At 41.6% G+C, this 144,179-nt stretch overlaps 2 protein-coding genes across 8 annotated transcripts; both read right to left on the bottom strand.

Annotated features, from left to right (window-relative positions):
- Positions 1–13,736: 13,736 nt before the first annotated feature.
- On the bottom strand, positions 13,737–44,513 carry PRRC1 (proline rich coiled-coil 1). Of its 6 annotated transcripts, XM_075138367.1 has the most exons (10): positions 43,818–43,908; positions 42,419–42,511; positions 36,766–36,882; positions 32,008–32,391; positions 30,571–30,728; positions 27,199–27,301; positions 22,479–22,642; positions 21,023–21,126; positions 19,170–19,272; positions 13,737–15,521 (listed from the first exon to the last, which is right to left on the bottom strand). In XM_075138367.1, exons 3-10 carry the CDS (start codon positions 36,860–36,862, stop codon positions 15,312–15,314), a joined length of 1,323 nt encoding a protein of 440 aa, XP_074994468.1. In that variant the 5' UTR covers positions 36,863–36,882; positions 42,419–42,511; positions 43,818–43,908; the 3' UTR covers positions 13,737–15,311. The 6 variants fall into 6 exon arrangements, with proteins under 6 accessions (XP_074994468.1, XP_074994467.1, XP_074994465.1 ...); XM_075138366.1 differs by lacking the exons at positions 42,419–42,511; positions 43,818–43,908 and adding an exon at positions 44,225–44,513; XM_075138364.1 differs by lacking the exons at positions 42,419–42,511; positions 43,818–43,908 and adding an exon at positions 43,997–44,115.
- A 21,376-nt stretch (positions 44,514–65,889) lies between these two features.
- Positions 65,890–143,888, bottom strand: MEGF10 (multiple EGF like domains 10). Of its 2 annotated transcripts, XM_075136575.1 has the most exons (24): positions 143,758–143,888; positions 140,854–140,955; positions 139,341–139,441; positions 129,126–129,218; positions 114,480–114,726; positions 113,737–113,857; positions 111,726–111,862; positions 108,071–108,283; positions 101,929–102,103; positions 100,943–101,063; positions 98,446–98,609; positions 95,157–95,259; positions 85,259–85,405; positions 82,891–83,025; positions 82,389–82,517; positions 79,195–79,323; positions 77,381–77,509; positions 74,682–74,810; positions 73,918–74,154; positions 72,501–72,628; positions 72,209–72,332; positions 70,243–70,287; positions 68,432–68,638; positions 65,890–67,470 (listed from the first exon to the last, which is right to left on the bottom strand). In XM_075136575.1, exons 1-24 carry the CDS (start codon positions 143,871–143,873, stop codon positions 67,310–67,312), a joined length of 3,393 nt encoding a protein of 1,130 aa, XP_074992676.1. In that variant the 5' UTR covers positions 143,874–143,888; the 3' UTR covers positions 65,890–67,309. The 2 variants fall into 2 exon arrangements, with proteins under 2 accessions (XP_074992676.1, XP_074992675.1); XM_075136574.1 differs by lacking the exon at positions 70,243–70,287 and having other exon boundaries at positions 66,957–67,470; positions 143,758–143,873.
- Positions 143,889–144,179: the final 291 nt, after the last annotated feature.

Here is a 144,179-nt window from a genome sequence, read left to right as displayed (position 1 = left end):
TTCCACAGGGGCAGACCCTGCGGTCCCCTGACATCCAGTGCCACCATGTGGAGACATGAACTGTTACCGTCTGGATGCCTGAGAGCACTGAGGAGCGTTTGCCCAAAGGCCCGGTGCCTTGGTTCTGTAGGCACAGAGATCCTTGGGAGGGATATTTGTGTACGACAGATCTCCCAGATGTATCTTTATCACTAGCCAAGACCTAGGCACAAAGTAGTACATTCACTTAAAAACTTGTATTTGCAATAATGAAACCAACTTTGGGAAAAAAAAAAGTTCACATTAGTAAGATGCTTGGCAATTAAGATCTTTCTTGGCTATTAAGTTCATCCTTAACACTAGATATGTTCAACTAGCTGCCACATTTTCCCCCTAAACTACAACAATCCTTTCTTAAATGAAGATGGAGTCTCTTTTGCTCTAATCATCTAAAATGGTGTGAAACCATCATCCTCTGGACTTTACTGGGTACTACACTTTTCAGTGGCTTTCCTCAAGGACAAGGCTACAGAGTCCTTCCTCGGGAAAAAAAAATTGGTTTTATCTTTCATTCATATATAAATGTACACACATATATACACACACATATATACATATCAACACATACATAAACACACACATACACAAAATGTTTAACCTTCAGACAGAATTTGGGGAAAATGCTGGTCTTCTTGTGGTCACCAGCCATGTCGACTTTCCTGAGCCAGGATTTCAGCCTGTGTGGGTTTCAGAGTGAATGGTGGCTTAAAGACATACCCATATGAAGAAGTAGAAATAAAAGAGTAAAATAGTTTGTGCTCATTTCAAAATTGTCAGGAGTTGTAAGTTTTGAATGGTCAGGTGAAGGGCTAGAAAATACAGGTGACAGTTGAGTGTTCTATTAGCAAATGTCAGATACTGCTGAGGACCGACTCTCTTTGGCCCACGTTGTTTCCTGGCAGAGAACACACACGTTTGGCTTTTGCATAGCAAGTCTTCTAGGAAGGTCAAAATGACCTTCAAAGAAGCAAGATATCAATATTTCTTTAAAGTAGATGCACGATGGGTTTTCTTGTCAGAATGCATTACTGAGAATAGCAACAGCACATTAACTCTACTCAAGCCGATGGCCTGTGGTCTGCCTCATTACTATGGCTCAGACATTCAATTTGAAGACATAAACCAAATAAAATGAGTGGTTATGTTTCATCAAGTGTCAAATGACCAAAAAGTAACCACAATTTGCCACGTGACTTTGGCAAGAGTTCTTTTAATTAACTAGAGAATGAATTAGGGTCAAGTTTGTATGTTGGGAAAAATGAAATCTGAAAGTCCTGCTGCAATGCTTTCTGCTCCCCCGAACTCATATGGCCACTATGCAGAACATGCACAGAAACAAGCAAAAGCAGTAATTATACATTTATATATATCTCTCTCCTCAGATATGAAAGCATTAACAGTATCGCTCATGTCAGCAGTAATCACATAAACAGGTTATCATCCCATTTAGCAGCATCTTAAACCAGTGCGACACTTTAAGGACCAGTCTTTCTTGCTGTGCCAAAACACTGTTCGTATGTCTGTGCTAGTCTGGTTTAAGAGAAGAAAGGTACAGCGTAGCCAGCTCTCCTTCCCATCTGCAGAAACTTTCCTTCTCTCAGAGGCCAAGGCACCATGAAAGGTTGTGTGTTATAGTTTAGAACTGTGCTTGCAATACCATCCCTTCTACACAGCTCTCATAGTCTAGGAGGAAAAAAAAAGCAAAGCGTTCAAATGAGAAGGTTGATTTGCCCTCTTTATACATACATACTTTTATGTACTATAAACAATCTATAAAATATTTAATAATTATTATGCATATATATGATCATATATGTAAATATATGTGTGTGCATATATATATGATCAAAGTAATAGAAACAACCAGACTTCGTGATGAGAATACAGTTTCTGCTCTGTTTTGCCCAAGCTTCTATAGGTTGGACAACTATAGCGTCGTCATTTGGCGGGCCAGTTCAAACCAGGCCAGTAACTACCAATTACCCAAGGTTGTGTCAGTGGTGAACAAATTAGAGGATTCCTTGTTAAAGATGCATCAGTAAACTGGTCTTTAAGCAACATTTGTATTAGTAAATAAGCAGAATCGAGGAGGAGGCTCAAGCACAGCCCTGCAGCCTGTTCAACCCCTGGCACACTCATAGGCATCACTGGCTCATGCCGTACTGTGCTCTGCCTCATGATGCCTGGCACAGTTTAAGTCTAGTACATGAAGGCCAAAACAAAGAGGTTTTGGATGTGACCACTCTGTGGCCGGCAAAAGCCTTGAAATGTTATTTTAGGGCTGATCTTGACAAATGAACAGGCTTGTGCAGCGCGATAAGGGATTGACAGCTGCTATGCCACCCGCAGGCTATACGGTCCTCTGTTGCAACAAAACAATGGCAATGCTTATCACACCAGCTTCCCAGACAGGGATCCCTGACTAGTTCTCCTGCCCCTGTCCTTCTCCTGCTGCCTCCCCCTTTCCAACAGCTGTTCCGTGGGTTTGAGTCTGCACACGCAAACTTCAGCAGCAGTATTAGGCAATATATTCTTTTCCTCTGCTTCTCCTAGTCCATCCCTGAGCTGGTTTCTCCCATTCAAAGTCACCTGATCCTTTTTCATGCCCTCCCTCAGCCCCTTCACATTTCTTTCTTCCACCACAAAGTCTCTTGTCAAGTCACCAAGCTCAGAGTGCTTGCCTGTGCTTAGTACCAGCCCTACATATATCCTAATTTTATTTTATACCATGCATTATTTATTCTGATACCTCCTGAATGCCTGCTGATACCTTTTCTTTTAGCAGTCCTGTCTGATGGATATATTCCCATACATATTTGTTTTAGTGATAATTTACTAAGCCTGGACAGTATTTTCCTCTGCTCACTGAGCCGGTAACTGACAGTACAAGACAAGTCTGTAATGATTGCAATTTAGGCTGGTTTAGGGAACTGGCACTGCTGAAAATCGAGATCTGGATTTGCTGCACAAATTGGGTTCAAACTATTCCCCTCCACAATAAAATGAGTAGAGCAGGATTGCCTCCTGGAGTTCATCATCCAAAATCTCACTGAACACAGGAACCATTTCGTTACCTGATCCTCCAGTAACAAGGCTACTTTCCAGGCCACCACTGAATCTCCACTCACAGTGCAACCCTGCAGGAATCTGAGATCCAAGGGGAATCAGACACAACCTAGGGTGCAGGCTTTGGGGTGCACATTTCTTCTCTTACTTAGTTGCTTTCTCACTATCTTGTCAGACAAGCAAGAAAAGGAATGAATGGGAAGCATCAGGCTATTCTGTATACAGTGGTAAATCCCAAATTTCGGGTGTGGGGAACCTGATAGTAGCAGGCAAAAGGGTGAACATGAGAAAAAACCAGGAGGAAGCCAGGAGGCATTTGTTTTCAGAAGAAAGGAAAGAAATAAATGAGAGTACACCAGAGTATGTGGTCATGCAGATACAGATATTGCTCTGCAGAGTGTGGTAGAGTTGAAGAAAAGAAATACCTATCAGCTTCTTAGTCACTCATGAATAAGAACTAGAATATAGGCTGGATGGATATTTGATTTTTAGTTTTTAAGAAAATTATGGAGAAATACTTGAAAACCCATTTTCTTAATCAACCTCTCTGGAGAGTCTTAAAGGATTTTGTCAGCGGTTGTCTTGGAACATAAGATCACAACAGCCATGCTGGGTCAGGTCAAAGATCCCTCTAGCTACACATCCTATTTCCGACACTCGTCAGCAGCAGACTCTTAACAAAATAACACAAGAATCATTCAGCACACAATGATGCTTCTCGTGCTAATGCCTTCCATTTTCTAGCAGATGTAGTTGAGAGATACATCTGCATCTTTGTCCTTAATGGCATCTTGTACTTCTGCACTGGTCTCTTTTTGAACCCATTTCTACTTTTGGATTTACCAGGATTTAGTTCACAAAAGACTACTTGTTTTGACCCTGCAGCTGATATGTACTGCAGTATGTATAGTCGTTAGTTCTACTGGCTGCTTAGACGAGCTGTAACTCGACTCAACGACAAAACAAAACCACAATTTGACCCTTTCTCCCACCCATATTTTTCAAGAATTATACAAGAATCATTCAGAAAACACCAAAAATCAGTTTTTCTGCTTATGTTTATGGTAATTGAAATAAAGAATATTGTTCAAAAAACATCTAGATAAAGATCTACATGCATCTCCTCTGGAAATCCTCAGGTTTTATCTTCTTGCTCACTTGGCAGGTTTGAAGCGTGGGAGCCAAACACCATCAGGAAATGGGTGAACGTAGTAAAAACTTTCCAAAAATCAGTTTTTGAAATTAAAGACGTCTTAGACTAGAGCCTCATACTGCCTCTTGTGCATACTCTACTGTGGTGGTTACTGCCTGAACAACGCTGCCCTCCTCTGTATGAAAACCCAGCTCCTTAGCTGCATGTCCTGCTCTTACTTCTACCGAGCCACAGTGGTTCCTTGAAGACCTCCTCAAGAAGATGACAAAAAAACATTACACAGAACAACAACATCAGGACAACCTGAAGCTGTAAGCATCTATCTGTGACTGTCAGATCAGCCCTCCTCACTGGTGTTAGATGCTGAAGGCAAAGGTAGAGGGACGAAAGAGCATGAAACTTTGACTGAGTTGTTGAGTTGTTCTTCAAAGAGAAAGGGTAGAGTGAAACATTGTCAAAGGCTGGAGGAATCAAGAGATCCCTACTGGCATGCAGGGAGAGGATGACAGGCCTACCACAGGAGTAGGACTTCCGTAAAATGGAAGAAAGCCAATAAAACTAGGTGAAGAGAATTAAAAGAAGAAATGGAGGTGAGTTAAGGGAGCTTCGGTGAATCAGACTAGGTTGAGGAGAAATTAACAGAAAGATAGACTAGGATGGCTGAAATAATACAAATCAGGAAATGACAGTTAAAAGCACAGCTGAACAAATCTGAAGCACAACAAATATTTTTTTCTTGTGCTCTGATGCTTGTTAAAGATGTTTGCAGATAACAAGAGTTTGAAACTGTAAATAAAACAGAGAATGATAGGAGTGTCCTGGTTAAAAGAAAAAAAACAACAACAAAACTAAGCCGGAAAAACAACAAAACCAGCAGTGCTTCATTTTGAGACAGCATAACTAGTGTGAGAAGGTATGTTCATATAATATTCGTATGTATCACGTGCCTTACATTATCTTTATTTTGAAGTTTTCATCAGCTGTTCTTGCGAAGTAGCACCAACATCCACCCAAAAGAAGCCGTTGTAAAACTTTCTGCCCTCGGCTTTGGCTGGAGCAGAACATGGCAGATTTATGCAAGCATTCATATTCAGCAGAGACACACCAGGTACACGCAGCGGCACTGGCTGCAACACAGGGGTCTGGCACCTCTCGTGTTTTCCCTCGCTTTCTCAGCATTGGTATCCCCGGAGTGGATAGTTACAGGACTGCTTTCAGAGTAGCTCGTCTCCCTTTTAGAGGAGTATATATAGAAGAAAATATACAGTGAGGGATTACACATCCAAAATTTAAAATGCCAAATGCTTTCAGCTCAGTACATGGCACGTGCAACCCAAAAAATTCATATAGAAGTACAGCACTAAGGCTGTCATATGAATAGTGCTAAACGCATGCAAAGAAGGAAGGAAGCGAACGCAAGCATTTGCTCCATGGGAACTTGCCATCACCAAGTCATACTTGGCATAGTCAAACTGAAAGGGGTTGGTGTTGCATGTGCAGTGATCTAGCTTGCTCAGCGAATAGCCCCACATCCCATTAGAGGAATGTCAAACATTTGGATTCTTTCAATTGTAATCTCTCATGACTATTACATCGTCGCTGAATAAACTAAGAGGTAAAGAAATAAAATCTTTAATGTGTTAGGGTACTCAAACACAATGGGATGACTATAAATAAATACGTGGACAGATACAACTTCTCTTTATTCTGATACTTTGGCAAGCAACAGTCACTTTTATGTAGATTCTTAGGTAGAGTGTGCAAACCATAGGGTGTTTGTGATTGCATACAGACGACTGTTCTGTTTTCTGCCTTGGAGCTGTTTTTCTACAGTGCTTACTGCACTGAAGATGTGTAGAATACGCAATTACATTCTTTACCAAGAAACGTTTCCCCCTTACTGTACAAGCCTAAGTAAATAAAAAGATATGCACTTAAACTATATTACTGTAACTGTTTTTTTCAGACCAGTCTACTAGGAATTTGCTAGAATTTCCTCTACAAGGAGCAATTTTCTGAGTAGGTGCCTTGAATGGCTTCAAAAAATTCAGCAGAAATATGCCTTTCTTTTAAAAACTATATTTAAAGGTAATTAGGGAACTCCAGTTAGAAGGGTGCTATATTGGCAGAGCCAGGATGTTCTGCCCAACTTCATCCTGAAAACATGTGTCAACACTGACTGGAGAGATCTGCTCTCACAAAACAGTGTTTATTCAGCTCTTCTTTTTAATGCCAGATGAGTTCAGCTAGCACTAACTAGAAGGGTGGTGTTCATCACAGCCAATGAGTAGCCAGATTCATTTCTGAGGCTGCAAAATACTGGGCAGCATATGAACTCTCTTCAGTTCCCAAAACTATGAGACATTTGCAAGCTTAAGTTTCTGTGGGTTTCATTCAACTTTTTTATCTGTGGATTTAAACCCAGTTTGTTTTGGTTTTGCCGTAACTCAAAAGTCAAAACAAACTGCAAAGAAAATATTTCTTCCTATTCAATTAATTGTATGGGAGCAATGGTTTGGTATTACACAGTTCTGCAGAACTCTGAAAAGTATCTTACGACTTGCTGTCTTTAAATGAAACCAAATCAAAATCATGGAAACATGGAGCTACCTCATCAGCCTGCGTGAACTGCTATGTTTCCACTTATGTTAATAAAACAACACTGATTTAAACTAACAAAGGATTGAGAGATTGACTGAAAAGTCATATTTCATTCATCAGAAATGGGGGAGAGAGGTGGGCTTCTGCATCAAGAAAACAGAGCAAATTGTAGGTAATATGAACAGGCTCCAGTGAGACGTAACAAAGATTAGCAAAGCAAATTAAATAGATCACTGAAAAATGTTACAAAGGTCTTTTGTGAGCAAAACGACAAAACTTTCCCTTTTATACTAGGAGAAACTTTACTACTAGATATGAATCTAAGAAAAGGTAGCACTGTTTTTGTTTCTTTTGTCTAAAACAGTGTGCATTCACACACATGACTTTATGCAAGTATTGTACGGACTTTGCTAGTACTGCTTCATGTGCAGTAGATAATAGCCAGTCTTTATTCTGTTTCAGTGTACCAACCTAATCTGTAAAATGCACATGTTCAACCATTTCCTACCCAGCATTAGACAGCCCTCCAAGAACAAGTAAGAAAAGCAATGTCGCTCATGCAGTGGCTTCCAAAGTTATTTTGGATAGTTAGAGTTGCAAGAGAAGACATGGTGACACATACCACCTTCCCTCCTCAGCTTTGTGCTACATACTTCATCATCGGCTAGGTCTTCTGCAGCTTCTAATGGCAAAAGTACTGCTCCCACCACGGATGGATTCGTATAGAGCTAATGGGAACCAGAAACCAGCTCCAAAATCCACCTGACGTCAGCCATGGCATCTGCAGGCATCAGCTTTTGTTTCTTGCTTGCACTTAAGAACCTAGAAAGTAAGAAGAAATTGGGAGCTCACTCCCAAGTTTACAGCAGTTCAAAGTTGCTCACTTACCAATTTGGCTGTCACTGGTGGTAAGGGACCCTGCCCTCATAGATTCACGGGATTTGTAGCACTTTAAAAAAAATGAAGCCAAAACACCTTATCCCTAGTGATTTTAGCAGTGTCCCTTTCAGATTTATCAATTTAAGATGAAATTTTGTATGTCCTGTATTAGTAATGTTCAAGAAAACAAGCTCTGCAGATACAAAGGACTGCATCCATACAGGAGAGAGCTTATAATGCTTACATTAGAATGCTTACAACCTTCTAAGTATTGGGATGTGAATTTTTATAAGTACTGTGAGATCCACAGATGAAAAGAACCACGTAACAGTGTGATTATTGATTACAGTAGCTCCCATTACATTAAAAACAAATATTCTCCTGTCCTTTCCTCTTCAGACACAAGTTCGTTGATTTTGTTTGGTTTTAATACATTTTATCAAAAAGCAAATTGCATTATCTGCCTTGCATGTGCATAACTATACTCATTCATCCCACAGCAACATCTCAAGTACACCGTTGATTGCAGTATAACCCCTCGGCCTGTCTGAGAAGACTTTCTAAACCTGTTGCTCTGCCAGATACTGGGGTTTACCTCTTGTTGGATGGCATAGCTATTTCAGAATCCCACTACTGGTCAAAATACTCTTCCTTACACAAAATACAACTTCCTGCACTTTTCCGAGAACTCATGAAACAATCACCACTTACTTGCAACAGTTCTGCAGTTCCTGCAACTGTAAGAATTAGATCATGAAAAGGATCCCTAAGTACTATGCAATCATGTGTGGCCTATTGTAAAAGCAGACAGATCAGATCTATTTGATACTTAAGGAAAAAATAAATTTAGGGTGCTTCTCACTGCAGTTAAATGCTATCCCTTTCACAGCCTGTCCCAAGCTGGCAAATATAGCCAGTCAAGAGAGTTTAATTAAGCCTGTATCTCTTATCTACTCATTTTCTAACCAGAAGACATAATTAATGCATTTTTAGCATACAAGCAGGGCAACAACTATGCTTTTTTTCGTTACCGAGCTGAAAAGCAACAAGTTCCCTCTAGTATCCTGATAGATGAGAAAAGTGTTTTCTTCCATTAGGAAGCACTCCTGTAAAATTCAGACCTGAATTGACTCAGCTGCACAAGATGTAAGGCATAAACATTCAGACACTCAAACTAAGCCTTTTCAAGTGAAAACTTAAAACTCAGGGAATTTTTGATGGAATACAAGAGAAAATTGAGGGAGGAATTTGACTCAGTGGTTCAATGCATTGTTCACAACAAAGCTACCACATTAGTTAATTTTAAGTTTGATCTTTATCAAATACATGCCGTTTGCGTTGATCTGACAAAATAGATTAAAAGAAGTTTGAAAGTCTTGATGCATAATTTCTAGCACCAGATCTTAAAAAAAAAAAAAAATCAGATTCACTCCTGTCACAGAGTATACTTTTACAGGAAGCATGTTTTTGTGATTACTACAAAAAAACCCAGACATAACACAGAATTCTATGTAATTTTGTATTAAAGAAAGCCAATACAACCTTGGAAAATCAACTCATCTGCTCTCTCCTCTACTATATGAGGTACTTCCCTATTTTACAGGGAAGTCCATGGCTACATTCACTCATACTTGCAGAATGCAAAGATAGTTGGAAATCACTTTCTCAACACAAAATATTTTAAATTTGCCTGTAACCTTTTTAAAGCTACATCTACTTTGATTCCAGTATATGAAAAAATCACTGTGTTAGCTCAGAAGCAGCAGCTGAGTGTTTTTGGATCTGTTATTCCTCTGCAGCACTGTGTATTCACAATTTAATTGCCAGGTCATAGTCTGGCTGCTTTACAAAGTCAAGTGGCTAGAGTATCTAAAGCTTTGACAGGATTCTGCACAATGAGACAATAAATCAAGCCAATTGGCATTTTTTCCTTTTAGGAACTGTAGCTCTATACACCATTACTTTTATGCGAATAGTTTTTCCTTAATTGTAGAACTATGGATGGAAGAGAGCCATAAAGTCAAAGCGAAATGGCTCCGAGATTCAGGATGTCAAAATGTGAGTTCTTGACAGATTGCAGACAGACTTAATTGTTGAAGTTAAAATCCACATCAGAAAATTAACCAGGTTTGAAGCTATTTTATTCTGGTTTTCAAGTCTGTTAACAACTTCTGATGGGATACAGAATGTTCTCATTTGCTACTCATTCCAGTGTGTGTCAACAGTAGGAAAAAAAGAAAGGCTTTTTTTTTTTTTTAGATTTGGTCAAAAATTATTAAATGTAATTGTAAACTAGACCCAGAGTTCTATCTTTCAGAGTGCATACTGTTCAGTGATAAACTCTTATCTTCCATCTGCAAAGTTTACATCACATTATACTATTAAAAAAAAAAAGGCTACCTTTACAAATATTCTTAAGAATTTTTACTAAAATTCTTGTTTTCACAGGTTTATACTTATAGAAGTTCTTCAAAAACCTCCCACTTGAAAAACACTTGCTGAAAAACCTACCCTATGCTGCATGCAAAGGTAAACATAGAAGGCAACTTGTAAACTTCATTGAACAGAGATACTGAATCACAATTGTGCTACATCTCTCTGCTGCAAGACTTACGTGTATGTGTTGGTGCTCTTCTAAAGCTGGCCAAAATCAGCAGTAGCAGACACAGCCACGTTATTCCATATTTCCATCTGATTTCCCAACTACCCTCTAACATCTCCTGCATCCAAAGCATTGAATAAAAGACAATTAAGCTGCTGTACCTTCTCCATTCCTCACCAGACAGTCCTACTTCTCTGGTACTCTCCTGATTGCTTTCACATCCTTTCATACTTCATTTATTTCTTTGCCCTCTTCTGCTGTTGCTCACTCTCTTGCCCAAATTGAGCAGGTGTCTAAAAAGGAAGACTGGCACTGGAAGGCATTTCTAAAACCTATTTGTTAAAGGAGAACATTCTGGAAAGTATATAAGCAGTCATCGAGGCTGTTTTATTTCTGATTTTGGATCAAGATTTTCCACCAAACTGGTATTTCCAAAAAATATGGACTATCGTTTTTTTTTGTACAGAATGGATATACTAACTATGGGACCAGAATATTGGGAAAAAGAGATAAAACTAAGTCTAAATATTTCACTTTCTCCTTAACACTCATTTTTGAACCAGACAGGCAGGCAAACTGAGTGCTTGCAGCAAGCCTCTGAGAAACTTCCTTTCTCAGTTCTGGCCTCCCAGCTTTCCAGTCACTAGTCAGGTCCAACTTTCACAATTCATTCATTCTGCTCGTGGGAATGTCTCAGCCCATTGAAGTTTTTAGCCTCATCACTGCATTGGAATATTTATCGGGATATTCCTTAGCTGAGCCATCCTTTTACATTTTCTGCTTAGTTTCTTTAAACATTATCCTCTTGTGGGGGGTTATTTGTTATGAAGTTGGACCAAACGTCCAGAGTACATTTATTTAAAAAAAAAAAGAAAAATCAGAATTTCCTAAGCCCATTGATAATAAAAACTACCCAAAACTCCTACTACAAATGGGAAAGCTTGATAGTGGCCACTAGGAGTAATTTGTCACAGAAAGTATGTGTGACACAGATGCCTTTTTAACAGGATGGCTGTTGACATAGCAGTTTCCTTCTCCTTCAAGAAAACCAATTAGAATCAAAAAGTTGGAAAAGTATCTTTAGCTTCTCTCTGATCTACTAAAATCTCACTTGCAGAAACAAACAAAAATCCTTTAACTGACTCTTAGAGCTGGCAACACATACACATAATAAAGGAATTTCAGAGGCTTCTACACTCGCCAGCAGGCACTAGATCTCATTTCTTTAAACAACTTCATTAAGTCCTGAAACTAATTTTCAGCCTCAGAATAAAAATCCAATATTCCTCCTATACATAAAATCCTTGTGCTGATTTTTCTGAAGACTGATCCATCTCTTACTAGCCTATACAGATCTTAAGTTCAACCTGAATTTATCACAGCTCGAATAAATACTACTTTTCATAACAACTAAAATCCTGCCATTGTGCAACACACAAGTGACTTAGAGTCACTACCTTAATGTGTACAAAGCAGTGTATTTAAACACGTAGCATGAGAGGGGCTGCTCAAAAGCAGGAACTGTTGCTGCTTAGAGTACCAGGCAATAGCAGAGCTAATGAACTATCTGCAAGATTTTGAAGGCTCTGCCTCAGTTTAAAGATCATAGCTCTGCTTCAATTTAACGCAAACTGGAAGCATTTGGCTGCATCTATCTGAAACACTCTTTAAAAAAATGGTAGTATAATGGACAAATATATATTTTGGCATGCACGCAGGCATGTAAAGGTTTTTGATCAGAACATCTTTGTCAAAGTCATGAAATAGCAATTAGGCAGTGCTGAGAAGCACTGGTGCAATCATCTGCCACATTCCAGCCCAAGGAACTGGACTGACCTCACGCTGGCAGTGAATGAAATTACAGTATCGTTATAAAGATATGCAGCAAAAACAAGCAGTGCCACCAACACCATAGCAGAGCATGCAGTTATTACTACATTTGGGCTTACCTACAGATGCAGACCATCTCTCACAGCCTGGCCTTCTGCTCCCTGCCGATTACAGTGCTTTTACATTTGACTGCAGCGAGGCAGGAGCTACAATAGAAGTGGGTCAGGCTAAATTATGTTCTTCTTACAATGTTATTTACCAACGTGTATTTCCTTGCTAAGGCAAGTACCTCCAAAACGCCATGAGAGTACTGAACAAGCCCATGGTCATGGAAAAATTGCTTTCAGTACTGCTTGCTACAAAAGATACAGTAAACAAAGCAACTAGAACAGTAATTCCAAATGCGGAAATTAAACACAGCAATTAATGTAGCTGGTCTCCCTTCCTTCTGGATGTATCCCTAGGACCATTTTCAGCAGTCCTTTATATCCTCTATCTTCAAATTTGGGGGCTTTCCTGATCTTTTGTTTATGACACTCATATTTGAGCAGATTTATCCATTCACAAAGCAGCACAAATGGCTTCTGCAGCTGCATATACAGTGATGACGAGCCATTGAGGAATGTCTTTACATGTCCAAATGAGTTCTGATACCTGCTTTTCTAAGTTGATTTCAATATAAATTTAACACAGGATGTCAGTGTCCTACTTGTTGAGCTTCCTCTCCTATTATTGCGCACAACATGACCCAGCAGATGGTAAAAAGCTGAATGTTATCTTAACTTGCTCCAGAATTCTTCCCTGCCAACTGCAACTCAGGCTCTGAAAAGGGTCTTCACTCAGATAGGAAGTAATTTCAAATTTTGTTAGCTTTCCAGAGCATACTGGAGACATTTTTCCTTTCCTCGGCCTCTCAGGGAAGAAGCTGAGCTCCTGGCTTTTATGTGAGAATGTTATTTTTTTATACCCAAACAAGCAACGCGCAGTAAAGGGAGGGAATTAATCAAAAGTTATCAAGTTGAGCCATTTTAGTTCTTGGATGAGCAGTCAAAACTACATCAAAAGTCTTTCATCGAGCCAGAGATTTTGAATGGAGAAGGACCGTTTCACTTGACCACATCATATCCCAGCACCCAACCACGAGGAGAAAGTACACAGAGAGAAGAATGGGCAGTCGCTCTCATTTTAGCATAAAGAAAGCGAATTTCTGCAGGAGAATAGAGACCTAAAAATTCTCTAAGGCAGGCCAGGGCAGCCTTGGAGCATGCCACATTAGCAGCCTCATAAGATAGCTGGAATGCTGGGCCAATGTCACCACAATGAACCAAGTGCTGTAAAATGAGAAGCTGCCTTCTGCCTCCACTCTTATCACTCTTATCTGAAAAACAGTGAAGGCCAGGGCCAGGAAAGAGAGAAAGCAAATTGAAAATCCTCTTCAGTTTTAACTCATGCTAGGGCACATAAAGCTACTGATGATATCATGTCCTCTTCCTTTGCACCATGGAGGATGCTGTAAGCAGGGAATAAAAGGGCAGCATTCAACAAATTACACACTGCAAACTGAAGTTACATAAAAGCAAAGATGCCTTTACTGAACAATGACAAATAGAAGTCCCTGTATCATCCTTTCAGTTTATGATACAAAGAAGGGCTCCCAACGAGAGACCTCAATAGTCAGGTTCTGTTTGTTTTGGTTTTTTCAGACAAGATAGGCATTTGAGCATGTGCCAAATTTGTAACTTGACCATGTAAATATAATTTCTATAAACAGATGTTCATCAGCTATATTAAAAAATAAACCTTTAAAATAGATACAATCCTCTAGGAAAAACATTTATTCAACTAATTTACAGAGTAAGCCAATTAAGGCAAAATATATTACTTGGAAATAGACAGGCTTTCACTGGCTACAAATATGAGCTGGCTTAACAGTATATTGTATGTAGAAATGTCCTTTGAAAGCATCGAAGAAAGGTAAAGGCAGAGCAATATAAGTTGAAAAACTGCTTCTTTAAGGCAAACAAAAAGTATTTGTTTATTATTTGTTTCTTAAAAAAGGTATCATTACTAAAATATTTTTCTTCACAATTACTTCTGTATTTCTAAGTAAAGATTTAAGATTGTGCGAGCATGGATAGAGGGCATTTACAGCCCAGAAAAAAATCAGACACTACTGAAGACTTACATGAGGAACAGTGAACTCATGACATCAAGAAGGCGTTTAAGACTTAAAAACGTTTAGAAAATCCAGGATAGCAAAGCAAGTGACACACGTCTCACCATTTTCCACATCAAATTGCTGACAACTTGATAGAAGAAATTACATAATTCCATAAAAAATACGAAGTTTGGAAGCACTGGAGTAAATTATGTTGTTGAAACTGCTGAGATAATTTCATGCGTATGTGGTACCTGATCTAAAACCCACTGAAGCAACTTGAAATTTGTCATGTTTTAATTGGACATGAATTTCATTACTGTTACATAAAAAGAAAAAAGACGCAGCATGGAAAATGAGATTTCAAAATTATTTAGCAACGACTTCAACTAACGGGGCATGGATTTGTGCTCTTCTTCAGCAGCTCACTGTTATGTGTTGTAAAAACTACTTGGCATCACTCCTGAGAACTTATATACAAACATCAAACCTATGAGGTGTTAAGTACCACCTAAGCACAGGCCCCAAGAAAACATCTAATACAGAAAGTAGTCTCTCTGGATTGAAATGCATACATGTTATGCTGTCAACATGTTTATATTAGTGATATAATAGAAATAGCTAAACAATGAACCCCTTCTTTAAAAAAGTACACTAACTAAAATATCTCAGCAAATGCCTAGTAAGGTGTCAAATAATAGCACATTCCGCTTTACAAACTGTAATGCTATTTGTCCCAGTTATAAATATATGTTTGTTCTGATTTCCTGTTTTGTGAATCATATTGGAAATCATATAGTAGTTAAAAATTGCAATTGCTTATTTCCACTATTGGAAATTACCTTCACTTTTTAAAAAGTAAAATACAGTTTACAGGTAGATTATAAATCTGTGTTGTATCCACTGAGAATTAGAATATGTAGCTTTCACTTCAATTCTAGAATCAAAACCAGTATTCCTTAGTGTCATGGATCAGCCTTCTTTCAAACGGTCCTCGGTGGTAAGTGTTGTTTGTACATTCCTGCTAGAGCCTTAGCTGCACTGTAGATCATCTGTCGACGGGACATGCCAGTGAATACCATGTGCCAATCAGTCCTGTTGACGTTCAGCATACTCTTCTCAAGCACTTCACCCACGGTCACCAACAGGCCTGACCATCTCAGATTGTAGTCCTGAGGAGTGAGACTCTTAGCCTGTGTAACATTTTGAGAAGTGATTATTGAAAGAGTTTGAAATTAGTAGTTCTGTTTCTATCTTCACCATTACCAACTTTTGTAAGTAATCATTCTTATATCAATAGGACTATATGGCAAATTAAAGGGTATCAGAATCCAAATTTCAGACTGCCCCATAATCTGCCTAGCCAATTATACTTTTTGGATTTGTATGTATCATGATCCAAATGACACTGAGCAGTATAAAACTGAAACACGATGCTTAAGAGAGTAATAATGTTCTGCCATTACCAGCAAGTAGTTTTCTCTTTTAAAGAAGCAAACAGATGGAATCAATAACAATACATATTTATACAGTGACTCTTACCCTCCAAAGGTTTTAAAAACCATTAAAATGTCCCTTAAAAAAACCCGTTAAGTAGCCAGATACAGGAAGAAAGCTGAGCCTGGCAGAAATGGAGGACTGAGCTATTTGAATGAGATCACAGAGGGATTACATACTGTAATTCTCTGAAGTTGGAAGCAGAAGGAAAACAGTAGGGCAAGTATCACTGCGTTTATCTGGTCTGATGCTCATCCTAGGCAATCACCTCCTACCACTGTTGCACACAATGAAGGGTAGAAGACTTTTAGTCTCAATAAGACTATTCCTAGTATTACTCAGTTCTTTATAACATTGCACATGGGGCCCAGTTCTTCGCACAGATTTTATTTCGACAAATATTCGACTCAGACTATTTTCAGTGCATGTACAGCAGATCAAAGTTCATTAGTGTGCTCCAGCCTTTCTAAAACTACTGTCTTGCAACAATAACAGCATATGTAAGTTTGTTAGAATATGCAGTCTTCTCCAGTATCAAAATAACTTGTTATTGTCAAGAGGTACATAAAAGGCAGATTTCTTAAGCAAAGGAACAGGATATTTTCCTTATTAGTCAGAAGATCTAGCTGCAAGTAGGGACTGAATATCTGATTATGATATCTCCATTATGATCCACAATTGCACACAACTTCATAAATTAATTATTCGGTATTTTTACTGCCAAAAATCAGTAAACTTCAAATAAAATGAAAAAAAACCCAGCCTTGCAATAGTTTCCCATCATGGTTGCAATTTATGGCTCAGCTAAAAACAAGATGACACCCGGTCTCTTAACAGAAAAAGGTTTTCAAAACAAGCCCTCTAATCCATCTTTTTACCTCCTCAAATCAAGCAATATTTAGAGTTATGAACAGCCATGAGTCTCTTGTTACGTGCTCAGAAAACTCTATGCCATTGGTAAAGACATTAATAAAAGAGTATCTATTCTATACAGACAGTTTTACCACTATTTCCATTACACAGAACAATAAAACACACAGCTAGCAAGAACTTCGAGGAACAAAATTGCTTTTAATGTTGCCTCTATTAAATCTTTTGTACTGTGAATAACAAATAACATTGCCTGTCCAACACATATTTCTTCTCTGTTCTTAGTTTGAAATACAACTATACAACTGCTGGGTTTTTTTCCTGTTGTAATCTAGATTTTGCTTAAAGATATTGGACTGGATTTATACAAACATAGGCTTCTTGCACACCCCTGAGAGAAACCCACTCTGATTCTAGGAAAGGCATAATGGGAACAAAGGTAACAACTGGCACACCCACGCAATCAAGAGCCCCATGATTTACTACCACACATTATGTGTAAGTTGACTGGAATATGTAATAGCAAGACTAGGAAAAATTTAACTCTGAAGGTATGAAACAAAGCTATGTTTTGCTGTTGATGAATATACAAGAACAGTTTTCTTTAAATAGGAGAGTAGAATTCGATCTAATTCAAGTTTAAAGGCTTACAGTTCCACTGAATCTGTACTATACACCAAGCTATACACTAAATGGGTTGCATAAAAGTTAAAACAAGAACGTTTTCTGCTGTTTCAAGGTAAACGCTACTTTTCAAAGTTACAAAGTATGTTTACCTAAGAGAAAAAATACTCAAAAAATTAAGCTATTAACTAGTTTTTAAATGACAAAATAGAGAATATTCTGTGAAACAAAATTAAAGATACCTATTGTGCTTTATGTTTAAAAAAATAATTTAGTTCATATCAATGCTCTGTAGAGAATGTGACAATTTTTAAGTAGTAACTTCACATTGCTGTGCCTATTTTCATAGCACCATAGAATGGTTTGGGTTGGAAGTGACCTTTAAAAATCACCTAGTCAATGAAATTTTATCTGCTTAATTAGTATTTTTTCCCTGTAGCTTCACGTCTTTCTCCACTCCTTTTGAAAAGCATTCTAGAACTCTACAGAGAGACAGAGCAATATTTCTCCTTTTGCCATTCATCAGCTTTTCAAAGTTGTAAGAACTCTGAAAAATAAGAACTAAAACCAATCCCACAAATGTTCACTCTATTGGAATCGGTACTACCAAAAAAAAAAAAAATTACACAGTTACTCTTTGTTTTCTCAAAACAAGCCCCTGAGGATCAAACCCCAAATGGTTTTATTTTGAAATTCTTCACGGAAACATTTATTTAAAAAGAATTTTCAGACCAGAGTTAATTAATGTATGACTCATATCTGCTGTCAGGCAACATGCAGTGACTGGAGTTTGGAGTAATTCCCAGTTTATGCCCAAAGAAATGTAAACAATCTGATGAAAAACTTCTATAGGTGATATTTAAGAACTGCACAGTACTGCATTATTTTCAATGGGATGAACCATGATATTTCCAAGATTTAAATCTTTCCATTTCAGAAATTTTACATTTTATCAGAATAGCACAGTCAGAAGAAGAAATCATTCTTGCCTTCTAGGTGAAAGTCTATATGCTCATGGTGGAATTAAGTTCAAACACAGATCTCAAGAAGGAGTATCCTTTATTTATTTATTAGGAATGAGTTTTTGGAATACTAATCAGTCAGTATGCTGTCTGTTTGCTGGTAGTTAACAACATAAATACCAAGGCTTTATGAGCTTTATTAAAAATTGAGTGGTAAGATCTGAATTTATTAACTTATGCCTAAATGAAGTGTAAGCTACTTCACTGAATTGCTAACATGTACATGTGTGCACACAGACAATTAACTATTACACAGTTTTGTTGGGATGAGATGAAAACTCCAATACATATGCGAAGTAAGTTAAGGAAAGGAAACCACGCCTTCAGATGGATAAAAGCGCTTACTGCACTTCCTTGGTGCAGTTGCTCAGTGCATTACTTAAGCTCCAAAGACCTCCTTCCACACCTGAGAAAGAATAAGTATTCTTATTTTACCTATGTAAAGATTCATGAGAGTTAATTTTGAGTCAGAACCAGACTGATGACAATATTTCATTGATTGAAGTTGTATTTCCTTTTGAAGGACTACTTCTTTGTGGTTAGTTTCTTCTTGGAATATTTCTTCTTTGTTAATAGAAAAGTAAAAGTAGTACTTCCAAGTGCCACGTACTGCAGAATGAGACTCCTGATTAAGCATTGCTTTGCCATAAATGCCTGAAGATTTTTAGGTAATACATCAACATGATTCAAAAATAGTTTTTATCCTCATTTCATAAATTAAAACATTCAAGTGGAGCAACTGGCAGTAAGATATCATAAATGAAATTAAAACTTAAGTCTTATGTCTCAACTGCTAATCCAACATTGGTAAGAAAACTGAAAACTCACCTGCTGAACGTATTGCAAAGGCACTGGTGTTGCTTGGGTAAAAGCTTCCAGATGAATTCCATGAATTGGATCCTCAATAATCAGACATCCAATGTCAAACCACCTGCAATGACGTGCAAGTTACTTTACTTTTGAGTACTGAGTATCATCAATTGAAAAACAACATGTTAGCAGTTGAATTATGACCATTTTGCATGCTCTACTACAAATGTGGTAATAATGTAATAATGAGTTTCATCAACATGTTCTTCAAGTAAAATTTTTCAAGTAAAATTTGCATGTATCAATTTTTATATATATAAAATTATAGTGCACGTGTATGCATGTAAAATACATAATATATATAAAAGTATATAGAATACCTGAAACTTACACATCAAAGAAACAAAGAAAGCTGGTGGGGTGGGCATGCAGGCAGATACATTCTTTTGGCCATATTTATTATGCTACAGTTTTCATTCAATCTTTGAAAGTATGTTTCTCATTAAGATAACCTTCCCTAACAATTAAAAAAAAAAAATCTATTTATCATTCATGTTCTATATTCAGAAGATTTTTTGGTACGTCTAATCTCATAACAATCATTTAAATGATTTATTCAGAGAAACACTTCTGCACCTTTCAGAAAAGATGGTGCCTGCTGTAGCAGTAGTAAGTAAAGGCTACTGAAGCAGTACCCAAAATGGTTCCCTATCTAGCTTGCAAAAACATTAAATCATTTCTCCCTATCAACAAACTAACACCACTGACATGATCCAAATAAAACCGAGAGCAATGCATCATTACTACTTCACTGTATTCAATTCCTATAACGGTTTTACAGTTGATCTGCCACAGGAGAAACATACTCCAGGGAAAGCACAAACACAAAATCAAGGCCAAGAATCATAAAAGATTTAGAAAGGAAAAGATTACTGTAGTTGTTGTTTCCTATATATTATATATGTGTCTATATATAAATTGTATTTTATTCTTTAAAGTGTGGGAAGCAGGAAGTTGTTATAAAAAGAAATGCAAGACTCCAATTTTAAGGAACAACTGGCTGGGCCACATAAGCTTCATGTTAAGAGTTTAGTGGAGCAAGTCAGGAAGAAGTAGTTCACTTGCATCATCTTCGTAGCAGGGAACAGAGCACTGGAATGCTCTGTGATAAGAGGACTACCTCACTTGCAACTATGAAAGACTGTTGAGAAAGCTTCATGGTTAAAGATAACTTGCTCCCAATTAATAAAGGAGTTTGAGTCTAAAGGGTTAAATACACATAAAAGAATTTGCAACCTTTTCTGCAAATAATACACAGGACATGCAATTGGAAGGGGAAGTAATGTCCTTCAGCTGTCCGATGGACAACCGAAAAGTTCAGCTATGAGTAGTGACTGATCTGTTAAGTGGTAGGTGCAGAGCTATTAGTATTGGTGGGTGGTTACTTGGAAACTCCTCTCCTTTGGACACGCGTAAGTATGGTGAACAATATCAGTTCAATGACTGCATCCCCCATATTAGAACTGTTAACACCAAAATGTTACAGACAAGACTGAGCAAACTGCTAGCCAAATTCCAACTTTTACAGCTTGTTAATTTTGTCCATTCAGTATAACTTCACTGTGTTTTTATATTGTGAATCTTGAAAGACCTGACAAGGATTTTGTATATTATAGTCTCAAGAGGTGTGGACAAAAAGCTGAACATCATCACCAAAACCAAATCTGCCAAAGCAAGACTGAAGACAGACTCTCTTCTTTCTTCTGCTCAGAATGATACTGCCAGCAACTCTTTACAGGCCCCTTTGAGTCAACGAAGAATATTCCTTTCCCCCCCTGCCTCCCCTCCCGCAATATATTTAAAGTTCTCACTTGTCAGGAAGCAATTCCTCAATGAAGTTTTCTACTGATACAGCAGGCTGTTTTTCATGTATTACTCCTGTCCGACGCAAGCTGTCTATCCTTTCTTGGGCTCCCTAAACGGTAACATAAGCTGTTAGACAACATTCTCTTTAAATCACAACGTAGTACAATGCTTACAGATGAATGCAAAAGGAACTCTAGAACATACTTTTCAAGTTAAACAGAAAATATGACAGATTTTGAAAAATGACTCTTATTTTAATGTTAGAAAAACAAAAACCAAAACTCATGAAAAGCCATAATGGAATCCCAAACAGTAACAAAAACCATGATAAAACTAATTAAATATTTTGTTTGTTATTTTTCCATGAAAAAGACCTAGATTTGCACGCAAAGAATTCCTAACCTGTAACTGTGCCAAGTTTCACTATTAGTTAAAGCATCAGTATATATTTCTGCTACTCACACTGACATTTTTGCAGCTTGAGATTTGTTGGGTTTAGATCCTTTAAGAGCTTTGAACCAACTTTGTAAGACCAAGGGAGAGAATCTCTTTGCTGTGGTACCTATCCAACTAAGATGTAGGAATCATTCACTCCAAAACTGTTATCACTCTGAAGTTGTAATAGAAATACTACTACTACTACAGTGCAGTAGCTAAACAGGTAAAGGAACATATACATTATCCTCCTTTACCTCAATATAAAATTGTATAGCAATATATTGCTATGAGGATAGGTTTTACTCAGCTGTGAACACTGCCACAGCAGTTAGGAGAAAATACTTCCTTTTTAATGAGTAAATGATTTGCTTACATTTAAGAAACAGAATACTAAATAGTTGTTTTCAGGGTTTTTAGTTATTGGCCAAGGAGGTGGTTGCACCTAGGTACAACTGACAAACACGTACATTTTAAAAATCTGGTGAAACAAACTTTGCTAACCCTTCCTCTGGGGGAGGTGTTTGCAAAGCTGCACAGTGAATTCTTACTTTTTAAACATAACATAGATCTGTTCAGGAAGTTACAAGTGTTGATCAAACTATCTTTGATCTACAGAATTAATGGGGAGACAACTCAGTCTCAAAGAGTCTCTTTTAATTTCTAACATTCCCAACGTGGTGTGCTAGGAAGAGACTAAGAAGAAATGCCTGATATACTTTGAAACTACAGTAATATCATAATGTATGCTAGGTGTGATGGCAATCAATGAGAGTGTAAGAAAACTGACATAAATATTCTTCATTTGCTGTGAATGTGTTTGCAGAAAAATCCAAAAACCATTTCAACAAACAGCTTTAAACTGATCTAATGATCTAGAGGGCAATTAAAAAAAAAAAAAAGGAAATGTTTACCTATCCCACAAATTGACCTTCCCTTTATGGAAAATCAGATTCTTCTGGGTGAATGTTTCCGCACTCTCTCTTTGCATTGGAGGTACTTCAGTACTGTTATATATCAACTTACTTTTAAACCTGCAGCATAGCCCACAGGTTGGGGTGCGATGTTAGACTGTGCAGCCTCTCCAGTAACAACAGCCATTCCAAAGACTTCTTGAAAGGCATCTCGAATTGCTGCGACTTTTACCTCTTTATTAGAAGTAACCACTATGTCCAGTTCTCCTCCAGTTTCTGTAAAATACATACATATGCGCGCATGTATTTTTCCTCATTGCCATTAAAAGCTAATTCAAATACATTCTAAATCTTAAGAGTATGCTTCTTAAGAGTTGTTCTTCTCTTTCTCATGCACTGTACAAAAGTTCTTTCATGAAGCAGAAGTAATTTAAGCTAGGAAGTAAAAGTTAGATGAATAGTTAAGTGATTCATGGATGAAAGACAGACAACAGGAACTGATGGTTGTTCAGCACCTGAAAAAAAGCATACCACTCATTTAAGATAAGAATTCATGGATTTAGGAGAACAACTCAGACATCCGTTTCTAAGGATGTTTTGGTGTTCTGGAAAGTGGTAAGGAATGTTGGTGTGACACACAAACTCTTCCTTATGAAAGGGACCAAGAACACAGATGCAGCTCATAAAATCCAGTGAACAGCTCTCAAATTACATAAGCTTTAAAAGAAAGGCTTGCATTACTTTCTATTTGCCCTTGGACTGTGAATTTCAGTGTCAATTTATTGCCTGTCTGCCTCCCGACAGCTTTATCCTGTGTTTAGATATTAAGTATCTATGGAACCAAAAAGTTGTAAGTATTTCTGAATGATTTCCATATAGCAGTATCTCCATAAAGAAGGATGAGTTTTCACTGAGCTTTTTTAGAATAAAACAAAACAGTTCATGAGTTAAAAGAAATCTAAAGATTGATGAGCTCAATTATACCTCACATCTGTCTTTATCACAGCTGGATTATTTTTATTGTCAAACTTAATTTATGCAAAATCATCTTATAAAACTTGTCCCTGCTGTGACAAGCGTTCTTAAGAACCGCTTAAACTTTTTTCAAACATGGAATATGACATCAGAGAAAGCTGCATACGTAAACTGCATCAGCAAGTGTAAAGAACAAATTAATGGACATGTCCACGAGCAGGCACTAAAAGTAATAGATATGGACATGCCTGTTGTCATCCTTAGTCCAATGGCTACGGATGATGGAGGAGTGCAAGGAGAAAGGATTACAGAAGTCACCAGATCTACTGTCATTTACCATACAGCACCTCCTGTTGCTTCTGCTGAAGACAGAATATTGAGCTAGATGAACCACCGGACTGGAGCATCTCTTCTATGAGGAAAGACTTACAGAGCTGGGAATGTTCAGGGAGAAGAAAAGGCTCAGGGAGATAAGTACACACTTATTGATGTGTACTAATATCTGAAGGGAGGCTGCAAAGAGAATGGAGCCAGGTTGTTTCCAGTGGTGCCCAGTGACAGGACCAGAGGCAGTGGGCACAAACTGAAACACAGGCAGTTCCATATGAACATCCAGAAAAACTTTTTTACTGACTGGGCACTGGCACAGGTTGCCCAGAGAAGTGGTGGAGTCTCCATCCTTGGAGATATTCAGAAGCTGCCTTGACGCAGTCCCAGGCAACTGGCTCTAGGTGGCCCCGCTGAAGGAGGGGGGTTGGACAAGATGACCTCCAGATGTCCCTTCCAACCTACACCACTTTGTGATTCTGTGATCCAGCAGGGCACTTCTTATGACAACATTAGCAAACTAGTGAAGAAACAGCCTTTTAACCTGTCATTTCCCAGGCCCACTGACTGTACAAAACCATGTTAAGCTACCTTAAAAGAAAGAAGAACAGAGCTCAGTGGTTTTGCTTCTAAACACTAACACTCCACCTAATTACACATGCTGACAAAGTCTGCAGTATTTATCCTGATGTAAGAGAAATTCCTCCACTGACAATGATAAGCCTGAAGCTTAAATTTTAAAGAAAAGGACAATTTATTCTTTGGCTCATCTTCCTTAGCAGACATCAGTTACAGGAAACATCTTTTTATGAAGAATTGCAGAAATATGCCAGAACAGTAGTAGAACATTCCATTTGTTTTTTAGGCTATTTTTTAACTTTTTATTTATCAATTGCTTTACTGAATGGAATTGGGTATACACATCACTGAACTTTGAGCAATTGTTTTAAACACTTCATAACAACAGGACTTAAAAATTATTGAAAGTATCTTTTTTCATTGATTCCTTCTTGACAGAAATCAAGTTGACATAAGTAAACAAGTGCTTAAAATTGACTGCAGGCTTTTGCTGAAGTTAGCCTTGTTTGAGTGCCCAGGGATAGACAAACTGTTAAAGAGTTTTTAATGCAACTAAAAACTAAGTCATAACGTACCTAGTAAATTACTGCATAGTAACTTAAAAATGGTAACTGTGCCCTATGTTTGTGTATTGCAACAACAGAATACAGATTACCTTCTTTTGTATTAGGGATCATCATATATCAAAAGCATATCTTTGTTCATCACAGATACTACAGAAGGGAAACAAAAATATTATATTACATGCATTAAAAGAAACAATTTGTGACAAGATCGGCCACACACTACGGTAATATGGAAATATTAAAACCTAAAATATAAGAATTAGATATACCCTGGTAAATTCAGAGACAGAACTATCACATTAAGTTAGGCACTGACATTTGAACATGAAATTTCATTGTACCTTGTGTATTATACACTGAAATGACAGTTCCACACACAATTTAAGATTCCCTGTTGTCTTTTGTTATAAAATCATTGATGTTTATGCTTATAAGGTGACCATTTCCTATACAGACAGAAATTTTTCTATTCCAGGTGCTTGCCTCAGATGACATCTTCATAATGTGCCAGTTAAAAAACAGTTCAGCTCTTTTCAACAAACAGATTATAGAAATACTATTTGCTCACAAGAAAAAAAATTTCAACCACCTCATCCAGAAGCTTTGGTAATTTCAGGCTTTGAAGTGAGGAATCTGAAATTTGTTTGCAATTGCAGCAGTGGAGAGAGAGCAGAGAGAAGTGGGGCCACTTGTTGAGGACATGGATTTTACTGATCCCAGAAAACATTTCTAGAAGGAAGTAAATACTAAGTTTACAAATCTCTGCCCTATTTCCACAACCTGCAACTACAAAAAAAATGCAATATATTAATGACCAAGATGTATACAGATGCTTTCCCTTCCAACACGACTTTAGAGAACTTTGAGATAACCACTGAATTTGCTTATACTAACTGAATCTTACAAGCAAAGCATTTTATTAGAATTATTTCCTCCTCTAGGTAATGTTGTTCTGTCCAATAAATACTGTGTCAAACTATCAAAACTGTTATTGGATACTGACAGAACCTATTTTAAAAAGGGACGGTTATGACTGCAACAGAAACCTTAAATACAGTTTGCCAAATTGTGCATAATCAACATTTACTGTAGCTTTGCATTGTATCCCGCTACTCCTCTCAAATACTTTCTCAGTTGCTGGCTGGCCTTCTCACTGATTTCATATGCCACTATGTCCGTACTAGTCAGCTGCTGGGATATTTTCCCTTAAATGTAAGACAATTAACTACTACTCAATAATTAGGTCATCTTCCCTTTTTATTCCACATATTGTCCACTGGATTAGTACAATAGTGCAGCAACGTGGTTAGCTGGATCACAGAATAGGTCCACCTGAAAAACAGCTCAGAAAAACAAAATGCAAAAATTTTAATAGTTTCTTCTCAGCCTTATCAGTTTCCTGACCAGCTTCACCTACATGCAGACAAAGGGCAGTACTGGCACAACTAAGAAGGAAGACTGCCTACCAGACTGCTAGAAGAAAAAAGAAAACCAAAACCAAACAACTACAACAACAAACCCAAAACCAAACCACCACCCTCGTCAATCTATGTCTTTCGCTTCCCTATTTTAATGAAGTGGAAATCTCAGGTCAGTTATATGTGACATGCAATGTACTCTAGTAGAACAAAAAATGGTGAATACCACAATGCTTCTCCTCCCTATTGATTTTCAAGCTGTAATTGAAATGCTATGCTTTTCCTTCCAGGCTCAATGCTCAGCAATACTTCAGACTTTATTAGACCATTTTAGAATTTAACGTTACTACTAACTAATTCAGGAACTGCTTCAAGTTTGCCGAATTTCCTAAAAATAGTATAAATACTATTAGGCTAGAAAAGTGGAATAGCTGAAAGTCAGAAGAAAGCCTCAAAAGCTATGTAAGTACCTCTGTCCTATGCCTCTCTGAGTATGCCTACCTTTTGGCTTGTTTTAACTTGAATGTGATAGTTTACACAGTAGTATTTAAGCATGTGATCCAACAGAACACATATAGTGTATTTTAAACTCAACTCCATAAGGCTTAAATAGAGACACAGTGGGAGAAAATAGTATGCAACTTAGGGGTTACAGACAAGGTTTCTTCATTGGTTTTTTTTTCTTTATAACTTCCTCATCTTTCAGAATCTGAATTAAAGGGTATTACTATGCCACTACCTGAACTATAGTGGAATACAGAAGTCAAATGAACCTCAGGACACACATAAAAAGTCAGCCTCCAGAGTGAGAGTTTCACTGGACAACACACTTGAGAAATCAGTACAGTATTGTGACTTTGAATTAACACACTACATATACAAGCTTAAAGTGTAGAAGTGGTGTGCTATTATATTAACCTCTCTAACATTTACATGTATTACTTAATGGTTTGTCACAAATACTTACTAATATATGGAACCATGCCAGGATCCAGCGTTGTGATCATGGTCTCCACTGAATGTTTGGTTTTATCAAGAACAGACTTCACCATGGGATTCTCAGCTACACCCTAAATTTAAGCAAACAGATTTCCATATTATCTTCCGTTTTTTTCCCAAGAAACTCAAAATATTACCGTTAAAAACCAAACAAAAACCAAATACTAAGCTGCTCTGTGTTTTTCTTACTGCATTTACACTTTGTAACACCTATTGTATCTCACTCCTCAGCACAAACGCTACAAGGATATGACTATCAGCTCATGACTTTTCAGTTACAACATAAAGTTCAAATACCATCTTTACCATCCTCTTCTGCATTAATGCAGAAATAGCCCCATCAGTGATGGTGGGCACACTTGATCTAGCCCTGTTCTTGGACCAGAATCCTTGAGCATTTAGCAAAGTTGTAGATTCCCAATGCTAATTATAGGTATCATCAGACTAGGTAGCTAGATTTAGACTGTGATAACTCAAGCTGAAGAGTCTCTCTTTTCTAACCTTCTTAAAGACAATAGGATCTATTTTTGAGTGGCCCATTACTAACAAATATTTCTAGAGCAATTGAGCTGAAAGTCCCCAATTTATAAATAGATTTCAAACACTGCTGGAAAAATGTTCTACATTCTCCAGCCAAATCATAGGTGGAGCTGCTGACAGACCTAAAATTTCATTAAATATAAACACCAACACTGTCCTGTGTCTTGCAAATAGTCTTAATGGATGTCTGTATCTTGTCAAAACTCTATTTAAATTTAGATAAGATCACAGGGTGAAAGAAAAAAGATACCAATGCTGAATCATTGAGAGGTAAAGCACTGGAAACTATTTTACAGAAACCTTTTATAAAATTTCTTTAGTAAACAGACTGCTTTCCATCTAATATTAACACTGCATGTGCTTGTGATTATTTCACTAAATGACAAGCATTACACAGGACAGCTCTGTGCACATACATTTTTCTGGAACGTGCTTGCTTAATACACCTACACGGTATTTCAGAGGACTGCAGAATCAGAATAGTTTTAGTTATCTCAGAACAGCTTTTACTTAGCAAAGCTTCCTCCCCATAAATTATAGAATGGTTTGGGTTGGAAAGGACCTTAAAGATCATTTAGTTCCAAACCCCCTACCATGCGCAAGGATACCTTCCACTAGATCAGGTTGCTCAAAGCCCCATTCAACCTTTGAATGCTATCTATTTCTTTGTAGCAAGCTTAACAAAGGAAGAAAAAACCACACTTCTACAACTACTGAGATATTGTACAGCTACTAATAATTATTATCTTATCCCGTGCCTCATGCTGAAATAGTTCACTACTGGGTTCAGATACTCTTCTCATCACTGTGCAGAACACTAAGCCTGACTGTAGAATTTGGTAAAGAAAAAACAATTACTCAGTCTAACACAATTAAGCTTTTTCAAGCCAGAGCCCACTGTAGCCACTTGCTTCTCATGAATATAATACAAGACTCTTGTGAATGGTAGCATTCACTGAGTAACACATACATTCTTGTGACTACTCATGTACCCACAGGATGCCATCAAGAAGTTAATATTCCTCCTTCAGTGCTCTCACAATTTGAAGTTTGTCTGTTGTTTTAACAAAAACTGACTGAACACTATGAGACCCTCAGAAACATTTTAAGTAGGAATTTCCAGTTCTAGTATCTTTCCAGTAATGAAAAGCAAGCAGCATTTCTCCAATCAGCAGCCTGGCTGCCTAACTACTACGAAGTCATTATACATCTCCTGCAGATAATCAGGTTCCTGAGCAGCAAGAAGCTGCTGCTTCTACCTGCGGAAGATGCCTTTATATTCATCAGCCTACCACAAGCAGGGAGAAATAATCCATGGTTTTATACCAATGCAAAACATGAAATTATCACAACACTGTGAACCACAATGCAGTTAAGTTTGGAATTTCTACTGAGTCAATTCTAAGTCAACATAAATCCAAATTGCTCAAATGGATAATCTTCCACATTGGCAGAGCACAAACACAAATCTTTTGAAAATTCAGGTCCTGGCTGTCTTCATTGCTCAACAGTCAAATATGCAAGCTGTCAGATGCAATGACTGCAATAATATCCAACTTTGTCTCTGATGTATTATGTAGAAACCGATCTTGGAACTGCTATGAGACTGCTCAACCATCTTTGACAGATTAAAGGAACTGAAACAGTCTCATTCGATTCTAGACCATTAATTTGTCAATTTTAGATTGTCACAGTCTTGGATATTATCTAGCTTGAACGAAATCTGGAAGAAAGGTGTATAATTTCTTAAGAACAGGAAAAAGGGTAGTTCAAACTACTTCAAGAACAGAAATAAAGGTAACTGCTGCAACTACTGTGTAAGCTCTTCAACAGGGAATCCAGGGTATATTTCTGTAATAATGACCAGTTAGTCTCCCAGATTCTGGCTAATCTTTAAAAAACACGGAGTCTGATGTGTGCTTACACATATCAAGAACTGGAGGGCTTCAGTATAATTAATGATTCCTCATTCTTCCACCTCAGAAATTCTCAAAAAGAGGTCACTGAACACACAGAGCACATGGAACATGTATGAGACAGTACAGAAAATGGTGTTGATCTTGAAGACAGTTCAGCATTCATGCACAGTCCTTAGATCTTTTTGCTACAATCTTCATGATGTTACTTATATATAGCATTTGTCACAGTTCCAAAAAGGTTACAGGCTAATAAAATTCTAGTAGTTGATGTTGCTGCTTATTTCCTCTATATGATTAGATAGCACCACAAGGAGTACCTGTTCTGCACTATATACTCCATGCCTTCTAGCAGAATAGAAAAATCCTACAAAATATCTTGAACACTTCTTAGGTCAACTGTTCTTTGGTGGAAGAAATATGTATTTGTCTCTCCTTGAAGAGACTTGTTTGTTATAGAACAGGCAGGACTTGCATCCCATAGAAATCAAACTCAGTTCATTAGGAAATGATAAAGAAACAGGATATGCAAAGAATTCTGGTGAGGTAAAACAGACTACCTTTTTGCTGCATCCAGTCGCTGTGAAGTAAAAATTAGATTTCAGGCCTTAAAGAGGTTCTAAAGCTTCACTTGATTTAAGAACCTGTTAGGTATGTATATGTTCCTGTCACTAAAATTAACCTAGAACACCTGCATTTGTGTAGTCCTCCCTCTTCTTTAGAGGAAGAGCAAAAGCACCACTATTAAAAACAGCCACCTTGCACATGAGGCCAGAGAAAAGACAGCTTTTATAGCAACATGCATTTAAAAAATAAGACGTGTCTTATTGTAGTCAGTAAAAAATGGTAATTCCTCGTGAAGGGTAACAGACGAAACTCCGTACCTTTATAAATCCCCACAGTCCTCCAGCAGGTGCCCCACCTTGGGCAGTAGATACTCTGGGGTCTTCACGTTCCTCAGGAAAAGTGATTGCAGAACCAGTTCCAGGAGCCAAGGATGATGAGAAAGTTGCTTGTTGAGTAATAGGATCTGCCAAAACACCTAGTACGAGGGAAAAATAAAACAAGTGTTCATTTATTTTACTGCACTTAATTTGTTATACTGTAGCAACATGCAATTGTTTAAGAGGAAAATGAGCAGGAAGAATAGAAGAATACTGGGCTGATTCACTTCATTTTTTGAAGGCCCCAGAACAATTCTGCTTGTTAAAAGGTTAGCAGATATAACTACTGTAAAAGAGTTCAACAATATGTGCTAATAGAACCAAGACTGCCTGTACATTTTAACAATGATTTTTTCTTAGAAGGTTAGTTTAACAGTGGTGCTTTTTACTGTATTCAGATTTTCATAATAAGCCCTCTGTAGAGGAAAAAGAATAATGGGTGTTGCTCTCTGAACAAAGAGATAAGAATGTTCTTATACATAATAAAAGAGAGACAAGTAGGAAATTTTCAAACCCTGAGTACTGGAAATTAGTAGCAATAGAAAAAGGAGCAAGCAAATGAATAGCTTTACATATTTTAAAGGAAAACAAAAGAAACTCAAACAGCAGAAAATTTAAGCATGAGCCTTTGCCCCATTACTCAAGCCTATTTTAACAGATTTTCCAACTCTAGCCTTAATCAAGAGTTATTTTTATTTTATACTGCACAATTGATAGGTCTTTTTAGACACTTTCCTAATATAGACTATTTAAAAGAGATATCACCAATAATAGTAAAAGCCTGGTCCAACTGCCGTTGAAGAGCCAAGTTTCCATTCCACTAGCAGAAAATGACATCAGTTCAGCAACTACAGCAACTGCTTGCATGGAAGGTATGTTTTTTAGCTGTCTAATGCAATTTAGTGGCTGGAAACAAGAAAATGCAAGCTGGTGTCATGTGATGGACAGTTTCTTATAGATAGCTTTTCAGAACAAAAAACTGAGAATTATGAGATTACAGTCTGAGATACCGTATCATTCTGTGGAAATATGATGGCTGAAGTTGACTCTCTGATCTAAACAAAAGATATGTATATATGTTCAGCTGGGCTTTCCTGTACAAGTTAACAAAAAATAAAGCTCTCAAACAAAGATTTTTCTGTGAGCCTGAATGCTAGCAGAACTGTACTAAAGAGGACTCTCTGTCCTAGACCATGACTGTATTTTAAAGGCTACTCTCCCTTCTTCTGAGTGTAGCTACATTAATTAAGTGTACCTGGAATAATAAGGAAGCTGAACTTGCAGAAGAGCTGAACTCTAGCAGAGTGGTGAAAAAATCCACCCAGGAGATCCCTCATCCTGTCTCACAAACACGAAAGCATATAAGCAAAAAGTTACCTGTGACTGGAGGTGCAGAAAATGATGGCATCAGTGGGCTCTGTGGTGCTCGACCAGCATGTCCTCTGGTAATGTCATAGGTTGAAGACATGGAAAATCCTGAAATCGGGGGACCAGTGGGAGGTGCAGGAAGACCAGGGCCAGTAGTAGAGCTTAATGGAGGAGGTGTAGAGAACTGGGACATGGAGGTACTAAAAGCTGAAGGGGCAACAGGAGGTGGGGCAGGAGTTAGAGGCGGTGCAATAGTAGAAACTGTTGCTGAAGGCACAAGGGGAACAGAAGCTGAAGTCATCATAGGAAAAGGAAGTGGAGACACTCCAGCTGGCAAGGGTGGCGAGTATGCGGGAGATGACACGCTTGGTGTAGCAAGGGGACTGGACAAAGCTAGGAAAAAAGAGAAAAAAGGAATTTTAGAAATGCTGAGCCTTAATCTCAGATATTAAGTTATGTAATTGTTCAGATATTTTACAAATAAGTTTTGACCTGGTCTGCTTTTTTCCCTTAAAAGTGCATTTTAGTTCTGCTTGAGTTTGCATACACCATCAGTTGCGCTCAATTTTTAGTGATAGTATCTTGTAAGCCATGTTGCTTTTTCTTGCATGACCCTATTTGTCATAAGCTTAAGAAGATGAGTCAACATTTGGCTACTGAATTTTTAGCAGCTGAAGTCTGCCTCAGAAACTTCTAGCTAGTACTGTTCTTTCTGAGTGACCACTTAATCAACAGGAATAATGATGATGCAGGAAATGCCCACCTTTAAGAATAAAACGTACCCTCACTGTACCTGGGAGGGTGGGAGTTACTTCAGAGGTATAGTTCTATGAGATGGGTTGAGCACCAAGCAGCCCTCTCTTCCCTGGCACCCAGCCTCCTAATCCCTCTGCTTTCTCTGTTTCAGTCTGGCCCTCAGCTGATCCTGAGATAAACCAATTTTGCTCTCTAAACCAAATTTAGCCAGAAATTTAAGTCAAAAAACCAGAAATAACCATTTTTGATAGCAGTAAATTGTTGCATCAGCTCAAACATCTCAGTGGCTTCAGCCTAAACATCAACGATAGTCAAATGATATACCGATTGGCACTAATGCAGTAGTCTCCAAACTTTATCAGTGTCCTGGTTTCAGCTGGGACAGAGTTAATTCTCTTCCTAGTAGCTGGTATAGTGCTGTGTTTTGGATTTAGTATGAGAATAATGTTGGTAACACACTGATGTTTTACTTGTTGCTGAGCAGTGCTTACACTAAGTCCAGGCCTTTTCAGCTTCTCATACTGCCCTGCCAGCAAGGAGGTTGGAGGTGCACAAGAAGCTGGGAGGGGACACAATCAGGACAGCTGACCCGAACTGGCCAAAGGGATATTCCATACCATAAGACATCATGCTGAACAAAAAAACGGGGGGAGCTGGCCAGGGGGGGACGGACGCTGCTTGGGAACTGGCTGGGCATCGGTCATCGGCTGGTAAGCAACTGCATTGTGCATCACTTGTTTTGTAAACTCTTTTATCATTATTATTATTATTTTCCCTTCCTTTTCTGTCCTATTAAATTGTCTTTATCTCAGCCCATGGGTTTTACCTTTTTTCCAATTCTCTCCCCCATCCCACTCGCGGGGAGTGAGTGAACGGCTGTGTGGCATTTAGCTGCCTGCCAGGTTAAACCACAACAATCACGCGCACCTACCAGTAAAAAATTTCTGAGGGCCCCCCCAATATATAAAATTTATTTATTTATAAATTATTTACATGTACCACTGTACTAGTACATTATGTATATTATAAAACATACACAATAGAAATTTTAAAAGGATGAGATAAAGATTAATGAAAAAAAATTACAATAATTTTTTATTTATTAACAATACAAAAACTTTTCTGCTCCGACAGAAAATTGTTTTATTAATATACTATTAATATAATAATATAGTATGTTAATAATGGTTAACATACTATATAATACAATTATTAATAATAATTGTTAGTGTGAGCAATGTGATTGAAGAGCCTCACTATTTCTTAAATCTTAGTTTAACACCTCATGATATAGCAATTTGAAGGTCTGGTTCTATGTTCAGATAATTTCAATACTTGGCTTTAATGGCTATCATAGCTGGAAAAGATACCTCACAAAGATACATATATCTAAATGGAAGAAGTGCATTGTTGGCTGTGCTTACTAAATCATGTTATTCGTTTTCCACTCTCACTCCCCAATTATGTACACGTTTTTCTTGAAATTCAGCTAGCAAATTTCCATCATCCCTGATGTCAACCAGTTGTTCTGGCAAACTAATCAGAAGGTGTTGCACTTTGGTATTTTTAACAAATGGGTTCAAAACCCACTGAAAGTCTTTGGCAGATTTTCACACAGGTCAGGAAATTCTCTTTGCAAGTTTATGAGTACAGATCTGACAGTTTTATACGCGACACTTGCATTGTTTTTGACAACAGGATTGCATAACTATGGAAACATTTCCAAATATCAATTTGCAAAATGCTCTCTCAAAAGCATGACTTTCTTACAAAAAGTAGTTACTGTTATCACTCCTTGTTAAAATGCCACCTTTATCTTGAAATCATGAGTGCATTTTTTTTTGAAATATCTACTAGGTAGCACACTGCTGACAGCCACCTGTCATCACAGAAAATGTCAGCAAATCTGGGAGACTTGTCTTTTTGTAAAAGAAAAATGTTCATGTCATCTTTAAGTTCAACAGCTCTTTTAAACACCTTGTCACATGACAACCAGCAAACTTCTGTACGATACAAAAAAAATCCATGATCACTCCCTATCTCATTACAAAGTATGGTTAAAAAAAATCTACTATTTAAAGATCATTTTTATGAAATTAACCACATCGATGACATCCTGTAGCACTTTTTGCTGCAGTAGCTTGCCTATGAATGAGGTAGTGAATAAATTTTATGTGTGGTGATACCTCTGTAACCTTATTCCAGAATCCATTTTCATCCCAGTCAAAGCAACTGCTCCATCAGTGGTTACACTTACACAGTTTTAATAAAAACATTGCTTTTATCAAAGAAGTCCTTTACTGTTGAGGATATATCTTCTCCAGCACATCCCTCCTTTAGCATTTGACAATAAAGTAGTTCTTTGTGTATTTTATTATTGAAACAGAATTTAGCAAAAACCATAAGCGGAGACATTAGGAATATCTTTACTTTCAGGCAACTGCATAGCAAACTCCCACGCTGTGTTATTTGTTCTAATACTTGTTTCTTCAAACCTTCAGCAATGTTTTCTATGCATCTTCCAACAGTATTTGCTGACGAATGCATTTTAGTTTGTCACCATATTGTTTTCCATGTATTATTTCAGACATTTTTACCATGTCAGGAAGAACAAGTGTTTCCCCAATGTACATAGCTTTTTGTCTTCACTATTAGGTAAGAAATCTCCAAAGAGGCTTCTAAAGATTTATCATGAAATTTACCAAAATTTTTTAAGTACTGGATTGAGTACTGTATGACTTGAAACATTACCAAAAAAAGTTGTAGAGGTTTGTTTCCATGTTCTGCTTAGCTTTTAGATGTCGTGCTAATCATAGTGGCTTCATACTATCCTTAGCTAATATCTCAAGGCACAATATACACTTAGGGCAAGGTTCATCGTTAACAGTGGCAGATGTAAATTTATATTTCAAATAGTGCTCTTGAAAATTTTGACTTTTTTTGGCTGACTTTTTGTCAGATCTGATTAGATTGTTAGCCATATTACGAGGTAAAAACAATGGCAAAGAGCTCATACTAGGAGTCGGAGAAGTGTCAGATCTTCCATTTTGTTGTTGTTTGTTTGTGCTCGCATTACTAACAGTATTTTCAATCCGTGGTCTCTTTGCAGGAATCTTTTTTAAGTCACTTGTCCATTTTGTGAGGGTTAGTATAGTTAAAACTAGATAACATAATTCATAAATCCGCTTAAGCAGGCAGACAAACTGCAAGGCATCACAATATGATGAAAGTGAGCAAACGAGTGAGGGTGCCACTGTCAACCCCTTTGCATTGTGGAACACCCACTCTTCCCTCAGGGCACATGAATGTCCAATGTATGGACCAACTGAGTGAGGACACCAGTATCACGCAGTATATTAAATATTAGTAAAGCTTAATTTCTTTCTTAATTTTTTAGATAAAAATAAATATTAATGGGAGTTCTAATATTTTCTTACCACACACCAATGGATTGCCTTGCACACCCCCTGGGATAAGGGCACCCCACTTTGGAGTCCACTGCACTAGTGTGACTCAAGACAACAATACCAGATATGGCAGAAAATTAAATATTTGATATTCAGAATACGGTGTTCAGATTACTGAAAAATCAGATAAAGTGCTTTGATTACCATCCAGAATATTAAAGACTAAGTGATTATCCAGGTTTACCACTATCCCCCTACAAGACTGTAAATTTGTTATGTTTTTAACTCCCTTCTACGCTGCTCATCTAACTGTGTACTGTAATGGAAGGTATTATTTCCATGGCCCCACAACCTTAAAAAACACAAGCGCATCCACATGACTTCATAAAAAAGTTTCAAGAATAAAAAAATGTTTTAAATATTCTGTGTGTCAGATGCATGTCAGATAAGAAGCACACTTCCATGATTAAGAAACAATTCAAATTCTTCCAATTAGTCTGGAGAAGAGCACTGTAATTATGCTGATTGCAACATTTTTGGATGAATTGTTGTGCTTCAAAAGACATGAATAAATGTGACCAACTTGCTGAGGAAGTTTCTGTACCTAATGAGACAGGTGTAGCAGCAGCAGTAGCAGCCCCTGCTGTGCTTGGTGGGGGCGTACCAGGTGGCGTTGTCTCTATTCCACTCTCTTCCATCATTTTTCTTCAGCTACAAAAAGCTGTGAGGGAAAAAAAAGAGCGTACCTTGAGAAACATGGGAAAAGATTTTAAATTAGAATGTAAAGGCCACAGCACAGTGATTTACATTCCTAAACAGAGCAGGTAATTCAAATGCCAATTCTAGAAAAAAGAAAAATATTGACTGATCTCAACTACGTTATTATCCAGTATGTCTCATTTCTCCTGTATCTTCCCTGTATTTTTAGCACTGTGATAACACCTCAGACTCCAAGCTTCTTTCTAAAAACCTTACTGGGCATGCCCAGTTACTGCTTCCAATATATACTGGTGGTACGTAGATGAGTAATAATAGAGAAGTAATTACACATTGCAAACCCCATATCCCATTGCAAGAAAAACTTAACTACAGGGTAGTATTTTGCTGCATTATTCAGCTGTAGTAACTCAAACAAGGACCTGTTATTTTCAGAGCTGATGCATGACAGGATGCAAAACGTGGCAAGAGGCGAGACAGAGGACCGAAGTCTCCCCCTCCTGGCAGCGAAGAACCACGACCACCCAAGAAGTTGTAGCCCTCTCGGGCTTAAGCACTTCAGCGGCTGCGCCTGAGCATTTTGCTGAACACCACAAACAGCAGCATAGCTGGTAACAGCCCAGGAGTCCTGACTCCGAGACCTAAGCTCTAATCCTGACCTTGTCTACCTTAAAGCAGAAGCATTTTGGGCTCAGCTGAATAACCTCCAGAAAAGCCAAATGCAACCAGCTGAAATTCACTTCCAACATGAATAAAATTACATTGAAATTAATTTACACTGAACAAGTTTTCCAGTACAAACAATTCCTGTAAAATCCAAATACCATGCTACTCTGGTGATACTACCAGAAATGAAAGTAATTGAAAACTTTGGCTTTTATTTTGAAGGTCAGGTTATGTTGGAAGTATCTTTTAATATCTCTGAGTAAACCTTTAAAATATACTACTACTGGAAAAGTAAAGCTATATGCTTATTTAAAAATCTTAGATTAATGTAAAAGGGCTTAGGAGAAGAAAAGGAGAGGGGAAAAAATTAAGACTTTCACGAACACCTGGAGATTTTTGTTCTTCAGTGCAGAGGCAGCTAACAAAAAACTCTGCTTCCTCCCAAGTCTGGTAAACTAGACAGCAATGATTTGTACCACTGAAGTAACAATTCTTAAGGAAATTTTAATGAAACGTGTATGAAAAATAGATAGACTCAAACATTTTCCACCATATCCATTAAATCAGCAGCTACTGAGGACTACCAGCTTATTCTCTTTAACAATTTACACAGGAAAAGGCTTAGATAATGTGTTGAGTAAAAATACCCTATCTATATAAAAAGAACTCCACTTACAAAAATACAGGGGCTTTCCTCTCTTTCAAAAAAAAAAAAACCCTCATTGCCTCATTTTTATTTTACATGTATATACAACTCTTAAGTTTAGTATGGAGGAAAAATTACTGTTATTACCAAATTGAAAAAATCCAAAAAGTAGGATGTCAATGTTAGTCTTGACAGGCTTACAAAGAATCTCAAAAACAAATGAAAGCATGAAAATCACATAGGAGAAATTATAGTCCCTCTGACAAACCAGTATGCTTTGCATAAGTGATTCAAGATTAAACGTTTGAGCCCAGCCTCAGAAAGCAAGTAAATGTGGTTTATGTGTAGCACTCTTCTTGAAAACTCTTGTGACAGGGGGATTTTAGGTTCCGAGTACTTCTTCAATTTATTTAAAAGCTTCTCTTCAGATGGGATGAAAGGGTCAATAATTGCCTGGTGGTAAACAGACTGTCCTTGCAGAATGAGCACATCTCATCATCCCTTAGACAGGAACTGCACAGTCTTCCGTTAAACTTCACTACGCAGAAGAATTTGCAATAATAAGATTTTGATTTTTAATCAAGCTACAGAAGTTTACATTCCCCCTCACAGAAGTATTTCTAAAGTCATTCTTCCAATTACACACTGCAAAGCAAGAAAAGAATTTTCCATTGTGCAACTAAAGTAATCACTGACGAAAACCTCCTAGAAACATTTTATTTTAATAAGGCTTTTTTAATCTGCTGCTTGATTTCACCTAATGCCATGATTAAAAACTGCTAAGAGGTGCTTACTACTTAAAATAAATACTGCAGCCCTGTAGAATGACTGAAAAAGTTCCACAGAGCAGCTTTTCAAAAACCCAGTACAAAGCTTTTTCAAAGCTTCAGAGATCTATTAAAGTTGGGGACGGGGTGGGGAACAACCTCCCCAGAAAATAACCAAATTGACATCTGGAAAGTTAGGAATTAGTAGAAATGTAAATAACTCTGTAGCTGCTTTTCTCTATTAACTTTACAATTAGAAGAGTGAAGCGAGCATTAAACAGAAACATCGATCCCAAACTTGCAAAAATTGAGTCGGTTGCTGAAATATAATGATAAAAAACCCCATGGACCTGACTTAAAATTTTAATTTTAAAAAAGTAAAAATCAGTAGTTTCACATTTTCTCCTCTCACTTGTAAGCCTCTCTGGGAAAGCCAACCATCTGCAAATTCAGCCTGACCAGGAGATGGAAGCTTGAGCGGGGAATCCTGCCAGTTGTAGGGCTTATTTCCCCTCCCTTGGGATTTTGCAGGTCCAGGTACGCACCCCTAGGCAATGGGTCCCAGTAAGCTGGATACCCTCAGAGTGATGCCCAGTCAGAAGCATACTGCTATCTCCCTTCTGTTCTGGCTTAAATTTTATCCTTTGACCCTAATACATCCCATACTCTTTCATATATTGTCCACTATAAACAATTGGGGTTTTGCCACTAGCTGGGGAAAAGACGACCTCTCCCTACCTTTTGTTGGAAGAGTAGACAAATTCCTTTATTCTCTCACATAACGCACAACCGCAATACCCTACAGTATTTTCCTCCCACTGAAGTTTTTCCTTTACTCTTTTCCCTTTCTATCTACCTACCACCATGCCAGTTAGACAACCCTGAAGCCTAAATGCTCCTATTTTCTTTTCCCTTTAGCTTACCCATTCCCCATTCCCTCACACAACCATCAATCTCATCGTGAAGTCCTGACCTGGCAGGGTCTACCATGAAGCCTGCACAAGTAACAGCTTTCTAGAGACTGAATTCTCAACATCAGCCATTTGTAGTTTGCACATGCTGCATGAAAAAACATAAATAATTAAGAAAAAAAAATAAGGTTAAGGAGAAAGATAAGACATGGGAGGAGGGAATACACAAAAGGAAAAGAAAGCAAAAAGTACAATAGGTGTAATTGGAAGCTAGTAGCTCATCGTGTTGAAAGAATCCAGCACTACATATAATTAAAACTGATCCTAAAGGATATATGGTTTAACACTTGAATCTAAATGGCCTACCTGAAACCAGTTATACGTGAGAAATTGGGAAGCACTGGCATGGAAGAAGAACATGGGGAGAAAAACACAAGCAATCCACAGTCTTAACAGTGTTAGCTCTCAGCAAAGTTTCCAGTAAGGGTTTCCAACTTCCCTTAGGGGAGTTGCAGGGAGAAAGTTCCCCAGTAAGATCAACCTACAAATCCTTAATGACTGCTAGGTGTGGAACTGGACTGTCTTTTCAGTGATTTTTAAAAAAAAAAAAGTAATAATTCTTCATAGTCCAAGCCACAAACACATAATTTGCAGCAAGTAGCACCTGACAATTCAGCCTAACTTCTTAAGAAAGTGACTCTTGTGCCTTCTTGCAAACTAGAACATTTTGTATTACTAAATTGAAAAGACAAAGGAGAAACTCTGAGACAAGCAAATTGGAGCATGTGCAATTAGGTGAAAATAACAGCAGCACTGTCATCCAGTGATTTGTGATCATAAATTGGTTTCATAAATTTGATAATCTCGCCACATTTAGCTAGAGGAAAATCTTGTCTTACACTTATACGAAAGTAAAAAAGAAGGGATATGGAAAAGAGAAATACAGAAAAACACAGAAAAAACATATTCCCAATAATCAATCATCCTTAAAATAACCCCTTTAAGAAGTAGAAGCATGAATTTTGTTAGGCTTCCATCTATTATTTGGTTAAAAAAAATAACCCCTGTCCATACTAATGAAGACACTATGGGGATGATGTTAAACCCCCACATTACAGAAAGAAAATATAGTATACCCACAAGCTCTATGCCTAGTTAACTGATAACTATATTTTACTGATTCTCACAGCTGAATCTCATCCGTTAACCTAAAGCCAGATCTCAGCCATTAACATAATTCCCAAATGCAAAGCCTGTGTATATTGAAGGCTAAAGTTCTGACTGAAAGTTTTAACAGGGCTCCTGTTAAAAGCAGGAATGAAATAATATGATTTGGAAACTAAAAGGCTGAACTGGCAAATTATGCATCTTTTGACTTAAGTTTAATAGGAAGTAATTACACTTGCGCTAATATTTTGCCATAATCTTAACATAACTATACTGCAAAAGCATTTTTCAGGTTATTACTCTAAAATATAGAAATTCACAGTTAACAATAAGATTACTTACAAATGCAGATTAGCAAATTTCACATGGATAAAAACACATTATCTAGAAATCAGTCATACTTCAAAGTTTATAATGAGGCTATATTTTCAGTCATCCTTAATTAACCCCTTCTTGTATTTCAGTAGATGCTCCTGCCAACAAAAAACCCCACAATATACTTAAGAACCCTAAGAGGCAAAACTGTTCTCTAAACAAAGCCTAAAATGAAACAAAACCACAGCTGGAATACTAAATTCAAATGCTATTAAACTTCTCGTCTTAATCATAATAAGCATAACTATTTTAATTAAGTGTGTGGAACAGTACTGGTTACACAAATTGTTAATGGCTAAGCACAATTTGACAACTGTCCAGAATAAGGAGCAGTCATTTATTTATTTATTTGAACAAATCAAGTGTTTGGAGCCATTCCCAGTGCAACAACCTCTTCAAATAAAATGTTACATCCTAGGTTGCATTAACTGATAGACAGATTCACAGGCACATACTTCTATTCAACAGGAGAGAAATCAAAGGGGAAAAAAGTCCAAGAACTCATAAAGATACAAACAAGAGAGATTAAAATCAGAATGATCAAGAAGAAAGCAAGAAAGAAAATGACAAAAGAAAAACCTTCAGCTATTAAAGATGGAGTGAAGCTGACATCAATGAAAAAGACAACACCTTTTAAAAAAAACAAAACAGAAACACAGTTGAACTGGAGGTATATTAAAGTTTCATCTCAAAAATCCCTCACATTGATTTATTCCATTCCACAAAGTCAGGGGTAACACTTCCTTCAGACTCTGGTCTGTTAAATGAAGGCAGGTCCCAGAGGACATATAAAGACTCACTGAAGCCAAAGGAAGGGCATAGAGGGATCATCAGTTTAATCACCGAGTGTTAAATGACTTGTTCTAAAGTCCAAAGCCTTAAAGAGAGGTACGGGGGGGGGGGGAGAACAGAACTCTCCTATATCTGTTTTATATTCATAGCATAAATAATGTTAATCACAACACCCGCATCACATATTCACCTTAAAAAAAAAAGAAGTCTGTTTACCAAGGAGAATCCAGTATGCCTCAGACCTCACGCAGTACCAAGATAGCTCGAAACACCAGGCATGCCAGAAGGCTTGGTCTTGTCTTGAGACTACTGCAGATACAGTTATTGCAGTCCATAGATACCATAAAACCCAGGAAGTTCCACTTTTCTAAAAGCTTCCTAATCTCTAAGAATTATTTTGTTTCCCACATTCTTAGTGCCATTGCCAACCCTGGGGATTTGTTCCAGACCACACGCACCCTTACTATCAAATATTTATTTTTAAATATCTCAAAGCTTATGTAGCTCCACAGACCACCTAGTTCCAGATCACTGATGACCACAGTTAGAGACCTACTGATCTAGTATACAACTACATAAAACCATCAAAAAACCAGCTAAATTAAACCACATACAAATTTGCACCAATAGGTATATCATATGACGTGATGCAACAGCTCCAGCACTTTCAGAGGTTTTTCCCCAAGAGAAATAATGCTTTTTTCATGTGACAATAAAAATAAATCAATCATACAAATAAAGGGCAAATCACTTCAACAAAGCTTCCAGAGACATTATAGTAACTAATAAACCTCCTGAAGCACCATGTCTGTCAGATACCAACAGATCCTCAAGGGTGAGGATTTCCACTGTCAATCATGCCAATTCAAGCTGAAACCACATGGTTTTACCAGGACCGGCATTTCCATCCCTAGCTGCAAGGCTGGAACACACAGACCTGAGGCCAGGCATCCAAACTCTCTACAGTGCCTGGAGGAAGTCCGGCTGCTTGGAGCAGAACAATATACATGACCTAGCAACGTACTGGAATTGGAAATTCTACGGAGTGCTGGTCCATGTGTGTCTTTGCAATGCCACCAGTCACTGAGACAGCAAGGAATCCTGCTGTAAGGACTCTGATCTGCATTCATAGCCCACGACCTTCACCTTACAAGCCCCAAAGCGTGTTCCTGTCACCAGGAAGGACAGGAGCCGCTGCCGCCCTTTAGAAGGACAAGATGGTTCAGAACAAGAGGAATAAGCCAGAGTGCACATAGCAGGGTCAGGCCCCTGGCTGCTCTCCAGGACTGAGGCTGGTGAGGGGCCGACACTGTGCAGCCCCAGGTGTGCCGCCCAAGGGGCAGAAGCGCCCGGGCGGGAGGTCTCGGGACGGCTCCCGGAGCTCGGCCCGGGGCCTCTACACACGCAAACACACGCACACACGCAGTCGAGGTGGCAGCCGCCCCGCAGGGCCCCAGGCCGACGGGCCGCCAGAGCGGCGCGGCCTAGCCGGGCAGGCCAGGCGGAGCGGCGCGGACCCCGCCGGCATTGCCCCCCTCTCCCGGGGAAACACCTCAGCGGTCCCCCGCCTCCCACGCCACAGCCTCCCACACTGCCCTCGCCCTGGCCTCCGGACCTGCCCCAGCCGCTTCGCGCCCCAACGGCACCCAACGGCACCCGGGAGCGCGGGGAAGCCACCGCAGCGGGACGCCGCCGCCGCCCGGCCTAGCCCAGCCCTCCAGCCACTCCCTCCCCGCCGCCGGGGACGACGGGTGCCAACGCGTCCCCTCTGCCCGCCACGACACGCGGCCTCACCGGACCCAACCGCCAGCGCCCGCCACGGCCCGGCCGACCGCGCTCGCCTCGCGGGGAAGCCGCGCCCCGGGCCCCGCCGGCGATGAATGGAGGCACCGACCGGCTCCGCCGCCGACTACAGCTCCCAGCGGCCGCAGCGGCCCCGCCCCGCGCTGCCACGTCTGCTGCGGCGCTGCCTAGCGACCGAGCGTGCCCCCATGCCCCTTCCGTCGCGCTGCCGCCGCGCACCTGGGCGCCCCCGGGTCCGGAGCAGCGCGTCCTGCGGCCGCGGGCGGGCGGTGCCGCTCCTCGCGCGACGTGCCCCTCGCGGGGCTCGGTCAATGCCTCCAAAATGGCGGCAACGGAGAGCAAGACGCCTCTTTTGCCACGTTCGCGGGCGGCCGCGGGGAGGTGCCGCCGTGCGCTGGGGGCGGGGGGGGGCAGGGCGGGCCAACGAAGTCTGCCTGACGCGGGGTACAGCTGTTGGGGCGGTGCGCGGGCTCGCTTACCCTCCCTTCCGCCGCCATATTTGGGCGCTGTCGCACGCTCACGCCTGCGCAGCTCATCGGCTGCGAGGGTATCGGGAGTTCCTCTGCCGCCTTTCTTTGGCTAGAGGGTAGAAAAAATTACGTTATGGACTTAAATTTTACAACCTAAACAAGCCATCAGGCACGCTTTCCTAGACTTCTAATTATGGGAATTTAAAATATATTTTAGTTACAATGGCATATATTGCATCCTTTCTTGACACAAGAACGCAATGCTCAGGGACATCATAATGTGCTATCTTCCCCCCGAGCCAGAAGGCACAAGGGTGATCCCCTCTGCTCAGCACCCATCCGGCCTCATCCGGGCACTACGTCCCATGTGGGGTCCCGCAGACAGGTTGACAAAGCAGAGGGGCTGAGGGGAGGCAAGGAGGGTCTGTGGGGCTGGGGCTGGTTCAGCACGGAGCAGAGAAGGTGTCGGGGCACCTCACAGCACACCCCAGTGCCTATGGGGATCTCTGCATCAAGGGGATGGGGACAGGCTCTTCCCAGCACTGCCTGGTGGGAGGGTGAGAGACGGTGGCATCTCCTGAAGCTAGAGAGGTTGAGGCTGGAGATACGGAATCAAAACCAAAATCCCTGTGAGGATCAGGAAGCACTGGAGGGGGTTGCCCAGAGAGGTTGTGGGATCCCTGAGCCTGGAGGTCTTCAAGACCTGAGTGGCCACAAGCCAGAGCACAACCGTCACAGGCCTGTCAAGGGATGCTCGCTGAAGTCCTGCGAGAGAAAGCATTGCCAGTGGGAAATGTAGCAAAGGTTTCCAAAGGGGCAACAGCTTCCAGAAGGTTTTGACTTTCTGGTTTCATTTGGTTCAGCAGCTTTCGCAAACATTTATTTAGGATAGAATAGAATAGTTCCAGTTGGAAGGGACCTACAATGATCACCTAGTCCAACTGCCTCCTCACTCCAGGGCTGACCAACAGTTAAAGCCTGTTATGAAGGGCGTTGTCCACATGCCCCTTTTTAAGGCACTGACAGGCGCGGGGCATCGGCCACCTCCCTAGGAAGCCTGTTCAGTGTTTGACCACCCTCTTGGTAAAGAAAGCCTTCCGAATATCAAGTCTGAACCTCCCCTGATGCAGGTTTGAAGCATTCCCACGCGTCCTGTTGCTGAATCCCAGGGAGAGCAGCAGCTCCCTCTCCGCTTCCCCTCCTCGGGAAGCTGTAACTAGACAAAGTCCTTAGCTGCTCCTCACAGGACATTCCTTCCAGCCCTTCCACCAGCTTTGTTGCCCTCCTCTGGATGCATTCAAGTACCTTCACACCCTTTTTAAGCTGTGGGGCCCAGAACTGCACACAGAAGGGCACACAATGCTCCTTTGGCCTTTCTGGAGCTTTTGGGAGCGCCAATTTTGTCTAGGGCATCTTAAGCATCTTAAGCCTATGAATTGGAGCTAATACCACTGCTAAGCCATCTCGGTAAAATTACCAAGACCCGTGGCGCTGTGCTCTGGGGAGAGATGCACTCAGAGAGCACAGGTGCAGCCCCATGAGAGTCAAAGCAGGGCAACGAGGCTGTGCAAGACCAGAGGGAGAAGCCCCATGGCACTCTGCTGAAGACAACGAGAGGAAGGGGTGGGCCTAGCCCCAGGAGAAGGGGGAGAAAGCAGCACGGGGCGGGATAGCAATGCCACCTGCACTGTTAGTAACACCGAGACTTTTTCTGCAGTTTTCAGGCCTTTATTTTCTTTTATCAGTGCCTGATAACTAGCGGGCCGGGAGCCCTTGAGGGCCAGCGCGTGCCCCAGCTGCTGGCCCAGCCCTGGTTTCGGCAGCGCCTGGGGCGTTCTTCTAGTGCTGCCGGCGGGGTGGCCTCTTCTTGGCTGGAGAAGAGGCCTCGGGGCAGCCGGCCCTCCTCTTCGGGGGTCGCCGGGGCCCCCCAGGGGAGCGTTCCCTGCCCCGGCTGGAAGTAGATGGAGGTGCCGCGGCCGCCTCGGGCTCCTCCTGGGGCCCCTCTTGCTCCCCAGGGAGAGGAACGGAGGCAGAGGGAGGGCTGCTGGGACCCCCACGAAGGGCGGCTGCTGAGGTGCTGGGGCGCTCCTCTTCGTCGGCTCCAGCAGGGCTGACGGATGCGGCTGGGCCAGGGGCAGGAGACCCCCTTTGGGAGGCAGCAGGGCCAGGGGCAGCCACGGGGCTGCCCTCCCGCACCTCGGCAGCATGGCCGTCCCCCAGGCCCAGCAGACGGCGGGCCTCCCTGCTGCACCGTTGCACGGCGACATCAATAAGCGCAGATGTAGCCGTGCGGTTTTGGAGGGAGGCCTCCAGCAGCCGGACCAGGAGATCTTCGTCGAGCCGGGCGAGAACCAGGAGGGGCATGACAATGTCCTCCATTATGGCTGCCCGCGAACGCCCGTTCCCCGAGATCAGCTCCTGACGCAGCCAGGGCAGAAGGGCCTGGAGGAGAGCTGGGTGGTCCCGGAAAAGGGATGCCCAGGTGCTGGGCTGGAGGCCGCCCAGAGGAGCCCTGGGCACCATCCCCACAGGCTGTCGTTCTGTTGCGGCAGGGCTGTGGGCAGCTGGACGGCCAGGAGCTCCTCCTGCCTGGCGGGCGACGACTGATGGCGCCGCAGATGGTGTGACGACATGCTCCGCGAAGTCGTCGTCCGCCCGCACCGAGTGCACGATGGAGAGGATCCTCCTCTTGCAGAGGGGGCACTCGGGCTTGCTCTCAGCCCACCGCAGGATACATGGGTAGCAGAATTGGTGGAGGCAGGGCATCACGTAGCTGGCCTCCTCCCAGCTGTCCAGGCATATTGGACAGCGGTTGTCCAGCTCCATGGCCATGCTCTCCACTCGCTGCGGTGGGCTAGGGGGAGCTGGGGATGTCGAGCCGCTCCCTCTCACCGGCTCTGCAGCAGCGGGCGTCACGCTAGAAAAGGAAGAGAGGCCACGGTCATTGGCTGGCCTGGGGAGGGGAGGAAGAAATGCCCAGGTCCCTCAAGAAGGAAACCCTCCCAGCTGCTCAGGGTGAGGTTTCCCCTCCCAGCTCACCTCTGCGGCTGCGAGCGCAGCTCCTGGGTGCCCCGGCTGCCTGAAGCTGGCAGGGCCGGGGAAAGTCCTCCGACGGCTCTGGGGTCGGGCACCGAGAGCTGCAACAAACAACTCCCCGAGCACGACACCAGCACCAAAGGCCTCGCTCAACACTCCAAACCTCGCAAACTGCTCAGCCGGAGTGCGGGCACGAGCCGGCTGGCTGAGACTCGGCGCCCGAATATGAGCAGCGAGGGACGCCTGGTCACAATGCATCGCTCAGGGACGTCACAATCCATCACAGTCCATCAGCTGGAGATGTCTCGGTCCATCCCTCGGTGACAACCGAACCCATCGCTCAGGGACTCGGTGACATCAGAACCCATCGCTTGGTGACATCACTGTCCATTGCTCAGGGACGTCACAGCGGGCCATCCTCGCCAACGGTGCTCGCCCCGGCAGCGCTGCGGCCCCAGCCCACGCGTCTGGGGTTACCGCAGTGCCAGTGCCCGCTCCATCCCCCATCTCTTGTCTTGTGCTCGGCATCGGTGTCTCACGCCCGTCACCGAGGCCTCGGCCGTGTCTTCCCAGGGCCCCGTCAGGCCGCTCGGGCCGGGGCAGAGGTCTCCAGGCCCATGCGGCAAGAGGGTTCACTTGGTGACACCTCGTGCCTCCCGGGGAGGCTGCAGGACAAAGTGCCACAGCTCTGCCCACACCCCAGCACTGCTGGCCAGCCCTCTGGGCTCCCCTGCTGCCTCCCACGGGGGTCACAGGCAGCACTTGGCTCGCTCTGGGGGGTTTTCTCCTATCTTTCCCCCCGAGCCAGAAGGCACAAGGGTGATCCCCTCTGCTCAGCACCCATCCGGCCTCATCCGGGCACTACGTCCCATGTGGGGTCCCGTAGACAGGTTGACAAAGCAGAGGGGCTGAGGGGAGGCAAGGAGGGTCTGTGGGGCTGGGGCTGGTTCAGCACGGAGCAGAGAATGTGTCGGGGCACCTCACAGCACACCCCAGTGCCTATGGGGATCTCTGCATCAAGGGGATGGGGACAGGCTCTTCCCAGCACTGCCTGGTGGGAGGGTGAGAGACGGTGGCATCTCCTGAAGCTAGAGAGGTTGAGGCTGGAGATACGGAATCAAAACCAAAATCCCTGTGAGGATCAGGAAGCACTGGAGGGGGTTGCCCAGAGAGGTTGTGGGATCCCTGAGCCTGGAGGTCTTCAAGACCTGAGTGGCCACAAGCCAGAGCACAACCGTCACAGGCCTGTCAAGGGATGCTCGCTGAAGTCCTGCGAGAGAAAGCATTGCCAGTGGGAAATGTAGCAAAGGTTTCCAAAGGGGCAACAGCTTCCAGAAGGTTTTGACTTTCTGGTTTCATTTGGTTCAGCAGCTTTCGCAAACATTTATTTAGGATAGAATAGAATAGTTCCAGTTGGAAGGGACCTACAATGATCACCTAGTCCAACTGCCTCCTCACTCCAGGGCTGACCAACAGTTAAAGCCTGTTATGAAGGGCGTTGTCCACATGCCCCTTTTTAAGGCACTGACAGGCGCGGGGCATCGGCCACCTCCCTAGGAAGCCTGTTCAGTGTTTGACCACCCTCTTGGTAAAGAAAGCCTTCCGAATATCAAGTCTGAACCTCCCCTGATGCAGGTTTGAAGCATTCCCACGCGTCCTGTTGCTGAATCCCAGGGAGAGCAGCAGCTCCCTCTCCGCTTCCCCTCCTCGGGAAGCTGTAACTAGACAAAGTCCTTAGCTGCTCCTCACAGGACATTCCTTCCAGCCCTTCCACCAGCTTTGTTGCCCTCCTCTGGATGCATTCAAGTACCTTCACACCCTTTTTAAGCTGTGGGGCCCAGAACTGCACACAGAAGGGCACACAATGCTCCTTTGGCCTTTCTGGAGCTTTTGGGAGCGCCAATTTTGTCTAGGGCATCTTAAGCATCTTAAGCCTGTGAATTGGAGCTAATACCACTGCTAAGCCATCTCGGTAAAATTACCAAGACCCGTGGCGCTGTGCTCTGGGGAGAGATGCACTCAGAGAGCACAGGTGCAGCCCCATGAGAGTCAAGGCAGGGCAACGAGGCTGTGCAAGACCAGAGGGAGAAGCCCCATGGCACTCTGCTGAAGACAACGAGAGGAAGGGGTGGGCCTAGCCCCAGGAGAAGGGGGAGAAAGCAGCACGGGGGGGGATAGCAATGCCACCTGCACTGTTAGTAACACCGAGACTTTTTCTGCAGTTTTCAGGCCTTTATTTTCTTTTATCAGTGCCTGATAACTAGCGGGCCGGGAGCCCTTGAGGGCCAGCGCGTGCCCCAGCTGCTGGCCCAGCCCTGGTTTCGGCAGCGCCTGGGGCGTTCTTCTAGTGCTGCCGGCGGGGTGGCCTCTTCTTGGCTGGAGAAGAGGCCTCGGGGCAGCCGGCCCTCCTCTTCGGGGGTCGCCGGGGCCCCCCAGGGGAGCGTTCCCTGCCCCGGCTGGAAGTAGATGGAGGTGCCGCGGCCGCCTCGGGCTCCTCCTGGGGCCCCTCTTGCTCCCCAGGGAGAGGAACGGAGGCAGAGGGAGGGCTGCTGGGACCCCCACGAAGGGCGGCTGCTGAGGTGCTGGGGCGCTCCTCTTCGTCGGCTCCAGCAGGGCTGACGGATGCGGCTGGGCCAGGGGCAGGAGACCCCCTTTGGGAGGCAGCAGGGCCAGGGGCAGCCACGGGGCTGCCCTCCCGCACCTCGGCAGCATGGCCGTCCCCCAGGCCCAGCAGACGGCGGGCCTCCCTGCTGCACCGTTGCACGGCGACATCAATAAGCGCAGATGTAGCCGTGCGGTTTTGGAGGGAGGCCTCCAGCAGCCGGACCAGGAGATCTTCGTCGAGCCGGGCGAGAACCAGGAGGGGCATGACAATGTCCTCCATTATGGCTGCCCGCGAACGCCCGTTCCCCGAGATCAGCTCCTGACGCAGCCAGGGCAGAAGGGCCTGGAGGAGAGCTGGGTGGTCCCGGAAAAGGGATGCCCAGGTGCTGGGCTGGAGGCCGCCCAGAGGAGCCCTGGGCACCATCCCCACAGGCTGTCGTTCTATTGCGGCAGGGCTGTGGGCAGCTGGACGGCCAGGAGCTCCTCCTGCCTGGCGGGCGACGACTGATGGCGCCGCAGATGGTGTGACGACATGCTCCGCGAAGTCGTCGTCCGCCCGCACCGAGTGCACGATGGAGAGGATCCTCCTCTTGCAGAGGGGGCACTCGGGCTTGCTCTCAGCCCACCGCAGGATACATGGGTAGCAGAATTGGTGGAGGCAGGGCATCACGTAGCTGGCCTCCTCCCAGCTGTCCAGGCATATTGGACAGCGGTTGTCCAGCTCCATGGCCATGCTCTCCACTCGCTGCGGTGGGCTAGGGGGAGCTGGGGATGTCGAGCCGCTCCCTCTCACCGGCTCTGCAGCAGCGGGCGTCACGCTAGAAAAGGAAGAGAGGCCACGGTCATTGGCTGGCCTGGGGAGGGGAGGAAGAAATGCCCAGGTCCCTCAAGAAGGAAACCCTCCCAGCTGCTCAGGGTGAGGTTTCCCCTCCCAGCTCACCTCTGCGGCTGCGAGCGCAGCTCCTGGGTGCCCCGGCTGCCTGAAGCTGGCAGGGCCGGGGAAAGTCCTCCGACGGCTCTGGGGTCGGGCACCGAGAGCTGCAACAAACAACTCCCCGAGCACGACACCAGCACCAAAGGCCTCGCTCAACACTCCAAACCTCGCAAACTGCTCAGCCGGAGTGCGGGCACGAGCCGGCTGGCTGAGACTCGGCGCCCGAATATGAGCAGCGAGGGACGCCTGGTCACAATGCATCGCTCAGGGACGTCACAATCCATCACAGTCCATCAGCTGGAGATGTCTCGGTCCATCCCTCGGTGACAACCGAACCCATCGCTCAGGGACTCGGTGACATCAGAACCCATCGCTTGGTGACATCACTGTCCATTGCTCAGGGACGTCACAGCGGGCCATCCTCGCCAACGGTGCTCGCCCCGGCAGCGCTGCGGCCCCAGCCCACGCGTCTGGGGTTACCGCAGCGCCAGTGCCCACTCCATCCCCCATCTCTTGTCTTGTGCTCGGCATCGGTGTTTCACGCCCGTCACCGAGGTCTCGGCCGTGTCTTCCCAGGGCCCCGTCAGGCCGCTCGGGCCCGGGCAGAGGTCTCCAGGCCCATGCGGCAAGAGGGTTCACTCGGTGACACCTCGTGCCTCCCAGGGAGGCTGCAGGACAAAGTGCCACAGGCTCTGCCCACACCCCAGCACTGCTGGCCAGCCCTCTGGGCTCCCCTGCTGCCTCCCACGGGGGTCACAGGCAGCACTTGGCTCGCTCTGGGGGGTTTTCTCCTATCTTTCCCCCCGAGCCAGAAGGCACAAGGGTGATCCCCTCTGCTCAGCACCCATCCGGCCTCATCCGGGCACTACGTCCCATGTGGGGTCCCGCAGACAGGTTGACAAAGCAGAGGGGCTGAGGGGAGGCAAGGAGGGTCTGTGGGGCTGGGGCTGGTTCAGCACGGAGCAGAGAAGGTGTCGGGGCACCTCACAGCACACCCCAGTGCCTATGGGGATCTCTGCATCAAGGGGATGGGGACAGGCTCTTCCCAGCACTGCCTGGTGGGAGGGTGAGAGACGGTGGCATCTCCTGAAGCTAGAGAGGTTGAGGCTGGAGATACGGAATCAAAACCAAAATCCCTGTGAGGATCAGGAAGCACTGGAGGGGGTTGCCCAGAGAGGTTGTGGGATCCCTGAGTCTGGAGGTCTTCAAGACCTGAGTGGCCACAAGCCAGAGCACAACCGTCACAGGCCTGTCAAGGGATGCTCGCTGAAGTCCTGCGAGAGAAAGCATTGCCAGTGGGAAATGTAGCAAAGGTTTCCAAAGGGGCAACAGCTTCCAGAAGGTTTTGACTTTCTGGTTTCATTTGGTTCAGCAGCTTTCGCAAACATTTATTTAGGATAGAATAGAATAGTTCCAGTTGGAAGGGACCTACAATGATCACCTAGTCCAACTGCCTCCTCACTCCAGGGCTGACCAACAGTTAAAGCCTGTTATGAAGGGCGTTGTCCACATGCCCCTTTTTAAGGCACTGACAGGCGCGGGGCATCGGCCACCTCCCTAGGAAGCCTGTTCAGTGTTTGACCACCCTCTTGGTAAAGAAAGCCTTCCGAATATCAAGTCTGAACCTCCCCTGATGCAGGTTTGAAGCATTCCCACGCATCCTGTTGCTGAATCCCAGGGAGAGCAGCAGCTCCCTCTCCGCTTCCCCTCCTCGGGAAGCTGTAACTAGACAAAGTCCTTAGCTGCTCCTCACAGGACATTCCTTCCAGCCCTTCCACCAGCTTTGTTGCCCTCCTCTGGATGCATTCAAGTACCTTCACACCCTTTTTAAGCTGTGGGGCCCAGAACTGCACACAGAAGGGCACACAATGCTCCTTTGGCCTTTCTGGAGCTTTTGGGAGCGCCAATTTTGTCTAGGGCATCTTAAGCATCTTAAGCCTATGAATTGGAGCTAATACCACTGCTAAGCCATCTCGGTAAAATTACCAAGACCCGTGGCGCTGTGCTCTGGGGAGAGATGCACTCAGAGAGCACAGGTGCAGCCCCATGAGAGTCAAAGCAGGGCAACGAGGCTGTGCAAGACCAGAGGGAGAAGCCCCATGGCACTCTGCTGAAGACAACGAGAGGAAGGGGTGGGCCTAGCCCCAGGAGAAGGGGGAGAAAGCAGCACGGGGCGGGATAGCAATGCCACCTGCACTGTTAGTAACACCGAGACTTTTTCTGCAGTTTTCAGGCCTTTATTTTCTTTTATCAGTGCCTGATAACTAGCGGGCCGGGAGCCCTTGAGGGCCAGCGCGTGCCCCAGCTGCTGGCCCAGCCCTGGTTTCGGCAGCGCCTGGGGCGTTCTTCTAGTGCTGCCGGCGGGGTGGCCTCTTCTTGGCTGGAGAAGAGGCCTCGGGGCAGCCGGCCCTCCTCTTCGGGGGTCGCCGGGGCCCCCCAGGGGAGCGTTCCCTGCCCCGGCTGGAAGTAGATGGAGGTGCCGCGGCCGCCTCGGGCTCCTCCTGGGGCCCCTCTTGCTCCCCAGGGAGAGGAACGGAGGCAGAGGGAGGGCTGCTGGGACCCCCACGAAGGGCGGCTGCTGAGGTGCTGGGGCGCTCCTCTTCGTCGGCTCCAGCAGGGCTGACGGATGCGGCTGGGCCAGGGGCAGGAGACCCCCTTTGGGAGGCAGCAGGGCCAGGGGCAGCCACGGGGCTGCCCTCCCGCACCTCGGCAGCATGGCCGTCCCCCAGGCCCAGCAGACGGCGGGCCTCCCTGCTGCACCGTTGCACGGCGACATCAATAAGCGCAGATGTAGCCGTGCGGTTTTGGAGGGAGGCCTCCAGCAGCCGGACCAGGAGATCTTCGTCGAGCCGGGCGAGAACCAGGAGGGGCATGACAATGTCCTCCATTATGGCTGCCCGCGAACGCCCGTTCCCCGAGATCAGCTCCTGACGCAGCCAGGGCAGAAGGGCCTGGAGGAGAGCTGGGTGGTCCCGGAAAAGGGATGCCCAGGTGCTGGGCTGGAGGCCGCCCAGAGGAGCCCTGGGCACCATCCCCACAGGCTGTCGTTCTGTTGCGGCAGGGCTGTGGGCAGCTGGACGGCCAGGAGCTCCTCCTGCCTGGCGGGCGACGACTGATGGCGCCGCAGATGGTGTGACGACATGCTCCGCGAAGTCGTCGTCCGCCCGCACCGAGTGCACGATGGAGAGGATCCTCCTCTTGCAGAGGGGGCACTCGGGCTTGCTCTCAGCCCACCGCAGGATACATGGGTAGCAGAATTGGTGGAGGCAGGGCATCACGTAGCTGGCCTCCTCCCAGCTGTCCAGGCATATTGGACAGCGGTTGTCCAGCTCCATGGCCATGCTCTCCACTCGCTGCGGTGGGCTAGGGGGAGCTGGGGATGTCGAGCCGCTCCCTCTCACCGGCTCTGCAGCAGCGGGCGTCACGCTAGAAAAGGAAGAGAGGCCACGGTCATTGGCTGGCCTGGGGAGGGGAGGAAGAAATGCCCAGGTCCCTCAAGAAGGAAACCCTCCCAGCTGCTCAGGGTGAGGTTTCCCCTCCCAGCTCACCTCTGCGGCTGCGAGCGCAGCTCCTGGGTGCCCCGGCTGCCTGAAGCTGGCAGGGCCGGGGAAAGTCCTCCGACGGCTCTGGGGTCGGGCACCGAGAGCTGCAACAAACAACTCCCCGAGCACGACACCAGCACCAAAGGCCTCGCTCAACACTCCAAACCTCGCAAACTGCTCAGCCGGAGTGCGGGCACGAGCCGGCTGGCTGAGACTCGGCGCCCGAATATGAGCAGCGAGGGACGCCTGGTCACAATGCATCGCTCAGGGACGTCACAATCCATCACAGTCCATCAGCTGGAGATGTCTCGGTCCATCCCTCGGTGACAACCGAACCCATCGCTCAGGGACTCGGTGACATCAGAACCCATCGCTTGGTGACATCACTGTCCATTGCTCAGGGACGTCACAGCGGGCCATCCTCGCCAACGGTGCTCGCCCCGGCAGCGCTGCGGCCCCAGCCCACGCGTCTGGGGTTACCGCAGTGCCAGTGCCCGCTCCATCCCCCATCTCTTGTCTTGTGCTCGGCATCGGTGTCTCACGCCCGTCACCGAGGCCTCGGCCGTGTCTTCCCAGGGCCCCGTCAGGCCGCTCGGGCCGGGGCAGAGGTCTCCAGGCCCATGCGGCAAGAGGGTTCACTTGGTGACACCTCGTGCCTCCCGGGGAGGCTGCAGGACAAAGTGCCACAGCTCTGCCCACACCCCAGCACTGCTGGCCAGCCCTCTGGGCTCCCCTGCTGCCTCCCACGGGGGTCACAGGCAGCACTTGGCTCGCTCTGGGGGGTTTTCTCCTATCTTTCCCCCCGAGCCAGAAGGCACAAGGGTGATCCCCTCTGCTCAGCACCCATCCGGCCTCATCCGGGCACTACGTCCCATGTGGGGTCCCGTAGACAGGTTGACAAAGCAGAGGGGCTGAGGGGAGGCAAGGAGGGTCTGTGGGGCTGGGGCTGGTTCAGCACGGAGCAGAGAATGTGTCGGGGCACCTCACAGCACACCCCAGTGCCTATGGGGATCTCTGCATCAAGGGGATGGGGACAGGCTCTTCCCAGCACTGCCTGGTGGGAGGGTGAGAGACGGTGGCATCTCCTGAAGCTAGAGAGGTTGAGGCTGGAGATACGGAATCAAAACCAAAATCCCTGTGAGGATCAGGAAGCACTGGAGGGGGTTGCCCAGAGAGGTTGTGGGATCCCTGAGCCTGGAGGTCTTCAAGACCTGAGTGGCCACAAGCCAGAGCACAACCGTCACAGGCCTGTCAAGGGATGCTCGCTGAAGTCCTGCGAGAGAAAGCATTGCCAGTGGGAAATGTAGCAAAGGTTTCCAAAGGGGCAACAGCTTCCAGAAGGTTTTGACTTTCTGGTTTCATTTGGTTCAGCAGCTTTCGCAAACATTTATTTAGGATAGAATAGAATAGTTCCAGTTGGAAGGGACCTACAATGATCACCTAGTCCAACTGCCTCCTCACTCCAGGGCTGACCAACAGTTAAAGCCTGTTATGAAGGGCGTTGTCCACATGCCCCTTTTTAAGGCACTGACAGGCGCGGGGCATCGGCCACCTCCCTAGGAAGCCTGTTCAGTGTTTGACCACCCTCTTGGTAAAGAAAGCCTTCCGAATATCAAGTCTGAACCTCCCCTGATGCAGGTTTGAAGCATTCCCACGCGTCCTGTTGCTGAATCCCAGGGAGAGCAGCAGCTCCCTCTCCGCTTCCCCTCCTCGGGAAGCTGTAACTAGACAAAGTCCTTAGCTGCTCCTCACAGGACATTCCTTCCAGCCCTTCCACCAGCTTTGTTGCCCTCCTCTGGATGCATTCAAGTACCTTCACACCCTTTTTAAGCTGTGGGGCCCAGAACTGCACACAGAAGGGCACACAATGCTCCTTTGGCCTTTCTGGAGCTTTTGGGAGCGCCAATTTTGTCTAGGGCATCTTAAGCATCTTAAGCCTGTGAATTGGAGCTAATACCACTGCTAAGCCATCTCGGTAAAATTACCAAGACCCGTGGCGCTGTGCTCTGGGGAGAGATGCACTCAGAGAGCACAGGTGCAGCCCCATGAGAGTCAAGGCAGGGCAACGAGGCTGTGCAAGACCAGAGGGAGAAGCCCCATGGCACTCTGCTGAAGACAACGAGAGGAAGGGGTGGGCCTAGCCCCAGGAGAAGGGGGAGAAAGCAGCACGGGGGGGGATAGCAATGCCACCTGCACTGTTAGTAACACCGAGACTTTTTCTGCAGTTTTCAGGCCTTTATTTTCTTTTATCAGTGCCTGATAACTAGCGGGCCGGGAGCCCTTGAGGGCCAGCGCGTGCCCCAGCTGCTGGCCCAGCCCTGGTTTCGGCAGCGCCTGGGGCGTTCTTCTAGTGCTGCCGGCGGGGTGGCCTCTTCTTGGCTGGAGAAGAGGCCTCGGGGCAGCCGGCCCTCCTCTTCGGGGGTCGCCGGGGCCCCCCAGGGGAGCGTTCCCTGCCCCGGCTGGAAGTAGATGGAGGTGCCGCGGCCGCCTCGGGCTCCTCCTGGGGCCCCTCTTGCTCCCCAGGGAGAGGAACGGAGGCAGAGGGAGGGCTGCTGGGACCCCCACGAAGGGCGGCTGCTGAGGTGCTGGGGCGCTCCTCTTCGTCGGCTCCAGCAGGGCTGACGGATGCGGCTGGGCCAGGGGCAGGAGACCCCCTTTGGGAGGCAGCAGGGCCAGGGGCAGCCACGGGGCTGCCCTCCCGCACCTCGGCAGCATGGCCGTCCCCCAGGCCCAGCAGACGGCGGGCCTCCCTGCTGCACCGTTGCACGGCGACATCAATAAGCGCAGATGTAGCCGTGCGGTTTTGGAGGGAGGCCTCCAGCAGCCGGACCAGGAGATCTTCGTCGAGCCGGGCGAGAACCAGGAGGGGCATGACAATGTCCTCCATTATGGCTGCCCGCGAACGCCCGTTCCCCGAGATCAGCTCCTGACGCAGCCAGGGCAGAAGGGCCTGGAGGAGAGCTGGGTGGTCCCGGAAAAGGGATGCCCAGGTGCTGGGCTGGAGGCCGCCCAGAGGAGCCCTGGGCACCATCCCCACAGGCTGTCGTTCTATTGCGGCAGGGCTGTGGGCAGCTGGACGGCCAGGAGCTCCTCCTGCCTGGCGGGCGACGACTGATGGCGCCGCAGATGGTGTGACGACATGCTCCGCGAAGTCGTCGTCCGCCCGCACCGAGTGCACGATGGAGAGGATCCTCCGCTTGCAGAGGGGGCACTCGGGCTTGCTCTCAGCCCACCGCAGGATGCATGGGTAGCAGAATTGGTGGAGGCAGGGCATCACGTAGCTGGCCTCCTCCCAGCTGTCCAGGCATATTGGACAGCGGTTGTCCAGCTCCATGGCCATGCTCTCCACTCGCTGCGGTGGGCTAGGGGGAGCTGGGGATGTCGAGCCGCTCCCTCTCACCGGCTCTGCAGCAGCGGGCGTCACGCTAGAAAAGGAAGAGAGGCCACGGTCATTGGCTGGCCTGGGGAGGGGAGGAAGAAATGCCCAGGTCCCTCAAGAAGGAAACCCTCCCAGCTGCTCAGGGTGAGGTTTCCCCTCCCAGCTCACCTCTGCGGCTGCGAGCGCAGCTCCTGGGTGCCCCGGCTGCCTGAAGCTGGCAGGGCCGGGGAAAGTCCTCCGACGGCTCTGGGGTCGGGCACCGAGAGCTGCAACAAACAACTCCCCGAGCACGACACCAGCACCAAAGGCCTCGCTCAACACTCCAAACCTCGCAAACTGCTCAGCCGGAGTGCGGGCACGAGCCGGCTGGCTGAGACTCGGCGCCCGAATATGAGCAGCGAGGGACGCCTGGTCACAATGCATCGCTCAGGGACGTCACAATCCATCACAGTCCATCAGCTGGAGATGTCTCGGTCCATCCCTCGGTGACAACCGAACCCATCGCTCAGGGACTCGGTGACATCAGAACCCATCGCTTGGTGACATCACTGTCCATTGCTCAGGGACGTCACAGCGGGCCATCCTCGCCAACGGTGCTCGCCCCGGCAGCGCTGCGGCCCCAGCCCACGCGTCTGGGGTTACCGCAGCGCCAGTGCCCACTCCATCCCCCATCTCTTGTCTTGTGCTCGGCATCGGTGTTTCACGCCCGTCACCGAGGTCTCGGCCGTGTCTTCCCAGGGCCCCGTCAGGCCGCTCGGGCCCGGGCAGAGGTCTCCAGGCCCATGCGGCAAGAGGGTTCACTCGGTGACACCTCGTGCCTCCCAGGGAGGCTGCAGGACAAAGTGCCACAGGCTCTGCCCACACCCCAGCACTGCTGGCCAGCCCTCTGGGCTCCCCTGCTGCCTCCCACGGGGGTCACAGGCAGCACTTGGCTCGCTCTGGGGGGTTTTCTCCTATCTTTCCCCCCGAGCCAGAAGGCACAAGGGTGATCCCCTCTGCTCAGCACCCATCCGGCCTCATCCGGGCACTACGTCCCATGTGGGGTCCCGCAGACAGGTTGACAAAGCAGAGGGGCTGAGGGGAGGCAAGGAGGGTCTGTGGGGCTGGGGCTGGTTCAGCACGGAGCAGAGAAGGTGTCGGGGCACCTCACAGCACACCCCAGTGCCTATGGGGATCTCTGCATCAAGGGGATGGGGACAGGCTCTTCCCAGCACTGCCTGGTGGGAGGGTGAGAGACGGTGGCATCTCCTGAAGCTAGAGAGGTTGAGGCTGGAGATACGGAATCAAAACCAAAATCCCTGTGAGGATCAGGAAGCACTGGAGGGGGTTGCCCAGAGAGGTTGTGGGATCCCTGAGCCTGGAGGTCTTCAAGACCTGAGTGGCCACAAGCCAGAGCACAACCGTCACAGGCCTGTCAAGGGATGCTCGCTGAAGTCCTGCGAGAGAAAGCATTGCCAGTGGGAAATGTAGCAAAGGTTTCCAAAGGGGCAACAGCTTCCAGAAGGTTTTGACTTTCTGGTTTCATTTGGTTCAGCAGCTTTCGCAAACATTTATTTAGGATAGAATAGAATAGTTCCAGTTGGAAGGGACCTACAATGATCACCTAGTCCAACTGCCTCCTCACTCCAGGGCTGACCAACAGTTAAAGCCTGTTATGAAGGGCGTTGTCCACATGCCCCTTTTTAAGGCACTGACAGGCGCGGGGCATCGGCCACCTCCCTAGGAAGCCTGTTCAGTGTTTGACCACCCTCTTGGTAAAGAAAGCCTTCCGAATATCAAGTCTGAACCTCCCCTGATGCAGGTTTGAAGCATTCCCACGCGTCCTGTTGCTGAATCCCAGGGAGAGCAGCAGCTCCCTCTCCGCTTCCCCTCCTCGGGAAGCTGTAACTAGACAAAGTCCTTAGCTGCTCCTCACAGGACATTCCTTCCAGCCCTTCCACCAGCTTTGTTGCCCTCCTCTGGATGCATTCAAGTACCTTCACACCCTTTTTAAGCTGTGGGGCCCAGAACTGCACACAGAAGGGCACACAATGCTCCTTTGGCCTTTCTGGAGCTTTTGGGAGCGCCAATTTTGTCTAGGGCATCTTAAGCATCTTAAGCCTATGAATTGGAGCTAATACCACTGCTAAGCCATCTCGGTAAAATTACCAAGACCCGTGGCGCTGTGCTCTGGGGAGAGATGCACTCAGAGAGCACAGGTGCAGCCCCATGAGAGTCAAAGCAGGGCAACGAGGCTGTGCAAGACCAGAGGGAGAAGCCCCATGGCACTCTGCTGAAGACAACGAGAGGAAGCGGTGGGCCTAGCCCCAGGAGAAGGGGGAGAAAGCAGCACGGGGGGGGATAGCAATGCCACCTGCACTGTTAGTAACACCGAGACTTTTTCTGCAGTTTTCAGGCCTTTATTTTCTTTTATCAGTGCCTGACAACTAGCGGGCCGGGAGCCCTTGAGGGCCAGCGCGTGCCCCAGCTGCTGGCCCAGCCCTGGTTTCGGCAGCGCCTGGGGCGTTCTTCTAGTGCTGCCGGCGGGGTGGCCTCTTCTTGGCTGGAGAAGAGGCCTCGGGGCAGCCGGCCCTCCTCTTCGGGGGTCGCCGGGGCCCCCCAGGGGAGCGTTCCCTGCCCCGGCTGGAAGTAGATGGAGGTGCCGCGGCCGCCTCGGGCTCCTCCTGGGGCCCCTCTTGCTCCCCAGGGAGAGGAACGGAGGCAGAGGGAGGGCTGCTGGGACCCCCACGAAGGGCGGCTGCTGAGGTGCTGGGGCGCTCCTCTTCGTCGGCTCCAGCAGGGCTGACGGATGCGGCTGGGCCAGGGGCAGGAGACCCCCTTTGGGAGGCAGCAGGGCCAGGGGCAGCCATGGGGCTGCCCTCCCGCACCTCGGCAGCATGGCCGTCCCCCAGGCCCAGCAGACGGCGGGCCTCCCTGCTGCACCGTTGCACGGCGACATCAATAAGCGCAGATGTAGCCGTGCGGTTTTGGAGGGAGGCCTCCAGCAGCCGGACCAGGAGATCTTCCTCGAGCCGGGCGAGAACCAGGAGGGGCATGACAATGTCCTCCATTATGGCTGCCCGCGAACGCCCGTTCCCCGAGATCAGCTCCTGACGCAGCCAGGGCAGAAGGGCCTGGAGGAGAGCTGGGTGGTCCCGGAAAAGGGATGCCCAGGTGCTGGGCTGGAGGCCGCCCAGAGGAGCCCTGGGCACCATCCCCACAGGCTGTCGTTCTGTTGCGGCAGGGCTGTGGGCAGCTGGACGGCCAGGAGCTCCTCCTGCCTGGCGGGCGACGACTGATGGCGCCGCAGATGGTGTGACGACATGCTCCGCGAAGTCGTCGTCCGCCCGCACCGAGTGCACGATGGAGAGGATCCTCCTCTTGCAGAGGGGGCACTCGGGCTTGCTCTCAGCCCACCGCAGGATGCATGGGTAGCAGAATTGGTGGAGGCAGGGCATCACGTAGCTGGCCTCCTCCCAGCTGTCCAGGCATATTGGACAGCGGTTGTCCAGCTCCATGGCCATGCTCTCCACTCGCTGCGGTGGGCTAGGGGGAGCTGGGGATGTCGAGCCGCTCCCTCTCACCGGCTCTGCAGCAGCGGGCGTCACGCTAGAAAAGGAAGAGAGGCCACGGTCATTGGCTGGCCTGGGGAGGGGAGGAAGAAATGCCCAGGTCCCTCAAGAAGGAAACCCTCCCAGCTGCTCAGGGTGAGGTTTCCCCTCCCAGCTCACCTCTGCGGCTGCGAGCGCACCCCCTGGGTGCCCCGGCTGCCTGAAGCTGGCAGGGCCGGGGAAAGTCCTGCGACGGCTCTGGGGTCGGGCACCGAGAGCTGCAACAAACAACTCCCCGAGCACGACACCAGCACCAAAGGCCTCGCTCAACACTCCAAACCTCGCAAACTGCTCAGCCGGAGTGCGGGCACGAGCCGGCTGGCTGAGACTCGGCGCCCGAATATGAGCAGCGAGGGACGCCTGGTCACAATGCATCGCTCAGGGACGTCACAATCCATCACAGTCCATCAGCTGGAGATGTCTCGGTCCATCCCTCGGTGACAACCGAACCCATCGCTCAGGGACTCGGTGACATCAGAACCCATCGCTTGGTGACATCACTGTCCATTGCTCAGGGACGTCACAGCGGGCCATCCTCGCCAACGGTGCTCGCCCCGGCAGCGCTGCGGCCCCAGCCCACGCGTCTGGGGTTACCGCAGCGCCAGTGCCCACTCCATCCCCCATCTCTTGTCTTGTGCTCGGCATCGGTGTCTCACGCCCGTCACCGAGGCCTCGGCCGTGTCTTCCCAGGGCCTTGTCAGGCCGCTCGGGCCCGGGCAGAGGTCTCCAGGCCCGTGCGGCAAGAGGGTTCACTCGGTGACACCTCGTGCCTCCCGGGGAGGCTGCAGGACAAAGTGCCACAGGCTCTGCCCACACCCCAGCACTGCTGGCCAGCCCTCTGGGCTCCCCTGCTGCCTCCCACGGGGGTCACAGGCAGCACTTGGCTCGCTCTGGGGGGTTTTCTCCTATCTTTCTCTCCTTCCCATCCAAACCATTCTATGTTTCTCTGATTCTATGATTAGTTCTTTATGCCAAATTGCTCATCCTGGATTAAACTGTATTAGTAAAGAACAATTTCCCACACCATCTATCTGTAGCCAGTGTGTTAGATTCATCTTAGGGTGTCAGAAAAGATAAATTACAATTCGTTAGCCCATTTTATGCCATGCTTGTCCTTTGGTTACTGGCCTTTTAATGGTTAATCCAAGGCTATTATCCTAGTAAAAAGGGGAAATACCTTACTTTTGGCAACTCAACTCCCCATCTTTCCTAAGGTTAACGCTTTAAGCATTCAAGAGACAGGCTTGAAAGCATCGACCCGTTTACAGAATTAATTCCTGCAGGAACAGACAGTAATACTCCTGCAGTAACAGAAGTTCAGCAGTTCAAAATTAGCCATGATTTTCCACATAGCATCTCATAAACTATTTGCTTTCTATAAGAATGAAAATAAAATACATTATTTGGTGGTCCAGCATGGGCAAGGATAACATTTTTTGTATTTCCCATTCTATTTCAAGATCCATCCTAAGCAAATTAAAAACAAAGGAAAAAATTTCAGAGCGTTTCCCATCTTTCATTAGAAACTTTATTACATTAACCTACAGGTATGTGAAGTGAAATAAATGGTAGTGAAGGGCAGAATGATGAACATCAGTCATCTTTGGAAAATAGATAATTTTCACAACAAAACACTTTTTTGTTACAGGTAAGAAAAACAGCCAGGCATACTTGATAGGTTTTCTTTAAAAAATATATTACAGTTCAATCATATCAAAGTGAAGTCGTGTGGGCTAAAAAACTGAAGATAGAAGAGTTAGGATCAGTGCTCTAGCACTAGTAAGAGTGTACCAAATGACAAGATTTTCTGTACAGTAATTAAACATGCACCCTTTTTTTTTTCAGTCATTTAAACTACTATATATACAATCTTTAATATAAAGCATTTTTGTCAAAATTAGCTCTGTATTCTTCAGTGTGGACTTCAGAGCTTCAGTATAAGGATTATTATTTGGACACACATCTAATAAAAAATTCAATTGTAGTCACAGTACTTGGAAAATCCAGTATATTTTAAATAACATTCCCCACTTTTGATTATGTTTTATCCTAACTTCACTTCAATATTAACGTGACTTTGCAGATTGTCTCAGCAGAAAGTATGAATACAATGAAATCTTCTTTCTCCTGTAATCTGCATACACATCTCCAATTAAAATTAATGGGAGTTCTCTGGGTATATCAAAATAAGGACAAATTTTACGTGTAACAGTGTGTTGTGATCAAAAATCTTTGATATAGTAAAAAGCCTTGAGATTCATTATGCTTCTAAATGACCAGAATTAATATGCCTACATTACTAAAACCTAAAGTTTATACTCTCTACTTACTTTAAAATCAGCTATTAACTTTGTGCAGCATTTTGCACTTTATTAACTGATAACATGTCGCTAGGGGATAGCTATCTCCATTTTCAATGCTATGTTTCTCACTGTTGTAATGTGAATATATAGAGGTAAGGCATCTCTTTCCATTCCTGTTTTGTGGTGAAGCCAATTCTCTCTGTAGATGGTGTTTGCTAAAATTATTGTATCAACTTACTCATTAAGTTCCCACCACAATATAGTATGCATGTTCAGAAGTATGTAAGTTCTCTAAAGAGCATACTGGGATCTACAAAAAGGGCTATGTGACAGTCATGAGGATTGAGTTGGGGGTCTCTGAAACTGACAGCAGAGTGTGCTCCAGAGCAAGCCTCCCTAGCCATACAGGAGAGGGCAGGATTGCTAACCTAAGTACCATGTGCTTTTCTCCTCTGGAATGATACGCGGCTATCATTTAACAAGAATGTATAACACCTGCAGGCAATCTGTTTTCTGAGCATCTACCAACGATCGTTCACTGAAGTAAATTCACAAGTTGTTTACTTGACCTGCATGTATTGCAAATCCGGCTCAGATATGTGCAGACATTGCTTATGCTGACTACACAGCAGGAGTTTTACCCACATATAGGAAGGCAGACTTTGGTACTGTATATGTTTAGAACATACTCAATAGGCAAAATTATCAGAAACTCATTTGTTTTCATGAATATTTGGCTGAATATATCATTTGAGGGTATGTGACAAACTGGAAATTCGTTTATCCAAATTTTACACAGAGTAAGAAAATAAATTTTTGTGAACTCACAATTGCTAAATACAGCATTTGCTATTCATGGCTTCAGAGAAGAAAGGTTTTATTTTAATCTGTTTCACACAGTACAAACATATGTATATACCATATACATAGCTCTACATGTTACCTATATGCACACAAACCCAATCAATACCTTGTCTTACGGAGGGATTAAATGGTAACTGGCTTTTGAAATCTTGTAGTTAATTTCTGTACTTGCAAAATCAAAGATAATAAAATTATTTATTCCAAGGATATACAAGAAATGCCCAGGGAATTGCAAAACAGCCAGTGCTTATGGCCAGCAAGAACCAAGAATGTTACGGGGCACTTCATACAGGCATATACATTCTTAGGCTTGGGCACAGCCGCAACGATGTCTTCGGATGCAGATCTCTCATTTATCACCACTTCAGGGACCACAAATAAAAGCAAACTGTATTTCCGTTTCAGCTCTTGCATTCCTTTTAAAAAAAATTTCCAAAAGTTCTTTTCAGTTTTTCTTCCAGTTGCAGATCCTCTGTTGCATTTAGTATTCCAAAGGCAACCGGTTGTGATTTTCTCAGGAATATATCAATGCTGTCACAATAGTGATAATTCTTTGTCTCAGACTGTATTGCAGTCCAGATGTAAAGATAAAAATGGTCATGGCACTCCCTGTGCTAAGCCGGAGAGCACATACACCAAACTTTTGACCTATTGACTGCCCTTCACATTGTTACAGTATATCACAGGTCTCACATGCCAAAGCGTGACCCCAACACAGAAAGAATATTCCCATTATACCCTGCACGATGCAACCGCCTCTATCCTTTCCCCATCAATAAGGGATATAGCAACCCTCGGGACCAGCTATTCACAAAAATCTACAGAGTGACGGCCAGGGCAGGGTGGAAAAGCCTGCTGGGGTTATGTTACAAGCATGTTAGCAGGTAGCATCACGGACAGCAGCAGCAGCTGGAAGTAATACTGCCACGGCATTTTTGGGGTTTCTAAAGGTAACTTTCCACTGAAAGAGAATGTCCAGTCTATAGCAACCATTTCATTTTCAGGCTGAAGTTTGCAGGGGACAATTTTGTTTCAATGGATGGATACCTTGGCAAACTTAATTTCCACCGAATTGTGCAGTATGTAACAGACCGTTTCGGAGGAAGCGAAAGGAGCCTTTTGGAAAGATGCTCTCCATCCATATAGTCAACAGAATAAGCTAAACTTTAAAGAGGGACTGTTTTTTACTTTTCTTTTGCATTCTTGTTATTATCCTTGACAAAAACATGTTGATTTTTGTTTCCCAATTAATTCATTAAGCTAAACTGTTATGTATTAGCTAACCACCTCTGATAGACATCAGTATGACATGAATCCTGACTTTAATCCTTTCCCTCTGCCCAGAGGTCCCTTTAACCAGACAAAATAAAGGCCAGTTGGCAAAAATGCAAAAGAAATGGACACACAGTAGAATATTTTTGCAATTACAAGCTAGATCACTAGAAAGACAGACACACAGCATAAAAATGGAGACACAAGTTAATAAGAATGGGGGGGTACATGTGTCACATTATTAGCAATGCAAAAGACCAGCTTAAGCATGTGTTTCCCTACATCAACTATAAAAAAGAAAAGGTGCCTTTTTAGCAAGTACGCACAGAGATTGCTTAGTTATTTCTAAGAAAAAAGAATCAGAACACTTTACTATTTTTATCCTATATTACAGTCATTATTACTACCTGTTTATAAAATGTAAACCTTTCCTTGCAGTTAAGATTTACAGCAGTCATCACCTTTGTCCACTCCTTAATCAGTCCATGGTGACAAAAATAAACTGATTTAATTTACATATTTTATGAAGTAATTACTGATATGTTATAGATTATTAGTTGTGTATGGCAGAAATAGTGGTCAGAACTGCAACATATGGATGTGAACGGTAGCAAAAGATCTGTTGAAGACTGGTGCTGAATCTGGAGTACCAAGAGATCTTGAAGCAGCATATAATATTGATGTATGCAATGCTTTTATCTCCAAAACTATTCAAGCAAGGTATGCCCACCACCAGTAATGGACAAAAAAGCCTGATGATGGATTTCCCAAACAACTGCACTATTGTGCTTCCTTATCCCCATTAGATCTTGTTTCTTATATATGTCTTGACTAAAGAACAGAATGGAAGGTAAAATTTGGCAAGGCAGTTTGTCTTCTACATAACTAGTGAATCAGATCACCTGTACAAAGTGGTATTTGGTAAATTGCACTGTCCTGGGAGTATTCCTACTCTGAAACACGACAAACATGAAGTCTATATTTAAAGTCGCTGAAATGGGATGTTATCAAAACTGATCTGCAAACTAGTATTTTTAAGCCAGTATATTACAGTATAAATGTGTTGCATACCTGTTTCTATAAAATTTACTGCCATGAAAAAAGAATGATTAGGATCCCCAGAGTGTGGCATTTGTCCATCTGTCACTTGTATACACAACACAAACCTCATGTTGAGATTCTGTTTAATGTACAGCAATTGTCTGCTGGACAGATTAGGAGCCAAATATGATGGTAAACTAGAGGAAGGAGCACAACCATGCCACTTTGCCCCTTGAGAGTCCCACTGTGCTACAGATCAGCTTTTGAGGTCATTCACTGCTGACCTCCTTCGTAGAGGATGTGGGGCTATCTCGAACTGGTAGCAAGTCATAATGACACGGAATATGGCTGTTTTTTGGAAGATCATAAGGATCCTGGCTGAAACGTCCGCTGCTGCTGAACGCTCCCTGGACAACACTCACCGTAGGTTCTGTGATAAAAGAGAGGACATACATTCAACACTAGAAGTGGCAATCGGAGGGCAAACACTGTATTTCATTTCAGTTAGCATTACAAATATCCTCTCCTTTCTGCTTCAATATAAAGATTCCTTGTCATGCCGAGTCCTGAAATGCAGGTGTAGAAACAAAGGTTGATTTAAAGGTATTTTGGCTTTACACTAAGTTACACCTGTGGGGGCAGGGCCCTGCCTGCCATGAGTGTATTTACTGACAGAAGCAAGTGGACCAGCATGTTTCTTTGTATGTGGACAAACTAAAAAAAAGTCCAAATTTGGGGCTTTTAATCAGTATTTTATAAAAATCTTTAGAAACACAATGGGGATATTGATGGATTTCACAGGAATCTCTAATTGGGGACAGAAAAGGAAAATGGTATCCTGTGACATGTGACATACGGTTTATTCCAGTCCAGAGACCATTAGAATAACTACCATTCCATAAGACCCTGAAGTTTTCTATAATTACAGTAATGCAGTAACTAGACAGGGCCCGTATCAGTGAAATGCTATGTCTGTGGGTGAAGATGCTGATGTTTCTGATCAAGAGGAGGAAACAGATCTTTTCTATCCCTCCCATACACTTACTCCAGCTGCATTCAGTACTTAACAGCCTAATCTAGAGTTGAATTATATTGCAGTCAAATGCTAAGCTTATCTTATGTTGTTGTTTAAAGAAAGGCTTTCAAACCAGGGAAATTCAGGGAGGTACCTCTAGGTTATAAAACAGCTATTTCAAACTCTGTTCTTATGAATTACACCATTTATCTCAAAAGAATGAGATTGTTGTTATACCTTTTGAGCAGAAAATAGAATCTGAAGACATCATTTTTTCAGAGATTTTTCATGTGTTTTGATTAAAATGATTCAAAGAAAAAAGTCCTGTGCTCTTTGTTCTTAAACTTCAACATCTACAAGTAGATTTTGTACTTACCAACTTCATAAACGTTCTTGTTGGCTGAAGCAGAGCCGGCGATCTCAGCGTATGGGGAGTCCCTGCGTGCTGGTGACTTCATTTCAACATATCCGCATTCTGAACTTTTTGGCACAAGAGCTGGTGGGTCTTTTATAGTAGCGTATGGGTTCTCAGAACTACTTAATGAGCAATTACTTAAATTGTATTCTGAGTTCTTCACTAGATCTGCAAAAAGAAAAATATATTACTCTTTCAAGCATGCTACATACTATGGACATTGCTACTAAACAGGGCATTCTTCAATTTTGAGTTCTAAAAAGTCACTCATAAATGAGTATTTAAATGGAAACCAGTCACAACATTTCAAAATTGCTATAAAGCAGTTAATGAAAACACCTCTACTGTTACGCTCTTTTATGGGCTTGATCATCAGCAAACTCCTATTGCAAAGTCTGAGCACCTTCAATTCTGGTTAAAATAGTAGCTAGCATTAAATACAGAAAATGTGTAGAATCAATTTTTAAAAGGCATTTCAGAATACCTTTTGCCTTTCCAAGTGCTGAACTCAGGACACTATTAAAATAAGTGATCTGAGACTGTTCCCAATAGCAATGTTTGGGCAGATGGTAAGGTGACTTCTAGGGATGGCCTGTTTGGTGCAGAGTTCGAGTATACAGCCACGTTAAAAGAGTAACCAGCTTCTTGTAAGTTTCTATAAGGTGCACATAGGAGAACTGAAAAGGAAACATCAGCTGGCTTGTCATTTCAGGATTTAACTGAAGGATAAATAACTGTAGTTTAAGAGAAGACGCATTTTTGTATGCTGGGAAGAGATTTTGTGGTGTCCGTGTTACTTTGTTCTCTGTGTTGTTTTGCGATATGCTGTGTTATTTAAGCTTTAGAGCTGAGACTTTCTCAGCTTGTTCCCGACTCTGAATATCCAGCATGAGACTGACCTTGGTGAACCTGTCAGTGTATAGGAGCTCATAACTTTGTGACTCCTTTAAGGTATTTTAAATTGGGCATCCCCTAATCCTCTAAACCCAGGAAATGTCAGATATAATAAATCACTCCCTCAGCTTAATTGTCCTGTATTATACACAAGGTGACAAACCAGCTGCTTTTGTCTATGTATTTAACTCATTATTCATATGGACTTAGCTACACTTTTTCATTGTTTGGATATCCAGGGATTCTGGTCACCCTTGGCATACCTTAATCATGTAATAAAAATAGTGACACACACCAGTATGATCCAGTATAAAGCCTTATGAGAAAACTGGGTAATTCAAAAGATCAAAATATCATCACTACCCTGAATTTCTGAAGCTTTTAATTCCTCTCTATGTATTCATATTCAAAATATGAATAGGCCTTCCAAAGGCCTTCAGTGAACGTGATGAAGCACCACAGGCTTGTAGTCATACAGTCCTACATTGACCACGCCAGTTGCAAGAGGAATTGGCTCTCTTTTAAAGCCTTTCATCAGAGGCAGCATGCTTCCTCACCTGGTTCACTAGGCTGAATTCAAGGGCCATCCCCCTTCTACTGTCTAGAATAGACCCATTTCGTGACTCAGGTATTACAGAAACACTTGATGTATGTGACACATAGGGGACTTAAAAAGGCTTGGTTTGTTGGGCTTGTTAAAAGCCCTCCCCTCAAAAAAGAAAAAAAAGCAAAAAAACTTCATGCATTGATTCAGTGACTAGGAATAATTTAGTCTAAAATTATTTTATATTCTCTTCACACAGAAACGAAAGATTATTTAGAAGAGTAAACTGAACGTCTACTTCATTTCCTCTAAATGCATCAGAAAATAACCTCACCTTTCAGCGACTTTCCCAAATATCCCCTATCAAGTCCAAAAGCACCTGAGAAAAATGACATAAAAAACAGAGTTTTAAAATCAAAGAAAAGTGATTAGATAACAGCTTTTAAAACTTTAAAAATTGCTTTGGAACTCACTTCTACCTTAGCAGAGTAATTCTCTGATAAGCACTGTGAAACTGCCCAGTATAGGGTTACAGAAGCATTGTAACCTTTCAAACAGTAGAACAGAGAAGGTGGCTGAGGTCATAAGGGACCATTAAATTTTCCAATTTGACCTCATATACGTCACAGGCCATTATGTTTCCCCCAGTTACTCTTGAATAAGTCTAATAACTGCTCTTTGATTAAAGCATATTTTTTGGCTGGATAAACCATATCTACCAGAAAGACATCCCATCTTGACCTGAAAATCTCAAGGTATGCAAAGTTCACTCCAATTCTTGGTACTTTGCTTCCAAAGTTAATCACTCCCATTGTGTTGTCCAAGGTCACTCTGTTCCAGTCCCTTGACCTGCAGGAATGGCCTAAACACCTAGCACCTAAGTCTACAGCTTTGCACTTAACTGTTAGTAACAGATTTCTCTCAATATAAATCCCAATATAAATATCAGCAATCAGCAATGCCTGACAACTGTCTTCAGAGACCTGGCACCTACCTGGTTACTAATCCATTCAAATAGCTTTGCTTGATATTATAGAGTGCTAATTTTTCAACCAGATTGTATTGTGGTACTACGCTAGAAGCTTCATAAAAACCTAAAATAATTTTCTCTCTACAATATCTCTATAAACAAAATCCATAGCTTCCAAGAACGAAATTATGTTATTTGAGGAGACCTAAACCAATTAATTTTATTCCTACCCCATCTTTATTTATTAGATCTCGTATCAGCTGTTCTGTTGTTTTTACAAGACTAATGCCCGGATCACCAGCCTAGATTTACCCAAGTAATCCCATTTGATCTTTAGAAAACAGACATAATATCAGCATTCATCCAGTCCTCTAGAATCTCCCTGCAACTCAAGATCTACTGCAGGGGGTTAACCACAGCCAGTATCTCTAAGGAGTCTTAAGTGCTAGTACAAATGCTCTAAGGAAATGTAAAGTTGAACACTGAGCATTATGACTGAAACGCTTTTCTAAAAAAAACCAGATCTGAGCCTAATTGTGGTTAGACCAAGATTGGGGATGAGCAGGAAAAAAACTAATGCTGCATACTGTAGTTCTGATTCCCAGAATCTGATACTCATAAGGACCAGAAATGAAGGTAATTAAATGATCTAAATTATACTGGCACTGCAAATCCCTTTTAAGGCTTTCACTGGTCAGAGATATGGTCAGTGCAACTCAGCCGTTTTGGAATGCACGAGATTGGGAAAGGATGAAAAGACAGCAAAAGATAGCACAAAGCAGGATACAGCAACTCTCACCACTTCTCGGGAAATTTTCTTCTTAAGGACAATGCTCTGTCTTTTAGCAAACAGGAGGCTTAGCTGGGAGGATGCTCCTAGAATTTACATCTGAAGCAGCTCAGATGATGATAAACTACTTTTTAAAGCATTGATTCCATTTGGTGGGGATCAAAAAAAAAGGATATATGCAACCTCTCATTTATTTAATAAGAATATGTGATTTTGCCAAAGCAGACCCTTATTGTACAATACCTATTGTTTTATGAAACTAATTAATAAGCAAATCTTTTTACAAAAATAATATGAGATATTTTGCATACCATATCTGCACTGGGCATGAGACTGACTCACCACTCCTCAAAAGGAGTCACTTTTTTATCTCTCACGGTATTGCCTTAAAGGAAGGTCAAACCCATAATCCTGAACCTCACACACAGTCTGACAAGCCCGGCATTACCCTGAGTGGAGAACGAGGAAAACGTCCCTGCTTTCCAGTCCATCCCAAACACAATCAATAACATTCACATTCTCCTTTTTTTTTTTTCTTACCAAGCTCATTGAGGTAGCCACCATGTTTCCAGTCTGCAGGCAGTGTTCCTGTGTAGTCCATGACAGTGCCTCGTTTTCCAGGTTCCACATTTTTAAGGTTCACAAACAGCTGATTGTTTTTTGCCTATTTCAAAGAAAGATAGGTAATAGAAACTGAAACTGGTGGGAAGCTGCTGAATTTCCAGGTGATTATCAGAGAAAGCAAAAATAAACGAAATATGAAACATTAGGAACAAAGTAAAATAAACCAAAGGCTAATTTACACAGAAGCATCCAGATTTTTATGCTTTACCTTTGCCAGGGTCAGTCTGTCCATGTTGTTGACATGAGGTGGGGTAGTGCATTGAGTTAGCGTATGATAACTAGGGTTAGAGAAATAGTGACTGTTAGCATTTCCACCATTACTGTGCGGGACGGTTTCTGAAAAGAAAAAGAAAGGGAAATGAACAACTAAAAATAACATGGCATTTCTTTCTTAGGATATGTTTTTAATAGTGCTGCACCAATTTCAGAATCTGATTTAGAGTTTCTTGAAAAAAAATCTAAAAATTTTGCATTCATTTAAAGAAACGAGAGAGAGAGAGCAGTAACTGACTAGTCATGTCCTCACTTTCAGCAAACAGCGTTCACAAGTGTTACTTGCTAACTTCCCTTTCTGCTGTGGGCCCTTGCTCTCTTTTGCCTCTGTAGTCATAGCTTTGTCCTAATTATAGACACTTTTACCATCAAGTTCACAGCAACATTTTCTGGTGCTTCAAGAGAACCACGACCTTTGCTGGTACATCTTTCTTGACTCTGACAACTGTTTCTGCTGGCTTCTTTACCTGCTGCCTTCCCTACCAGCAAAAGACAGCATTGCCTGAAGTTTCATGTACCCACTGCATCCCAACTCACATGCACTTCATAGGTCGAAAACTCCCGTTTTGTTTCAGTTCCACTGCTCCTCCACTCTGCTATCTGCCTCTCTACAGAATCTTGCCACAGCTAGTGTGAAATTCTGATTTGCTACAGCTACTGCAGTCTTTCTGTATTCAAGCTGTTGGCACTGAATTTAAAGTTTCAGTAGAAACCATATTCTGCCACACTTTCCAATTCTGTTTAAAAATAGGTACGGAGGAATAGAAATGTCCATACTTGATGGTTGCAAAACGTTACACAGTAAAGCAAGGTATATGGTCTATGGTCACTTGTTCCTTACAATTAACGGATTTTACCAGGGGAAGCCACCTTCGTAGTACGAAAAGCACAGATTAAAAGACTTTGATGCAGAACAAACTAAGCAGCTATAGATGCTGGGGCAGCATCCTTCTGAACTCGGGTGAACTGCCTCCGATCGCTGAAAGGTAAGCATACAAGTCTACCACCGCAACGCACTGGTCTCATGTGCCAGTTCACCAGCACCACTGTCAGTGTGGTCCCGGGGGCTGCAACCCTGCGAAAGGCAGTTGAGAGCAGTGTCTCAGTCTTCCTCTTCCTAAAGAGGGAAACTTTCCCCTGCCTCTCTTTCCAGGAAGGCTTCCAAGGCAGAACTGTAGACACCCTTTTTGAAATCAAATATGTTCCTGCTCACAGCAGCATTCGCTAATGCACAAAGGCGAAACATGCACATTCAAGCCCTGTTAGGGGCAGATCTGAAGCCCTTCAGAGCTCAGCTAAAAAAGCACAAAGTCAAGAGACAAAGGAAAAAACCCGTTCTAAATGTCACTTACCTGAAATGGTGTAATCTGCATTGATGACCCTCATAGCAGGGGTATAGGTCACTGCGGGCATATTTGTTTCTTTTCCTTTCTGCTTATGTCTGTAAATGATGAAGAGCACTAGCAGGAAAAGCACAACCAGGACAAGAATGATGATGCCTGCTATAGCCCCTATCTGGTAAGAATCAGCAGGGATGGCAGTACTGGTACGGCTTAAACTGTTCAAGTTCCCCACTATAATTACACCAGCTGAAATACAAGAAGAAATGAAAATATGTGGCATAAATTCAGAGGCTTATGTGTCAGGAACAGAAGACAGTATTTCACTGCTAAATCTTTCTGCTCATTTAACTGAATTTAATAATGCCAAAATAGAGCTATGTCAGAAACCAATGTGAAGACGATCCTAGCCTTAAGGAAAACCATTCATCTTCTTCATAGAAAGAGATATTTTCATGGTGTTGAAAAAGTAAGAACGTTCTCTAGGCAAAAGCACAGAGCAGATAAAGCACATGCTCTATCAGCAGCTTTGGACAGCACAGCACTGTACAACATTTCATGCAATCTACACTTGAGTGCTTTGCTCCAATAAGCTATCACTGAGGCATCTAATACTTACAAAATCTGCAGAACATATAGAATTTAATAGAATGGACTATTTAAACACATATCCCTTATCAGATTAATTTAATGAATGATACAGAGATGGCATTTAATAGGTTAATTCAAGTTTTATATAAAACAATTACAATAATTTTATTGCATCTAAGCTTTACCTTGATCACACCTGGCCCCTTTCCAGCCGGGGCTGCAGTAACATGTTCCTGTGATGTGGTCACAGGTTGAGTTGTTCAGACAGTCACATATCTGCCGGCATCCATATCCATACGTACCTTGAGGACATTCTGCACAAAGTAAGTGCAAATAAAAATCAGTACTTCTTAAATGTTTTGCTATTACAGACCTACAGCACCATACACCAGCTACCATGTGTTCCTAACGCCATACGTTTTCGTACATGGCCAGCAGATGGCAATGTGCTATTCGTGGTAGACCTCTACGGAAAAGCTTTTCTTAAGAGGACCTCTCCGTATATGTGTGTGGACACAGGAAGGGAGAAGGAAAAGGAGAAGGACATTGTATTCAGAAGTGATTTTCCTTTACCTGTAATGTTGCTGCCACTAAGGCAGTGAAATTAGGAAGGAAAAAATGCCCAGAAAAGATTAAAAGAGTAGAAGACAGTGAAGAAATGGACAAAATGTGAACAAAGTGCCAGTTCTACACCAGAATGTTAGGTCTCCCAGGCTACTCAGATCCCAGTGCTTGAAAAATCACGTAATCATATGAGTGGAGCCAGACATCTAGCTGGTGACATGTGATATGACAGATGTGCTGATGTGGTAAAAGAGCAAGAGATAAGGGCCATAAGAATGAGTCTAATATACACCACGCATTTATGTAAACATAAAACTGGTCCTAGGCTGCTTATAGTATACTTTGATACTGTAATGTATACATTGAGGAGCTACCTACAGGAGAAAAATGCTGAATTATGAAGAAAAAGCTAATTGGAAGAGTTTGACATTATTTTTTCTCTCCCAGAATGATTTGAATACAATAATTAATTACTGATCAAAGTGTCTCCTACATCATGTAATTAGCATGGTAGAGAATTATCCTACACTGATAAAAATTATTTCTTTTATACTGCCACCTCTGTTACTGTGTGGCTTGTTACATTATTGTAGTTCTGATGGTTTGAGGAAGTGTGGTACTTCTTCACCTTCTGAGACTCAATTTTCTGAAATCTCTCAGGCGTTTTGTAACTATATTAATTTGTTTTTCTTTTTGTCTCTTTAAAAGAATCTATCTCATCTTTTATGTGTTCCTAATTTAGAATAATTTACAAGATAATGCAACACAATAGGTGCCAGAGGAATGTTCTTGCAGTCTTGATAAATCCAGACTCAAGTGGAATTTCACGCTTATATACCTTCTTCCTCTCTTGGTTACATTCAGTAAAACAAGATTATAACTACTGAAGTCAATGGCTGGGCAAAAACCATCATGCCACAATATATTTTGCCATTTTGAAATCTGAATTGGAATGAAAAGTCAATTTTTAAAACTGATGTTCAAATTCAGAAACACCAAAACATTTAGTTTAATATTGTTAAATCATTATTTTTAAATTATAGGATAAAATATAAAATCTATAAAACATAATAATAAAGTTAGATTTGCCAAAGTATTCAAAATTATTTTTTGATATCATGACATCAAGAGATCTTAAAAACTTTATCTTTTCCTAAACATTATTACTCTTTTGAAATGAAACATTGAAATAATCAGAATAGAGTAAGAAAATTTAAATAGCTAATAATTCCATGTTGCCAGCTATTATTTCATTGAAATTAACATATTCCTCTAAACCATTCAGGTTTTGTTGCAACTGTATTTTTCTTAGGAAACAAAAATCCACTTCCAAATTTTTAGTGACATAGATAATCAACATAGATGTTGATTAGCCTTAAAAATGTAACTCCCATTGCAGCTGGGGCTAGACCCGCTGCTGAGGGAATAAAGTGTGTCTATAGGGATGGTAGCCTCCCCTCCCTTCTGTTACAGTGCTGCCAGGTGTAACAGACACATGCTATTTTGGCCACTGCACAGCCCTTCAGATCCAGATGCAGTTAAATCAGTCCCGGTTATAGGTTATAGTGTCCTCCACACACCAAAAGCAAAGCCCTGTGCACGACGCTGCTGCCAAAGACAAGTTTAAACCTTCGCAAGAGCAGGTTGAATGGATTGCTTTGCACTGCAGTATAATGCGTGAAGTGTGGGAGCACCACTCTGTAATGTTAGCAAAGGTTGGACTAACAGTTCTGTGCCTATGAGCCTGATTATTCTTTTAATGTTGTACAACGTTATACCACCAGTGATGTCAGTGGTGTTACTCTTGATTTTCTTGGGTAAAGAATCACACGCATACGAAAACAAAATGCCATCTATTATGCTTTTATAATCCAATTGTACTGTAAAACCCCATTGCAAAGATTAATTTTATCCACTGGGATTGATGTGGTACTTCTTATCTTCAGTTTTCTAGCCATTAGTTTTCATTGTGGTTTATGCTAATGACAATTACTTGGATTCATTTGTTACTTTTACATGACAGAGTTGTTGGGGGTTTTTTAGCATTATGTCCAAAGCAACTAGAACGCCGTACAGATGCTTCTTACATGTAGCTACAAATTGAAAGAAACAGCCATCACAACCATAATCAGTCTTAGTAACTAATGCTGCGGGCTTTTATCTGTTTGGAAAAAGCCTGGGTCCAACTCCTGAAGCTCTTTCCCCACCGAAATTCCCCCTGAAGGCAAGAGGCTGTATCACAACACCGGCCAAAACACCAGAGGGTCAGCTCAGGGTTTAGTATTTGCTATCAGGCAGGAAAACTCCCGTCCCTACTCACTCTGCTCGCAGTGCTTCCCCATGAACCCTGTGCGGCAGGTGCACTGCCCGCTGATGTGGTCGCAGTCGGCTCCGTTCTGACATTGGCATATCAGTGCACAGTCCTTCCCGTAAAACCCTAGGGGACATCCTGCAATACAAGGAGGGGGAGGCGAAAAGGAGTGAAACAACCACTCGAGAAATAAAATGCAGACATTCTGGTTAAGTATGTTATTGAGAAGTCATTTCTGTAGCCCCGCTACTCAACATGGCATTCTATAAACGCAATAGATCAAGACCTACCCTATTTTAAGTGGTTTAAAATACACATTAGGCAAAAAGTACATAAAAACGAGGTTGGGAAATTGTGCGGACAGCAGATGTTCAGGAGAAGGCAGCAAGAAGGGCTCCTCGAAGAAATGAGTTTAGGAAGATATCTGAAGGAGGAGAAAAAGGGCAGTTTGTGAACCAAAGCAGGGAGTCTGCTCAGTGATGAATGAACCTTTGGACATATTTTCTGCACAGTTGATGTTGAAGCATAAAAAAATAAAAATAATAACATATTGTATCTCAGCTCCTCACAGAGATATCATTTCAGTATGCAGAAGACATATCACCGCAAAGAGATCATTATTCACCAGCAGGAAGCAAAATAACCATGATAGCTAACAGCTGAACCAGTATAGTAAATGTCTTCCAGAGCTGCATCCATATGGCTCTATAATATATCTGTTATTTCCTGCCACTATGACATTATTCATTTGGAAAAGGAGAGTTCTGATTTTATGAAAAAGGTGTATTTAAACACTGAATGCAAAACACAGTTAGCAGTCTTATTTTTCCTGAGTTCAAAGATAATGGTTGTGCCCAGATTACAGACAGTGGGGGTGCCTGGATTGAAGATAAACCAAACTGAAGCTGTAATATGACAAAGATAAGAAACCGACTTTATCAATATCTATCTATAACAGATTTTTATTTCTCAAAACTTTGTGTGAACTCTTACTCAGCATATAATGAGTGCCATATACCTTCACACAGTCACTGCACTGTTTGTATTTTTTTTTTTGAAAAAAATCAGTATTAATGTATTAATTACATGAAGAAAATTCAAAAAAATTGTAACATTGCAGTCTAGAGAAGTTAAGTTTCCAAGTTCAAAAAAAATAGCTTCTATATCAGTATTTGAATTACAGGTGCTGAGCTAGAGCTGTTGTTGCAATTGCCCCTGGGAGGTAGCAATTACAGATATGAGATACGCTGTATAATCACTTTGCAGTGACAACAGGGACTGTGCCTCAGCAGACCACAGCCACAGCTAAGCTAAGAGCTATTCTCATGGCTTCAGTCAGCTCTGTGTTATCTTACAATCTTGGTTGCTGGGTCCCTGCTGCTAGAGTACTTCTTGGGGAGGTTTCAGAGAGGGAAGGAATTAGACGGTACCGTCATCCAACCTTGTGGGGAACGCCTGCAGAGCTGACCATCCATGCTATGGACTGCAGCCATAACCGCACACCTGCAGCGGTAGCTTCTGAACGTCAGAGTCACTCATTCTGCATGTGCACACAACAGACACTTCCACAGGGATGCCCAGCTGCGGCCAAAAGTTTTCTTCCTCTGAAGGAAGGCTAAAGAGGAGCCCAAACGTAATGGCCAACACTCTGCCAGTGCTTATACAGGGGCCTCCCCTGCAACCAAGGAGGTAATGTGTTGCATCTTCTGGATCAAAAAAGGTTCAGCAGCATGGGAAGAAATCAAAGAATAAAGTGTGAAACTACTGAAGGAAAATTCTGTCACTGATTTGTAGACTAAGAACGGATAACAGAAGTCACTTACTTTGTGTACAGTAAAGGCCAGTCCATCCTGGGGTACATTTGCACTCCCCGTCGTAGGCACTGCAGTAAGCTCCGTTATGGCAGTTGCATGTGTGGATGCAGTTTGGTCCCCAGTGGGAAGGTGGGCAAGCTAAAACAACCCAGAGCAATTAATCTCAAATGACAAAGATTCTTGATACCCATGAATAGAGTTGCTTACATTCACATATGAACGCTGCTTCCTTTGGGGTTTGTTGTTTTTCTTTTAAACGCATTTTTGGGGCTGCTCCATTCTGAGCAAATAGCCACAGGTTTGTTTTTGAACTAAGGAATCATTTTACTCTAGATAAAAAGTGCTGAAAAAGATTAAATGTGGGGAAGAAACCAGTGATACATACTTGATACTCAGTAACTAGGACTTCTTTCTCATAGAGAAAGCCATGTAAGTTTCCTTTCTTAATTTTTTAGTCTGCAAACAGTGCAACTGAGCACAGTCAAGGGGATAAGCCTTTTAAGCCTCAAAAGTGAAGGAGAATAAATAGAGAAGGTTGAAACACATCTTACACCCTATAGCTTTAGACCCATGACTAAGCTTATTTCTTGTATTTCCACTGTTAGATTCTAAATAATTGCCTAAACGTGGCGCATATAATCAGGACTGAACCTTAATCAAGTTAACTCAGTTGCTACTGTGGGTCCATTAATCAATATAATATTTCTAAAAAACATGTAATTATCTATAAAGTGGAGATTTTTTTCACTCACAATCATGTCAACATGTTATGAGATAGAATTTTACTGACTGCTTTGAAAATGTCATGGTGAATGAATTTGATACTATGTGCTGTCATTAGAATTGTGCAGTGGTTCCAAAATGCTAATTACTATTCAGAGACAGCACAAGATAATTTTCTTCATGTCAGAATATCACTAAGTGCAGAGGGTACTCTAAGAATAGCCTCTTTCTATTGATTAGGATTCACATCTTGAGGTTTTTATTTGTTTCTTTAGTAAAGAGATCATATTTTAAAAATAGTTTTGTGGAAGTACAACATGAGTATTTTATAGGAGAGAAGAAACAGGTCAGACATGGAAGCCTTAGCTTTATTCCCGTGTAAGTTTAAAAAGGCTGATAACTCCTTATTGTTGTGAACTGATTTGCTTGTCCAGAGACCTGTCTGAGAGCAATAAAAACTCTTGAATCCTTTACATGTTTGCATAGTGACTCATCTATGTGTGGGCTGTATTTTTGCAAAGTGTTATCTTTGCCCAAATTTTACTTCATTAAGAAATAATCTACGTTGTATTGAAAAAAAAGTACTAAGCTTGGTTTTTTTTGTTTTCACTTCAGTTGTGCCTTATAATGATTTTTATTATTGTTTTTTGTTTGAAATTAGTGGTCAACTAAGAAGGAATGTAAATCACATACAGACGAAAGGTTAGAAGCTTCAAAAAGGTCGCTAGTTCCAAAAGAAATTAATGGAATCATTATTTTCCATGTGAACGAAAGGCCTTTATACAAAGCAAATAAACTTCCTCTGTTACGGTTCATGAGCACAGCCTCAATAGACGCTTCCATTCATATTGCTGGCACCATTTTCTTGTTATTGATTCAATGAGAAAGTCCCTCCTCCTCCTAAATACCCCTATTCTGCTACTCTCCCAACTACCTAGTTATTTTACCATAAAAACAGGGACCTTTGTTGCTACTGGCTTCCACAGGAATAGGCCCAAGATTTATTTTGGTATCATATTGAGTTGTGCATGCTAATCACTTCACAGAATTTAGCCAGCAGAGGTTTTTTTCCAAATTGACCAGATGTTACATCACACTGGTACAGAGCCAGTTAACCTGGACCAGTCAAACCATGAATTATATAAACCAATGAGGCATGTTATTAGGAAATGCACCTCCCTGGAAACCCCAGCACAATGTCTTTTGAATTTTGACATATCATATCATATTTTGACATGTCTGGTACAGCTTCTCTTATTCATAAAAATAGGTTGACTGAAATTTTGGCATGCATGTGTTTCAGACTGTGTGGATTTTGGTACCTTATGGAATTGGATACGCTTCTTGTGAGAATTTTGCTTCAGATATTTCTTTCCTGTCATTAGTAATTTGCATAGACCCAGCAAGGCATCTGGAGAATGCCTAATTATTTAATAAAATAACTCTATCATGAAACATAATAAAATTAGGGCCTAGCCCTTCTCCTTTTTAAGTCAGTAACAAAGTCTTCACTGAGTTTAGCATACCAAAGACAATACTCATTGAGTGAGGTAGAATGACAACGAAAATGTGTATTTGTGAAACATTTATAAAAGGAAGTAAGAAAAATCCATCAAAAAGTTATAAGCACTTAAAAAAAGTCATAGTGAAAAATTTCTTAAAAAAATGTTCAGATGTTTAATAAGAATAAGGACGGTCTTGCAGCCAGAGCACTAACTTGTATCTGAGAAAATCTTTGCTTTGTTCTGAGCCTTGCCAGTAGCTCTCTATGCAACTGTAGTAAGAAAACACACCCTGTATTTCAGTGCCTCAGCTCCTTATTTGTAAAATAATACCTCTGTAAGTCTGTCCTGAGGATACAAGCCCTGGGATGTTCACAACACTAGTGTGATAAGGCTAAATAATTACAGACAAGCAAACAATAGGTCAAGAACCCTCTCTGCAATGCAAGATTCATCAACCACAGACTTTTTCATGTTGGAAGAGACCTCTAGCATCACCGAGTCCAACATCCTACTCAAAGGACCTTCAACGATGATAATTTCACCACCTTTTCCAGGCTGGAGACTTCAGAGCCTCTCCGGACAGTTGCTGCGCTTGACCACTCTCACAGTAAGGATTTTTTTTCTTGTATCTAGTAAAAGTCACCCTTGCTGCAATTTGTGAGCGTTGCCTCTTGTCTTTTTACAGTGCACTGCTGACACAAGCCTGATCCAGCTTCTCTTCTTTGCGCAGTGGAAGACTGAAAATCAATCCCTCCTGTCATACGCTCCAGCCCACTTACTAGAAAAATCATGGTGCAAATGTGTTTCTGATAGTGCTGATGAAATGCAGGAAAGTTTAGGATCTCTTCATGATACACCATGAAGTCGTCTGAATTTCTGACTTAGACAGTGTTTCTTTACCAAAAAGTAGAGAATTTAAATAGCTGAACTCCCATTAATTGTTTTGAAAATAAAGGGAAAAAAGCTGATACTTACGCTGGGAGCAGTCACTACCAATCCAGCCAGGGTAACACTGACAGGATCTATCAATAGGATTACATGTTCCATTATTGGTGCAGGTGCATATTCCAATGCAGTTCTTGCCAAATCTGCCACTGGGACACACTGAGAACAAGTTGTCAGAATTAGAACTCCTTAGTTATCAGAACAAGATTGTATTTTCTTTATTTCAAGGGAAAGCAACCGATATTTGGATCAAGAAATGTATTGCTTAGTATAATGTTAAAGTAAGGCATTATAAATTCTGGTAAGCCCATTATAGCTACTCATTATACAAATAATACAAATAAGAATACAGTGGGTTTCATACTTAAGGATCAAAGGTTCTAACAGCTTAAACCTGCTTAAGATTCTTAATTTATAAACTGCACATACTACAGCAGAAACTATTTTTGGTTTTATAGTTTCCAAATGATGGATGAAAATTATTACAGTGCTTGGTCTCTGTATCCCATAGAGTCTTTATTACAACATGTACCTTCATTACAGAGGGCTCCTGTAAATCCAGGTAAGCAGTCACATAAGCCAGTAATATGGTGACAGGGACCACTGCTGTGTACACACTGGGGGCATGTCTGGCTGCAGCGGTGTCCATAAAACCCAGGGGAACAAACTGGAATCAGAAAGAACAAACTGTCATTGCTTCCTGCACTTTCTATACAGCCGTGAACTTGTGCAGTGCACTTGTTCCTGGCTTTGAATTAGCTCTGTTTTCTAAATACACAAGAGTTGCAATGGTGGTTGTTATTATTCATACAGGTCAATGCTTTACACTCATGAAGGGAGATTTGCTCATCTTCCTCAAAGGTTTACTATATTCTAGTTAGTAATTACTTAGTTGACATTCTATTACTTGTCAGGCCACACTGTACTTGGTTTATGCTTGAAATGCATATATACTTCATATACTATACATATTTGGCTATATATTATACTTCCTCTAAAACATGAACATCTTTTAAAGCATATTTGAAGAAAAGTAATTTAAAAAAATAGAGCAGATAGTTTTATCTGTAGATGAGTAGGGTCATCTTAGACCTTGACTTCTTATGTGTTTCCTAACTTGGAATACAAATACACATACACTGAGAAAAACGTACAAATATTTTCCAGTCATCCTTTCATTTAGGTACTCACTGTCCTCATTACATTGTACAGACAGCTAAGCATCACCTAACTTTTAGAGAACCCAAGACCAAAAATAGAGAGTCGCCCACTTGATTTTTATGCTAAAGGCACTAGTTTCTTAGAACAAATTTTTAAAAAGGTGGAGAAAAAAAAAGGCTGTCACATAAAAGCTCCTTCTTTGTTGCTCTAATCCATTTTGGCATTTATTTCCTAATAAACTAGAATATTAGGTAATGCATCAAGAGAAATACCTATTGCACAGCAGCAATTAGCAGTGACGAAAACTAACTTGGAATCTTTTCAGCGTTTTAATTTTATTCAAGATTCAGTCTTTTAATTATATAGTTGACACAAGTTATGTGGCCAGATCTCTCTAGAGAGATTAACTTTTCCAAGTGAAACAGTGCCAAAAGGTCTTCCTGTTTACTGAAAAGGCACTTTCTGACTGGGATCCAAATTATTCGTGTGACCTTTGTCTTCCCGGCCTCCAGACCGTGCATCAGAGAGGGGCTCGGAGAGCCACCGGACTGGAAGCCTCTGGTCCAGGTTATCGGCACAGTTCCAATACGCAGGGAACATTTTTACATGTAGTGTTACACTTAGCCTGCCTTTGGATTAACTGAGTAACTGCAATGCCTTTAGAGATTAGATAGTGCGAATCAGTACTGCACTTAGTTAGAAATGCTTAAGGAATACTAATGCCACACTAATGTGGGATTTAGTAGTGCCATAGGCAATCACATTCTTCAGCTTGAAATCTTGCCATTCCTGGACTGTTAGGACTTCATCCTCCTCTGGTTCTCCTTCTGCCTTCTAGTAATCATTTCATGTCATCTCCTGCCTTTTAAGCCTCTTTTGGAGGACCTAGTAGCATCTCCGCTTGGCCTTACTCCACCTGCTTCTTGACCCTGTTTCTGGGAGGCCTCCTCTGAAAACAGGGCTACCCTTCAATGGCAGAGGACTCACATTTCTCTTCTCTGAACACCTTTCCCTCACAGCTTCAACAATTCAAACTGAAGACAGCTAGACTGCTGTGACAAATCCTCTTGGGAGGGTAGATATTTTGCACATCATCTTATTTTTGCCTCCCTATTTCTGGTATGATTTGTCTCAGTTCATCTGTATCTCTCTTCTTGTAACATTTAAATTTTACAGAGACAAGTGTTTCAAATGCAACTATGGGTACCTGTGATACCCTCTACTTACTGTGAGACCTGATCCCACTGGCCATTCTTTGCTGCTTCAAAATAAGTGTTTAAAAAAAAAGCAGTAATAAAGCCAATGATTCCTACCAGACTCAATAGAAAGCTAAGTTTTCTAGCTTCTGAAACTCAGGCATGTCTTATTTACCTACCAAAATATGTATTACAAAATAAATGTTCATCAATCACATTTGGAAATGCTGGAATGGAATTTAGAATGGAATCCCCTACTAAATGTGTTTCTTAGAAAGTCGTGTGCATAACGACGTCACAACACAGACAGTGAATACAAGTAAAGTTGTACCATAGCAAGAAGAGCACTACTAGTTGGAAACATTTGTTAATTTCAGATTACACTTATTTCTGTATATTCATACATTTTGACAAAATGTCCAATCAAGGAGTGTTTCATAGTACTTCATACTACAATTAACAACGCATTACGGTATTATATCATATGTATTCCAAGTACGGGAGGGAGAAACAGAGATTTTAAAACATTTATTTTGTCCTTACTTCTCTGACATGTGGTGCCTCTGTATCCTGGTGCACACTCACAGATTCCATCATCTGGAGAGCAGGATGCACCATTTTTGCAGTAACAAGACAACGAGCAATTTGGACCCCACTGTCCCTCAGCACACACACTGTCACAGTGAATGCCTGCAACCATAAATAAACAAAACTGTCAGCCTTTGTAAAGAACTCTTATGCATAGTTAGGTCAAACCTTTGGTCCTCAGAGGACTAATTTTTAAAACACAGCTCACAAAACCTGTTTATGAAAATACCACTAACATCAGGAAAATAGAACAAGAACGAGGTAAACTTGCATCTCCGCTCCTGCCTTCCCCCAGAACAGTGAATGTCTTTCGTATTCCAGTTGCACATAAGGGCTGATCCTGAGTTCTGTAACAGGAAAGCACTTCTACAGGTTTAGATGGAACATAAGAGCTCCATGGGATGTTACCTCCAGGCTTCCTGCCCGCCGATACTTTAAGATCTACAAAGATGAATGCAAACCTCTCAATAGTATAAAGAATTCCATAGTTTTCCAAGACTTTCATACATATAAAAATTTAAGAAGGTCTTTTGTTCCTCTCACTTTCACTACTGGTATCAATAACGAGAATTGAAAGTAGAAAGTAATTCAAATGCAGCAAAATAATGGCTTTTGCTTCCTCCATAATGGCTGTTTTGAAAGAGCAAAAGCTTATTTTCAAATTTTATGTTAGGGAAATGCATGACAAAAGGTATTGCAGAAACTTTTCCTTCTGAATGTAAAAATTCCTAAGGTCTGACATAATTTTGTGTAATAATGGGGTGCAGGACACAGAATGATTTCTAATTAGTGGTGAGCTGATTACTGCTAAGCCTCATACCAAATGGAAAAATGTAGCACACACAAAGGGTTTCCAAACACACCATGTGAGCATTCCAAAATGCTTAGCTGCAACAGTGTTAAGGATGCTGGTCAGTAAGTGCTTTGTCTAACCATTTTTGGCATAAAATTGATTATAAAATGGCCACAACCTGAACCCCTATACATAAATCATAATACAAACCACTAATTATAATCATCCAATCATGGGATGTTTTTTTTCTTTGCAATGCAGCAACATTAAATTTAACTTTCCTGTTTGTTTTTTCCACTATCTGCTTTTAAAAAGCACGCTGCATGTTAAATGCCAGCAGGCACCACTGTGGAACTCAGACCGTATTGTGTCTACAGTACTTTGCATCAACAATTAAGTATTATTGTAGTGCCTCTGCTGAATGAAGCCCTTCGCTAAGGGAAAAGTGGACTGAATCCAACCACAAGCATGTCTTGCTTTGTAAGTATTTCCAGCAAAATATGCCACAGGTTCACTGGCTGCCAGAGTCCTAAAAAAGCAAAACAGTTTCGCATGTGACAAGAAAAACATCTTTTAACTTTGAAGAGCAAAACCTACTGTTCGTAACAATACTGAAAAATGATTACACTGTTTACTGATAGACCAGACTCAGAGGTGATTCCTCAACCCCCACAGCATGTGCCTTGTAAAGCTGCCTATATCCGAAGACTAACTCTCTCAGAGGAAAGGTGACACTCCAGACTCTCCAATTGTTTGTTTCGCTGCAAGACAATCAACAGACTGAATAATCAAATATGTGGTTCAACAGATTGCACCAACTAACGCCAGCAAGAAAGAAAACACTTGCCTTTTAGAATCCAGATGCTAGCCAGCAGCAGACAGTACACGGGCCACCTAAAAGCCCTAATTGTACAATGATCATTGGTTAACACTGACCTACAACAAATTTATTGTCAAAAAATGAAAGGCTTCTTATAGCATTACATTTTCATTTTTGCCTGCACAGGCAATGTCATTCTGCTATCATTTGAGAGGCAGTATAGACTTCCTTCTCAGTAGCCTGGGTCAACTTTTTCATTAACTCTCTACTTGTGGATAAATAGGTAAAAGAAAGTGGGTTGATTTTGAGAGATGCTGATGCACATGAGCAGGATGAGAGCACAGCATTTTTTTAAAAACAAGACTGCTTATTTCAGATGTGTAAGGTTGCTCTGCCTGAGGTTCACAAATCTGAGAACTCAGGCTTATAAGTCTGTGAAAGCACAAGCAGACACATGCAGAGGATTTCAGAATTGAGCCTGGCATTCTGTTCACGTGAGTGTTATTTCTCATATCATACATAGCTTCACTCAGTGAACCCTGCCAGAGAAAAGACATTTTTCACGGAGTCTTAATGGGTTTCAGTGGTGTTCAGTACACAATGGTCACTATTAACAAGTCAGCGGTTGCCAAGAGTTACCATAGTGCATTATCTGAGATTATGTAGACCAGTGACATACAATAACACCAGGCTCAATTATATCGTCTTGATCTGTGCACAGAGGATGCTTTATGACAGCATGGTGTCAAAGGGTGATACTGGGCACACTGGGGTAGAAAAGACAATGGGCCCCATGTCGCACAGAGCCACGATACTTAAAAGTGCCAACAACTACCATTGAAAATGAAGAAGGAAGAAGTTCCTCCAGTATACATCAGGGAAAACGATCCATTAGGGAAACTGAAAAAATGTCCTTTTCTTTCCCACTTTCACCCCCTACAACAAGGTAGTCAGGTGGAGCATGATATCCCTCTACTTAGCAAAGAAACAGTGTATCCTAAATATCACCGAATAATAATTATGACAATATAACATACTGAAAGAGTGTTGAATATTACTTCTGTTTCACCATAAAAGGAATTTTATTATGTTCACTATTGATCATAAACAAAATCAATTTCACTCCTCTGTGTGTGTCAAGAATAAATATAGCAAAGCAGAAATACTAATTCATTTAATGATTTATTGCATCTCTATTTATAAAAATAGTTTTAAATCTCATTCACTGTTATTTAGATAAGTTCACAAGGCACTTAAAAATGAGAAACTGACTTTCACATCTTATAGCTGTAAAAATCAAGTATGTCTATTTTTGAGAAAGAATAGGTTAGAAATATTAAAAGGATTAAAAAATAATAAAAAAAAGAAGTTTCCAGACTTTGCTTTATATGAAATTTCAGCAAAGAAAGCTATGCTTTTATAGAAAAGCTAGAAGTTAGTGAGGAAAAAGAAACATTTTTACTAGAACTTACAAAGCAAGATTAGACTCAGTTTTTACAACAAGGCTAACAACAGTGTACTGGCTTACAATTGCCACAATTTCAAGCAAGTATTAATCTCTTATGCAATAAAACTGTTTTTAATAAGTTTTCATGTTGATTTTGATACTGATAAGGATATCTGCGAGGAAATGTTTTTGCCAGAGCTATGGACAAAGAGCTCTTTGATGGCCTTTACAAGTTGCTAGGCAATAGCTGAATGGTCATGATAAACTTCAGCTAAGCTGCTCTGAAGAAACGCTCATGCATTTAATGCCCAGTGCTTTATGCTGGGGGCCTCGCATCTAAATCAGCATTCCCCCAGCATTCGTAATTGCATGAATGAAGTAGATAATTCTTTAGGGATACCAGCGTTTCTGCCCATGCTAGCAGAGAGTTTACATACTCCCTATGCTATATTTTTAAGTTGAGACTCAGTGATCCATCCAAATCAGATCAACAGAGAGCTAATTTGTTGTAGCACTCGAAGGTGAAAAAATCTACCAATTATTTCTTACAATCTTCCCAGGCAAATTTATTAGGGAAGTAAGTGCTATCTTCCAGCTTGTTATTCCATTAGTCTGATAAAAAATTATCCAAACTTTAAAAAGAATTATTTTTTTCATAAAGAACGTGTATTTGCTATACAATTTATCTTCACAACACATGGAATTTTCCAGTATAGTCTCTCAGAATTAAAACCTATTTGCATATTGGTGTACTTCCCATAAGTCAGAACTAAATTGGACATACAACAGCCTAAAGAAGAGAAGGATCAAGCCCTCAAAACCTGGGGATATCTTGGTGTCATTAAAGCTAATGATACATTTCCATTATGGTCCAAGATCTCACCCTTCATATTTGAGAGAAACAAACACTTGACCACTTCTGTTTAAGGAAGCTAAGACTTCTGATGGTGAGAATTGCTTCCCTACTTCTCTGTCAAATAAAGGGGAGAAACAGCACAGGGAAGTGGCGAAAAACTTCATAGGCACTATTTAGAAGTACCCTCATTGTCTTTAAGGGAAGAGAATTACCTTGCTCCCCCGCTGAAGATAGCCAGAAGACTAAATAAAAGTGTCTCAAATTAAGGAGCTAATGAAAGGGTCAAAGATTTTTCTCTAGAAGTTCAGACCGCTGCTTCTTCACTGCGGCAGCAGGAGAATTTGTGCCTGTGAGTTTTGGTAGGAAGCCAGCTACAAAAACTTGTCAAAAACCCAGCGCTGTATCAGAGTTTGAAGGCAAACATCAGTATCTGCAAATCTTAGTGGAAGAATCACTTTTGAGATATCCTTGTTATCTTTCTGAAGGCCATACTGTTGCTACATACTGTCGTCCACTCCAGTGATGCTCTTCTTTTCATCTGCCACATTTTAGGTAGCCACAAGAAAATAATACTTTTCCTCTTCTTACCTTCTTGATAGGTAGAAGATAAATGTACTTTATCTACTGATTTAAAGTTCTTCTTCTAAAAGAGTGGTATTTTTTCCACATAAAGACCCACCACAACGCATAGGCAATAGAGATACAAACACGGTGAAGTCCAGACGCAGGGTAGGCCAAACCTCTTATTGAGCAATTCGTCTCCCTAAGCTTGGAAAGTAAATACGCTGTTTATCATGACACAGCTCCCACATGTGATTTCACTTTGCGGCACACTGAATATTTGTCACAATGGGACCTCGTGCTTCAGGACCCCAGGGGAAATGGGCCAAGGTGGAGGGAAACCCACGTTCTTGCAAGAGGTTCTCAGCTTGGGTGCACCGAGGCACCAGCACCACGTGCACCGTTCCAGCAGCAGCTCGTTTCTCAGTCTTAAGGTGAGGAAGACCCGTGACACTACTCTTTTACATCTTTTTTCTTCTGTGTAGGAGGGGGAAAAATGTGTATACGTTAAAAGCTAAGGAGCAAGGGAAAATTCTAGTTTGTGCTTCCCAGGGGACCTGGTTATTTGCATCGGTGGGGCACGTGTCAGATGACAGTCCTCCCTGTTATAATCCAGCAACAAATGTGCCTCTTAGAAATAACGTCAGGAGCACATGGAAAAACACAGCACTTCCTCACAGAAACAACACATCTGGTGATGGGCAATCTGACTAGCGTCAGCAGGTGTTCGGCACAGCAAAAAGTCACCAACACCCTATCTGCTGTAGCATATGGATGAATACTGTGCATGCTGGTAAGATGTAGGCTGATATTACTGCATCTGTCTTTTCCATAAACCCGTGCTATTGTTTTGGTACAGATAGCAGACTAGTGGTATTTCACAATCCCTGGCACTGCATAACCTTTAAATTGATTTTAAAAATAGCAAATGTTGTATCAGTATGACATGACATTTCTTCACAAACAGAAATGTCCAGCAGAACTGCACCCAAGAAAGCACAACAGTAATACGTAATCAGTAACACCCACATTACTGTAACAGAGTAATAATCAAACTGTCTGGAGAAAAACCTTTGCCCTTTTTACAATGCTTTAATGCAAAATCTCAGTTTGCAAGAATATGAATTCTCTAATCTTTTAGGCAATTTGGAAAAATTGTATTTTGACAGTTGCTTGCAGAACAGATAAGATTAAGGGATGAAATTAACAGTTAACGTGGTGCTTGCTGGATTGTGGCCATTGAGAGAAGCGGTAGAGATGGCTAATGGAAGTGAACTTAAATTACTAGGAGAATTAATTATCATTACCTATTGGAGGAGTACATTTTCTGCGTCTTTCTTGGGCTTTCTATTTTAATGGTTCTTACTCTCATCCACTGTTTAGCTATTGCGTTCCCTCCAAATGAAGAAAAGTTATTTATAAGATACAGTGAAAATGTCAAGGGATGAGAGTGTTTGGGGCAGACATCATCTTCTGCGTGGGCGGGTGTTTCTCATTTGTGCCATCCTGTCATGTGGCTCCTGGAACGTGATGGAATGGTCAGGCTGCCAGGAAAAAAACATCTCCCTTAACTCTTGCTTTTCTAAGCAGAATTAAGCTGCTGTATAGGGAGCACTTGGTGTAAACTACAGAGAGGGTAGGATTTCTAACAGGAGTCCTATAAATGAAGTCACTCTTGTTTAGGATGAAAAATCTAAGTATCATCCTAGGCAACAGAACCTAAATTAAAAACAGAAACCCTAAATTAAAACAGGACCTAATTAAAGCCAATTTTAATTATTTCCTGAGTTTTATAACAGCTCATGACAATGCAATAGTCGATAACTGAACTTACACTTTCGTTCATAACTAGGACCTAAGAAGCAAAAGATAATACATTGGGCATGTTCAAAAATAAAGAAAAAACAACTTAAAAAACCCAAACCATACAGCATCATATTGTTGACCCAATGCTCAGCTGCAGCTGCATCTTGAGACTAAAGTAAAGGGTAGCATGTTAGCTAGGCTGCCCTCTGGTACACGACAACAGCACTTGTGCCCACGTCAGCAGCTGGGAGCTCCCTCACTACCCGAGGGAGGGAGCGTGCACCGTGCCAGGCCAGTGATCCCCCCTCCCCGAGCAGCCCGTGTCCTGTCCCCCAGCGTTATGGTACAACTGTGTCACCCAGCAAGGGAAAAATCTTCCACCTTTCATTTATTTCTGCAAAGTTATATAAACTATTTCCTCTGATTAAATTCCCTGGGGAAAGTGTAGACAACTGCTCTGTTCACAGCGCTGAGAAAAATGCTACATTTAAAATGTCTTTTCAGAAACTTTATATGATTTGGTGGCATCAAAACATTTGGGGCATTTTACCTTGGCTTCATCAATTTATTCTTGCTGAAAAAGAAAAAAGATTCACAAGTTCACATTTTTAAGCTTCTTCAAATGTATTTGTTTTTTAACACTGCCATCCCAATCGTTTTTAAACAACTACATCCTTCATTTGGGTTAGATAAGCATTAGACGGATCCAAAGTCAGTTTCTCCCTCTCTTTGTTTTTTTTGGTAATACTAACCACCAAAAACTAGTAAATCTGATGGTTACTTTAACAAATCTAACAGAAAAAATCTAAGCTATTCTAACATAATTCGTTGCATTTTAGCACCTTCCTATATTTTCACAAAATCTGCTTCTCCACCTATTATGCATACAAATATGTATACAACCTCCCTTCTTAATCCTACGATCTAATGCTATTTCTGCAATGTAACATTACAGTACAGCTATTTGAGAACCTGTTTCTAAAGTATTCTCTCCTTTTTTTAATCATTCTAAATATAAGTATCTACAGAGAGACCAGATTCTGCATGCGTATTGCTCTGACATGTGAAGTGTGGGAGGAGGATTTTTCTAGACACTGAGTATAAAGCAAACTATGCCGTTTATGTCATATTGCGTGTCTAGACATCACCAACATGTTGGAACTAGCCTGTTACACACGCTGTTGTGATGACATCATCCAGGGACGGATACTCAATTTTATCTATAATCACGCATGAAGTCTCTTTCTAGTGAAATCTTCTTCCATTCTAAATATGAAGACGAAATGAGATTTCACTAAAGTATTGTCTCCTTTTCAATACCCGAGTTCAAGCACAGTCAAGGTTTGTGCTACGCTTGAAGCCTTTGTCACATCCCAGGCTAGTTATATTACACTGCCTAGGTCATTTTTATAACCTGTTATAAAAAGTTGCTAGATTTTTAGTATGGCCTTTCAAAACTACCTATTTTAATCTGGCTTCGTTCATTAACACACTTTTGGTCTCTGATGATTCGTCTCAGTTTTAGAAAACTCACAAGACGTATTTTGAGCAGTACATCTGGAACTCGTGAACAGCTCTAACTGCCTACACCATGGTTGCTCAAGATCAGCAACTGTTCACATGTTTTTAATATGGGTATTCTTTGCTTAATACATTTATTAATTTAAGAAATCATATTTTGAGCAGATCCAAACATAAGTTTGAGAAAGTGTATCCAAACAAACACACACACACACAATTACCTGAAACTACCTGAAAGTAGGAACAGTCATCAAAGGCCATTAACAACATAACAAAATAAATACGAACACAAAGTAGTGTCTCACAAAATAGTAATAGATGGCATAATGCTAACAGTTTTTTTTTCATAATTCACTCAAAGAACTTTGATTATTTTTGCACTCTTGCGGTAGTCATTTCCCGGAGGTATCTGAGTGGCTGATGGTAAGCCACACTGCAGCTTGTGGGAAGAGAATAAAACCAACAAACTCCTGGCTCAGTTCAGCGAGTGCTGGCTCTGGAAGCCTCTCTCTTTCACAGTGAAAAGGGGGACAACGGGGGGACTCAACAGTGAGACAGGCGTTCTCAAAGAACTTGGCAGAAGCTTAATATACAGACAAATTGCACAAATAAGAAATGGCTTTGGTCTTCCAAAGCAAAGCAGAAGCCCTTCCTGCCCATGTCTGTATCCCCTACAGATTTCCACTTCCTACCCCCCAATAATCATAAAAGTCATGTTCATCTGAACAGAAAGTAGAAAAAACACCAGTTAAGCTGTAATCAACTACAACTAATCAACCTGAACTGCAGACACAGAGTATTATGTCCTTTGAACAAAATGCCTGTGATCCATCTACAGAGCTAGAAAAAAAAAGCGTATAAAAATCAAAGTTTGGGAAAAAACTCAGTAAAGACCGTATCTGAGGAAGTCATAAGCTCCACACAAACTTTTGTGAGCACAATGATTTGCTGAACTTGTCAAATAAATGACTGGCTGCAGATTGTCTGCTCACCTCCATCTGCTATGTCTGGAAGCACCAGAGAAAAAAGAAAACAATTATATCATGAACCTGCAAGTCAGTTAGGAAAAATATTAACTTATATATGAGTGAGTGGATAATAAATAATACTAGGTTACATCTGAAATCACAAAAAAAACCCTCCTTTCTTCTCTTTCTAGCAGAAACATGCTTTGTTCGTTTAAGGTGTGTTTTTCATGCTGGCTTCTCATTATTAAATGGAAGGAGTCCGTACAGACAGGTGACATGAAATGTGACCTTTGCAACACTACAGTATCACAGCGAGACACAAAGTCCAGAACACTCCGAGAGGGGCAAACTTATAGTGTCAATTAATACTTATTGAAGATGGAATAGTCTTCCCAACACTTAGAGCCTAGAAATCTATGTGAGAACTAAAATACCTCCTAGAGATAAAGGGAACATTTCATGATAGCTTGCCCTTCTGTATAGTTTCATCATGTTTTCAAAAAATCTTGCTTTGCACACACAAGAGAGTACAACAACAGTGTCAAACACAAATTTTGGTGAATAATTAAATATATATAGTTCTTAAAACCACAATGAAAATGCTGGAGAAACTTTGTGAAAAAAGTGCAACAATTTTCATACAGAACAAAATATGTGCAGAGAAACTTAGTTTTTTCAAAAGTTTGAGAAACTCAAATGGCAGCATAGCTTCTGCACGATTTATCCTCTTCTTGGCTGCGTGAGCAAAGCTTTCTGAGTTCCTGGATGTGATTCTTTACCCACCAAAGCTGCGAAGCACAACCTCGAATATTTACAGTTATTCACCACTTTCATAAGGAATCGTACTGGGGAGGCACCCAAGTTTTAAGATTTCCCCTTCTATTCCCAGTTTTCTGCGGATCCCACACTCGACAAAGTTTCCACACCTGTGAATCACAGAAGGGACACAGCAGCCACAGAACTGGCCCTTTTCTCCTTCCAACCCCACATACTCCTCCTCATACACACAAAACTGAGAGACAAGGCCAAGTCCCACCATAGTGGAAACTCTCATTGTCCTTCGTGACGGTCTCTTTTGTACCTGACCATCCCGGTAGACAGCGACAATAACCCGTGGTGGGATGACAACCGTCCGCATGGCTGCAGTCACAGCGTTCAGCACAATCCATACCATATGTGCCATCCTGTGGCAACAAAAAAAAACAAAACACAAACCAGAGATGACGACAACTGGGAGTTAGAGGAGAACAAGTTCTGGTCAGTCCTGCCTCAAAAGGCAACCACAGATCTCTCCTAAATCCGTAATCCGCTTTCTTAATATAAAACGCTTCTGGCTTTTGGAACATTTTCGCGTCCTACATTTTCATTCTTTCATTTAAGAGGGGAAGATACAGAATTAATTACATTCTCTTGAAAAGTCCCAGGCTAATGGACCTGGAGACAGTGATTCAGAACACAGTGACCTACACTATCGGAGGCTGCAATGACAGCTTTCTTGTGCTGCCCTGCTAATTTCCCTTACAGCTGAGTTCCTACTCCAGGACCTGGGGGTCCCTCGATGGGAAGGCAATTCAGTCTCATTTCTGCCTTAGACCCTGAGCTCTCTATGAATTGGTCAAAAAGGAACACAACATAAAGCCACAATTTCTAAAAAAGAGTAGTAAAACGTTAGATTAAAATACATCTTCCATGTGAAGTTTATTGCATAAACAACACAAACTGTATCACCTTCTTTTGATTAAAAATCCTCCTCTCTGCACTAGAGCATATACGATGTTAAAAAGAGAAGCTCTCTGGCTAAGAGACAGTACACAAAACAGAATTATTTTTTGGCCTTGCAACATTTTTTGAACCAACAAGAGAGATTAAGGTTACAAGCTGAACACCCCTCTTGGTGTATTCAGCTGTGTCAAAAGAGCACAGCTGATTTTCATGGAACTACATCTAAACATTTGAATTTGCCTTTTTGCTTCTTCTGTAGAAAGCGGCACATACATTTTGGAAGTAATTCCATACAAAATCTATCTGGGAAATTGAAAAGAGCAAAACCTTTACAATCGCATTGTCAAAACAAGGAAAAGTACAACAGTAAATTGATCTTACAGAAAAAGTGTCAAAACCAAATTAAAATCATGGAAAAAAGCCGGTAAAATTTAAGGTAATACATCTGGGGTTACCCACAGCAAAGGCAAAAAAGGAAAAAACATGTCAGGTTTAAAACCCAACCATTTAAATTCGAGGCTAAAAATTGGTCTCAGTCACATTAAAAATTCAAATAAAACCTACATGAAAATTCATCTGCTGTTTTTTGATGTTCATGCCTACATTTCTACCAAGTTCCACAGGATTTAGCTATTCAATTCCCAGTCCTTCAAGTCTAAAGTAGAACAAAATCTTACATTATTTGAGTATAAAGAGCCTTTTGCTCATTTCAACAATACATTTTTATAGAGAGAAAAAGAAAAGAGTAAGCATTTCCTTTGCATATAATCAGATTTGGACAGAAAGGAAATCCTCAAACATGTCGTAGAAAAGTGGTATTTTTAGTCTGCTATGTATTTGGACTGAAGTCCAAACTTCAGTCAAATCTTGAGTAACAATCTGGGCAGTGATACTAAGTTTCTGAAGTTATTGAAACAAATTGAAATACATTGATTTAAATAAACTCTCCGCTCAAACAAGAAAAAAATTCAGACAACACTGGACACCTTTGAATTAGTTTTCTGCTTATTCTCCTCCTCTGGAATTTTGAGGCAGAATATGCATTTGAAAGATGTAAATGCTTATGGACATCATTTGACACAGAGAGAGAGAGAGTGAGCAAGACAATGAGCATGGGCATGCTAAATTACCTGATATAGAAACGCTTTTAAACATTATTTTGCTAAATTTGGAACGGTGAAGCAAATGCCATGAAACAATACCTATCTTTTTTAATAAGTCAGTTTTGGAAGAGCTAATGGAACTTGGGAGATCTCATCATCCTTCAGAACCAGACACTAAGCGATAAACAAAGCTGCGTTAGAAAAATGAAAAATTAGTCTTCTGATGGAGATGCATTGTTGGAAACACTGCATAAACGTGCACAGATTGTACTCTAATCAGCTTTCCAGAATACTTTAGAATTTGCCACTTTACTCACTATATCAGTGTATGCTATACCTCATCTTAAAACCAAAAACAATCTCAAAAAAATCACTTCTGAGTATTCTGAGAGCAGTTCAACAAAACAAATTTTCATTCAAAATGATGGTGTGGTTTCCAGTCTTAGGTTGTAGTTCAGCTACTTCTATCACGTTACTGCTCAGTAGAGCTAGTCCAAACGGACAGAAGCTCGAATGTGTTATGGGAGGGGAATTTACAAGGTTTATGTTCAGTTCAGGTGATTCCTTTACGATTATATTAAACCAACAACCTGTTATGCAGATAGTATTGCGAAAGTGAAGAAAAGACAGTGGAGAGAAAAAGGAGGGCAGAGAGAAGCTTATCAAAAAAATGAAGTTTGTTAAAAATTTCCTGGAAAATTGAAGTCCATCATTGGAAAAGATGGACTCTGGAAAACCCCATTTTTCATAAAATATTTCAAGTTTTGTGTATGAAATGTAATTGAAACCAAACTGTAACATAATAAAACAAATCAGTTTCGAATTTTACCATTTTTAAAATTTTGAAATTATGTATTTTTATGGTTTTCCCAAACTACAGATTACAAGGTGGAACAGAACTGATGAGGAGCGTGCCTTTGTCAACACAATGATTTCTAATTTTGCAGTTCTCAAAATTTGGGAGATAGCGGAAGTCAGAACCCCAGCAGAAAGCCAAAGACCTGTCATAGGACTGGGTAGTAAGAGTGCTTTCTCATGTCTGACTGAGAAGGAATGAAAGTCCTTCATTCACACTGTACCATAGATATAAGCTAATTTAATTAAAATTATGTTGCTTAATGTGCAATATATTTTTGGTACATCTTTTCTCTCATCATTTTTACTTCAGGTAGTTTAACAGAAGCAGTTTAGATAGCATTTGATGCTGATAGAGAGGGAAAAACTTGGTTCTGTGTTTTCCAACAAATTCTAAAGCAGCTGATGAAAAATTTGAGGTCCAACTTTAAAGTGTGAAAGCAGAAAAAGTGTTCATCTGTGCATCTTAATTTTGTGTAGTCATTTTTTATGTGCTTTGGTGTGCTGCACAGCAGAGTTCTTCCAGAAGAATTGTTGTTGCGTGTCCCTGATCTTGAACCCAGTCGTATATGGGTGACTGGGTGCAGTGCTCTTTAGGGACTTATCCCCAAGAAGTCAGAAGAATGACAGGAGCGTTCCCCTGCCCAGTATTATCCTGCAGTACGAAATTCAGTAAAATTATTCAACTACCTGGCAAGGAAATTCACATTTTTCTCCTCTCCAGCCCGGGGCACAGGTACAGGTTCCATCCAGAGCATTGCAAGCTCCTCCGTTAAGACACTGGCAAGTTAAGTTACAGCCAAGTCCCCAGGTGCCGCTGGGACAATTTATTGAGCAATCTACACCATGCCAGCCTGCCAAAAATAAGAATTAAAGTGACAAATTAATCAGGTTTTCCCCCATTCCTCTCTGAGGACACGTTTCCCTTCCCCTACCACGTGGCATCTCTCGGAGATGTGCAATACTGGGGTAACATTAACTACAGGCTAGTATCAGCAGTTTCAGCTGAGGACTTGCCCAGGTTTGAACAAAGGTGCTCAAGGGCACCTTGTAACATCTGTGCACAGCACACATTTGCAAATGGGTGCCAACATACAAAAGCAATTGATGGGAGATCTGAAAGGAAAACAGAGACACCTTGAAATTCCACTGAGAAGCACTAAACTACACTGGAAGTTTTGAGGCATAGGCTGAAAAAAATTAGGAATATTTTCCCTAGACTTAAGCTGCTGCTTTCATAATTCTTCCACTAGTGTTCAATACAGACAGTTCTGCAATATGGTTTTAACAGAAATCTTGGACACAAAAAAAGAGAAAACATAACAGTAGTGCATAAGTTGGGTTTCTCCAAGGATACATAGAAGACCTTTTAGATTATTTCTGTACTTCTCTCCAAATACAAAAAATAATGTAATGGAAAATGGCTCTAAAATGCAGCATTCACCACTGATTATGCCTGATAGCAACGATTCACAGACTGTGCACTGGATAGACAGAAATGTAAATAGATTTTTAAAAATGTGGTCATCTATTGGATACAAGAGAAACGGCATGAGCCAGTCATACGTTATCATCAGCAACGACAGAAGCCAAGTTTCTAATTTTGTACCTTGTTTACAGTAGGCGAAGGGAAAAATAATTCTGCATTGAACCTAATCAATAGACTATGCAAAACACATGTATTGAAATGAAGCTGCCTTGTGCCCTGGATTGATGACTTCGAATTTAGGGGTCATTTCAGGAAAAAATGTTACACTATACTAGCTAGAAAATTGAGACACTTTCTTTTAAGTGTCTTTCCAGGATTTATAAATTTCCTTCATTTACATGACAAGAATTTGGGTTTAGTTTAATTTCACCATTTGCTGTCCTTTTTCATCCTAGTATGACTAAAACTGCATGACGCACAGGAAGATAGGGTTATGCACGGCTCAAGGAATAGTTTTTCTCCTCACATCCCAGCTCCTTAGCTACTTTAACCGAGTAAATTAGCTCCACTGCCTCTAGCAAGAGCAGAAACTGGAAACTCTCCACGTTTGCTACAAGACTGATTTAATTGCATCAGTCCCTGACAAATTTAGTGTCTATTTGTCTCGGTAACTCTAACACTTCTCCCCCACTCTCAATCTTTGTGTATTTTTAGAAAAACATTTTTAGATGGGGGGGTCTACAATGTAGGCTGGGCATGGGATTTGCTTGGGAGCATTCAACAGCCTGCCCCTCTCTTTTCAGCAATCCAGCATCACAGCTGAGGGACGCTGGACTGTAAATCCTTCCTCACAGCAGAACTGAAAAAGAGAACAGGTGTATCGCAAGAGTGGAACTTTAAGTGGAGTTTAGTAGCATATTTTGGGTTGAACAGGAATACCATGTGGACCTGTAGACCTTTATATGGGAAAAGATCTCTGCAGAACCAGCGCTGGAGGATGTCTGAGATATCTTTGTTCCCACCAAAGGCATGTGCTACTGGTAGATGGAGAGGTGGGCAGGCACATACAGTTTCTGGTGGAGGTACGCTAACGATCAAAATTATTTTTGGGAGGAGAGAGCCAGGCAGAGGGGTCGAGGAGTGCGAGTCCACTCGCACTAACACTTGGAGATTCAGAAAGTTTCTCGCAGAAGTAGGCAACAGTAGAGAGCACAGGCAGGGAAGGGGATTAGGCAAGGTTTTGCCAGAGAATTGCTGAGGAAAAGAGTATTCACTCTTAAAAAATTGCCGGTAGATATCAACGTCAGTGCTAAACTGGCAGGAAGGCTGTGCCTCTGTGATGCTGAGAGGGGCGAGGGTGGCAGCCAGAGGGGGTGCTCACCCGGGCTGAGGGGAAACAGGGCAAATGCTGACATCAAATAAATGGCATACCAGTAGTCCTTCTAGCAGACCATAGTGCTGCCACAAGAGACAAGTGGTGGCCCATCTCAGAGTAAAAATTAGTAATTCACCCAGCCACGGTATCCAGCCCACTGAGAACTGCGTCGAGGAAACACGAACACGAGATACGTGCACTCTTCTCTGAGCAGAAGTTTTCCTAGCTTTCACCTCCCAGAGCAGCAGAAGCATAAAGTATCTAGTGATATGGCCTTCAAGGTGGTTTGCTTTTTATTAAGTTTCTTTCTTCTTCTCTACTTCAAAAATTCAATTTCATTTTATGATTACAGAAAAAGAAAATTAATCTGAAGCAACACCTACCTGCTTTGCAGGCACAAGAACCGTCTACTGGTGAACAGATGGCTTCATTTTTGCAGTTGCACACAGACGAACAGTTTACTCCGTACGTCCCCGGAAGACAAGCAGTACCACAAGCAGCACCCTGAATTATGCAAAAATAGAGTCTAAAAACTATTTGAGGAGGTTCAGACGACACAACTAATAAATGACCTAGACTGACTCAGGTGCTACAACAGCCAGAAAACATACAGCCCGTGACTGTCCTAAGCTGTCACTAAGTTATCCTGAATTTAAGGGAGAGGGAATCCTTCATGCTTTTTAAGTCTACAGGAAGCATTAGTTTTCTATTAGTTGCTGCAAGAGCCCAGGTCACATAGCTAACAGCACTTGGTTAGATCAATGGACAGTATTTTCAGTAATAAAGAAGCCCTTTATGAAACCAAAACACAGTCAGACAGCAGTTTAATGGAAAATCATGTGGACATGTAGAATATTTTTTAGAATTAATTTGGCTGCAGTTTTCACAGTTATTATTCCTAGAAGAACAGTCATACTGTAAAATGTTTTCTATGTTAGACTAGCACCCAATACATAGGTAACAGCAAACGTGTGTAAAAGCTGCAGAATAATCTGTCCTAAACTGTAAAAACAAATGTCTTTGTCTACAGTTTCTCTGGATGGACATGAGGAGTTGGTGCAACAAGATAACGACTGAAACTTATCATTCTTCCCTTTATTTACACCTCAACAGCACACCCTCATTCTTATCAATGTCTTACAAAGAAACTAACTTTTCTTTCTTAAAATGGCTTCACTTCAGTACTGAGAACCAATCACAAATTTTGTCTTTTCAGGGTGTTATAACATATCCAGTGGTACCTAAATATCCTTACCTCTATTTTACTGTGGTGGACAAAGGACGCTGGCATCTTGAAGAATTTGGCACTTAACTAAAGGCAGTGGAATTGAAAATGGACTGTGAAAGTGAGACTGACTTACTGACTTACCTTAAATCCAGGGGCACAGGTGCATTTTCCAGTCACGCTATCGCAGTCAGCACCGTTTTGGCAGCTGCAGATCTGCTGACACGACTCGCCATAGAATCCCGGGGAACACGTCTCGTTGCAGTAGAGACCAGACCAGCCAGGCTTGCAGGAGCATTCCCCAGACATAGGGTGACAGCTGCCAGGAGGGGATGAAAGGATAAATAATTCAGGACTAAATGTGACATCAATTTTTTTTTTTTTCCCAAAGAACAAAATGCTGTTATAGATAGGTTGCATACAGGATCTCACATGCTATGAGATGGTCTTACTCCCCAAACCACAAAGCAAAGAGTTCTGTATATGTATATATAAATGCATGCCAATTAAGATAAGAAATGCAACATCATACCACATACAGACATTTTGGTAGGACATGGAAAGAAAAGAAGAGGTATCATTTTTCTATAGCTAGTTGAAAATAAACCTATCTGAAACACAGTTTTTACCATAAAATAGATATCCATAGTCACAAATATTAAGGTGATGAAACCATTAAATTCCCCAAAATGTATTGCTAGGTTTCCACTGCAAGTATAATAGCATCACTTCCATAACACTGCCCAAACTCAGCAGCATATTGTCTGAGAAATATGGTACTTCTGTAAAATAGCATGGCATCCAACACAAAATAATAACAGAGCACCCAATGAGTAGCAAGCACGCTCTTTTCTTTAAATCGCTGGTTGAAAAGAGGACAACTGGCATCTTTCCGGGAATGATACAAAATCATTTGCATTGGGCAGAAGTCAGATATACCATCAGAGCAGTGAACTTTTGGCGAGTATCTCTCCCCTATGTTGGCCATACCTGGTGGCAGACCAGCTGTCCCTACCTGGAACAGCAGTTTCATTGAAGGGCCAGTCAGACAGCTGTTGCCTCATAACAAATGGACATCATCAGCTGTGCAAAGATATATGTGCTGGAAAAGTGGACACAATGGGGTACTCTGTAGCACTCTGGCAGACAAAGCACTTGCTTAATTCTCACCAAAGGAAAGCCTTAATATCCAAATCCAATATATTTACAATGGGAAGACTGTTTAAAGATATTTGTCCGCCACCGAATGAAGTGAAGTTCCTTTAAGTGTGCTGGAAAAAAAAATGTGCCTTGGTCCAGACGCATTAAATGACAAGAGCTTGATTTTGTAAGATTTGCTGACTCGTTTTGTGGGGGTGTGTTTGAAACTGAGTATTCTTCTGACCATTTGAAAGTTTGAAAAAATACCTACTGCACTTTTAGGTGTTATAACATAAGTAACAACAACCTTGTTTGAAAAAGTTGCAACATAACAAGGGAATGCAATATTAGTTGCAACTGCTCTTGTCAAACTACAAGTTTCCTATTGCCAAATACAACCCACTGACAACATACTGCTGTTCAAGGAAAGTATGAACTATAAAGGTTGGAATGTCATTATGCATTCTGCTCTCTATGTATTATTGCATACGCTATGACATCATAAGGATTTGGGGGTCCTGAAGATATTAAAATCTCTTTGACAGTATTAAGCTGGTTTACATAAAGTGAGAGGAAAGGTCTTTTCAACTAAATGATATATGCAGAAACAGTTCAAAACTCATGGTGTTCACAGGCAACAGTCCTGGTTATTTTTTCAGTTATAAGTATACCTGCCATGAAGTAAGTTGAAACGGAACTATCCTCATATAAAATACATGCAAAATTATGAAAACACATGATGCAGCAAGATAATCAGATTTGTCCCCTATTCCTAACTTCCTGTAGGCACCCAGTGGCATTTTGGATCCAATTCCCATGTTTGTTATCAGCGGAAGAATACAGGGCAGGGAATATGAAAAGATTTTTCAATCCACAACTGAATAGTCATTAGGATATGAATTAGAATATATTTATAACATAAAATTAGTAGTACTGTCATTTTAAGACATAAATCCCAGTAGTGTTTGTTGTTTTTTTTTTCCTTTCAGGAGAGGTGGAGACCGCACGCATGAGCAAGCATTGGATATGAAGCAGAGGCATTGATATTCTGTGCCCCCCAGTGAGTGTTACTAAGGCATGCTTGCATATATATTGATTGACACCAAAATTAGTATTCCGTAATTTGTAATTAGATGTAGGAAGCTGGAGCACTTCTGAAGCTTTTTGATGGGTTCTCATGCAGTTAGCTTAATTGGCAATAACATTTATATATTAAGATAGGGAAATAAAGAGATGTTGAGAGATACTGCCAGTACATCCGCTTTTATTCCTGGTCTTTTATGCACACTTTCTGGAAAAACAACCCTATTCTGTACAGAGACAAAAAAAATACTTGTGGGTAGTTGATATTATATATTTGAAGGACTTAGATGAACTTAATGATTTTCATATGATTGAAATAGGTGTTTCACTATTACAATATCCAACTAAATCCTGTAGCACCCTATGCAATATAAAATTTCCATGAAAAGCTCTTCCACATGTACGTACAAGTCCATTAGAAAAATGCAAAATTGCAAGATGCCCTGATCTTTACTTTAAAAACACACCCAGACTGTATGAACTAAGCATGTATCACACCCTAAAATTCCACTCAACCCTGTGTACGTATCTCAGAAAAAGCATGAGACAAAAGAAACCCCATTAGAGCTCATGTCATAAATACACACTAATTCAGCCTGAACTATACCACATTAGCTGGTGATACAGAATGACCCCAGCTGATCTTATCTACAGGTATGAAGCAGTGGTGGAAAATCACCAGAAAAAGCTTGCAAGAAAAAAACCCAGGGACATCTCAGGTTTAACTTGGAGATCAACCTGAAACCAGTGCATACGCTGTAACACAGGTGTAGCAAATATCCTCCCTAAACCTTCTAGATAAATATGCAGCTACAGTCTGCCCTTTTTACATTTTCTGAATGATCATCAGGTGTCACTTGAGTAAAGGCATGACAAAACTCAGTCTAAAAGTGGTTTAAGCTAGAAAAACATTCCTGTGCAAAACAAAGTGACAGTGTTGACGAAGGCAGATCGAGGTCTTTTTCACTCATTCCTGCAGACGGGGTCTTCAGAATGACAAGCTTCTGTAAGCTGTGGATGGAAGTGGCAGGGGCACATGCGTCTGCTCATACCAGCTCACAGAGCTGCTGTTGTACCCCACTGAGGAAGCGTGTTTTATGTGGTCTTCGTCTCAGCCAGCAGGCGCTAACTCTAGGTTTTCTTTGACTATCGAGTAAAAAGGGAAAAATCGATAGTGCCACCTAGTCAGAGAGAACAGAGGTCTGCTTCTTGCACCTCTAGCTCAAACCCTTTCATATATATAAAAAGATGCAACAGAGAAGAACCATTTGTGCAAAAACTCTTGGCACAAGAGGGTTGTTACCTGCTGCTGTCCTCTGGACCCCTCAAAAAGAATAAAATCTCTTAAGCATATCTATATCTAACCCTTTACGAAGCATTTAATAGAGGCTACTGATACAATTAAGAACAAGGATGGGCTTGCCTTTCATCCCCAGGAGCTGCCATCAACCAACAGCAGCAGTGAAATCGCTGTAGCTTAGCCTATCCAAAATGCAAATTATTAATTATTGCCAAAGCTGTTTTGATGAAATTTCCTCAATCATGAAACAGTAATAGAAATATGTATACATTTTTGAACTATGGTATGTCATGATGTTTTTGTATCTTTGAGTATTTGAAGAAAATGGCTAGACACATACTTGTATAGTGCAACTTACATACACATATTTTACAGCAATATTTTTTGGTGCTAAGTATTTTTTTACTAACCTTTAGTTCATTTCCATATATATGAATACTAAGAACATAAGTAATATCCTAGGGCTCTAAGCCTACCAACAGCTCCTCTTCGAGGATATCTAAACTAGTGGTGATACCCCGATGAGAACAGCTTTTACAACCTCAGGGCCCCTAGAAGTCCTAACAGAATCCTAGACCTACAGACACACGAAGTGTATTTGAAGAAGGAATTGTACTCCCTTTTTCATGCCCTGGGATTATTGGTTGTTACATTGCTGCTAAATGGGTTAGCGCTATGAAGAAGACCCTTTGGCCACAGCCAACCCAAATACACTTGTGGTAGGTAAGTAAGGGACGAGGATATTGCCTGATGTGCCTAAGAAGTTGTCTCCTGACTGACTGATATTTAGTGAGAGATGAAGACAGCCAGACACAACTGGCTTCTCAAAAGATTCTCAAAAGCGTAAAGTGTCCACAGGGAGCTTCTATACCACTATTCAGATGCCCTTTGATTTCTGTTATTTGGTGGTGTTAATCACTTCCTGACCCAGGGGGAAGGAACCTACATATGAAAAATACACTTGTGAAGTCATGAAAATCTTTGTTTTCCTCAGAGCGATCATTATGCCCTTGCAAATACGCTCCCGCACCTACAGGGCTGTTAAGTGCCTTTTGATTTGTCATACAGAGGGGAAAATGTTCAAAAAAGACCAGCCATATGCTGCTGTTTACATGTGAACATTTGTGATCTGATTTGACCACAAGCTGTCTTCCAGCAGTATAAATGAAGGAACAGCTGTGTTGAACATGAATCACAAGTAATCCCTGCAATATCAGAAATACTATACAGTGTAATGTGTTCCCGTCAAAAAAGGCTGCTACAACAGTCTGCAGACAAATTTTCAGGAAAGCAGCTAACCATAATTCATAATACAATAGTATTTGGTCTACTAGCATAATTTGAGAGCTAGATAGGTCAGCATTATGGTTCCATTTATTCTTGAATGCATTGCCCAAAGAATGAATTGCTTGATTTTATGACAAAAACTCTGTATTTTTTCAAAAGCCATTTCAAGTAAAAGGGATAAGCAGACGTGCAAGCACACAACTGTAAAAGCATATGAATGGAAAGGGAAAAGAATTCAGTTTGCTGTCACACGGTTTGTCAATGAAAGGTATGTTGAACAACTCAGACAATCCACAAAGTAATTTTTCACAGAGGTCTGACAGAACAGGTATTTCCATGTATGTGCTTGAGTGCTTTAACATCACTGCTAAATTCTGACTAAAGGCTTTTGTTTTATCTATGAGGAAAAGTGCATCTTATATACAACAAACAGCACCATTCTATGGTGACAGTCAGTAGTTTCTGCAAATTTCTTTCACAGTTATTTTCAACAGCAAAAATTTAGATTATGCTCACAAACCTTATCTAAGATATTGTAAGGTACTTTGATTAGTAATGCAATTAATTGTAAGTGACTGTGTAAGTGAATGCACAATGACCAAAGTATTTCATCAGAAGAACTGTGTTTTGTAACAGGAGAAAGCTGTCCAGAATTGTTCTATAAATATGTTGGCTCGCCTCAACTGACATCTGACATTCCTCCCTCACAGCTGAAAGTTTGTCTCCAAACTGCTAGTTTTTAGATTTTCATAACAATATGCTAAAACACTGCAAAATCCACAAAGACACACAAAACTCAAAAAATAGGCATCATTACTGCCTGAATAAGGAGAGTTGGTAAAAGGTAAGCCAACTGGAAAACTATTTTCATTCGATTTCCAGGGATCAGATTTTACCTTTCTAGAAAAATAATTTAAATGACAAAAAATGTATTTCTGAAACCTAGATTTACAATTGGTAAGGCTTTGGATATTTTGTATTAAAACAGTCGCCTACACCAATTCTTATATATGTATACATAGAGAAAGAGAGAGAGAAATGGATTTTCCTCTCACGCCCGACTCGTAAGACTACACATCCATTGATTTCAATACAGTTATTTCTCATCAACAGTACACCAGAATATGTGAGGGACGTATGATGTATACTAACTTTATACGGTGAACACTATAATGGTAAATATAGACAAAGGTCATACTTTGTCTTAACATTTATTTCATGGCATTTCAGAGACCAAATACAGCAGTGAATATTAAGATTAAATATAGTTGCAAGCACTAAAATTCAGAACCTCTTTTGGGTTGGTTTTTTTTTTCTTGATATGGTTAGAGAATACCAAATAGTCTTACAAGTCTTTAGCTGCTTCAATTTGCATGAAAGTACCAGAAAAGTCAGGAAATGTTTATTTTCAGATTATATTCGGATTTCTGTGTTCTATATAGAAAAAGAAAACAGGCTAAAGGGTGTAAAGCCTACCTCCAGGTATTGGCCATGTGGCAGGGACACTTTTTATCACACTTGAGACCATAAATTCCCTCAGGGCAAAGCCTTGTTTCACAGTGCTCTCCGGTGTATCCTGGTTCACAGAGACAGGCACCACTAATATGGTAACATTTCCCACCATTCATACACTTGCAGGTCTCAGCACACTCCACTCCATAAGTCCCCACTGGACACTCATCTTGGCATCTGTGAGAAAAACAAACAAACAAACATAAATTAGTTTTATTTCCCATGAACTACAGCTTTTGGAGATTTAAGGGAAATATGGTTTATGAGGACTCTCTTATACTGGTCTAAAACGTCTCTTAAGTAGAGCAGGAATTTATATAACTTCATATTTAAAAGTGCCTGTCTCTCTGGTTTCTTTTGCTGCTCAGCTGGGCAGGCTTAAAAACATTGGCTCTGCAAATTCCTTTAGAAAAGGTCTCCCTTCTCTCCAGCAAAGGAGACAACGTGCATACACAGACCGTTGCACTTCGCATTCAGGAACCAGAACAAAACCAAACCCTCTTAAATCAGACCTGAAGTATGAAGGAATAAATTTTCAAGTTTCAAAAGCCATCCATCTGTGACTTTTTAAAGTGATCTAGATTCTCCACTTAGCAATAGTGTGAATAGCCAGCAGACACTCACGCCTTCGCAGACGCTCTGGCCAGGACGTTCCCTGGCAATCACGCTCAGCAGTCTCTGACGAGAATACTTTCTAATTGTGTTTCCAAACACATGATGTTTCCAGAATGCCTTTCTTTTAAGAATTTCACTCTAAACCTATTTTTTTTGTTGATTTTGCCCTTCAAAAATTCATAGGATGACATGGAAAAAATCTTCAGGAACCCAAAACCCTTCTTTTCATCTGACTTTTCTGATAGATGAAAGTGAAAATTAGTAAAGACTTGAGTTTAACCCATATGGGAGAGTAGCAATGATTTCTGTTGCTCCTTAAGGAAAATATATCCTAATTAAAGAGACTTCTTCACCAAACTTTTCCTCTTTCATTCATTTTAGAAGATAGCTACTTTAGCTAACAATCTTATTTCCTTAATGTTTTACATATGAAAGACACTATTTATCCTAAAGATCAGACTGTATGTTTAGCTGTCCAGCCTGACTACTAAAAGGCAATTTTCAGTATCCTGCTTCTAAAACTTGCAACTCATTTACTAATAAGTTTCCAAATAGCAATTTCATTTGGTGATGTATTTAAGAGATGCAATATGAGTTTAATGTTTTCAGCTTTAACTTCTATGTGTTTTGTAAGTGAATTGTTAAAATTCAGAATGCCAGTACTACTACAGCATTACTCCATAAAGGCTCCAATGCTAAGTGCACTTAAAATATTTGATTATATGTATGAGAGCAGACCTCTCAGCTCAACAGGTTCATGCCTCAGAGCCAAGGATGACAACATTTCATAGCTTATGTGTCAGGGAAAATCCATGTATTTTTCAATATAAGCATCCTATAAACTCTGAATTACATTGACATAGGCAAAAAGACAAAACAGCTAAATCCCAAAGCTTTAGGGCCAGAACATGCTGACACTGAAGTCCTGAGGTGTGGTGTAAACTCAACGGGAGATATCAGGCACATACATCTTCTGCAGTTTGGGTACCTGTAAGTTTTACCAAGTTACAGCTAGTACAAAAATATTACTTGATAATATGGCACATTATTAATGGTTTTATCAGCTTATAACCTGCTCATTTCCCCAGTCATATAAAAGAATTTCCTTGGTGGTCTCTTTCCATTTTTCTTATATACTTGGCTTTTTTTGTATTTTTTTTATATGACTGGTGGTTTATTACAGGAGAATTTCAAAGACACGTGATACAAGGCACTGCAAAACGTAACAGAATTTAGCAGAGCCCTCTGACTGAGGTAAAATGGGTGTACATGTTCATTTCATGCTTCTGCAGTGTTTGCCTCAATCTGATACTGTTATCCAGAAGTTTCAAGGTATTCGTAACTCTGCCCTGACTGAAACCAGCAATAAAATCCCCTTTCCTTCAGAGGTGTAGCATAACAACAGAGCTAATAACCCTGTTTAAAAGTTTCCTAATGAAGTTACACAAATAAAGCTGAGAATGAATTTTCTCCAAATGACAATCAGGAATCCCAGCTAAATTAGACAAAATTTAACCTTGCAATTTTTTTTTTTTTAATTGCATCTTCATCAGCTTCTGAAAGACCTTTTTCCGCTTTGTGATGAGGACAGGTATCGATCAAAAAGTATTAGGCAGAACAATTATAAAGGTAGTTTAAACTAGATTCTCTTGTGTTAACTCAGATCACCTAGAAACTGTTACATGCTCTAGGAGTCCCCTTCTTCTTGCTGTATGACCAAGTTCCAGGAATCACCACCACACTAAAATCTCAGACAAATACTGTTGAAATTACACATAGAAGTTGAGAATAGCTTAGCACTTTTAAAAAACATCCTTTTTGCTGCTGGTATGTACATGCTAGCTCAACCAATGCCCACACATTTCTTGTAACACTTCCCTCCCTTGCCAGTCCACTGACATGAAATAAGAACCAGGTCTTATAACCTTGCTTCTGACCCATTCCGGCCCTTGGAGTATCTTGAAAAACAAAAGAATTGCAAATACAGCCTGTTTTGGAGGAAAAGAGGGGGCTCAGACTTGCAAAAGTGATCAAAATGCTGCAGCCTGTAAGGCATTTCAGACTAAAGTCAGATTTAAATTCCAAGAGAAAAAATTTAATTGCGTTTAGAAACACCAGTGTAGTGCAGTGCGTAGACTCTCATATGGACATTCCCTTGATTTCCCTGCTGATTTGTCTGTGTCTCTTTAAATGCATCTACTACCTTCTGCACTGTTTCTACACAGACGCAAATTTAATTTTGGCATCCAAATGGCTCTGGACTGATTGTTTCTCTTCTTCATGAGGTTTTTTTTCCCCTTATGTCTGGCACAGCTCTCCCCATGTCCTGTGAACACTCGCGTGGGAAGTGCATATGATTATAATACCTACTATTGTGGGCAGAGATCCCCTGGATTGACCCCAGTGATTAAGCTGCTGCCGACTTCAGCAAATCAGTTGTGTGCTGTTTGAAATACACGCAGGAAAACACTTCTTTCATCACTTTCCACTGCCTTCAAAAATGATGTCTTGCTATATTATCTTTCCAATCTACCAAAGACGATTTTTAACAGTCAAGTCAGAAAACAGAGAAGTTTCATTTCTTCATTTGAATGAAATATTTAAGGAGACAACTCTCCAGCTTGCTCACTTTGAAGAGGAACCGAATGAGCCCCCTTTGCTACTATGACTGCCAAACATCTGCACAAAACCAAGAGCTTCCCTCCTCACCCCTTCACCATACCCTAAACTGCGTCATTCTGCAAGCCACTCAAGTGAAGACCTAAAGACCATGGGCCACAGCAGGAGAGTCCTGAAACCCAAGCAGTTCCTCCCAGAAGGGTAATCACATAGGCACTTTTAATTTGTGACCCAGCATCAGCTAAGTGACAGGCAAACATTTCAGAAGACACTTTTAATCATATTACAGATATTTTCATTCTGCTTTCTACCAACTTCTTAACTTTCTCTATTGTAGCAGACCCCTTGCAGGTTCAGCAGTCTGGCAAAAATAAGTTTTCCTTACCGTTCCCCTGTGTAACCTGGGCTGCAATGGCATTGACCTGTCGCTGAGTCACAGGTCCCTCCGTTGTGGCACTGGCACTCCTGGGAACAGTTCTTCCCATAACGACCCTCAGGACAAGGCTGACCACAGACCATGCCCTGCATGTGCAGAAAATAAATCTTCATATTAGATTTGGGATTACAGCTTGAATGGACAAGGAAGAAAGGTTTGTAACGAAGGAAGATCAAGATCTCATGTCACTCATCTAGTGCTGATCTTGGAAATGCCAGACTCTTCTCCAGTTTTAAATGCGGGGTATGTTTCAGCGCTGGAGGAATGATGTTCTAGGATTTCCCTTTTGGAAGCCAAAGCTAATGAAAAACACTATCTCTAAGCAACAGTGAAAACACTTAGACATTTAAGACCAATTGATGTCAAGCTCTTCCCAATTTATTTATCAGGAGTAGTATATAACAAGACATCCGGAAATGCCCTCCAGTGAGTAGTGGTGTAGAAATCAGTAATTGCTGTAATGTCCCAATTATACTACTTTATGATAAGTTGTTTTTTTCTGATGAAAGGAAAAGCTGTTTGTAATTTCATTGAAAGCAGCATATCTTAAAAGGTAGGATGTCTGCTTCCCTTCAACGGGTTTTGAATTTCTGCACTGCTATTTACATCCTTAGAATTAATTACACCTGTGTAGTGAGGAGAGCATCAGATCTTAAGACTTTCAAGAAGCCATTTCAGGAAAAATATATTTACAGGCATGTCAGACAAAAGAAATGCAGGTATGTCAGCTAACATAAGATACTGCAGAAACTATACCTGGCTACTTTAAACCTTCCTTACATGAAAAGTAAAAAAGGTTATAATAATAAAATTGTGTTTCACAGAATTGAAAAATCTAAAACTAACAAAGAGTTATGCTTAAATAACTACTTGGAATGGAAAATTAGTCAATGGGCTAAACAGTACTTTATTAGTTAAGACACACACTAGTATAAACTTTCCATCACTGCTTCATATGCTATCTCATTTTTCATTAGCTGTATTTAGGCAGATAAAGGGAGTCAAGAATTTATGCAAACATTTGTATTCTGTGACCAATAATTTTGTTTTTCTAACATGAAGTGGAATAAAAAGTAAAAATGGCCATAATCCAAGTTAGGTAGTCAGGTGAGTGATGCTACTCAAACACACAAATAGAGATGATCATTTATAGCTATGTTCTCTAGCTGGCAAAAAACTGACCGCTGCCACCAGTTATCTCAATATAATATCTCAATTATCATGAGATAATTAGAAGTTCAGTAAATGTGGATTTTCACCCAAAATGGATATTTAAATAGAAAACACTATTAACAAATACTATTGATAAGTATTATCTACAAACGTATTTAAAGAAATTATTTGGGCTTTGATCACCTTCCAGCCTTTTGATCACCTTCCAACTCCATTATTTGCCAACTGAGAGTTGGCAGCCTGGTAGTCGGGGAGGCTACTTGCAGCTCCGAGGTCAATTCTTCTTTCCCTACCCACTGATAAAAGGGTAGAAAGTCTGAAGAAAATGTCAAAGTTCTGACATCCCATTTCCATCACGAACATTTAACACAGGATCTAGAAGTTTGGGGGTTTTGCCACACATACTAGACATATGAAAACAGGCAAAAAGGTCACTGCTAAAATATATAATGGTGTCATCTCCCTATAATATCAAACTATATCTAGAAATTAATGACTTCCAGACAAGATCTAAAGGATTTTGCCTGGTCACAGTAAGATTCATGTCTCGTGCTTCCCAGAATCTGATAGGGTTAAAAAGGCAGCACAGAACTGGAGGATTTTGAGTAACAGAAGGTTTTGCAAGTATTTTATTCCCGTCCCTTATGCTAAAATACGTTTCTCATTACTCCTGGCTACAGGCAGACTGCATTTGCTATCCTCATTTGCTACCCTTTTCTGACACTGCCCGAAATCTACAAATAAGGAAGTTTTACGGGGTTGTGTCGATTTCAGAAAGTGTTTTTACCATCCATCCTGGTGGGCAGGCACACTCCCCGGTGACGTGGTGACAGACGCCTCCGTTCTGGCACGGGCACCTCTCCTCGCACTGCGGCCCATGTTTCCCGGGAGGACAGAGGTCCTCGCAGCTGGGGAGGTGGTGGTGCACAACAGAGACAACCGTTACTTCGGCACACGCTCCAGTCTCCAGCCACCTCTTTATTTTTCACGCTAGCGTTAACTTTCCCGGCCAAAAGTATGAAACAGAAAGCAGTCCGACACAAAGAGACGCACACTGAATATTGTGTAACATCCATGCAACAAATCTAAGGAAACAGGCCTGGCAATCTAGGAATTATTTCTTCTAAAAAGGTATTTCTTTCTACACTGGTTGGTGCTCACTCGTTGTTACTGACAAAGTTCAAAATCTATTCTGGAATGACAAAGCCAAATAACTCCATGTTTCAATGCAATTTTCCAAACTTGTAGCCAAACCATTTCCACAGTGGTCATGAAGAAGCTCCTCCTGCTACTTTTTGTGGCTTTTACTTAGCAGCCCAGATCAAGAGGGTTTTCTCTCAGCTACACATCTGAATGGGCACTGCAATAGCGTTTGCCCAGCTGCTTCTTAGCCACCAGCCCTGCTTCCCTGCATTACACAGCAGCCAGACCAACCACACAGTGTTAAAAGTTAATCTAAACCTAATTTCTCTTGTCAGCACTATTTAAAACTTGTATCTCTCCCTCATGAATAATATACCCACTGCTTACAAGGCACCAGTGTATCCAGGAGGACATCGGCACTCTCCAGTCACGTGGTCGCAGGTGGCTCCGTTTTGACACTGGCATTTTTGATGGCAATCGTTTCCATATGTCCCTTGATCACAGCGTTCCTCGCAGCGCCAACCTTTGAAACCCGATGCACAGTGGCAGGCTCCAGTGATGGGGTTGCACAAGGCTCCGTTTTTGCACTGGCAGCGGCTGCTGCAGTGAGGTCCCCAGTGGTCACTATCACATGCTGAAGGGGTAGAAGGAAAAATTTACAGCAGTTTTATGATAGCTCATGTTACAGCACTGAAGATACTATGAGTCAACTGTAAAAAAAAAAAGTTTATAAGATGGAAATAGTTATGTAGTACATCCTCAGTTCTCCTTGGTCTTCAAGGATCTTGGCAGGCAGACAGAACTTAATTTATGCACACAAATTAATTTCTTAAGCATAAAAGCAAACACTTTAAAATGTGAAGCTGTGAAGTAAATGCAAGTTCTAGTCTCTTCATTGTCAAAACTCTTCATTATGACTCTCCACCGTCACGTAACAGTTATGGTTGCAGTGAGCTTCCATTTACACAGAGAAGTCTTGCTAACTTAAAAAAGTAAAAAAACGCAGTCTAAATCCATAAACAACTGTCTGAATCCACAAGGAAGGTGCAAAGCTTACTCAACATAAGATTATGATTTTTTTCAAATCCAGAAGTTCCTACTTGTTTACATAATTGCAAATATTTCCTTTTCAATCTTGCAATATACTGATAGGGCAAAAGAAAACACAAGAAGTGTTTCACCAAGCAACAGAAATTAACGATTATATGGTTAAACTTCACCTGGATGTTACAAATTTGGTTATCCAATGTGTCTTCATGATCATTCAAATGCATCTTTTCTTGTCTGCCCCAATGTAGCCCATTAAAACCCTATAAGCAAACCACTCAGAGGTTATTTCAGCATCAAAAGAAAAACCTTAATGTTAAGGAAGAAATTTTTCTCAGGTGAGAAACACCAGAGTTCTGCGAAGAGCCAGAAGATTAAGGTCACCTAGAGTTCAACAGGAATGTGCTTATTATATGGTCAAATGATCTGATTTTATTTTTATGTTCTTTTGATAAAAGCAGTACAACGGGAAAGCCTCAACTGCAGCGACGGGAAGACCGGGCTCTCCTCTTGGAGACTGACAACCATTGTTCTCCCAGTCTTCTCCTGGGGCAAAAAAGCCAGGCAGAGAACAAGCACACTTTCCTAGACTAACGCAAAGTAATTCAAGACTCCTCCTCAGGGTAGGAATTATTCAGCTATAGGAGCTGTTCACTCCGGCTACACAAATAAAAAGGGATTAGGGTCTTTTAAAGAATCTACTCCTTAGGATTTTTTTTTTCCAGGAGAGGTCACTAGAACATGCATCCATAATGGAGATATTATGAGCACCTACACACAATAAAATACAGAGTAACAGAAAGAATTGTATGTATTATAAACACCCAGCAATACTGTCAAACTGACAGAACAACTGTCCATCTTATTATGGCTTCTCTCTTTGAAGATGTGTGAGTTTTGTTCCGGACTATACTACAACGCATTGCTGTCTACAGCACGCAGCATCTCACAAGTTGCCTTTCCCCATTATAACTCACATTCACTCAGAACTGTTATGTGTTTATTTTCAACATGTCTGCATGGAATAGAAAGTGTAATCCTCATGCTTAACCAGTCCTCAAATTGTTGTCAGGAAACTAGCTATTTTGGGATATATATAAAAATATGTATGGGTGGTGAGATGTCTGAGACAGTAGCATGTTCTGTCATGATTGAGCAGACACCCCTACAGTTTTTTTGCTTAACACATTAGTCTGGATTCAGATAACAGTCTTCCTCCTGCTCCCAGACAAAACAGACAATTTCAATTTCAGCCATTCCTCATGGAATAATTAAAAAATTTAAAAAAAAAAAAACAAATTTAAAAAAACCTGTTCTGGCATGTCTGATAAACAGAGAGATTCAGACTGATCACCAGACCACGCCTGTTCCAGTGCAGAGCCCAGTCAAGGACGAATGTGGCCTGAACATGCCCTAGATATAAAGACATAACAGGCAAGAGAAGACTTAATCTTGGTTGAAACGTGCGAGCTTGTGTTCTTTCACCAATAGCTGGAAATGGGGTATTTGGTGCAGGGCAACAACATTCATGCAGCTGCTTGAAGACCCAGCGTAATGAGTCTCAGAGCCACATAGACCAGAAACGTCTACTACCACGCAGCTGCCGTCGCACCCAACACCCAGGCACCAAGACTGCCTTGCTAGAAACCGCTTCACTTGTGAAGCGGCAGAGTACTCCCTCCGCTTTTTTTACAATCCCATCCCCAGTCTGCCTCCCTGGGCTGCGCCTTGCTGTCTCCTGGAGATTTACTGATGTCCAAGGTGAACGTGCTGTGCCTGTGAACTTGAACCTTTCTCGACTATTTTACCGTAAGAGCATGTACCGCACAGTACATAATAATTTATTGGTTTCCTGGCGTGATCTTCTCATTATGTTTGCAGGAAATCATTAAAATAAAAAGCATCATATGGCAGCTGATAGGATTTCCAGTCTCACGACCATTTTCCTGGCAATGGCCAGGTGGGTAACAAATATTGACTATGCAATTTTTCACTACAGCACAATGGTGAAGCATTCCACCAGGACAACGGTGGCCCCACCACAGTACGACTGCACGATAGTCCTTTACGCAAGGTCTGTCACCAGCCTAGCATCTATCTGTGAGTTATGGGCAGAACTGTGGCGAAATTTGTAGGATTAATGGGAATAAATAATAACTTTGAATGAGATGGATAAATCACATATTTTACTTCTAGGTCCCCTGACTGATAATCAATAATGTTCCCCATAGGAAATTAAACTGATTCGTCAGAAACTGATGCTCAGTTTACTGTTAAAAAAGAAGAGGGCAAAGGGTAGAAACGTTTCCTGTGATGAGTTTGGTTTATTTTTAATTAGTTTTGGAGGCTAAATTTACCAGCTATTACATCAGACTATTTCTGCTGCTTCCTAGTATTCAGACACTAAGAAAGCCGGGCTGGAAGTCACAGCTGCTAATCTGGTGGAATGGGATAGTCTTTGAGTTAATGACTATCGTCAGGTTACAGACTGTCAGCTGGAGTTTAATCAGAATAGCTGCCCCGACTGTCCTGACTGCAGCAAGGTCACAGGCACACGCGCATACGCGAACGCTACATGCATGCGCACGCAAAAGTGTCAGCTACTGGCTTCTGAACAGATCTGGAGCTGTAAATCATCTGTCTCAGCACAGGGTATATGTGAAAGGGAAGCAAACTATAGAGACAAGAGCCCCATGTTCAGAATGGTTTTGACACAAGGACGATGCATCTCAGCTCCAATAACTCGGGGAAACAGTCTGAATCCTGCAGAAATGCAAAATCCAATCAGTAAGCCAGGGTTAATTCTCTGTATTGATCATACAGAACTGGTCTAATGCTGCTCTGTTTTACGCAGAGCACCTTCCTTACAAAAGTCATTCTCCTTCCCCTTTTCACATATGTTACGTTCACCCTCAGGTTTTTCTGTTTTAAACAGAAGAACCAGCCAGCTGTACTGCTCTCCATCGGCTTTCGTAGTAGACTCACAGGATCCTTTCTGCCATCACCTTACGCTGGGGGGGGCAGGGGGGAGGATCAAAGTAAATGTTTAACAAACACCATGGTATTAATGCCACATCTTGTTGTCATTTTTCTTTTTACACATTCTGTTCATCTGGGAATATTTTTGTTGTCACTACAGTACGTGCTGTGCATATCACACTGCTACAAACACAGGACAAAGAACTTTTCTCTCAAAAGGCTGCTCAGTGAAAGCAAAAGTTTGCCGTGGGGAATAAGGGCACCGCATTGTATAAACCCTCATTTAAAATGAGCAAGTATGGTATGAAACTCGTAAGACAATACAGGTCTACCATCATGAAGAAATAGTCGCTGAAACTGAGTGCCAAACAATGACTTTAGAAACATAGAGAAGCTCAAGGATTCAACTGTGAAAAAATCACCTTCAAGAAGAAATTGAAATCTGTGATGCAAATTGCTATCGTTTTGGGGCCTTTTGAAGATTTAAAGTTCTGTATTTCCTAGTATAATAACTTTAATGCACATTGTTATTATGCTGGCCTAGACGTGGTTTTATGCACACGGTTTCTGTGAGCGGCTGGTGATTTGCAAATTGGGATGGAGGGAGCCCTGATACTTCACAGTACAAGGTATGAATTTTTATAATAATCTGAAACACATCTGAAGAATTTATTGCTCCTTATAAACAAAGACATTTTTAATTAAATGTGGTCACACACTTGTAAGGGTTTTTTCTGGGTTTTTTTCCCATTGATTTCATTAAAAGGCAACAAAAAGAAAAGTGCAAATCAGTCCAAGTTTATTCCTGACAAACCCACCTTGATCACCCACAATTCTGTACTTCTCTAAAGAATGGCCTATAATGAGAACAAAATAAGGCTATCAAATCAAGTCAAAGAATATTTCAGAAGAAAAACCTCCTTAGAAACTTTAACTTGCAACTATCTTTTAAGTATGCTACAGTTTCCTTTATACCATGATATTCAAGCCAGACAATGTTTATTGCAGTGGTTTTTTTAAGATCTTTCTTCTCTTTTTGTCTTTCTTTTTTGCTAATGGGGAAGTGAAAATGAAGAATCACAACAAAACTAAGATTTATTTTTCGTGCTATCATTTTTTGTAGCTGTCTTGTACGTACTACCAAGACAACAGAACGAGATTTTATTCTGGCTTACGAATATTTCTGCAACACACGCTGCTGTGTGTTTCTGGAAATATGTACGATTGTCACCCAAACAGAGGAGATTCTTACCGCAGCATTAGGCTTACATATTTTTATGGTCTTTTAAAACAACTGAAAATAGAATTCCCTACCACAAACAGCAGAACAGAGTGAACGCTCCCTCTCTTGGAATGCAATATTGTGAAGTACAAATTTAAAATAAGCAAACAGTGGCAAATATGCAGAATTCCTATCTCTCTGTCTCTTCAAAACTCCAACATAATTTCTTCAGATAGGTTCAAGGAGCCATAGCCTTTCGTAAGTGAAATTTGATTTTCCTTGCTCCAGCATGTAAAACAAACTGAAGCTGCCCATAACTTCAACATCATCTTTGACTGACCCTTCTTCCTTTCTAGGTTGTCACATCAAGGACAAGTCTAAATCTTTGAGCCTTCCTTTGCATCCCTCCTTTGACTCTCAGATCTCTATTGCCTTGTCCTTACTTTCATGGCCTTTATGGTCTATCCCTCATCTATCATTCCTCAACCAGTATCCAAATAGCAACCCCCACATTTACATCGCCCTTGACATTAGCCCATTTGTTGCATTTTCAGATTATCGTCTTCCTTGTTTCTTCTCAAGTTGCCTCTACAACCTGGCACAGCTTTCCATACCCCAAACCATAAAACTGCCATGATGTCTTCCTCCACATCCCTACCTTATAAGTCCTTCCTGTGAAGTCTGCAAAAAGTTGATGCGGCAAGTGTGTCAAAACCACTACATGCCACAGTCATTTATCAGTGTTTGCTTCCTTCCTCATCTCCTGTATGTTCCCAGCTTTGTGTTATCTCTTTTCTTTTCCTTCAATCATAGGTTCTCTGGGGCAGAGAAAACTTTCTGTTCTGTATTTTTACTTGCAGAAGGAGTCCACAAATCCCCAGCAGGGACAGCCATGAGGTCCACCAAGGAGCAAGAATGACCATCATCTACAACTGAAAGTAGATCAACTGTAACATGCCCTAGTTTAAAAACTATCCCAGTTTTTTGGAGCAGAAGATATAGATAAGAAAAGAGTAACATTTCTAGGAGGGCCCACAAGTGACTTGGATTATCAGGCAATAACCACCACTAATGGCCAAGCACAGCCAGTGTAAGTAAAATAGGCCAATATTGAGAAAACTTTGATTTATCCAAAGGAGTAGCCTTTGATACCAATCAAAGATTATGATAACAATCTTGTTATCATAAATTGCCCTAAGGCTGTCCAGAGTTTAGCATTTGGAAGAATGACTCTTCCTTTTGTTCCAGAAGCACGAAATAAGCTTGTCTTAACATAAATATACATTAGTGGAACTAATACTTTGGATATCTAATTGGCAGTAAGTAGAACCTGATGAAACTCGGTAAGAATTCCACAAGAAAACAGAGTAACTTTTTATGAAGGCGGCATTTAAATTTATAGGTGAGAGGAGCCACTCACCTCAATTCTTTTTCTGACGACCTCAGTAAGGAAACACACCCAGGACAAGTCCTCCCTTTTCTCCATCAACAACGGATGCCCATCTAACTTCCAAGTGTTAACAGAAGGGAAATTTAATTCTAATTCATGTGTTAGATAGTCTTGTATTTTGCACACCTGAAAATGTGTTTACTGTTTTGCCCAAAGAGACTGCCATAATTACAATTTGAAGGCTTGCGAAGACATGGTGTACACCACGCTCCAGATTAAAATTTTGTAAGAAAACTGGATTGATGTCCTTCTTGACAGGAAGAAAGGTATTTCACATACCATGACAGCAGCCAAATAGGTCATATATTACATTAAGGCATCATGTACCTTTGGTCAACACAAAACTAAACTTGGATAATACTTTATGGATCTTGAATTACTCTTAGCTGATAAGGACATGAAAAGTCACAGCCATGTAGATGCTACTCTTAATGATCTTCATTTCTGAGTATATTTGTGTCCAGAACAACATTGATTGATTCACTAAGCAAAAACCATGGCAAAAATATGAATGTTGTCACTAATCTAAATCCACACCATCCTTATGGGAAAGTTTAGAGAGTATTCTTGAAACTACCCTCTGCTATTATGATTTGGTTAGCTGCGGATCTGATGTGATGGCATTCGTTTCCCTAAGGATATTCCTGCAGGATAGGAAACAGATAATAATTCTCCCAACTGGAATTTAAACCAAATAAAAGTAAATTCCCGCTGATTCTGAAAGCTATAAATACTCAAGTGTGTTCAAAATTCGACAAGATGCATTAAGCCCCTAGTGACATCAACCTGTACGTCAGCCTGGATTGCAAGACAGTAAATGTGGAACACGGCAAACAGAAATTTCAGAGATGAGTCGAAAAAGCCAGAAAACAAAGCCAGCTATTCTGAAAAGTACAATAAAAACACCTTTTAGAAAAGCTTCAAAGTCTTATTTAATAAAAACACGAGATTATTCGCCATATATTTTTTATATGCTCTGTTCTAGTCACCTCAGGTTGTTATGAAAATATATGCACATGCATATCAGAAAAAAAATCTTTTTCCTTTCAAAGAATCACTCATAACTATAAAATATCAATGCCTTTTAGTAGAAGACTTACTTTACCTACATCCCAGACACAGAAATGCATAGTAGTGTTTTTTTTCAGAGCGCACTTTCTATTACATCTAGATTTTCTTTGAGTCTTTTGTTTCTACCTCATTTCATTTGTTATACTGTAGGCTTTTTACCCTGTGGCATATTTTTCATTCTTACTTTTTGTTTTGTGTATAAGGAAGGATTTTATTCAAAATGCTAAGCTTTAATTTAATCTAGGCATTTTTCTTTTTTACTTTGTAAAAGCCTTTTGATCCGTGAAGTGGAAGAACAATGAAAATGTGTTTTTCAGATCCTGTAAAAGACTGGAACTATATGCCTTTCACATGCCATAAATTTCAGAAGACTCTTTAAAGTGCTTTGGACATCAGAAGACAAGGTTGAACAATTGCTAAGAAAAACACACACAGATGGCTCTTAGTGTTCATTTTATCTTGCTACTGAGATAAAACCTGTTAAAAATAATCACTATTATAGGAAAACTTACAAAATTATAAGAATCTGATTGTACTGTAAAAAATGGACTGTTGTCCATGATCCTGATTTTGCTCAGATCCCCTTGTAGGACCATAAATTAGCCTTTTCCCTTTTTGCAATGACTTGAAGGTCATCTTAATTTTTAAATTAGCAACATATGTTATCCTTCACATCCTTGAAAATCTGCTAAGTGAGCCACTGACAATACATAAGTCTGCCAATCTATAATGCAGATTGAAATTAAACCAGTACTAAAAATACTTTTGCACTGTTACTAGGAAAAAAAAATTACACAGATATTATTCAAGAAATCAAGTTAGGTAAACACCACAAACATACTGAGTTTATGAAATGGTGAAAAGCAGAAATGAAAAGCATCTCTGATCCAGAAAATGTTTACAGATCAATAAAACTACCACTATTTACTGCAATGCCTTCCTTCAGTAAATCTCAACATAAGTGAATTTAATAACTCAGTTTTGTAGAAAATGTATATTTGTTTCTGCTATTGCTTAAAGCTTGAAATTCAGCAAAACACTGAAGCATGTCCACAAAATCCAAAAAAAGTCCATTAATTTCCCTAGAACTTCAAAACCAAAATGCTTTATAGCACAGAAATTATATTAAAACATAAGAATAATATAATTTCAAATACATTGTTGTACTGAACTCTGCACAGCTGCTATGTAGCCTTGGGAATTTTGATACCACCTACCATAATGACACTGTAGTGACTCTGTCAACAATGAAGATGATGGCAACTTCCATTAATATCTGTTTTCCCTATTTGCACCTGACCTAGCTTGCTGGTGGGTTAGTTTCTCAACCCAAAGGTATTCAGCCTTGTTAGAGGAGAAGATAAAGAGTTCAGCTGGCAAAACTGAGGAGAAGTCAGTTAGGGGAATTACAGAAGTAATAATTACAGAAGAATTAAGGGTAGTGAAGAGTATGGGGAAGACACATGTAATAAGAAAAGGTTAAATTTAAGACTGTTTACAACCTGCTGTCATTTGCTAACAGGATGCATTTGCGCAAGTGGCCGTTTGGGAGCTGGGGCGGAGGGCAGTTCTGCATTACTTGAATGAGCTGTTTCTCTACATTTTCCATAAAAGCAAATAGCTCTCTGTCAGGATACTCTGCAGTTTCACTTGCGCGTTTAGCAGTTTCTCAGTTCTGGGAATCAAGCCTTTCTGGTGCAAGCATGTGGTTAAAACCAGAACCTATTTCTACAGCCTGCTGAATAGCTTTGAAAACTTAAGGATGAGCTAGCTCTCTAAGCGTATCTTGCAAGCTGTGTTTGTCAAAATGCTTTCAACAAATGAAACGGAAAGCAATGCCTTGGTCAAAGAAGCTTAAAGAAGCTTCAAGATTCACAAGCTGTGCTGTCAGAGTGTACAAGATGCTCCCAGGCACCTTGCCTGGTACCCACACCAAGGGGGCTGTTCCACTTGGGGTGCAAGTGTGTCTGTGGAAAACAGTCACACATCCACCTCTGCAGGGTTAATGGAAATTATAAGCTCCACTGAGAAACTGGCAGTGCTTGTAACTCACGTGAGTGTCTCACACAAGCTATGCCAAGGGATCCAGTTTCTGCCATATTCTGCATTTGCCAAGTCCCATGAAGAAAACAGTGAGATTTTCATGGAATCTGCAAACTTTACAAACACCCGTGACACTAAAGGAAATCAGACAGTAGCAGAGCTACTGTATCCTAAAAGTTTCCTTAACAAGTGCATTTAAAGGTAAGAAGATGTTTCTCTGAGATGCCAGCTTTAACCTCTCAGCTTACTGTATTAAGGAAAAAGCCAGTTCTCTTTTCATGCTTTATAAAACCCTGGAGCCAAATTACACCTTAGTTCCACTTGTTCTACCCCCACGTCCTCGGACTATAGCCCCAATGAAACTCTATTAATCACCAACAGAATCAAATTACAAAATCCAGTGACTCAAACAAATAACAGACTACTTAAATTCAATAAAAATAGAAAACGCCTATTCACATTTCCACAAACAATCCTAACATACCTGTCATAAACCAAAAACATGTCATTCCCTTTGTGCTTTACTACTCAGGCCAGCTGGGGGATCACGAAGGCTATAACTATTGCAGACGAGTCAGTGTAATATTGATTTTGGCCTTTTGCCTCTGCTCCAGCTTATTCAGAAAGTGTCCTATTGATTTTGGAGGAATTATTTGTGGACTACTAGGCATGAGAAGAAAAACAAAGTGAATGTCCTAATTGCTTAGTGGGGCTCCATGTCTGGTTGCACGTGTATCTATCTTGCACACACATTCAAAACTGACAATCAGGTCCATATATTATGTATTACAGCAAATACTGTTGCAAGGGTGTGAGCAGAAAACAGGCAGAAAACATAACCTACAAATTAAAACATGGTTTGATCATCTCTACACATCTAGACAGCCAACTATCACTACGTGTAGCAACTTTTACATACGACTGCTTTATACACAACCTGCAGTCAAAAACGCTCTTATAACATGTAACAATCCAATCTGACACATGCAGGTTAAAAATTTGATATAAACAATCATCCAGTTTGGGAGGGAAAGGCTGCGTTGATTTGTTTGTTTTTCAGTAAAATCTATTAGTTTACATTTTTAATCTATAAACATACCTATCTTTACCACTGTGTCCTTTTTTCTACACTTTTTCCTTGCCCCTAGCCAGAACCTATGAACTCCTGCAGTCCACAAGCACTTCTTCAAAGGGGTGCTGACAGCGCGCTGGTTGTGCTGATTCGCTCCTTCCAAGGGGTAGGTTCAACACGTCTTCTGTTCACTCGTTTGTCATTGACCTGACCACTGTGTTCGGTCGATAAATCTTTATTAGAATAACTTGTTTCGCATGACTGTCATCTCTCCCGCTAGAATGGAAGCGTTCTGCAAATGACTGATCTCTCAATCCAAGTAGTATTTCTTTTCAGAATGTGTGCATTATCATCATCTCCTTCATCACCTCCCACTGAAATTCACTGCAAGCAAACACTGCCTAATACAGTATATGTCCTTTAACTAAAAAGAAAAGGCCTGAAGAAAAAATACATTTCACACGGGAAATGTCCCCCAAGGAGGTATTATTTAATTAGCCAAATTCCAAGACCACCACTCAGGTTTTAGTCACAGAAGAATACATCCAATCCTATCCCCTCAGGTGGGATGCAAGGTTTTGAGAAAGGCAGAGGATGCGATGGAGAGGAGAGTTATGGGTTGGGCTAGAATTAAACACTGAAAGAGGACAGCCTCAGTAGTCTAGTCAAATCTTTATCCCTCTTCTCCATAAACTGAAAGCAGCCACTATTAGGAACTGGATAAGACTCGTCACAAAAAGGAGGTAATCGTTGCTACAGAAGGAAATGGGAGTCTCCCAAAAAGTTTAGTCCCTAGAAAGGTTATTAGGCCGCAGCACACGGGAGTATGCAAAGATAGGGGAGAAAGCTTGCTGATTCAGCTTGTACAGCACAATGCATGAATTTAGACCATGCAATCACTGTCATTTTTGGAGAGAACATTACAGCATTTAGGAAGCACTTGTCTGCAATTACGACCCAGAAAGCCACCGTCACATAGAAGCCGTGGCATACGGTTTAAAAATTCATTTTAAACACACTGGGTAAACACAACTGAGAAACAACAGATAAAAATCAAGCTGGGGGTTGGCAGATGGACAGATGCCGCAATAGGACTAACTCTGTTCTCAGAGACATAGAGATGAAACTTCTTTCTAAGGAGAATAATCAATCCTAATAGAGAAAGGATAGTACTTTGGAAGAAAAAGTTTAGTTCTGCAGTTTTACAAAAAGTTTAGTGCTTAGGTAGAACAGTTGCTTCTGACACGTTTGTGTCCATGAAAATGAACAGATACTACATTTGGAAGTTTGCCTAACATCTCACACTTTGAGAATATCTCTCCCTTTCAGTCACAATATTTTACTTGATCAGTAACCATTAAATCCATGAGTTTCTGCCTTACAAAAAATACTTGCCTGCCTTGTAATCATTGCTCCTTCTCCATTATTCAGTTAAATAGTTACATGTTTATATGATAGACATTATTACAGTATGGCAATTTGCATGTATTTTTCTTGAATGAGTGACTTCCACATCAACAGAATTATTATTTTAAAAAAGCATCTCTTTATTTCATCTCATTGTACCTTTCTGTTACTAAAATTAATCAAGTTGGGAATCATGCAGAAAATACAGTTAAAGGCAAAATATGAAAACCTCCTACGTAGGGCAAGCAACAATAAAACTCAGTGCCAGAGAGCCAAACCCCTATCACTTACTGTATTTCCAACACTATCCACTGCTCTTCAATTCCACTTGATCTGCGCCGTAGCTCTCAGACACACGGATAAGGAAATCACGCACAGCTAGCAACAAACAGCAGCGCTCAAACTCAGACGGACAGTCTGGTGAAAGCAACATCTTTCTTACGTTTGTCCACATGGAATGGGATAAATCCCAAAACATACCCTCTTCCTGAGCCTATCCCCCTTCTCCTAGGACTACACTAGCGATCCGAAACAAATTTCGGTAGTTCCAGTTAGCTCTAACGTCACGCAGAAGCTTTTAGAGGATCACCAACCTCTCCAGAGATCACACTGTTCAAAGGTACATGAACAAAGGCCCTTTCAGCTTTGCCCTGTTGTGTACGCACACCAGAAACTATTTTTGCTATTGAGGCTGCTGTGACAAGCAATCAAAGGCAACCAGCTGAGGAAGCAGCAGAAGAAAAGAGCTGCACATGTATTCAAAATGAATTATACCGGACAGGTAAGGGAAATGGACTCTAGAAAACCCTGTGAGAGGAAGGATTATTTCCAAAGACAGATTTAGAGGTTCCTGTCTCCTCTAAAGTGCCCTTTCAGCGAGTTTCAAACTTGGAAATCACAATAAATAACAGTATCTCCCCATTCTATGTTGTCTAGTGATAGACGTTTCTTCTGCACGTTTGATTAGTTACAGAAGAGCTTGACACATAAGGCTTTCAGAAAGGAAGATAACATTTTTTGACAATTTCTTTTGACAATTCAGCACACTAGATTAAGATCAGTATTACAGTAACATTGCATGGCTAACTATTTCAGTTTTATGCCTTACGCAAAACTTGGTGTTTCTTGAGAGCTGTTTATGAAAAGAATCACATGTAAGTATATACAAAGACTATACAACAAATGTAATAATTTTTAAATGGTTAAGTTTTTCCTCATGTAATTTATTATTAATTATTTTTATTGACTCTCTCTCTTTCTCTCTCAAATTTCACAAAATATGCTGCCTAAACAACAGATCAGTTCCAGATGAAGAGTCACTATAGCACCTTGTTCGCAAAAAAGGAACATTTCCCTATTTTTATCAAGCGGCAAAAAATGAGGGTGAAAATACAACCATATTATTTTTGTCCTGCTGATGATCTAGGTTTTTCACAGTTGTTATTTTTATAGGAATCCCATACTAAGTAAACTAGCAGCATAATATCTTTGCAAGACATCAAGGTCTGGTTTATGAATTAGAATTTTATATGGTCTGTGAAATGTAAATTATGAATATGTTTTTTTTAATTGTTGACTAAAATACGTTCCTTTCAAGTGGACAGTCACTAGCAGTGACCCACTTTGAACTCGATTGTAACGAAGTATATGGGTGTAATGTTAGCCTCAACATTACGTTTCCAAAGGCCTTACAAAGGGGAAGAGAAAGATGGAATAAATAACAAATTATAATGAATAAAAAAATCAAGAGTTACTCTGAGAAACTCTATTTCAGGCGAAGGGAAGAAAAAATAACAATTCATGTCTGCACAAACGATTACCTTCGACAGAGGAAGGGATAGTGCACAAACACGCCCGCCCTGCCAGTGAGGGGTTTCTGCCCTCTGTCCAGACCTCACGGCCTTACTGCAGCCAGCAGCACCTGGTTCTACGCTCACAGTGTCTAGAAAACAGCAGTGACTAAAAAGGTCATGAACTGATATTATTTTACGACTTCACTTCGTGGTTTTGACATTTTGCTATGTTCTTGCATCGAGCGTGTGATGGCCTTGCTCTTCACCATTTCTTTATCAAGCGTGACCACCCGCTCGCTGGGTTGCACCCGGCTGCACCCACACGCCAAGCCGGGAAGGTGCCACCCTGCCCCTGCCTCCTGCCGCCTGTGTCCTCCCGGCTCCTCTCCTGCTCCCCTCGTCTCCTGCACGCACTCCCGCGGCAAAGGGGAAGGAGAAGGAAGGTGGAGAAACGTGACTAGTCAGTGAGAGCAAAATGGAAAGAGACCGAGCAGACAGGCAGCAACTGATCATGCAAGAGGGGAACACAGTGAGGGGAAGAAAGGACAAGTCAGTGGCAGAGTGAAAAAGGAGGACAGGGTTGTGAGGAAGGCTTTGCTCCTAGCTTTTAAACACCTCCTGGTACCATCATTCTTTACACATTAGGAAAATAAAAAATCAGAGCTTTTCTTACTGTTAAAATCTAATTTTATGTACTTTACTCCAGATACCAAGTTCCGTATTATCTGGCATGTTTCTGAGCACAAAATAGCTCATGACATTTCCTGCTGCTACAGGGTAATATGTTTGCAAGTAAATGAAGAAAAATCAGGTCACGCAGAGTAACCTGACAACTCAGAACAACCCCTGACCAGAAGGCAGGAGCCCAAGGATCGATGATAATCTGCCCAAAAGAGAGGGCAACACCATGGAAAGAGCATGAGACAGGCAGAAGCAGGTGAAAACTCACCACTGGAGCAGTTGGGTCCTCCCCAGCCAGGCTCACACTGACAGGTGTTCGGAGCAATACAACGACCGTGGACACATTTATCAGCACAATGAGCTGTCAGAGAAGGAAATAAAAAAAGAATTAGAGAAGAACTCCTAGCACTAGCAAAAATATTCTGAACTTATTCTTAATCCAGATCTTTCATTTCTCAAATATCTTTTAAAAGGAAAATTAACATTAGTGATTAATGTTTGATGGCATCTCTTCAAAGTAAATTTTCTTACTTCATTCTCTTCTATTTCTCCTAAGTTTGAAGGCTCCAGCTAAAACCATGTTGGTGCTCCTCAAATACTTTTGCATTTAACAAAGAGAAAATTGTCCACATTCAATGAAAAAAGAGTCGTAGGACGATATAGGTTGGAAATCCATCTGAACAAGGTCCTGGGCAAAACGCTCTAGGTCGCCCTGCCTGAGCAGGCAAGTTGGACAAGATGACTTCCACAGGTCCCTTCCAACCTCAACCATCCTGTGATTCTCTGAAGCAAACTCTCACACCGAGAAAAAAAGGGGAACTTCTGCATGCATGAAAAGAGGGATTCTCTTGCAACTGCATGGATAAAATACGATTTGCAACACATCGGTATTTTAACATTGATTTTTCTGAATGGTTGCACAGTTCAAATGAAGCACAACAAAACAGTGATGATGATTAAGGTAAGGCACGAGATACAAACCCTATGAATCACTGCAACCTTTATTCTAAGTGCTAACCAGAGCTGCTTGAAATTTTTCTTTATAATTTTTTCTTATTATTTGCAAGCATGTGTTTCTACAGTTAAGGCTTACTTTGAAATAGAGCTTTTATTTGAAACTTTTAAGAAAAACGTGAAATGGCTTCGATACCCAGCACGTGGGAGTAACTGACTCAGAATACAATACACTGACAAGGAAGAATCTGCAACCAGCAACAGTTTGCTGGCACATATTCATCACAAAATACCCTTAACTTTCCAAAATATATACACTGTAATACTTTCCTTCTAGTTTGAACAACAATAAAACTTAATAAAACTGTGCACAGGCTGAGAATTTTCTTTGTACCAACATTTCCAGAGAAACTATGACAGGAATCTAATCAGTATAACAGTGAATACAAAGTGAATGATGGGAAAAAGACAAAGTTGGTGTTTACAAGAAGTTTAATGGAACTACATGTGAATCATTTTGGTTCTGAATGGATTGAAAATGCTCTACAGTAATTAGGAAAAATACTTGCAAAATGTCCTGGTTTTTTCCTAATTAAACATGATGAAGCACGTTGGTCATCTTTATATTTTGTGTGGCCAAGAAAAAGGAAAGCCACACAGAGATCAATCGTATGTATTATTAAAATCTTTGGTTATCTGGGATCCCAGCCATTAATTGCATATTTTTACAGCCTTTAATTTTCATTCTCAACTTTTATTTCTAATAAGCCTTTAATTTTCATTCTCAACTTTTATTTCTAATAACTTTTATTTCAGATGTGCACTAAAATGATCTTAATTAGCAATCAAAGGGAGAATATGCATTTTTAAATGTTAGATAATACAAGATATTAATACAAAGCTATTTCATTGTTCTGTATTAATTTATTATGAAACGAATGACTTTAAATAATACATCACAATTTTCTATTAGTCTTATAACTAGATATTAATTACTTGTATCTTTGAAGATTCTTGCCTATTAAGTGCTGCCTTGGGCGCTGAAGCTCTCTCTAAACCAAATGTGTGAAAAATCTTACCAGTAAACCATCAGACAACAGACAGTAGCTGTACACATACACGTCTCTCCATGTGCACGTTAGTGATACCAACATACTCAACCCCAACTCTTGAGCACTAAAGCTAAACACAATAAAGTGACACTCCATCGCACACTCTGTGAGATAGATGGAAAAAAATACAAAAATCAAAATGTTGTAAGAAACTGGACCCAGTGAGAGGTACAGAAGCAGCTCTTTGAGCATCTCCTTGCACTGTCCCTCCCACCACACTGAGCACATAGGTCCTTCCTAAAAACCCTATGTAACAACACACGCTACGGCGCTGTACAAATAATCATCAAGTACTTCCAATAATAAAACATAGCTGTCTTAGAACAAATGTACAACAGATGAAACTTTGGGTAGGCATGTTTACAATACAGAGTCATCTCGCAAATTAGAGCCGTATTCTTTTCTTAGCCACAATAGCATAAATCAACAGTCGTTTCTCTTCAGCCTCTGAAGTGGTGTTTCAGTTTTCCAGTAGTAGAACGTAAATCAAATATAACTCTTCAAAACAGGCTACCACTACTAAGTCTCTATAGAAGTTATCTATACGTAACAATGTCAGGGGTTTTGACAGCCAAAACTCTGCTGACTTTAATGACAAAGAAATATGGGATAAGGACCACTGCAGGAAGTTGTATAATATAAATATTGCTGCTTCCAAATAAATTCAGTTAAGATCAGTTAAAATTTTTTATATATATATATATATGGCATACAAATATACAGATTTCTTTATGAAGAAGGGGTACCTGTAATTATTTACTTTGAAGAAGCTAAACTAAAGCCAAGAATGTTTCAAAAAATGTTCAAGATATACAAAAGAATTAAAGATATCCAGTATTTCCTTTTTTTTTTTTAAAGTTTCTTAATGCCCCACAATATATCTCATCAAAGAATGATTTCCTTCTACACTCTGGATATATGTAAAAACCTACTTTGTAACCAAAAGAAATTATTCTCTAGACACCTTATGGGCTAACTGATTCTTGGCAACTGAATCCTAGTTAACATCGCTAAGTGACAGCATCTGTAAAAAAAGTATTGCACTGAAGATAAGGATAAGAGAACCAAAATTTACTACATGACCTACAAAAAAGTGTAAGATGAGGACGATATGAAAAGCACTAGAACAAGCTGAAAAGACATGAATGACATCAGGGACAGAGAAACTATTTCCTCTTGGTTTTCTATGGAATTATTGGAGATGATATAAGAAAATACTTATGTGCAAGAGCAGATGGAAAACTTAACATGAAGTCTTTTTGATACTGAGCGGTGTAAAGAAGCACCAAAAATTCACTGGCAGCAGTAAATTGCATAAGGCATATCTTCTTCTTTTCTAAGGGAAAAATCAATTATATGAAAAGCAATCAGCTTACTCTTGCATATTTCCTTCTACATCTTATTTCCCCTTTTCTTCTGTGTCTTACTGTTTCCTTCAAAATCTTCTCTAAAATCTTGCCTTGTCCAACTTACAGGTCTATTTCAGCAGATTCCATCCTTTTGTTTCCTTAAAAAACAAAAGGTATATTTGCTCTTTCTGATTATGGAGTATCCTCCAGCTTAAAGTATCTATAAAATACCTGCTGCTGCGTGTGCAATTCCCTGTAGCAGCCCCGTCCGCACCACGGAGGGAGCTGCCCCGTCCCTGGGACACAAGGCCACCAGGCTGCTTGAGCTCTGTTCCCACCCCAGTTGCGGGCGCCGGTACTTCTGCAACCAGCTGAGCGAATGTGCCCCGCAGAGGAAACTCCGTAACCGGCTGAATGAACATTCCCTGCCGAGGAAGCTAAGCAAAGCCAATCCCTGTGAAAAGACATGCGTAACCCACTCAGGCCATCGCCACCATTATTACAGCAAGCTGCAAGCTATGAGAGGCAAGGGCTTGGCCAACACGCTCGCAGACATGCCTTAGCACCACAGCTTCGGGAGGGGGGCTCATACCAGGGGGTCTAAGCCAGTCATGCTAGAGGCACAGAATGTATAATACAATTTCAGGTCAAGTTGCCACTTTCAAACACTGATCACGTGTCTCATACTGGTATCAACGAAGAGAGGGAGACGGTGCTCCAGCTCAAGAGAAAATTAGAATCCAAACGCCTACTTATACGCTGATGGGCGCCGGCATATCCCCTGCCGTGCAAACGCGGATTGCTCCCCCACTGCTACACCTACTGACAGCATTACAGCTGAGTGGAGTAACTCCTGCGCCTCAGATGACTTCCACTTCTGAACTAGAGCATATATGAAGAGTGGAACATTGCAAGACTTGAAATTTCTGAATGGCATTTTACAAATCTGCCCTCTGTGATTAAGAAAGTGACATGAAGTCACCATAGACGACATTTAGACAGCTGTGCATTGCATTATCTGATGTTAAAATAAGACACAGAAGGATTTCCAGTAATAAAAATTGAAAAAAGACATTTTTATCTTTAATGAAAGTTTATGCATGCATTTTAGGATCTGCTGCTTTTTCATTTTGAAAAGCCAGACATAAATCAGTTAACATAAACAAAGCTTGAAATATTTTGGCTATAATTATGCACATAAGTAAGTGACCAGGAAAATCAACTAGGGTTCCGCAATTAGACTTCCACCTTTTAAACAAATTAAATACATCATCAAATGAGCAGATACCTGAAATCACACCTGATTTCATGAGGTTTCATACCTGAAATCTATTAAATAAAATTCCTATCAACTTTAAGGAGAATTCATATTAGGAAGACTGGAGTAATATCTGAACTGGTCCTGCTTTTTGATTGTAAGTAGTTCTCCATATTATTTCTTTCAGATAAATGACTTCCAACAAAAGAAGTCATACTACATGCCTGACTGTGCTTCATGTTCAGCATTTCTGCTAATACCACTCTATCCTGATTTGGATACCCAGTCTTTGAAAAGAGCAAATTGAAGAAATATATCCATTTTCCAAAAAAAAAAAAAAAAAAAGAGCTTATTTAGCTGTTAAAGTTTTCAAAAATTTTGTGAATTAAATTTGAATGCAGAAACCATTTTAGACTGGAAACAGAAAAAAAAAATCTTCTACATATTCCACAAGGTTTAACTTCAACTTCCTCAAAATTAATTAAAATAAGGTCCCTCAGCACTTATCGTGCAAAATAAAATTCAAATATCTTTTAAACTACATTATAAATGTGTTTTTTCAAATAAAATCTTCACTTCCATACTATATGCTAGAACATATCCTTTGGTTAATCCTTTTTTCCTATGCTTGATGACTAGTTGCTATTAAAGTGAGTGACATCCAGTTATGCATTAAGACATTTCTATTTCAAGTCTAGGGGAAATTCAACCAGCGTAATTCTCCTTTAACATTCTTAGAAATGTGCTACATTGTCAGCAACTGTATGTGAACTTAATGTTCAAGCTACCAAAATGCTACTAGGATCAATCTACCTTCTGTATGTGTGTCAATCTACAAGAAAGGCACCAGAAGACATCTTAAAGTCTTTGAATTCTTTCATTTCAGAAAAATGCTAAAAATTGAATGGACTTTGTAAATGCAAAAAAAAACAAAAATAGAAGATTGCACTTTTTGTAAAAACTTCTCAGTCTGTAGCTTAGCCTAGCATCTGTATGCCAAATCTAGGGATTGCCACTGATATTAGGAGATAAGTGACAGTAAATTATTTGGAATAAATAAGACACTAAGTCAATCACTCAAGCTGGTATGGACTTTCTAAGGCCAGGAGTAAGTTCCTTTATAGAACTTAACAGAATGGTTCTCTCTTTGTATCTGCATATAAACGGTACTCAGATCACCTCAGAAAATCCATCGGATCTAAACATTAATTACGTGCACTGTAATTTTTAAGAGCAAAAATAAATAATCACCTGAGCTCCAGTTAGCCTACTCTTCTGCAGAGATACTGGCAATAGTGAAGATAGAAATCAGAGATTTGCACATTATTCATATCCTTTATAAACAGGAGTTACATGAGGAGAGCACCAGGGTAATACTGGAAGTGCTAGCAGATATCTTTATGCTTATAAAACAGGCCAAGTACTGACCCCAAATAATATTGAAATTAAAATTAAAATATAATTCTTTACACACCTGAAGACAAACCCAAATGGCACAACTAATAAAACACAGGATAATTTTTCTATCCAGCATGACTGAACACTGCTTGCCATAATAAACTCAATCTGCAAGACCATATATCTATTCTGGCCAAAAGTCATGCAAGATAAATGTGTCTATTATAATATTTATTAACACCATTCAGAACTTCCCCAAGAGGTTCCCTGACAAGCTTCCAAGGGCTGCAGATGGAGTCTGACTTCTGACACCACTTTGTTGCTTACTAATAGTGATTAAATGCAGCATCATTTCAACAAACTCAGAAACATTGGAAAGACAGGTATCTAAGTTACTTAACAGACTTTTTTCCAAACTTATGATGGCTATAGTGGGGTGGTCTTTTCCATAAAACTCTTAACAGATATCTACCTCTACTGCAACTGTCGTCTTCTTATCAATGGCATTAGTCAAAAGAAGAGGATGCTAAAATTCCGTATCAGAGTTTGGACAGTTTACAGTACAACAGTTATTTTTAATTTAGAGAAGAACAAACAAAACAAAAATTTCCATATAAGTGATAAAGAAGGCCTGTTTGTATATTTTCCATATATATATATATATATATATATATATTTTCCACATACACATATATTCCATATATATATATACACTGAATCCAAAGACAAAACACAAAAGGAATTTTCACCAGAAAGTGAAAACATAACACAAGATTCACCTATTGAAAGTTTTCAGGAACAAGTATGGAACTTAGAGCCACAACTCCACAGAAATCTTGTATCCTAAGATGAATTCAAATTCATTTGTTCAGACTGGACTCCAAAAAAAATCAAAAAAACTCCACTTAAATTTCAGCCAGTGCTTTTCTCTGGCTGTTGGTCATTCTTTTCCTTTGCAAATACAGCATTTACAAACTTCAGCAACATGAGGCTGGCACATTCTTGCAAATCTTTATGCAGTGACAAATAATTCTCTTCGCACTATAGACAGTGAAGTGGCACTACCACTAGCAAGTACTACCTCTAGGGGAACAGTGACTCGTGAGTATTCACGCTCTAGATTCCTAATTATTATTTTAAAAGGGAAGACTCGAGATTTCAATGTATGCACTGAAGTGTTGAGTCATACCAAAATCATCTACCAGTAGAATTTTCTAACTGAGTTTTCTAAATTGAGAACTCAAATAAAGGAACAAACAAACAAGAAAATGTCAACAGCACCACAAATATTTTAGCCTTTTAGAAGCATCCTACAACCTCCACTAAGTTACAAATAATCCACACTGCATGGAAAATAAAACTACCCTAGTGGAAATGCTGTGCACATTGTGGAGCAGCAACACCATAAAAGAACATATCTGCAACACTTCAAATGGCTTTGATTCTCTTCTATCTTCACGTATAAAAAAGAGGGTAGGTGCACGTGTGTTTTTCAATGTGGTCGCCATTTTCTTGCAGAAAAAGATTTTGTGTTGGCTTTCTGCCAGTGATATTTCTGCTACAATGACATAGGAGAAGAGTCCTCCCGATATCGCTATCTCTTACCATTTGATCTCAGCTGACAGCATCACACTTGACTTCCAAGTTAAACTGGATGACTAGTATTATCACAGTGTATGGAGGCGTCATCTACTCTAGTACGTGCAAGTTCATTATGAAGAAAACTGGTTGAAACAATGGAAAGCATGAACTATTTGCTGCTTTCTATTAACTACTGAACTCCTCCTTTGCCCTGTACCCTCAGCTCCAGTTGAAGATCACAAGGACTGAAGGACTCTCAATGCCTTCCAGGTCAACCATTACAGAATCAAGTAAATGCAAAGTTAGCTCCACTGAAGGATCTTTATTTTTACATAATTTGAAGTCCGAGGCATTCCAAAATTGCTTCAAAAGTCAGAGCAGATATGTCCTGAATATCAGCATTTGGCATCTTTTTATGTAATAACAGTAAAAAATTAGTACCTCCAATCTGATCTGAATTTACTAGGTTCTGAGTATCCCTATGTTAATATAGAATGAATTTATTACATATATTATAGCTATGTAAAAGCTGTAGTCACATAAAAGACTCATCACCACACTTCTCACGTGATCAAATTGTTATATAATTCAAAAAGTATACTACTTAATCAAAAACTTAAATATGATCTTTCATATATGCTGACAATAGCCAAATGTAGTTAGAAGTTGGTTCTTCTAAGTCTAATACATACACATTAAAAACAAAAAGGTTAAAAAAATTGCTAATCTGATCTCAGATAGAACCATTCTTTTAAAAAGTTGTTTTTTTAAAATATCATTTTGACCTTGCTTTTTCCTGTGCAGAAAACACTTTAAATCAAAGATCTTACTGCTGCGTTTTCAAATTCCAGGAAGTGCTGTAAAACAAAAATATAAATGAGGATAGTGTGATATGTTGTGACATTCACAGGGTATAATTTTCCAGAGATACAAATAAATCCTGTTGGTCACTTCCAGTATGCACCTCACAACATGCAGAAAGGCACAAATTAAGAAACTATTTTGCATTTGTATTGAATAAATAAATTTAACATACATACTGATATTGATTTTCAGATTCTCGTTTACCAGTAAAGACCAAAGACTTATCCACTGCACTGCCATCTCCTAAACTGGGCTGCAAAATCCAGAGGCAATGCCAAATCTCTTGTTATCTGTTATTTCACAGAACGTTTTCCTGGACAAGCTTCTCTATTCCTTGAGTGCTATGCTTCACCACTGTCATTACAGCTGTAAGGCAGACAATAAAGCAATGAACGTATCTCCATTTTTCTCATTCTCAGTTGAGAAAAAACGACCAGGCAAAGCAGTGTGCCTTAGAGAGGCAGGCAGAAAACGTGCTGTTACAGAGCCAGCCTTTCACACATGCCTCGGTCCAGGTCCCACTCCGGGGCGGTGGGAGCGTGCCGGCAGGCTCCCCGCGCAGACCAGCCAGGTCGGGGTTGTCTTGGGGACATGACGCAGAGCTTCACACGAGGGGAGCCAAAGCAGCCGCCAAAACAGCTCACACGCTGTGGCTTTCCCAGTAAGCCAGGCTTTTCACTTTTCTTTCTTGGCAAGGCTTGCCAATCGGTTGCCTCTTCAGAAACTGGGCGGCAAGCCCAAGGGTAGCCCCTGCAGTCCAGAAGCTCCAGCCCTTCGCCAGTCTGCTCTTACAGGGCCCCACATTTCCAAAGAAAATTAAACTATACCACCTCAGTCCCTCTGACATTGTTCATTAAGGTTCTGCAGGTTTTTTAAATCTCATTATTAGAAGAGCTGAAGCAAAACCAAGGAATGGATATAGCTGTTTTCCACTATAATGCATGCCCTTTCTGTCCCCTAAAATTAATAAAAGTATATGCACAGGTCAACATCGCAAATGACATTACAGACAAAAGATTGCCCCTGATGAGCTCAGTTTTCCAAGGTGATGAAAAGATGAAGAGATTTTGTTCCCTGACTTCTGGAAAACTTAGCTTTGCAGTCCGTGCTGCGCTTGTGCATTCACAGGGACAAATAACTTCAAATACTATTGAATTCATTTCATTTTTTGCCCTACACATTTGCCCGTCTACAAGGATATGCTACCCTTCACAACTGCTTACCTATCACGAGTTCCCTGTTGTCAGTTCTGCCAACACGAGCATCTAGCTACCCAACCCACTCTATGCCTTTGAACAACCCCACGTTAAACTACACACTTAATTAACCATACACTTCCAGGGCTCTGGATTAACACCTCCTCTATTTTCATTCTGCCTTTTACTATGCTCTTGAATGAATACCATTTTAAGAATTAGAGCTTCCTAGGTCTGCACAAGGCCATACGAGAGAGAGAAAGAGAGCTGAGCCAAGGCCACTGCCAGGCTCTGGACACAGCTCGTCCCTTTTTAGACTTAGGAAGATGTGGAGACAGGGGCTTATGCCACTCGAAAAGGCAGTGCTTCCACCTTCAAACAGTTGTTACAGATCTCTGTATCTGCAAGAGAGGTTAAGCATGGGGATCAACCGGGGCCCACGCTAAGGAGAAAAACCTTGCACTTCCCTTCTGGTTTTGAACCTCGTATTTATTTACTGTGTTGGAAAATGCACTGATACTTGTGCTGTGCATCTTCCATATGATCATTAGTTAGAATCACATCAAGGCTGTGTTACTTAGACATCAGAGATCCAATTATCCTGTCATTTGCATATGCACAACACCTATTGACTTCAACGAGAGCTGCACGTGCACCACTGATGAATAACTGAGCCCCCATAACTCAGCTTCCAGTCGCCCATCAAAGGGGTGTCAAACCAGCATTATGATAAACATATGGAATTTCAAAGCAAAAAGAAGATAAACTTACGGACACACATTTCCCTGCTTTCATAAAATCCAGGGCAGCACTGGGATTTACGCCTGTACATTGTTTTTTCACCATGTCTGTAGGCAGTACGGTAACTGATCCTAAAGAAAAGAATGAATGGTTATTACATACAATTCATGGTTCAGGAACAAAACAATATATACTCTTACACATTTTAAAAAACATTCAGGTGTCACTAAGAGGAGAGGAAAAAACCTCGAAGAGACCTTGATTTATCTGTTGCTGAGTTCAAGAGTCCTAGTGGTTCCCCAACAAGGCTTATGTCCATGGGTGGCCAGACAGCAGGGAAAGAAGTTAAGGATTTTGGCTACTTAACTAATATGCAAACCAGAGCATCACTGCCTTTGCCATCAGCATCTCCTATAGAGGCTAACGGCTGGCAATACGTATCAGTTTCCTTGACCGTTCCAGCTATCAGTTACCAAGGGAACTTCTGGGGATCGTCCTCCCAAGGGTGAGTCAGTTTTCTAGGGGCAGAGATGTCATGAGAAGAGAAGTTCTGGTTAAGGCAAGAGATGGGAGGGCTCAAGGGAGAGCTGGGACCTCCTGGGCAGCCGGCAGCACTGCACACCTCTTGCAGGGGGGTGGCTGCGTTTTGCCAAACGCAGCCCTGCAGGGCAGTGGTGAGCAGCACGGAGAGAAATCAGCACGTGAATCCGTCAAGAACTGCAGAAAATATAGCTTCCTTCTGACACGAGCAAGTAGTATTTATCAGAAGCTGGCTCTCCCACTGCTCTCACCTCTCTGCCCCTCACCGTGTTCGTAAATCTCCCCCCGCTGGCTCTCCTGGCTGCTGACCACATATTCCACCAAGCAGTAAACACATCCCCACAACACCTGAGACAGCCTGAACTCCCAGCAAAGAACATCTCGTATATAAATGGTGTCATAGGTAAACTAAGTGTAATCTCTTTTTGAACTCAGTATCTCCTTTTATGTACTATCCATACTGATCTGCCTCCTCCAGCTGCTGTGCCCCAGGGAGACTTTCCCACTGCTGGTTCATACTTACGGGTATATTCCTCTGAGGAAAATGCTTTTTACAGCTGTCACCAGTTTTTAGTCATTCACTCCTTGCTTACTTTCTGCAAGCACAAGGAGTTTCCTTTAACAAATCTTTTCCTTTTCCTTTCAAGTAGCATACACTTTCCCCAGAACATAAGGCTGCAAGCAGCAAGGGGTCTCTCATGACATTTCTGAACAAATGCACCTCGCAGGGCCTGGGGGATTTGATTTTGTGCATTGCACATTTTTTCCCAACCTGTTCGTTTTCTGTTAGCGCTCCATGGGATGATACACCCTGACTTGCTAATAAAACATATGTGACATTGCGTGGACAAGCATTTCCTAATTGACACAGACCACAGCAGTTAGACAGACTAGTCACTATAGCTAAAATATCCTACACATCATGCTTGATTTCGACAGACACAAAATCTTTACAAATATCTACAATATCAGCAGTTTGACAATATTAACAATTATACATCACCTGTGTCGTGTGCACTTAAACCAGTTTAGGATGTCAGTACAACTGGTGTAATAAACTTGATCAAAAGGATGCGGATATGACTCTTGCACTGTAACTGAGTAACTGGGGAGAGAGAGAGAAAGCAGACAGATTATCGAGCAAGTCCTTTACAGTACAGTCTGATTTAAGCACATCTTTTACAAAGTCCTGGTGTAGAAAGGAATAAATATAACAGAATACTCATGTGCAACAAAAACTCACAGAAAGCTCAAGTAAAACATGAACCAGCTAACTTTATAGAATAGAAGTTATCAATTGAAAGGTTTTTTCTTCCACCAAGCGAAGACAAACATATATGTGGACAGCTATCATGTCTTTACTGTGTAATATATTTGATGAAATAGTACTACCAGGCATTTAAAGATAAGTAATGTAAGCCTTAATTTAAAAAAAACAAAACACCTGTGCCTCAAATGAGCAGCAAATTGAAGTAGTGTGTTCTCCTATGGCAATAAACTTACTAACATCACTGGATAGCTGGAAAACTAGTTAAGAGCCAGAAGATGAGATTTCTTCTGTTATCATACAGAATAGAAAAATCTCACTGGATTTTCTGAGAAATTTATTTTAAAAACTGTAGCTGTATCCATAGCAAAACATCTTCTTTGGTAATGGAAAGATCTGCCGGTGTATTTAGATACTAAGTGGCTGTTAACACAGAAATACACCAAAGTAATAATTACTGAAAAATGATATAACAATTATGCCGTCAAACAGTCTATTCAGCAATCAGAAATTATAAAATATTAAAGCCCATACCTTATTTTGTTTACCAGCTAATTTTTAACACAGAATCTTTTTTTTTCCTCAGAAATACTATATTGAAGTTCTATTATTATTTTCTGCCAAATTATAAGCACAGTATCCTAGAAATAAGTCTACACTCTGAAGTCCAGAGCCTCCAGAGCTGTCAGGGGAGCAAGAGGAACAGAGCCCTGTTGCAAAAGGGAAAAATATTGAATCATCCTAGAAAACTCTTCAGCAGGCTGTTTGTGCTGGCAGTCAGTCAGTCCTTGGTTGCGCAAGTGGGTTAGAAAATACGGGAATGCATGGCAAGTTCCTGCAGTAGGACTAATTCCCAGGACCAGCCAAAACACTTAGTATGTAGCCCGTCCAGCTTTCACTCACTTTCACGCACGCCCTCTTTGACCTCCTAGCACCTACTGCAGGGTAAGAGCCACAATCTCCTCTTCCTGCTGTCATCACCTATACTGAGGGAAAACACATCCAGACCCGCTTACTTTAACTGCCCAGAACTTAACTCCCTGTTTTTCCTATGTCCATATGAAGGCAAGCAACCCTAATCCATCCAGCTGTCCGACCTAGTCCGACAAAACGCTGGTGGGGTGCCAACGCTTCTGCCTTAGGCTCGGCGCTCGTTGTTGCAGGCAGGGCATGCTCTACCCCTTCTTGCTCTGACCGCGGTTTATTTCTAAAGTCCGTTTTATTACTGGCTGGGGTAGATTTATTTAAAGCAGATAGCAATGCCAGTGACAGCAGCAGTAAAGAGAGCTTGTATCTGGGGTTTTACTCTTTCATACTTATGTAGCTTTGTCGCCTGCTCTGGGCAACAGTGTGAATATTTCGGTGAGTTTACTTGGAGTTCCTCCCCATTTCTGAGACTCAGCAGAAGAAGGAAAGAAGTTCATGCAACAAAATGGGCATGCTTGCTAGATACATGTTTCTTTCTGCAGACTTCGATTAGTTTGTTTTAAAATACATTATGCAATGTAAATAGTTATATTTGGGGGGTTTTCCCATTTTGCTTTTGCTACGTTGTAGCTTCCCTCAAAACCATTTTTATTTATAAAAACAGTAAACAAAGCATACGTAATATAGAGCAGTATCCAGTAACATCGTAGACATGTGCCTGAATACTGTAAACAGGTATTTAGTATGGTAACTACTTCATATACACATTGCTGTATAAGCCAAATTGTACATAACGCTAGGGGCAGAGACTCTAAATGCTTCACATGAAGCTCAGATAAATTCCTGGGGAAAGTCCTGAAGTGATTTTTTTTTAATATAGAGACTTTATAAAAAAGTAAATACAAGTTTCAACTTTCTTTCTAAAGATTCAGCCATAACAATCGCAAATAAATGTCCAGTGGCTTAGCAGCACGCCCAGAGATTAAACATAAAACACTGTTTCCTTAAATGCAGGAAATACTGAAGTCCTCAAATGAACAGTTAGACTGTCTCAGGGACTAGCTGATCAATCACAGGCATAATAATAATAATGAGACCATAAGGCTTGGTTTCACTGCTATAAACTTTACACAAGAAAAGCAGTAGAGCAAATGCTTGTGGCTCACCCTTTCCTACCCATTGTGGCATTCTCCTTGCAATTAACGTGAAACTGGCTGAACAAACAGACCAACTAAATTGATTAATTTCTTTCTGTACATTATAGATTTCTGAACCTCATCAGAAAAATTAAACAACAAATCTTAATTCAGATTCTGTGAATGTTGAATAGGAAAGAATCAGCATAATCAAATTTGGCCAAACTCCAGTATGGTTAATTATATTTTGCATATATAAAAGCTTCTTTTCACTTAAATTGAAAAAAAGCCGATTTTATTCACTTCTTGTACCCAGATGGTTGTGTAACATCGCTGGTGTCACTGTAGTGTTTTTTGCATCCTAACCCCTACTGCAAAGATGACTGCATTTCAGCCCAGTGTGAAATAGTCTTTTACTTGTCCATGAACTTACCTTGCCCATGCAGTAACGCGAAATTTTTTTCCCATTTCATTACTGAACTAAAAGCTTTAAATCATTTAAAATGTACCAAGTAAAACAAAACAAAATTACTACAATCGGAATTCGTGTCATGTATTTTCCAGAAGAAAGTATTACCTTTCCCAGTGGCTACACACATTCGGATCTTCCAGATTCAAAGATAAAGTTGTCCCCATCCAATGGTACAGGAGTATGACAAGGAAGCCAATAAAGGAGTTCAAATGAAGAACCATCTTACCAAAAAGGTGGCTGTTAGAAAAAATATTTATAATGCATTAACAATATTATACAAACGATAAAGGAGCTAAAACTATTGACCCATATATAATCAATACATATGACATAAAGCAACAGATACTTCAAGAAACACACACTGCCTGCAGCAATATCATGCCCGTTTTGGAAGAAGAATCCAAATGGAGTAGTTTCACACGAGTGGCAAGGTGGTCAGCTGGTGAACAAACCACATTTTAGAGGTCCCAATGTCCCGTTTAATTGCAGGCAGCCAGGCTCAGTCTGTTTAGTGATGGTTTGTCCAC

This window comes from Calonectris borealis, chromosome Z, assembly GCF_964195595.1.
Source record: "Calonectris borealis chromosome Z, bCalBor7.hap1.2, whole genome shotgun sequence".
Classification (NCBI taxonomy): domain Eukaryota; kingdom Metazoa; phylum Chordata; class Aves; order Procellariiformes; family Procellariidae; genus Calonectris; species Calonectris borealis.
This window is presented reverse-complemented; position numbering and strand designations above follow the sequence as displayed.

What these genes read in the sequence shown, in the direction of transcription:
- MEGF10 (XM_075136575.1), bottom strand. Translation starts at nt 143,873, where the DNA reads ATGGTTCTTCATTTGAACTCCTTTATTGGCTTCCTTGTCATACTCCTG. An exon ending in AGGACCCAACTGCTCCAGTG is followed by an intron (nt 114,727 to 129,125) that starts GTGAGTTTTCAC and finishes CTACCCCTTCAG; the next exon opens with CATGTGATAGTGACCACTGG. An exon ending in TGGCTACCTCAATGAGCTTG is followed by an intron (nt 70,288 to 72,208) that starts GTAAGAAAAAAA and finishes CATTTTTCTCAG; the next exon opens with GTGCTTTTGGACTTGATAGG.
- PRRC1 (XM_075138366.1), bottom strand. Translation starts at nt 36,862, where the DNA reads ATGATGGAAGAGAGTGGAATAGAGACAACGCCACCTGGTACGCCCCCA. An exon ending in TGGCATGGTTCCATATATTA is followed by an intron (nt 22,643 to 27,198) that starts GTAAGTATTTGT and finishes TGTATTTTACAG; the next exon opens with AAACTGGAGGAGAACTGGAC. An exon ending in GCTATGCTGCAGGTTTAAAA is followed by an intron (nt 21,127 to 22,478) that starts GTAAGTTGATAT and finishes GTTACCGTTTAG; the next exon opens with GGAGCCCAAGAAAGGATAGA.